Consider the following 130488-nt stretch of genomic DNA (forward strand, 5'->3'; position numbering starts at 1 on the left):
ACAATAGGTAAACGAATGGGTGGGGCTGTGTTCCAATAAAATTGTATTTACAAAAACTGGCAGCTGTTGTTTGCCGACCCCTGCTCTAGGGCATTGTTCTGCCAGGCGTTCCTGACTCCCTTCTGGATTTTTAATTTCCTTCTCTATGCCAATTTCTTCTCCACATTCTACAAATATATTCAAGTATCTGCCTTTTTTTTTTTTATGCTGTGGGTTTTATTGTTAGTTTGTTTGTTTTTATTTTTATTTATTTATTTATTTATTTTTGGCCACTCCTGGCAGCATGTGGGATCTTAGTTCCCTGACCAGGGATCAAACCCACGCCCACTGCAGTGGAAGCGGAGTCTTAACCACTGGACCGCCAGGGAAGCCCCAATTGTCTGCCTCTTAATGGGAAAATAGCTGAAAGGAGAGAGAGGATGAGTCAAAGGTGAGGGAACACAGAACAGTTTGGGGCTGAACTTAAAGGAGAGGGCAAGAGAATGAAAGTGATTTCAACAAACATACATCAAGAGTAAGTCCTTGGGGGCTTCCCTGGTGGCACAGTGGTAAAGAATCCGCCTGTCAATGCAGGGGACACCGGTTCAAGCCCTGGTCCAGGAAGATCCCACGTGCCGCGGAGCAACTAAGCCCGTGCACCACAACTACTGAGCCTGTGCTCTACAGCCTGTGAGCCACAACTACTGAGCCCATGTGCCACAACTAAGGAAGCCCTAGGGCCCGTGCTTCGCAACAAGAGAAGCTGCTGCAACTAGAGGAAGCCCGCGCACAGCAACAGAGACCCAACGCAGCCAAAAATAAAAAGATAAATAAATAAATAAATTTATTTATTTTTTTAAAAAAGAGCAAGTCCTTGTAATGATCATATCTAAAGCATTGAAATAATAAGAAACCAGCCCTTTTACTAATTGTAGTAGTTTCCGGGGCCACACCAAAGAGAACCTGGATCACTTTGGATTAGGTTTGGCTGGCAGCAATTGGAAAATCCAAAATAACAATGACTTAAACAACATAAGAGTATTTCTTTCTCTAAATAAAAACTGAGAGACACACAGCACATGGAGGGAATGGTTCTCCACAATGACAGGGACCCTGGTTTCTTTTTCTATCCTTTTGCTGTGCCATTTACACCTTCCACTTCCAAGATCACCTCACAGTACAAGGTGGCTGCTTGAGTTCCAGCCACCATCTCTGTCTTCTAGCCAGCAAGCAGAGGGAAAAGGTAAAGAGGTGAGCACATTCCCCCCGTGGTGGGCAGTCTCTATAATGACTCCCTGTTATCCCTGCCTCCCAGTATTCACATCTTTGTGTAACACTCTCTCCCTGAGCATGGACTGGATTTACTTATTCACTTCTAGGGAAGGTAATACAGGAGAAGTGGTAGAATATTACTTTCAAGATTAGTTCATGAAAAGATGGTGGTCTGTCTTGGGTGCTTTCTTTCTCTTTCTCTGGATGGCTCACCCTGGGGAAATCCAGCTGCCATGTTGTGAGGTTGTCTCATGCAGAGCCTAATTTGAGGGAATTTGGAAATGGATCTTTTTTTTTTTTTTTTTTTGGAAATGAAACTTTTGAGGCCTGCCGATAGCCACATGAGTGAGCTCAGATGCAAATCCCTCTCCCCCACCTGACCCTGGTAGAGTCTTGGGATGACTGCAGCCCCAGCTGATACCTTAATTGCAGCCTCTGAGAGAGAACCACCCAGCTAATTTGCTACTGGATTCCTAACCTACAGAAACTTCAAGATACAAATGTTTTGGGCTTCCCTGTTGGCGCAGTGGTTAAGAATCCGCCTGCCAATGCAGGGGACATGGATTCGAGCCCTGGTCCAGAAAGATCCCACATGCTGCGGAGCAACTAAGCCCATGTGCCACAACTACTGAGCCCACGCGCTGCAACTACTGAAGCTTGCGTGCCTAGAGCCTGTGCTCCGCAACAAGAGAAGCCACCGCAATGAGAAGCATACGCACCCCAACGAAGAGTAGCCCCTGCTCGCCACAATTAGAGAAAGCCCACATGCAGCAACAAAGACCCAATGCAGCCAAATCATGATCAAATCATTGGTCTTTGGTGATTAATCTCCAGCCCCTTCCTTCTCCCCTGAAGTGGGTGGGTGAAGATGGAGTTGAAAGTTCCAACTCTCTAATCCCATGGCTGGCTCCTCTGGTAAGGGGCTACCCAAGCTTGGTGGGCTTCTGGTAGCTCCTGAAGCTACCCAGGGGGCCCACCAAGAGTACCTCATTAGCATAAACTCAGGTATGATTAAAAGGAGCTTATTATGAATAACAAAAGACACTTCTCTCCCCCCATCACTCAGGGTTTTAGGAATTCTGTGCCATGAACTGGAGACAAAAACCAAATATATATTTCTTATATCACAATATCACAGTCCCTTCTCCCTGTGTCCTCACATGGCCTTTTCTCTGTGTGCTCCAGTCGCTGGTGTCTCTGCCTCTCCTTATTAGAAGGCTAGTCATATAGGATTAGAGCCCTACCCTAACGGCCTCATTTTAACTTAATCACCTCTTTAAAGAGCTTATCTCTAAATAAGCTACATTCTGAGATACTGGGCATTGGGAATTTACAAATTTGGGGGGAACACAATTGACCCCATAACATCATCTTGCTCCAGAAATCTTCACCTTCATTTATGCACGATTCATTCAACAAACATGTACTGGATATATGTAGAGATGGCACTGAAAGGCTGCCCAGGGATGGAGAGTGGTATTAGGTGGCCAAGGTCTAAGTCTTGGGGAGCTGAGCATTTTTTTTTTTTAATTTATTTTGGCCACGCCACGTGGCTTGCAGGATCTTAGTTCCCCGACCAGGGATCGAACCCAGGCCCCCTGCATTGGGAGAGCGGAGTCTTACCTATGAACCGTCAGGGAAGTCTCTCCACTCAGCATTTTAAAGGCAGAAGAGGAGGGCCCAGAAAATGAGATTGGGGAGGAGTGAAGGGCTCCCTTTCTGTCAAGTGGATCCTCCCTCACGCTCTCTTCTGGCTCTTCAGCCAGCCTCTTCCCTAAGCCCCTCCTCAATTTGAGCCCCGTTCCTGCCTCTTGGGACTCCCCATCTCTCCAGGCATGAGAGTAGCTCTTCTGGTGTCACATTCCAGTTGGATGTCAGTGGAACCTTCTTCTGCTTGGGTGTCTACTACTTTCCAAGGGGATTAAGGGTAGTGGGGGAGTGCTCTGGACACTTAACAGGGATGTAAAATCTTAGGCATTCAGCTGAATCTCTGTATCAGCCATAGCTGTAGCTGTTTTGCTCCTCAGTTACCAAACGGCAAACTCACCTTCTCACCACAGAATTCATTTCTTCCAACTCCACCCTGTCTAGTCCAGTGAAAAACACATTTTCCTCTGATTGATATGATTTTGCCCTTTTCCCTGAGAAATGATAAAAATTCCTTGGCCTTTCTGTCCCCAAAATGCATTTGCTTTCCTCCTGGGGATTTTTTTCATAAAAATGACATATGATAATGCCTCCATCTGAGCTACCAGGGAAGGATAACGTCATTCTAGACTACATCTCTGATTTCCCAAATTCCTCTTCTAATCTAGGGAGAGTCTTGTCCATTCTGCCATAGTATTTTATTTTATATAAATTTATTTATTTATTTTTATTTTTGGCTGTGTTGGGTCTTTGTTGCTGCGCGCAGGCTTTCTCTAGTTGCAGAGAGCGCGGGCTACTCTTCGTTGCGGTGCACAGGCTTCTCATTGCGGTGGCTTCTCTTGTTGTGGAGCATGAGCTCTAGGTGCGCAGGCTTCGGTAGTTGTGGCTCGCAGGCTCTAGAGCTCAGGCTCAGTAGTTGTGGCGCACAGGCTTAGCTGCTCTGCAGCATGTGGGATCTTCCCGGACCAGGGCTTCAACTCATGTCCCCTGCATTGGCAGGCGGATTCTTAATCACTGCGCCACCAGGGAAGCCCTCTGCCATAGTACTGAAACCAGAGAAGGGGCAGACACCAGGCCTAAGGATGTGGATGAGTTGTGTTCTGATGCTTTATCTTTGCTCTGTGCGGTAGGAAGCAAGGCCATCTACTGAGAGTAAAAGAGGAAGGCAAAGGAGTACATAGTTTAGCAGAAAAAAAAAAAAAAAAAAGATTAGCAATAGTCTTGTGGAGACCTGGAGAGAGAGCTGACCAGAGATGCTTGGTAATATTCTCAGCATTGTTGAAGGCCCAGGGAGATAGGTGACCCTGAATTTTAAGCCAGACCAGTTTGCCCCTGCAGCATACAGCTGCCTAGATGCACCACTGTCTCCTATTCCTGGCTAATAGCACTATTGTCCCCTAACTGGAAACCTCAAGCCTTCAAGGAGCCAGCCAGTCAACCACCAACCTTACAGATTCAACTGCCTAAATATTCCTTAAATCCATCCCCTCTACATTTTCTTTCCTCCTATAACAGCTTCCTCATTGGGCTCTCTGCTTCTGTCCTTTCTCCACTCCGCCAGGCTATTACAGTAACTTTCAGATGCTTTCCAAATTCTCAAAAATTTGATTGTGTCACTCCCCTACTTAAAGCCCTCCACTGGTTCCCTGTCATCTGTGGGCTTCGTTCTAAGCACAGCAGAAGCCACTGGAGGGCTTGGAGCAGTGACTTGATTCAATTAACGTGTTGAAAAGATCACTCTGGCTTCTGCGTGGAAGAACTACTTTGACAGGGCCAAAAGTAGCAGCAGGAAGACCAGTGACTACGTCTTCTTATGCAGGTGAAATGGTGGCTTAGACCACATGCTGGCAGTGGGGAAAGAGGTAAGGGGAGAGATTTGAGATTTATTTTTAAAATAGAATTGATCACATTTGCCAATGGATTGGGTATAGATTGTATGGGAGAGGGGGGTGTTAGGAAAGACCCCTTACTTCCGGAGACTCCCCAAGTCCTTGGTGCCTGCAGCACTTTGCCCTTCCCTTTCCCAAGTCATGCCTCTCAGTCTTGTCACTTCTCCACCATCATTGCCAGCTCCTTAAAGGATGTGATTCTTCAAGGTCTATGACTCTCTTCCACTCCAATTTTATCAGCTTTCTCTGGGAAAGCTCACTTACCCCTTAGCTCCTACTCTTAACTGTATACTGACATTTTCCGAGTCTACATCTCCATTCTTGACCCATAGTTTATCATGTTCCATACCAGCCTTTTTGTCTGCAATAGGCACCTCAAATTGAACGTGTCCAAAACAGAACCTATTCTTTGACCCTCAAGGATGCCCCACTTTCTGTACTCTTTTTTATTTTATAAATTTTATTTATTTATTTATTTTGGCTGCTTTTGTTCTTTGTTGCTGTGCACGGCTTTCTTTAGCGGCGAGCGGGGGCTACTCTTTGTTGCGCAGCGCGGGCTTCTCACTGCAATGGCTTCTCTTGTTGCGGAGCATGGACTCTAGGCACGCAGGCTTCAGTAGTTGTGGCTCGCAGGCTTCAGTAGTTGTGGCTTACAGGCTCTAGAGCGCAGGCTCAGTAGCTGTGGTGCATGGGCTTAGTTGCTCCGTGGCATGTGGGATCTTCCCGGACCAGGGCTTGAACCTGTGTTCCCTGCATTGGCAGGTGGATTCTTAAGCACTGTGCCACCAGGGAAGCCCTCTACTCTTGATCTCAATGCTTTCACCATCTCTCCAAATATTTCTCGCTCTCTACTAGTACATCATCATCTTCACCTTTCTCTCCATTAACCCCCATGTGCTGTGAGCCAACAAATTCCATGGTCTTCAAACATGTTTCTCACTCAGTCTTTCGATCCATTTCCAAAGTCACTGACTTATTTCAATTCCACATTATCTCTTGCTTGGATTATTCTTACCTCCATGAACCACTCATTCTCTAGCTTTTCCCTCTGGATTTCTGATGCTTAGAATTCATATTTCCCTGGGATTGCTCCACACATGGCTTGGTCAAAGTTCAGGTGGAATCACCAGGAACCAGTCTCTTATCTTCTTCCTGCCCTGCTTCCTCTGTGCTGACTGTATTCCTAGGCTCTATTCCATTCCTGTTGTGCTGCCATAACTCTGGCCTTTCTCATTCAAGTCAGCAAATTAAAGACCTAAAAATTGAGCCTCATTGGCTCTGATTGACCAGATTTGTGTCATGAACCCCATCTTGAACCGATTATTGTGTTCAAGAGTACAGAATGTTCTTATTGGCTTAAGACTAGGTCACATGCTCCACCCTTGGTAAGGGGCTGGAAGAAGTTTCACCCGAAGCATAACAGTTGAACGTGGGGGAGGAATGGTTCCCTTAAAGCAAAACCAGGGTACCATTATCACAAGAAGGCAGATTTTTTTTTTTTTTTTTTTTTGCGGTACGCGGGCCTCTCACTGTTGTGGCCTCTCCCGTTGCGGAGCACAGGCTCCGGACGCACAGGCTCAGCGGCCATGGCTCACGGGCCCAGCCGCTCCGCGGCATGTGGGATCTTCCCGGACCGGGGCACGAACCCGTGTCCCCTGCATCGGCAGGCGGACTCTCAACCACTGCGCCACCAGGGAAGCCCAAGAAGGCAGATTTGATGCTGAGCATCATCTACTATATGTTCCTCTTCCTGTATCCCTTTTCTTACTGAGTGGTACCACCTTTGACTTAACCACCCGAGGTAATCCTTGGCACATCCCCCACATCCAATCAAATCCAACCAAATGACAAGATTCTAATCAATTTTTCCTTTCTGTCCTCAACGTCAGGTTGCTATCAACTGTCTCATATGTTCACAATCATTCATTCCCTCCAACGTATAACAAATTTCCCTGGCCTACTGACTTTGGATTTTGCCACTTGATATGCTTTGGCCAGTGGGATGTAAGTGTATGTGACCTTTGTCACAACTGAGCAGAGCTTTAAACGCAATTGTGTGGCTTGACCAGGGGGCTTTTTCTCCAACCCTCTGCTATGAGAACAACATGTCTCAGAAGATGGCTGTTCCTTCATACTGGGTTCCAGAAAGAAAAGATTTGTGCAGCTGCATCTAGCAGAGGGATAGCCAACCTGAAACCTTCATGTTACATGAGGGAAAAATAAGTATATGTTGCCATATGCCATGAGATTTTAAAGCTGTTTGTTATGCAGCATATCTTAGAGAAAGCTGAGTAGTACATACACCTGAGTTCAAGTCCTTATCATTTCTATCTGGATCACTACCACCATTCCCCACTCCCACTGCAGCATCCTCCCAGCTATCTTTCTTGCTGGGCATCTGGCCTCCTCCTGCCCATTCCCCACATTGCAGCCACAGGGATCTTTCTAAAGGGCAAATCTGATCACATAACCTCCCTGCTCACCTCCAAAGTTTTACCACTATTTTCAGGATAAAATTCAATCTCCTTCTTTAAGCACATCCCAGCTTTTTAGGAGCTTATCCAGATCTCCAGCTTTATCTACTTCCTTTCCCCACACAGGCACCCATTGCCCCAGTCTCACTGAATCCCATGAAGTTACTGAATGAAGCATTTTAAGTTAGTGGTACCTTCACCCACCCTGCTGGCTCTGCCTGCAATGGTCTGCCTGTTACTCATCTTGGGGTCTCTTACTTGTTCATCAAGAAGTAATGAACCCCTAGCCATGTCTTCTGCTTCTTCATCTTCTTTTTTTTTTCTTTTCGCCACGACGCACAGCTTGCGAGATCACAGTTCCCCAACCAGGGATTGAACCTGGCCATGAAAGTGCTGAATCCTAACCACTAGACCACCAAGGAAGCCCCCAGCCATGTCTTCTATTATGGAACCCCCTGCCCAAGGTGGATTTATATCTCCTCTCCCTCCTCTGGGCTCCCACAGCACCCTGTGCCCACCTACTCCTCTTGTAGCACGAGGTTCACTAATCTCACTCCTTCCTGGCCCCAAAGTCTCACGAGGTCAAGGACAGGGTCTGGTTTGTCTCTGTGTTCCCTGGGCTTGGTGATCCCTGGCATAAAGTGTGTAGTGATGCTTGGAAGATGATTAAATGATAACATGAACACATGTATTGGATTTTCTACTACGTATGTCTCCAAATCAGCCAATCTTCTACATTGCTACCAGAGTCATCTTCCTATAAACAAGATTTAATGATGTGACTTCCTTGCTAAAAAAAAACTGTACTGGCTCCTCTTTGCTCTTACTTAGTTGTCTCAGTCTACTTTCATCCACTCCTTTGACCTCAGGCACTATTTGTATCCTGATGATACCCAAATTTCCAGCCCAGAACTTTCTCCAGTTTTATATGTAAAACTGCCTATTGTACTTAACCTACTCAGGTAGGGTCTTGCAGGGACCTTAAACTAGAAGAATCAGATGTCCATTTTCTTCCGCAAACCTTCTTCTCTCAATAAATGGCATCATCAACCACTCATTTGCCCAAACCTGACACCTGGGAGTCACCCTTAAGAGATGGGTCAAGAGCATGAACTTGGCAGCCAGATATATGGCTTCAAATGCTGATTCTGCTACATAGTACCTATGTGACTTCAAGCAAGTTCCTTAACCTCCTTTAAATCTGTACACTCTCATCGTGGCGGACCTACCTCTCCAGATCACTGAGATGGCTGAATGATGGAGTCACGCCAAGTGCTGGGCAGGTACTACCGCATGGTAAATCCTTACCAAATATTAGCCTTTATTGTTATACTGATCCTCTGTCTCCTTTACCCTGTCATCCAACCACCAGGTCTGTAAATTCTATATTCTCAATATCTCTGAATCTGTCCCATCCTTTCTACCCCACAGCCACCATCTTGATCCAGCCACCTGTCCTCTATCACCCGATGAGTGCAGAAGCTTCCTAACCAGTCTTCTGGACTCCACTCTTGTCCCCTTTCAATCTTTTCCCCATACTTCTACTGTGGCTTTTTCTGAAAACCAACTCTGCTCTTGTCAACTTCCTGCTGAGCCGAACTTCTTTCAGTTCCTCAAATGGACAGAGCTCTGCTCTCCCTCCATAAATGCTGTTTCCTCTGCTGGGGCCTGTGGGCTCTGTAAGCCACCTCCACAGGCTGGCTCCCTCTTCTTTCTGCTCCTCACGTAAACATCAGGCTGCCTGCTCACCTGCAAGGCTCTGTTAGGCATCCTTGCTTTGTGTCACTTTCCTCCAAAGTGCCTCAATGTCCCCTATTATAGCACTCATCACATATCACCCCAATGATGGTTTCAGTGACAGTCACCCATCACTAGACGAGGAGCTCCACAAGGCAAAGTCTTTGTTTTGTCACCACCATATCTCTAGGATTTAGCACAGAACTGGCCCATAATTGGAGCTCAATACATTTAAAAATTATTTAACTTACTTTTAGGTGATATGTGCACCTAGTAGAAAATCCAAAAGGTGCAAAGGGACATACAGTAAAAAAAAGTCTCTTTCTACCCTAATTCCCCAATCTCCCACTGTAACTATTTTCTTGAGGATCCTTTCAAGATATGCTTTGCAAATACAAGCATATGTGCATATATACTGTAGGTGCTGTAGCATATTATACACAGTATTCTACACCTGGCTATTTTCTTTCTTAACAATGTATCTTGAAAGATATTCCTCTTTAGCTTGTATAAATTTTTTAAAAATCTGCATGTTCCTTTGTAAAGATGCATCATAAATTATTGAAGCAGTGCTTAGCTGCTAGGTATTTAAGTTGTTTTCAATCTTTTGCTATTATAACAATGTTACCCTGAATAACCTTGAACGTGTCATTTCACATATAAGCGAATACAGACCTTCCTCGACCTTAAGATGGGGTTATGTCCCTATAACCCATCATAAGTTGAAAATATTATAAGTCAAAGATGCATTCAAGGGACTTCCCTGGTGGCGCAGTGGTTAAGAATCCACCTGTCAGTTCAGGGGACATGGGTTCAAGCCCTGGTCCAGGAAGATCCCACATGTCATGCAGCAACTAAGCCCATGCGCTACAACTACTGAAGCCTGTGTGCCTAGAGCCCGTGCTCCACAACAAGAGAAGCTACGGCAATGAGAAGCCCGTGCGCCGCAACAAAGAGTAGCCCCCGCTTGTCGCAACTAGAGAAAGCCCACGTGCAGCAATGAAGACCCAACACAGCCAAAAATAAATAATAATAATAATAATAAATAAATTTATTTTTATAAATGCATTCAATACACCTAAACCTACAACACATCAAGCTTAGCTGAGCCTACCTTAAACGTGCTCGGAACACTTACATTAGCCTACAGTTGGGCAAAATCAGCTAACACAAAGCCTATTTGATAATAAAGTGTTGACTATCTCATGTCATTATATGAATACTGTACTGAAAGTGAAAAACAGAGTGGCTGTCTGGGTCCAGAATGTTTGTAGGTGTATCGGGTGTTTACCCTTGTGATCACGTGGCTGCCTGGGAGCCATAGCTGCTGCCCTGCCCAGCATCCTGAGAGAGCAATTCTCCCAAATACCCCTAACTCGGGAAAAGATCCAAATTCAAAATTTGAAGTATGGTTTCTACTGAATGAGTGTCACTTTCGCACCATCCTAAGGTTGAACCATCGTAAGTTGGGGAACGTCTGTATATCACAGGATAAATTCCTAGAAATGAAATGGCTGAGTCAAACCATACATGCATTTCATAGTGTGTTAGATGTGCCACGCTGATATTGTAGAAGTTCACCAATTTACACACCCATCTGTAATGTACAACTATACATTCTTCACATGCCAGCCAACACAGTATTATCAAACTCCTTGATCTTTGATCTGATAACAAAAAGAACGCCATCATAGTTTTATCATCTCTTTTCATAATTGAAGGTGAACATCTTATATACTTAAGATCCATTTGCAAAGTTAAAGGACAACGACAAAGTGGGAAATTACAAATCATCAATCAGACAAAGACAAACAAACCAACGGAAAATTGAACAAAAGCTTGAACTGGCACTTCATAAAAGACGAACTCCTAATGGGCATTAAGGGAAATACAAATTAAAATCACACCAAGACTGCACTGCATTCCCACCAGAGTAGCTAAAATTAAGAAGTCTGGCAATACCAAATGTCCTCAATGACATGGAGCAATAGGAACTCTCATACACTGCCAGCAGGAGTATAAACTGATAAACTGCTCAGAAAAACTGAAGATATGAATGCCCTATATCCCAGAAATTCCAGTCCTGGTATCTATACTCCTTGAGAAAGCCTTGCCCATGTATACCAGGAGTTATGTAAATGAAGTTCAGAGCAGAATTGCTCCCAATGGAACAAAAATGTAAAATCTTAAATGTCCATCCATAGTAGAATGGAAAAATAAATTGTAGTTTGTTAATAACAGCGGAAAACCATACAGCAATAGAATGACCAACTCACAACTTCATTCATCCTCATGGCCGGGGAGCATAAAAATGCGAGCTAAATAAGTCACAAATGAAGAGCATGATTCTCCTTATATAAAGGTAAAAAGTGGGTGGAGCTAAACTACTGTACAGTGTCTGAGGATGCAAACGTAGGAGGAAACACTATATTAAAAAGACTAGGAGGGCGACTTCCCTGGTGGTGCAATGGCTAAGAATCCGCCTGCCAGTGCAGGGGACACAGGTTTGTTCCCCGGTCCGGGAGGATCCCACATGCCATGGAGCAACTAAGCCCATGCACCACAACTACTGAGCCTGTGCTCTAGAGCCCACGAGCCACAACTACTGAGCCTGCGTGCCACAACTGCTGAAGCCCGGGCGCCTAGAGCCTGCGCTCCACAGCAAGAGAAGCCACTGCAATGAGAAGACTGTGCACAGCAAGGAAGAGTAGTCCCCACTAGCTGCAACTAGAGAAATCCCACAAGCAGCAACGAAGACCCAACGCAGCCAAAAATAAATAAATTTAAAAAAAAAAGACTAAGGGGACTTCCCTGGTAGCACAGTGGTTGAGAATCCGCCTGCCAATGCAGGGGACACAGGTTCGAGCCCTGGCCCGGGAAGATCCCACAGGCCGCGAAGCAACTAAGCCCATGCACCACAATTACTGAGCCTGCTCTCTAGAGCCCGCAAGCCACAACTACTGAGCCCGCATGCCACAACTACTGAAGTTCGTGCGCCTAGAGCCCCTGCTCTGCAACAAGAGAAGCCACCACAATGAGAAGCCCGCGCACTGCAATGAAAAGTAACCCCCGCTCGCCGCAGCTAGAAAAAGCCCGCACGCAGCGACGAAGACCCAACGCAGACAAAAGTAAATAAATAAATAAAATAAATTTATAAAATAAAATAAAAAGACTAGGGAATGATAATGACTGAAGTCAGTGTAGTGGTTACGTCCTCAGAGAAGCAAGGGGTTTGTGATAGGAGAGGCCACCCAGCCAGGGGCAGAGCTGCTAAGATACTGGCTTTATTTTATTTCATTACCTGGATGACGGTTTTACAAGTGTTGGCTTTGCCTTTAAAATGTATGTGTATGTTTCATACACTCCTCTGTGGGTATGATGTATTTCACAATATAAAAATAAAAATAAAGGTTCAGAATAGCATATGTATAATACCATTTAACTAAAAGAAAATAGTTTTAAAAAGGCAAAGAAATATACATTTGTTTCCTCATATGTGCACTGATTAGCTCTGGGAGCATATGGAAGAAACTGGTAACAAAGATTGTCACTGGGGGACAAGAATAGGATGAAAAAGATGTCTTTTACAGTGCTAAACCATGTTAATATATTACCTACTTAAAAATACATTTGCATGGGGAATTCCCGGTGGCCCAGTGGTTAGGATCCTCGCTTTCACTGCCGAGGATTCAGGAACTAAAAGCCCACAAGCCACCCAGCGAGGCTTAAATAAATAAATAAATACAAAAATACACATACATACATACCCTTGCATTAAAAAAAAGTCCTGTTGGTATTTCCTTTCCTGTATTGTTTTAGTTTTCTACTGCTACATTACAAGTTACACAAATTTAGTGGCTTAAAGCAATACATATATTTATCATCTCACAGTTTATGTGGGTCAGGAGTCCAGGCATAGCTTAGCTGGGTCCTTACTTCAGGGTCTCCCAGGGCTGCACGAAGTGTCGACTGGGCTGCATTTTCATTGGGAGGCTCAAATGAGGAAGAATCTATTTCCAAGCTCATTCAGATGGTTGCAGAATTCATTTCCTTGTAGCTGTATGACTGATGGCCCCGGCTTTGTGTTGGCTGATGGCCTCCTGCAGTTCCTCAAGACCACCCAGAGTCCCTTGCCAGGTGGGCTTCCTCAACGTGGCTGCTCTTGATACAGTCATACGTAACACAGCATGATCTGGGAGTGTCATCCCGTTACCTTTGCCGTATTCTACTGGTTAGAAGTGAGCCACAGCTTCTGCCCACACTTCAGGGGAGGGTATCACACAGAGGCATGGACACCAGGAGGTGGGAATTATTGGGAGTCACCTTAAGGTTTGTTAGCCACAACTGTTTATTTTTGGGGAGGGTTATTTGCCCGATTTCTTTCTACTTTTTTTTCCTTTATCTTTTTGCAAGAGCCCTGTGGATAAGTTAACCCTTTGTTTGCCACATGAGGTGCCAATTCAAACAATTTTGATAAATTAATACATGACTTCACGAATCTCCTATTAGTTGCTCTACGCACTTTTAGCTACGGCAACAGTGACTTCATCAGGCCTTTACAGAGTCTGTTTCCCTTACCTAGAAAGCTGAGTTAGGTCAAAGCACAGAATTTAATTAATGTTCAAGGATGAGTGAGAATATTGATTTGGACTTGACTTGAAATTGCTCTGACTTTGATTTATGCCAAGATGAGCCAAAGAAGTAGTGCAAAGAATAAACCTGCAATGAGGCTGCAGGTAGGAGAACAAGGCAGGTATTTCACCTGAGTCTCATGGAGATGTACCTGAAGTCCTACAGAATGAGATATCTGTAGGTTGGCAGAGAGGGGGACACTGGGTTTGCTGCCTTGTCCGCCTCTAATGACCTCAACACCCCAAAACAATTTTTTTTACAACTTTATTGGAGTATAATTGCTTCACAATGGTGTATTAGTTTCTGTTTTATAACAAAGTGAATCAGTTATACATATACATCTGTTCCCATATGTCACCAGGTGATACATTCAGCTCCCCAGTAAGCCACTTTACCAGTGGCCATTGTCCAGCTTCTAAGCTTTATGTTTGCTGTGCCAGCTCTGGGCACTCTCCTCTTACCTGTGCCTAGACTACAGAGCCAAAGAGGAGTTGCTCAATTATTTCACATAGGCCTCTCCATTTTTTTTTTTTTTTTTTAACAAGGATAACCACTCTGAATCATTCAAGACTCAGCTCCTCCTAGGCTGTCTCCTAGAGGGACATCACAACTTCCAGGCCAAGGTAGTCGTACTATCAACTTTGTGAACCCCTGTGTTAGCCTTCACTACAGAGTATTGTAACTGATCTATTATATTCACATTTCTGTTTCTTTCACTCCATAGCAAGACTCTCCAGGGCAAGGACCGAGTTTGATTTCCCTAAAGACCTGTACATCCAGCTGTCCATGGGAGATCTCCATGTGGGTTCCCACAAGCACATCGCCATGTCCAAAGCTGACCTCACCTGAAGCACCCCCTCTGAGTGTCTGTACAACATCCAAGCCTCTTTCATTGCATCTTGTATGTTAGATTGTAGTTTCCTGTTCACAAAACTCTCTCTCCCATTAGATAGTGAGCAACTGAGGGCAAAACCATGGGAATTTTATTTATCTTTCTATCCCTGGAGCCCAATACAGTGCCTCCCATATAGGAGTTATTCAATAAATGGTCACTGAACTGAACTGGATATCTGTATCTTCAGGGCCAGGGACCGTGTGGGAATCTTGAAAATGCTCAGGACACATTTGTTACATTAGATTCTGGGAAAGATGCTTCTCTCAGAGCCCTCTGCCCGCCCTCCTTCTCTAGCAGGCTTGGATTAACACTGAGAGCCAATAGTTTGTCACATAGCAACAATAGTAAAAAATGAGCTACTGCCGAATAGAGCAGAACCTTGTCTGCCGCAGACAGCAGAGCAGGGCTATTCTGAGATCCTTTAGGTAGCGTCATAGTCTGATAAGCCCACACGTTTTGGTGATAGTTACACTCAACTTAGGAGTACAAGGCATTGAAAACATCTTATTTGTATATCTGTCTCCTTTGCCATCCTTTGGAGCTCCCTTTTAGAACACAAAGTAGCAAATTTTAGGTCATCGTTTTTCTTATTTTGCAGTCAATCAAATTTTTATTTGCAATACTACTAACATATTTTAATATTCCACTGAATTACTGTACACATGTGCTAATTTATAGATCAAATGACAAAACCCAAACAAAAAATCAAGACTTAGGTCTCAGCCCAAACTTCCCAGCATGGCACACAGGGTCCTTTGTGGCCTGGCCAAGCCCACTTTTTTGGTATCCTCTCCTCCCTGGCTGTTCTCATTAGCATATGCTCCAGCCTTGGTGAGCAGCGTCAAGACACCAATGTGACAAGTGCTTTCACTAATGAATTAACCATCCTTGTTTGCCCTGAGAGAGCCTCTATCACTCTGTCCAGGAACTTTACCTCTATGAGTTTCTTTCCAACCAGATAGTGTGCCCAGAGGAGAGGATTAGTGTTTTTCCCATGTTGGAATTCACAGTATCCAGCAAAGTGCTGGGCACAGAGAAGATGCTCAGTAAAGGTTGTTTCAGGGTATAAGGGACGCAAGTTCCTCAGTTACCTTAGACTATGCTAGTCCACTTCAGTCTTAATGGTGGGACACTGTGCCTAATGACATGGACAATTACAAGTTCTGTGGCTGCTTTTGTGGCTTTGGCACTCTGTGTTCTGATTTTATATAAGAGATACTATGAGTGTAGGTTTATGTATAGAACTTTCTTCTTCCTTTATTCATTCATTCATTCATTCAACAAACACTCATTGGCTATGAATTCTGTGGCAGTTCCTGTATGAGGTGCCAGAGATATGAGGAAGCTGCTTCCCACCCTAAGTGTTCAGTGCTAAGAGGCCTGTATGTGATGCTGGAAGACCTGAGCTCAAGCCTTCCCTTTGCCTCAGTTTGGGGTCTCGTGAAGGACATTTTACTTGCTTTAGAGCCTCAGTTTCCCAGATCATTAATGAATACAAACATTCTCCTTCTGTTGTAATTATAAACACTCCAGGTCAAGACATTCAAGACTTCAGGAGAGTGGAAGATTGGCTGGCACCCTGATGGACAGAGAAAAAAAGACCATCTCTTTTTCAGGGCCAGAAAATCCTTGTCGCTGCAGAAGAACAGATGAGGATGCGCAGGGAGACCCACCAACCCAGACCAGATTCACAAGGCAATGGTATCCATTAATTTGTTCAAGAAATTTGTGTTGAGTTCTAACTATGCATCAGGTCCTAAATTAGGAGCTGGGGAGAGAGAGGTAGACAACATAGTCACCCTTCCTGCTGCCACAGGGAAAGGCCAACAGGGACTGTAAGTGTGTGAAATGGGGGACAGTTTAGAAGTGTAGGATGCTTGCCATGGGAGGGCATGGGAGGAGTCGGTAACCTGGACTCGGGTGGATGGGGGAGGACTTTCCAGGAAAAGGGATGTGTGAGCTGAGACCTGAAGGGTGATTGGGAATTAAGTGGGGAAAAGGGATGAGGGTGGTGAGTGTTTCAGACAGAAAGAATGTACGTGTGACTGTCCCAGGGACAGAGAAAGCATGGCACAACAGAATAGAAATAATTCCACTTGGCTCCGAGGAAGAAAGTTGAGAGGAATGAGACAGGTAGGCAAGGGCCATTTCTTGAACGTGAAACTTTACCCTGACGGCAAAGAGGAACTATTGAAGGTTTTTGAAAAAAACACTTTTTGGTTCTGATTTCACACACCACAAAATTCATAACGTAGAATGAAATCTCCCCAGATCACTGCTCTCACCCTGACACTGGTAACAGTTGGGTGCATATTCACTCTGTTTCTAACCCATTATTATTATTAATTACATTTGTAAAAATAGAGCCATTCTTTACTTGCTGTCCTATAATTTTCTCTTTGTCCTTAGCAATATATGGATATCTTTCTATGGTACTGCGTATCTACCTACTAGTTTTTAAATGACTGCATAATATCCCATCATTGTAAGGCTGTTTGTTTTTACTGTGGTAAAATATATATATATATACACATCTATATTTTAAAACAAAATGTATATATGAAACAAAATTTATCATTTTAACCATTTAAAAATTTTTAAATAAACGTTGGTAAAATACACATAAGAGGGGCTTCCCTGGTGGCGCAGTGGTTGAGAGTCCGCCTGCCGATGCAGGGGACACGGGTTCGTGCGCCGGTCCGGGAAGATCCCATATGCCGCGGAGCGGCTGGGCCCGTGAGCCATGGCTGCTGAGCCTGCGTGTCCGGAGCCTGTGCTCCGCAACGGGAGAGGCCACAACAGTGAGAAGCCCGCGCACCGCAAAAAAAACCAAAACAAACACAAAACATAAAAACATTTACATAGTAACATTTACATTTACTATTGTAAGTTTTATGTGTACAGTTAGTGGCATTAAGTACGTTCACACCATTGTGCAACCAACACCACCATCCAACTCCAGAAGTTTTTCATTTTCCCAAACTGAAACTCTATACCTTTTAAACTGGAACTCCCCGCCCCTCCCAGCCCCTGGCAACCACCATTCTACTTTCTGTCTCTATGATTTTGACTCCTCCCAGTACTTTATATAAGCGGTATAATATCCATAGTCTTTTTGTTTTTTTGGGTTTTTTTTAACCATTCACGTAGAGGTGAGCTGTTGGTTTGTCTCCCCTTTTTTGGGTGGGCTAGGCGCTGTCACAAGGCTGTAGGGACATTCTCATCTCTGCATACTTGTAGAATACATCCTAGAGATACTGGGATTTTCAAAGTCTGTAAACATGTAGTATGAACCTAAATGTTTGTACCATGCTCTATGCCCACTAACAGTGTATGAAAGCACCAGGTCTCCACATCCTTGCCAATATCGGCTGTTAAAAAAAAAATTTTAAGAACAGATCTATGGGCTTCCCTGGTGGCGCAGTGGTTGAGAGTCCGCCTGCCGATGCAGGGGACACGGGTTAGTGACCCAGTTCGGGAAGATCCCACATGCCATGGAGCGGCTGGGCCCGTGAGCCATGGCCGCTGAGCCTGCGCGTCCGGAGCCTGTGCTCCGCAACGGGAGAGGCCACAACAGTGAGAGGCCCGTGTACCGCCAAAAAAAAAAAATGTGGAGACTTCCCTTGTGGTCCAGTGGTTAAGACTCTGTGCTCCCACCGCAGGGGTACAGGGTTCAATCCCTGGTCAGGGTAAGATCCCGCATGCCGTGCAGCGTGGCCACAAAAAAAGAAAAAAAAAAGTGTTCTTGCAAATGTCGGCAACACTTTACAAGAGTATATAATATATAAATCAATAATTCCTTGTGAAGGATGTGCAGCCACTTTCACAATCCCGTCCACGTTCACATCTGCAGGAGCAACCCAAGTTCGTGAACAACTTTTCTCTGATGACAGTGCTTTGGAAAAACTTTGCTGAGGCCACACCTATAAGAGGTTTTTTTTTGTTTTGTTGTGTTTTAAAGATTCATTTATTTATTTATTTTATTTTTTAATCTTTGGCTGCATTGGGTCTTCATTGCTGCACGCAGGCTTTCTCTAGTTGTGGCGAGCGGGGGCTACTCTTCATTGTGATGCGTGTGCTTCTCATTGTAGTGGCTTCTCTTGTCGCGGAGCAGGGGCTCTAGGAGCGCGGGCTTCAGTAGTTGCGGCACGTGGGTTCAGTAGTTGTGGCTCGCGGGCTCTAGAGTGCAGGCTCAGTAGTTGTGGCGCATGGGCTTAGTTGCTCCGCGGCATGTGGGATCTTCCTGGACCAGGGCTCGAACCTGTGTCCCCTGCATTGGCAGGCAGATTCTTAACCACTGCACCACCAGGGAAGAGCAAGAGGTTTTTTTTTTTTAATTTTTGTGAATAGGCAATACTTGCACATGGTTCAACATCCTTGATTTGGAAGATAATTCAGGAAGTAGAACCCACAGGACTTGACTGGGTGTGAGGAAGAAGGAATAGGGAGGACTATGTGGATTCATGGATGGTCCCCAGATACCCAGCTGGACAAATAGAGGGACAGTGGGGACAAATAGAGGGACATAGGAATAAGAAACACAAAACAAAAGGTATAGATCCTGGGGAAAGCGGGCAGGGATGAACTAAGGCTATCATGCCAGTGGGTCATATGGGTAGCATCTCGACCAGACGCAACTGATGGATTCACCCTGGGGTAATACCATTCTTCTCCTATTCTTGTGCCACTATCTAGGGGTCTCCTTTTGGCAATCAGGGTACCTGGGAAGCTGGATTAGTGATCAGATGTTTTGAGGTGAACAGAGAATGTCTTAAAGGAGTTGGATGACCCTGTGAGACATTTCCTTCTGACTATGGAGAGGCCAGTGTGGTAGCCCAGGAGCAATCGCCAGGATCTGGGCACTGCTAATCACTTTACATGCAGTGATCTCATTTTCATTCTCCTAGCAACTCTCTGAGTTAGGTAAGACCTTTTCCCTTTTAGAAGGAATGACCAGAAACAACTAAGGTGTATTGTGTACTTACTGTATGCCAGGCACTGTGTTAAGCATTATTCATGAATTATCCTGTTTAGTCTTCACAGCAGTAAAGTAGGTCTAATCAAGAAATCCATTTCCCAATGAGGAGCCAAGTCACACAGCTGCCAAGTGACAGAGCCGGAATTTAAACCCAGTCCTGGCTGACTTCTTACCTGCCAGGCTCTACTGTCTGGTGTGTCTCCCTTCCCCACTCTCTCCCACCACCCAGCCACCGCACGGACAGGCAATTGCTTCTTCAGGAACGCTCTCTTCACCTACATGTAGCACTCCACAATGGATTAAATTTTCATTTGATTAGGCTAGATATAATCCAAGCTGAAGATTCAATTATGTGTTTTTGAAAACATCTGCAGTTTCACCTTGATTGCCTTTTGTGTTGATAACATTCCTCCAGCTACTCCCAATAGGACTGACTTCAGTGTCAGACTCAGGGTAAAGGCCCAGAGGAGCCAATCCCAGGCAGGAGTGCCACGCTTCAGAATTCCCCATTCACAGCAGGCAGAGCCTTCCCTTCGGGCAGGTCCATGGCCCCTGACTCCTCTCTGCAGAATTTTCTCATGAGATGTTCCTCAGATCTTCCTTGATAAGTTTCCTGTACCTATCCCACAGTATTTGGGGCTAGATGGGCCAGGGCTGTTTGAATGCTGTTTAGCCTCAAGCTGCATCCTCTGCAAAACTAGGCAAATCTTTTCCCAAAGGTCAGGAACTCTTCAAAAAATCGGATGAGCCACGTCCGAGGAAATTACAGGCAAAATTTCCAGGTGTTGTCCACATTTCTTTCCTCTGTCCTCTTTACTGTGAATGTGGGTATAAACTATTAAAGATAATTGAATCATTCCTGAAGGCCAGTTCTGACCTTAGCCCAACATGGTGACTCCATCCTGTAACAACTTAAGGTAAGTCGGTACTGTCTTTTTCAATTCGCCTGGTTTTCCACTGCAGTTTGGGGTAAATTAGGCCTGAAATCGCAGGACAGAATTCACCCTTGCTGGCAACCTGAGTTGCTTCATTAAGATTTTCACTCCTAGGTTTTTATTTATTCTCCTATTCATTCATTTAAAAGGCAATAAACAGCATCAACAAAAACCAAAGTATACTGGACAATAAGCATACATCACCTAAGGACCATGAGATTTGAAATATTTTTAAAAGCTTTTAACTATCTCCATAGATACTGGTTTGGGGGTTTCCTTGGGGAGATCTTGCCACCAATTTACCCAAGGCCAAACACAGAGGAATCCTGTAACCTGTAGGAATGTGAAAGAATGCTGGCAAGGTCCTCCTCTGCAAAACTGTTATCACACACACCACATTTTATTTATATTCAAGCATTTTCCTTCATCGTTACATTTTTGCTTTTTTCCATCCTTACATTACCTTTAGCACAGTATGTTTTTGCTTTTTCCCCCTAATTACGTTATCTTTAAGGCACTGCCTAAACACGGTCTTTTTTTTAAGCTGGTTTGAGAGTGGGTTAAAAGAAACACCCTCAAATGTCATCAGGTCCTGGATGTGGTTCAGAAAAATAATTCAAGGCTCCTTTGGTGAGAGTGCTAACTGGTAGGGGTAATGTGGATACACGGTGGGTAAGAAATGAATTTAGATCTGGTGTTAAAACATCTTCCCACTGCTGTGATTTTTGTTTCCTGGCTATCAAAATAATATATGTTCATTGTCAAAAAACTGTAAAATTAAGAAAAAAAAGGAAAAAACTCGTAATTGGTGAGATTTTTGGATGTGAGCCCTTCCCTTTGGGAAAGCGATGGAGAGGAACGCACTGTCTCTGGCCTGGAATACCGGGCGGCGGGGTTCCCCCTGCCTGGTAAATTCAACGGGGTTCGGAAATCCGGCCGCCCAAGGGCCCGGGGCGCAGGGCCATCCCCATGGCGTTCCCATTCGGCCACCTGTGCGGCGACTTGGCGCCCACCCCGAGTAGCTGCCAGCCCCGTCACCCCCAGTTCCCACCGATCTCCTACGCAGAGACCCAACCCAGACACAGTCCCCCGTAAGTGTCCACCGACTGAAAATAGATCCCAAGCCCGCCCCTGACCGCCCCCCCCTTCAAATCCTCCCCTTTAAAGGGAGCCACCGGGTGACGCCGGGGGAGTTTGCGGAAGCGCCAACCGCGTAGGGGCCTTGGGCGGATCCCGTGATTGGAGCCGGTCCCGCCCCCGGGTCCTCTTCCCCCATTGTGTGAGCGGCTCGGGCCCAGGCCCCGCCCTCTGACGCCTCCCTCCGGAGGCCCAACCCCTCCCCTTTTTTTCACCCCCCCCCCCCCTTGGCTCATTTCCGGCCGCCGCTGCTACCGCTAGCCTGTAAGGAGGATTCGGCAGAGGGAAGAAACAACAGCCGCCATCTTGTTTGTGTGCTAGGCTCGGGGGGAGAGAGGGCGAGAGGGAGCGGGCGAGAGTGGGCAAGCGGGGTTCCGGGCTGAGTGCGAACTGCGGGAGCGAGAGTTCGGAGGGGAGCCGGTCCGGAGAGAGGCGGCAGGGGCCGAGACAGTGGCAGGGGGCCCGGGGCGCACGGGTTGAGGCGACCCCCAGCCCCCTCCCGCCTGCACACACCCCCACCGCGGCCCGGGAGCCGGGCCGGCGTCGACGCCTAGGGGGGACCATTACATAACCCCGCGCCCCGCGGCGCTTTCGCCCGCCGCCGAGGGCGGCCCCGAGCGGAGCCCCGGGGGGCGGGCGCTCCCGGCATCTGGCCGCCGGGGGTGGGGGCCGTAGCGGCGGCCGTATTTATTTATTTTCCGCGGGAGGGAGGACGAAGGAGGAGAGCGCGGCGCGAGAGGAAGCCGCCTGCGCCGCCCGCCAGAGCGGGGCCTCCTCGGTGGCCTCGGCGTCGGCGCGGGCTGGCGGCACTGCTCGGCCCGGCCCCCTCGGCCCTCTGCGCCGGCGAGCTCCGCGCCCGGCGTTCTCGCCGCGCCTCCGCCGCCCGCCGCGCGATGTGAGGCGGCGGCGCCAGCCTGGCTCTCGGCTCGGGCGAGCTCTCTGCGGCCATTAGGGGCCGGTGCGGCGGCGGCGCGGAGCGCGGCGGCAAGAGGAGGGTTCGGAGGGTGGGGGCTCAGGTCCGGGAGGGGGCACCGGGAGGAGGTGAGTGTCTCTCGTCGCCTCCTCCTCTCCCCCCTTTTCGCCCCCGCCTCCTTGTGGCGATGAGAAGGAGGAGGACAGCGCCGAGGAGGAAGAAGCTGATGGCGGCGGCGGAGCTCCGAGAGACCTCGGCTGGGCAGGGGCCGGCCGTGGCGGGCCGTGGACTGCGCCTCTAGAGCCGCGAGTTCTCGGGGATTCGCTGCAGCGGACGCGCTCGGCGCATTTGTGTGCCTGTGCCCTCCTCCGGGCCTGGGCTCAGGCCCGGCCCCTCGCACTTGCCCCTACCTTTTCTATCGAGCCCGCATCCCTCTTCAGCCACCGCGATCCGGCGAAGAGAAAAAGGAACTTCCCCCACCCCCTTTGGGGGCCGGCGGAGCCCCCCAAGCCCACCCCAGGGATCCGGGCGGGGACCCAGGCCTGAAGAAGAGATTTCCCGGGGATTCTCGTTTTCCTCGCCCGTATCTCCGAAAGAATTAAAAATGGCCGAGAATGTGGTGGAACCGGGGCCGCCTTCAGCCAAGCGGCCTAAACTCTCATCTCCGGCCCTCTCGGCGTCCGCCAGCGATGGCACAGGTTAGTCTTGGGAACCCTGGCCTTCCACCTCCTCCTCAATTTTTTCTCCTCGCAGCTTTATTCGTCCATATTTTCTTTCTCTCTCTTCCTAGTTCTCTGCCTCTTGATTGATTTTAAAGGTGTTTGAATGAGCTGGTCGAAGGCGTCCAGTAGCCCAACCATTTTCTTTGCTTCCTAATATATTTATTGCAATACTGTGTCATATCGCTATGTGTTCTGGAATTAGAGCTATTGAGTGGTGCTGCAGAAATGGCCTTTATTGTTGTTACCATGCAGTTTAATTTTGGAAATGCTAGTGCATTTGAGTGTAAGGGCCTTTTTTGCAATTTTACTTTTTCTGTTGTTGATAAATGAAGAATCGTGAATCCTTTCTTCTTGATCGCACTTGTCCCGCTTCCTCTGCCTTCTACTCTTCAAGAATTTCTCTTTACATAAGAATTTCTGTTGAGGATGAGGGTATAAAAAAATCTTGGTTTTATTTATTTGTGTGTGTGTGATCCAGGATTTCAGGTTTGACGTGAAGTGAAACGTCAAACCCGAAATTTGGTATGAATTATTTTATCTACCATTCCCAGCTTTTTTGCCTCCCCCCATTTGCTTTAAAAATCAATATGGAGCGCTGTTCATTTTCCATCTCATTTCTTTGGTGCCAGACCAAAACGTCTGAAACTCTGGGGCTTTTAGGTTGGGAGAGAGCAGAGGCATTTTCTTTGCAGTTTGCAGTTACTTTGTCTTTGGGGAGGGCTGGATGGGGGGCTAACTGATTTTATGGAGTTATGTACTTGGAAATCAAGAGTAAAAGTTGCAAGAGTCCGAATCATGAACTGATAATACAGGAATTTAAAATGTGCAGTAGGTTTTGTATTTGTGTGTTTTGTCTTTTTTACACTTTAAACATATGTGGAGACCCAGATTTCAGTTTTAAAAAGCTCTTCAAATTTTTTACTTCACTCGTTTGTGGACTAGCCCTTTTGTCAAGAGAAATTCAGGGAGGCTTCTTTCCATCATTCCCTTCTTACAGTTAGTTTGATGCTATCCTGATGGTCACCGACCTTCTCTTTTGCTGTCTTAGTTGTTTGAGGTGCCAGGGTAATGAAGACGAAGAATGGCTGGCCATCTGACAGTCTACAAGATGTTCCCCCTTACTACGGAGCATCTCTTTAACTCCCTGAGAAAACAGGCTCAACGTCATTCCTCTGTCTGCCAGTGAGAGTGCATAATGGAGTTAAATGTACCCTTTGAGTTTGTAGAGAACTTCTAAAGAAGCATGGTTCTAAGTAGGCTCGTTTCTGTGGGTGAAAAACGTAAGGATATGGCAAATGCTTTGGATTCTTTGCTTTTATAAGAAAGATGTATCTTGAGTTTAAGGTAACCTGCAAAGATTGAGGATTCTTGCAGAGTTCCTCTGCTTCAGGCTTGTAACGTTGGCAGTACATGAACTTTGATCTGTCCTCATTCCTTGAAGTTTCTGTAGTCTTCAGGGATTTTTTTTTTAAACCTGTGTTTTTTCCTCAGAATTCATACACATATGGAGTATTGTATTCCTTTGTACTTACTAAAATGTCACTCGGTAGGACTTTTAGATCACCTTTAGACACACTTTTCACCTGTAGATTTTTGTTTTGTTTCTTTAGTTTTTGTGTATTGTGGAGGTTTTTGCTCTTTAGTTCTTGTGTAATATGGTGATGGATTTTACATTTGAGTTAGCCAGTGACTGGGAATATTGTAGAGAAAACTTTTTCTTTGTATTGTTTTGATGACTCCTGATTTGAGCAGTTTAGTCTTAGAGTAATGCAAGGTCTGAAAGGGAGGCTGTGCTCTCTTGTTCAGATATCTCTGTTCAGGTGCACTGCTGCAGTCTCCATATTTGATCTGTATATTTGGTAACTTTAACTAATTTTGGTAGTGTCTCACCTCACTAATGCACAGAAACTGTTTTGCTACTTGAAATATCTTTGAATAATTGTAACAGTACTAAATGTATCAAGTGGGTTTTTATAATAAAAAACCCTCAGCACTGAGATTAATTCAGTCTGAGTCCTAAGAGTTTATCTTTCTCTCAATTTTGTAGTGTAGGTTGATTTTTGTGCCCCCCCCTTAAGATTCTACTCCAGGAATTCTTTGGTATCCAATTTTTAATCCTAACCAGTTTGGATTTTTTGATGGGGGAAGGGGAGAAATGAGTATTAAGAATAATACTGTCCCCCTGTGAACTTCAAGTTGGGCACCATTACATTTTGATTTTTATTTGCATCTAGCACTGTGTAGTATAAGTTTGCAGTCAACTTTTAACAGAGACTCTTCACTTTTTAAAACGTTATATTTTAAACTTATAATTTCTACATTTTTACTTCTGAGTTACCGCATATTTTATAAATGTGAATGTAAATTATTCCTTCGTACTTGATGATTAATTTCATTTAGAACTGTTCAAAATTATCCCAAAATTCTAGACTCCAGAAACTTTTTTTAAATGACTGAGGCTTGCAGTTTTAGTAGTGTTAAGTGTACCTGTCAAGAGTGTTTGCATGTGCCAGTTTTATAGGAAAGAAAATGAACCCAGTTGGGTTGACATACTAAACTAAAGTGTTACAAAACAAATTAATGCTTAAATCCCAAAATTTGATTTTCTAAGGTTATCCACTGATGCAGAATAAAAATGACTTATTTAATTTTCAGAGATTCTTCTAAAAAATTTCTAGGTTGATCAAAATAATTTGAATTACATTTAAGTTTTACATGTTAGAATGGGGAGAAAGACTTAATACTTTTGCATTTTATGTTCCTGTTTCAATCTTTGCACTTGATCCATTGAAAATATTATTTAACTTGGCATGGTTAGATCAAAACTGTTTGAGGAATCAAATGCCTTTCTGTCCTACCACCTCCACTACCACCCCATCATAAAAGCCATTTGCAAAAATTTTTTAGTAAAATTATTGACCAGAATAGTTAATACATTGTCCTTCAGATATTTCTTGAACCTGTTTCTGATAATCACCTGAGTGATGGAATGATGAGGATGATATATTGCCTTCATTGCTCACAGGACATGTTTTGTCACTGCTTTGTAAACACTTGATGCTGTATGGGCTGAAAGAACAGACTCTGGAAAGAGATGTGACAGCATTAGGATCTGGCATATTTAGTAGGATAAAAGATTCTTCTGGTCTTGGTATGGTTTTGTGGCCCTGCTGTGTACCCATGTGCCAAAATTGGCTTGGATTTTATGTTTTCATTTTGAAGGCACAGGGCAGATATATCTGCATTTTGACCACTAGATTAGTGTACACGATAGATTTTTTTGTGACGAGAATTTTTTTTAACATCTTTATTGGAGTATAATTGCTTTACAATGTTGTGTTAGTTTCTGCTGTATAACAAAGTGAATCAGCTGTATGTATACATATATCCCCCTATCTCCTCCCTCTTGTGTCTCCCTCCCTATCCGACCCCTGTAGGTGGTCACAAAGCACCAAGCTGATCTCCCTGTGCAATGCAGCTGCTTCCCACTAGCTATCTGTTTTACACTTTCAGAACCTTTTTTTTTAGATTCCATGTATATGTGTTAGCATACAGTAGTTTTTCTCTTTCTGACTTACTTCACTCTGTATGACAGACTCTAGGTCCATCCACCTCACTACAAATAACTCAGTTTTGTTTCTTTTTATGACTGAGTGATATTCCATGGGCAAGGATTTTTTAAATGTCAGTTTTACTTTCTCAGAACACCATTGTGTCTTAGTGGTTTGTCATGTAACTAGAATTTTTTTTTGGAGATCATTTATTTGTTAGCTCGTAAACCTGTGATACTGTGTTTTAATTTTATTTTTCGGCCATCAGCGTTTACATGAGAGTTCTGCTTCTGGAGTTATTGAGTTACCGCTCTTTGGTCCAGCGAGGTATTGCCGATCTCTCTGTTAAATTGCAAAACATTTTACTAAGTGTCTTGAACTCTGGCAGTTGCTTACTCTCAAGGGTTTGTAAGTTCATTTATAGGGCTTCAAGAAAGCTATCTGTGGTGGATAGTGAGCTAAGGTGACTTTTGTTACGTTGTAAATCTTGTATGTGTTACAACAAGGGTTCCCTTTTTCAGCTGGAGTTCATATTCTGTTACAGAGGTAAGAAATGTATTCGCATGTCCAGTGATTGGATGATGGGGAGGGAGGAAAAGGTTTCTGCCTTGGTTGCCTTTTGGCATTGTTTTCTCTGTTTTACTTTGCTTTCTACCTTTTCCTTAGTCTATTCTATAAAGGGGGGGGGGGATTAAAACGAGAAGTTGAAAATTAGTGCCTAGTGGTGTTTTTGTAAGGACATTAAGTGGTAAATAGGAAAGAAAAAAAGAGTAGGAAGAATGTTGCAGATGCAAGTGGGAGTGTAAAATGCATCTTCCTGGTATATTTACAAAAACAATTCAAGAGTTATTCTGCCAGTTCTTACACCCATCAATTAATGGAAAAATAAGACAACTTGTTTTGTGTGTTTTTGAAATTTTAGGGTTCCTCTTTAGAGAATTTCTGAAGTTGAATTTTTTTTAGTGTGGCAAGCATTAGAGAAATTAATGGGCAAGTTGAAACTTAAATTATGACACGTGTAAAATATTTAAAACATTGGCTTTTGCAGATGATTTTTTTTCATGAAATGGATGGTAATTTTCTTCTGAAATTTTAATGGTAAAATGTTTTATTGCTCTGGTCTCAAAAAATGTTTAAGAGAATAAACATTGAGGTTTTAAGCCTCTCCTGAACAATTTGGATATCATTTGTTTTTAGATGTAGATCTTTTTGTTTTCTTTTTTAAGATTTTTTTGATGTGGACCATTTTTATTTTTTAATTTTATTTATTTGTTTTTGGCTGCGTTGGATCTCTGTTGTTGCGCACAGGCTTTCTCTAGTTGCAGCGAGTCGGAGCTGCTCTTCATGGCGGTGCGTGGGCTTCACATTGCGGTGGCTTCTCTTGTCGCAGAGCACAGGCTCTAGGCGCGCAGGCTTCAGTAGTTGTGGCACACGGGCTCAGTAGTTGTGGTGCACAGGCTTAGGTGCTCTGCGGCATGTGGAATCTTCCCGGACCAGGAATCAAACTCGTGTCCCTTGCATTGGCAGGCAGATTCTTATCCACTGCACCACCAGGGAAGCCCGTGGACCATTTTTAAAGTCTTTATTGAATTTGTTACAGCATTGCTTCTGTTTTATGTTTTGACTCTTTGGCCGCGAGGCATGTGGGATCCTAACTCCCTGGCCAGGGATCAAACCCGCACCCCCTGCATTGGAAGGCGAAGCCTCAACCACTGGACCGCCAGGGAAGTCCCTAGATGTAGATCTTTTAAAATAAATCCTCCAAAAGGCAATTAGGAGTAATTTATTTGAGAGAGTATAAAATTTAAACTACTGGAAAAAAGTGAGTGGTGAGAGAATTTGTTTTGGAGTCAGACTAGTAGAGTTAAAATCCCAGACCTGCCTTTATTACCTGTGAGCCTTGGGCCAGTTACTTAATCTCTCTGTCTCAGCTGCCTCACCTGTAGTACCCACCTTGTAGGATTGTGGTAAGGAATAGTAAATGAGAATTCTCTTTGTCAAATACTTAGGATAGTGCTTGCTGCAGCATAGTACGTTTTCATTAAGTGTTAACTGTTTTTAACTTTACTGCTAAATATATCCCAAAAAAGCAGTGCTAGATTTTTTTAATGGGTATACAGATAGATTGGGTAAAGAGAAAACCAAATGTGTGAAGTTGAGAGTGGTCTTAAAAGTAAGGCTTACAGAGCCTTACTTTTAAGGTGCAGAGTTAGCGTATACATCATCTACTCAAAGATTAAGTTTTTTGAGAGTATGAGAATATGGCAGCAGAGGTTAAAATAAAAGTATATATATTGTCACATAGGGGAGTCTTGTATATGTAAGTAATTGAAATGAGCATAAATATTTAAGGCATAATGAGAAATAAGAAAGCAGATTGTTCTTATTGGAAATGCTCAAGATAAGAATGGCTTTTTTCTAAAGAATCATGTGGTTGAGCATTATTTTTTATTTATCTGGGTCTTTTTTTTTTTAATCATTTTATTTATTTTTGGCCGCGTTGGGTCTTCGTTGCTGTGCGCAGGCTTTCTCTAGTTGTGGCGAGTGCTGGCTGCTCTTCGTTGCGGTATGCAGGCTTTTCATTGCAGTGGCTTCTCTTGTTGCAGAGCTCGGACTCCAGGCGCAGGCTTCAGTAGTTGTGGCATGCGGGCTCAGTAATTGTGGGTTGCGGGCTCTAGAGTGCAGGCTCAGCCCAGGCTTAGTTGCTCCGCAGCATGTGGGATCTTCCCGGACCAGGGCTTGAACCCGTGTCCCCTGCATTGGCAGGTGAATTCTTAACCACTGTGCCTCCAGCGAAGTGCATTATCTGGGTCTTAAAAGAAGACTTTCTTAAAGGAGGAGGAAGAAAAGTAGAAGGCGCAATGCAGAGCTTTTCAATATCTTTTGACCACACCCAAGTAAGAACTACATTTTACATGGAGAACCAGAGACCCTGTCTCAGCAAGTGAGCAAACAATATTTATCCTACCTAGCCTTACTACTTATAATATACTCTGATATTTTCTGTTGCATTTCATGTTTTAAAAAGCGGTGGTTGGGGGCTTCCCTGGTGGCGCAGTGGTTGAGAGTCCGCCTGCCGATGCAGGGGACACGGGTTCGTGCCCCGGTCTGGGAAGATCCCACATGCCGCGGAGCGGCTGGGCCCGTGAGCCATGGCTGCTGGGCCTGCGCGTCCAGAGCCTGTGCTCCGCAACGGGAGAGGCCACAGCAGTGAGAAGCCCACGTAATGCAAAAAAAAAAAAAAAAAAAAAAAAAAAAAAAAAAAAAGCGGTGGTTGTGACTCACTATATTGATTTCATGACCCACTATGGCTTGTGACTCACAGTTTGAAAAACACTAGTTTAAAAGAGTTGACAAGCTGCCAGTTGTCCTGTATTGGACCAACGTCCTGTATTGGACCAATGTTTTCTGTATGCCCAGCATTTCATCTCAAAACAGGGAATACTCTGGTGATCCAGAAAGACATGGGCCCTTCCTTCCTGGGGTTTGTAGATAAGGGGAAAGAACAACACTCAAGTCTGATGTGACCAGTGTTGTATATGTACAGTGTTGTATTTGCACAGTGTACAGTGGGAGAAACGGGTACCTAACCTGTAGCTACTGTTGCTCTAGTGGCTTTTTTTGAGGAAATCGGTGTCTTATCTTGGAATTTGAAGGATATAGCATTTCTAAGAGTGAGCCCAGGTTGAAAACAAGAGATGGTCTGTCTGTAAATTTCATCTGTCTGGGGGATAGCAAGAAATGTAACTGTAGAGGTGAGCAAGGGGCCAATCTTGCCGGATTTATTGGAGTTACTGCTTATTGGAGTTTAGATTTTTTTTAGGTCTTTTAAATGGATGGACAGAATTGTACCTTAGATGATTGACTAAAGAGAGGAATGGTTTGGAAAGGAACAGGGGACAACAGGCAGGGAGACCAGTGAGGTGACTGTTTCAGAATTCCAGCTGTGATGAGGGTGGCCTGGATTAGTACATGGAAAGAAGTGAAAAGGTTTGAGAGAACATGGGTGGCCAGCAGAACTTGGGGATTAATTAGTGTCAGGATATTGCCGTAGAGGAATCAAGGGTAATTCCCAAGTTTCAAGCTTGGGTAGCAGAATTGGTGAGGATGTCATTTATTCAATACTTAGAGAAGTGTTTGTGTATGGATATGGATGAGGGGAGGGGTTGTTATGAGTTAAATTTGCATACTTTGAAGCTGTGTGATTCTCCTGAATTGGGTAGTCACTATTTGCATTTGGAGCACCTTTCATTCGAGCCAAGAAACATTGACTACCCACCAAGTTTTAGGTATTTGGAATGTAAAGATGAATCAAGGTGCAGTTTCTGCTCTCAAAGCCTTTAGGATCTGGTGGAGTTGGTAGTACACATATCCACACAGTTTTCCCATGAGTTATACTTTGATAAGTTTTGTTTGTTTGTTTGTTTTGTTTTTTGCCGTGCGCGGGCCTCTCACTGTTGTGGCCTCTCCCGTTGCGGAGCACAGGCTCCGGACGCGCAGGCTCAGCGGCCATGGCTCACGGCCCCAGCCGCTCCGCGGCATGTGGGATCTTCCTGGACCGGGGCACAAACCCGTGTCCCCTGCATTGGCAGGCGGACTCTCAACCACTGCGCCACCTGGGAAGCCCTACTCTGATAAGTTTTAAATGTTTTAGATAAAGACAGAGGATAGGGATTATTTCTGACAGGATGGGTTTGGAGTATTGGGGGAAAACTTCATATAGAAAATGTATATTAAAATGGGGGTAGGAGAGCATAACCTAACTTTTCTTAGAAGTTGGGAATTACCTGGTGGTACAGTGGTTAGAACTTTAACTGCCGAGGGCCCAGGTTCAGTCCCTCCTTGGGAACTAAGATCCCGCAAGCCATGCGGTGCGGCCAAAAAAAAAAAAAAGTAGGGAAAGTTGGAGTGGTATTTCAGGTGGAACAAATACAAGTGGTTTTTATGTGACTGGAACAGACCATACGGTGGAATGTTTTCATGGGAGACAGATGGAAAAGGATGTTAGGGTCCTAATAGGGAAAGACAAATATGCTAAGGAATTTGACATTCATCTCACCATCTGGATAAAAATTTTATGAGAAGAGTGACATGGTCAGGGAAAGAGTAATGCTAGTGACACTTCACAGGATCACTAGCAGGGAGGGAACCTAACGGCAGGAAGACCTAGGGTTTGTCATTTATCTCTTGAAATGCACTTATCATTTGTCTCTGAAGTTTTTGGTAAATTGTAGTTAACAAAGTGAATTGTTTATTTTCTTAAGATCCAAGTTTTGTTTACCAGTTGTCATGCATGTAGGAAATGTAGCAGATTTTTTTTAAAAGTCACGCTCCCCTTTTTCTTTACAGATATACAATTTCTAGGAGACTTTTTCTTTTTTTTTAAGAATTGGTACGATAGCTTCACCATCTAGAATCCCCTATAGGCATTCCCTTGGAACAAACCCCAATTAGGCAAACAAATCCAACCCTCACTGCAAAGCTTCTCTCAAAATGTTACTATACTCGGGCTTCTCTGGTGGCGCAGTGGTTAAGAATCTGCTTGCCAATGCAGGGGACATGGGTTCGAGCCTGGCCCGGGAAGATCCCACATGCTGTGGAGCAACTAAGTCCGTGCACCACAACTACTGAGCCTGCTCTCTAGAGCCCACGAGTCACAACTGCTGAAGCCCACACGCCTAGAACCTGTGTTCCACAACAAAAAGAAGCCACTGCAATGAGAAAGAAGTCTGCTCGCCGCAACGAAGAGTAGCACCCGCTGCCACAACTAGAGAAAGCCTGCGTGCAGCAACGAAGACCCAACACGGCCAAAAATCAACCAATTAATTAATTTTTAAAAATGCATATTTTGAAAATTAACCTGTACTTTTGCCCTTTGGCTCTATTAGCTTTCACAGTTCACCAGCTGCCAACATGCATAGCTATGTGATCCTGTGAAACTTAATATTGATTATCATCTTCAATCAAATTTGTATATAACCCACTGGTTGTTACCAGTTGTTTTTTGGTTTTGGTTTTTTTTTTTTGGCTGCGTTGGGTCTTCGTTGCTGCATGCAGGCTTTTCTCTAGTTGCGGCGAGTGGGGGCTACACTTCGTTGCAGTGCGCGGGCTTCTCATTGTGGTGGCTTCTCTTGTTGCGGAGCACGGGCTCTAGGTGCACGGGCTTCAGTAGCTGTGGCTCGTGGGCTCTAGAGTGCAGGCTCAGTAGTTGTGGCACATGGGCTTAGTTGCTCCGTGGCATGTGGGATCTTCCCGGACCAGGGCTCGAACCCGTATCCCTTGCATTGGCAGGTGGATTCTTAACCACTGTGCCACCAGGGAAGGCCTCGTTACATTTTCTTAGTGTCCTTCAAATTCAATATTGTAGTTTTAAGTGTTCATGCACCTTTCCTTCCTTGATAGGTGGGTTTTTTATGATTAGGTTAATTCTGCTTCATCTACAGAGTATTAAATACCATTTCTGAAATAAAGTACTGGATGAAAGTTAGGATGGTTATTTTAACGTGATAAATTCATGAAATTTATAAAATCGCCTCATTTTAAAGGCCACGGTGTTTTAAAACGTCATACTTTGTTAAGCACCCAAAACAGCTGAGTTAATATAAGAGTAGAAGTGCCCTAAACCAATAAGGAGAGATCTTTGTGAGATTGATAGTTTTCATGTCTAGCCAAACTGTTTTCAGAATTATTGAAGTTCTGTAGATTTGACTTTCATCTCTAATCCTTATTTTTTTAAATCTCAGATCTCTGCCCACCTCATCACTCACCTGGCTCCCCCTCCTTTGAATTACTTCAATTGCTATGGCTCAGCTTGAGTTGTTCACCTGTCCTCCTTTTCTCCACTCTTCACTTGTCTAGTTCCTACTCGTCCTCTGGTCTCACCACTGGGATGAAAGAAAGGTTTTGAGATCTGGGATGTTCATTTTTAAAAAGCATTTTTAATGCCACAGAGAAAAGTAACTGAAAGGAGGAGAGTTGATGGATGAATTCTGTCTTTTAAGCGGATACTTGAGAATTGACTAGTTTTAGAATAATTCGTATGGGTATTTTGCTTAATGTACACAGTTTTAAAACCCAACTGAGTTTTTATTTGAATTCAGCTTACCTGAAGTACAAAAATAAGCCTGTTTATTCAGCAAATAGTGTTTGAGCCTTCTAAATGGGAAAAAAATTTGTAACTGAAAGAGGTACTGTTATGCGGTAGAATTAGATTTTTTTTTTTTTGCGGTACGCGGGCCTCTCACTGTTGTGGCTTCTCCCGTTGCGGAGCACAGCCTCCGGACGCGCAGACTCAGCGGCCATGGCTCACGGGCCCAGCCGCTCTGCCGCATGTGAGATCCTCCCGGACCAGGGCACGAACCCGTGTCCCCTACATCGGCAGGCGGACTCTCAACCACTGCACCACCAGGGAAGCCCTAGAATTAGATTTTGAGCCAAAATCATTTCAGTTTTGCATCCTAGTTTGTAACTTTTTAAAATCTTTTGTTTATACTCAGATAGTGCAGTATTTGGGATTATATTGTTAGTAATCCTAATTTTGAAGGTTATACTTCACTTATATATTTCCTGGTGGGGAACATTTGTCTAATTTCTCATGTATCATGGAATTGTCTTGATCTTTTGATTTTTTTGGAAAGGCTAAGTGAGTTGAGTATTCATTTTATAAGAGATGATATAGCTAAATCTGCTGTGAAGACCACAGAACTAAGAAGACACCAAGGGTGACCTACAGAATCAGTATGTAATAATGAAAGGATGTTTTGACTCAATACTAGTTTCCCACATGCTCAATCCAAATTCGTTTTTGTTTAAATTATCACATTTCTGATACACAGTTCATTGGATAAACCTAATGTATTATGCTAAACTTTACAAATCAGATTTAATTATGTCAGTCACATTTTGTGTCACCGTGTTTGGACTGAATGTACACTCAGATGAAGAAACTTTCTTTTTTTGGCCACTCAGCACTGCACGCAGGAGCTTAGTTTCCTGACCAGGGATCAAACCTGCACCCCCCTGCAGTAGGAGCAGAGTCTTAACCACTGGACCGCCAGGGAAGTCCCGAAGAAACATTTTACTCAAAGTCATTTTGTATTTGCGCATCTGGGAACCATATATGGGAATTTGTCAATAAACTATTTGGTAGAAGTAGCCTGCCGATGATGTTAACTAGTTGATATTTTAGAAAGTAAGCAGGAAATGTCTTACTGGAGATAGTGTGAGTTTGTTCATTTCAAGTTGTTTGTGATACTGTCTTGAAATGTTTGTCATAGGATAGTTTAAAGGTAATGGGATAAATTTCAGATTTGTAAATGTCTAATCAAAGAGAAAGGGGAGGTCAGCAAATCAGATATGTAAGAACTCACCTTAATATCTAGAAGAAGTACTCGCTGTCATTTACTTTCTACTTCCCAGTCCATTGCAGTCTGGCTTTTGTTGTTACCTAGTTTACTAAATATCTCCTATTACCTATATTTAGTGAATTTTCTGTCGAGCATGGAACACCACTAACATTTCCTTCTTGGAAACTGATTTCCAGGATTCCTGGTGGATGGGCTGGGGAATGTTGAATTTTAGCATGCTTTGCGGGTTAAGATCATGTCCCTTAAATACTGGCATTTCCAGTGGCCCCCTTAATGTCTGACGGTGACTTAAGCTCCACATTTCTCTCTCACATTGCCATGTATTCCTCTGATTGCCCATACGGATAACTGTACTCTTAGGTTATCCAAGCCAGAAACTTAGGAGTCATTCTTTTTTTCTCTCCTTAACTCCCTAACTATAGTCAGAGAGTCTTTTGATTGGCCTCTTTGATGCCCCTTTAGCAGCAGCCTCCTCACCAGTCTCTCTGACTCTAGACTTGTCTGTCCAATTTATTCTTCATCTTGTTTGTTTCAGTGGACTCTAATAAATGCAGATTTGTTCATATCATATTTCTGCTTAAAATTCTTTAGTAGATCAATTTTCTCTCTACAGTAAAAATCCCAAGCTATTATGTGTAGGACCCTCTAGGTTGCTTCTTTTATTTGTTGAACACGTAAATTTTATTCAACTGTTCTGAACTAATCCCTATGAAGAGCAAGTTGAGATGGGGGCCTGAGAAGGTGATTTATTTGAACCTTTATTTTTTTCCCTTTCCTTGAACAAAAAGGAAGAACCTGAGGAGCTTAGTAAGAGGGGTGGATTGAGGCTGGTCAGTACTAAAACCCACTGTTCAGTAGGATTTGTTTAAATTATGGCATTTAAATTTCTAATTATTTTTCCCTTGCATCTTCATACATATTGCTTTTAATTTGAGACTTGCATTTCTACTAGTTTTAGACCGTTGGGTTTTATTTGCTATTTATGACAAACTGGTTAAATACATAGTCTCTTGTTTTTAGTAGCCTTTTCCCAATATGCTGCTCTTGAGCTTGCGGCCAGGTTTTTTTCTGGGAAGCCCCTTGCAGAAGGACCTAATGGGGAAAGATTGGAAATTTGATGGCTAAAATAAAATCCACATATTAGGTTTTTGAGCTTTAGTACTCTTAATTCTACCAGTATAGAATTGATTATTTACAGTTCGAGTAGTTTTTCTTAGTCTGGAAATACTTAAATTTTGTTTAAAAAATTGTTCTCTCAGTTTAAAAATGTTTAGAAAAGTTATAGTTCTCATAATGTTGAATAATCTAAAACAGCTGCTAAAAATGAAGTCTGTTTGCTTACTTACATAGAAAGAATATTCGACTGGGATCCAGGGACTTTATAATAGAGTCCATATTCAATAACAAAATAGTACAATCTTAGGGAAGCCAGCGATGCATCAGTTACTGCATCTATAATATGAGAGAATCAGTAATTTTCAAACTTGGGCCCTCCCTGGGAGGGGCAGTGTTCTAAGAGGCCTGAGGAAAATCCATCTTCATTCTCCCAATTCCTCCTCACCCAATAAGGTTCTGCTTTTTATTCTGTCTATGTTTCCAAATAAACACTACTAGATGATCCTAAAGGATCCTTTGCTCTGTCCCACCTGGTGTGTATAACTTTTAAAAAGGGGGTTAATAAATTTAAACATTTTTTATAGACGCATAATTTATATGCTTTAGAATCTATTAAAATATTTAAGACCCATCTCATTGGTTCTTAAAACAACTCCATGAAGGAGGTAGAATAAGTTTTACTGCCTTCTGATAGAAGAAGTAACATGAGCTCACAGTTGGAAAGTAACTGGTAAATGAAGTCAGCTTGTAGAATTGGGTTTAAATCCAGGTACTTGGACCCTTTGAGCTGTGCCAGGTTAGATACCAGTGATGGCTGATGGCATTTAGGAATCGCAAATGTCCAGAACTTTGAGGCACAATCAAAACAGCTTAGGAGTAATATTGACAGTCAGTGATATCAAATGAAATAAGGTCTGCTTAATTATGGGTCAAAGTATATATGACTTTTTTACATAATCTTCCAAATCTAATTAATATAGTCATTGAAAATTACAAGTTTTAAGGAAAGGTTAAGAGAACTTTTATAAATTTGTGAACCACCAATCAGATATAAATAATTACAGTATGCAATTGCAGAATTGCTGGAACTGTTTATTATCAAATTTACTCCTTGAGCATGTGCTAGGTGCTTTGGGAAATGTAAATATCTGTTAAATGAGACCCTTATCTTTCAAGTACTTACGATTTGGTAAAGAAGTAAGATGCACATAAATACTTAGCTATAACAAAAGATAGAAGATACAAAATGCATAGTTGAGGTTGTAACAAAGTGAGCCATCTTAGGAAATAGTATTTGAATCTGTCTTTGAGTTGAAACCTGAGTGGATCTTTTGTAGTGGACACTGCAATTAAGTCTGTTGAAAATACAGAATTGCCATTAAAAAACAACCCTATAACCTTTATTGTCACGGTCTACCAATGCCAGCCTTCCTGTCTGCTTCATAATGGAGCCTCACTTTGTAATGAGATGTTAAATGTTTTGCATAGTAAACATGAAACAGCAACCAAGTGCAGCAGATTTGGCTGTAGTACAGGTTATATTAAAGTTCTCAAGACTAGGGCCTGGAGTAAGACGTTGGTATTACTGAAGTTGATTTCTCCTCAATGGACTCTATATATGTGGCTATTAACTACTTCTGAGGTTGTTAGAGGATTAACGAGAATAATACAGTTATTGAGGAGCCACAGAGACGATGCCTGACACATTGAAAGTACCTGATAAAAAACTTTGTTCTCATTGTTATGAGCTAGTCTTATCTACTAATAGAGTGATGATTCCACTAAATAATAAGAGGTAACATTTTCATAGTGCTTAATATATGCCAGGCACTGTTCCAATTACTTATATTAACTCATTGAATTCTCACAAATAACCTATGAAGTGGGTACTTTCCTGTAACACAGAGGTGGAAACTAGGTTCTTCTGTGTATACTTTAGAATCATCTTGTCTGGTTCTTTGAAAAACTGTTAGAATTTATTGATTGATTGATTGCCATTTTGGGTCTTCGTTGCTGCACGCGGGCTTTCTCTAGTTGAGGCAAGCGGGGGCAACTCTTCATTGCGGTGTGCAGGCTTCTCATTGCAGTGGCTTCTCTTGTTGCAGAGCACGGGCTCTAGACATGCAGGCTCAGTAGTTGTGGCTCGCAGGCTCTAGAACGCAGGCTCAGTAGTTGTGGCGCACAGGCTTAGTTGCTCCGCAGCATGTGGGATCTTCCCGGACCAGGGATCGAACCCTTGTTGCCTGCATTGGCAGGGGGATGAATAACCACTGCACCACCAGGGAAGTCCAAACTGTTAGAATTTTGCCTGGCATTGCATTGAATCTAGATCCATATTGGGGAAGCATTGATGTCTTTATATAACATTGAGGATTTGTACCCAGACACTTGTGATTTTGTGATGTTATTTTATTTATTTAGGTGGTCTTTTTTTGGCTGCATTGGGTCTTCATTGCTGCACGCAGGTTTTCCCTAGTTGTGGTGAACAGGGGCTGCTCTTTGTTTTGGTACATGGGTTTGTCATTGCGGTGGTTTCTTTTGTTGCAGAGCATGGGCTCTAGGCACGTGGGCTTTGTTGCTCCGCAGCCTGTGGGATCTTCCTGGACCAGGGCTCGAACCCCTGTCCCCTGCATTGGCAGGTGGATTCTTAACCATTGCACCACCAGGGAAGTCCTGTTTAGGTGGTCTTTAGTTTCACAGTTTACACATATTTTCTAATAACGTTGTCAGATCTTTTTTCCCCTATTGTGTTTTTTAAAATTATTTCTAATCATTTTTTGCTCATGTATAGAAGTGCAATTTAATTTGTCTGTATTTGTGGTATGTTCAATCACCTTGCTACCCTCTCACTATTTCTACTTCTTTGCCTTGGGTTTTCCATGTTGACAGTTATATCATTTGCATACAGTAAGTTGTGTTTCTTCCTTTTCAATCTTGACTCATGAGTGTTTCTTATTTCTTTGGCTAGAGACTCCAGTTCACACTGAATAGAAGTGGTTGTTATGGGTATCTTTGTCTTGTTTTGATGCTAAAGAGGCTACTTTTAATGTTGGTCCATTATCCATATTTGCTGTCAGTTTTTAGGTTTTGGAAGAGACCTTTTTATCAGTTTAAGGAAGTTCCCATCAGTTTTTTTTTGTTTTTTTTTTTTTTTTTTGCGGTACGCGGGCCTCTCACTGTTGTGGCCTCTCCCGACGTGCAGGCTCAGTGGCCATGGCTCACGGGCCCAGCCGCTCCGTGGCATGTGGGATCTTCCCGGACCGGGGCACGAACCCGTGTCCCCTGCATCGGCAGGCGGACTCTCAACCACTGCGCCACCAGGGAAGCCCCATCAGTTTTTTTTGTTTGTTTTAATTTTTATTTTATATTGGAGTATAGTTGATTTACCCTGTTGTGTTAGTTTCAGGTGTACAGCAAAGTGATTCAGTTATACATATATCCTTCTCATCAGTTTTTTTAGTAATTAATTTATTTTTGGCTGCATTGGGTCTTCGTTGCTGTGTGCGGGCTCTCTCTAGTTGTGGCGAGTGGGGGCTACTCTTCATTGCGGTGCACAGGCTTTTCATCACGGTGGCTTCTCTTGTTGTGGAGCACGGGCTCAGTAGTTGCGGCTCTCGGGCTCGAGAGCGCAGGCTCAGTAGTTGCAGCCACGGAGCAACTAAGCCTGTGGCTGCAACTACTGAAGCCCCCCTGTTCTAGGGACTGTGTCCCACAACTACTGAAGCCCACGTGCCTAGAGCCTGTGCTCCACAGCAAGAAGAAGCCACCACAATGAGAAACCCGTGCACCACAAGGAAGAGTAGCCCCTAGTCACTCCAACCAGAGAAAGTCCATGTGCAGCAACGAAGACCCAATGCAGACAAAAAAAAAAAAAAAATTGTGATTGGGTATTGACTTTTATCCAATGCTTTTATTATAGTCATTGAGATAGATCTAATGTTTTCTTTCTCCTTTGTTACTACGGTGAATATGCAAACCCCCTTCTGGATTCCTCAGATGATCCCAACTCGATCATGATATTACATCTATAAAATACTGATCTTTTTTTTGTCTTTCTTTTTTTCTTTTTTAAAAAGGATTCTTGCTTCTGTGTTCATGACTTCCTTTTCTTTTACTGGCCATGTGTGGTTTTTAGAGTATTTCTATTTTCTAGAAGTGTTTGTATAAGGTTGAATTGTCTTTTCATTGAAAGTTCAGTAGGACATGCCTGTAAAAATATTTAGATCTGGTCTTAATGGGAAAAATTAACCAATGAGTCTTTAATAGTAATAGGATTATTCAGGTTTTCTCTGTCTCCTTTTAAATTTTTTTAAATGGGATAATTCAATTTTGTAGAACAGTAGAAAGAACTCCCATGTGCCTATTACTTCAAGTTACTGATCATTTTGTCCACCCCCCACCCTTTTTTTTTTTCTGCTGGAGTTTTTAAAAGCAAATCCCAGACTTGTCATTTCACTAGAAATACTTAAATATATGTCTCTTAGGACTTATTTTAACTATGCTATTGTTATACCCAACAAAATTAATAATTTCTTAATGTTACTCACTATTCAGTCTGTATTATCCTGATTCTCTTAAAATGTATTTCCAGTTAGTTTGAATCAGGATCCAAACGAGGTATGTTTGGTTGTTGAATGATAACAGCTTCTCTCATTCTCTCTTTTTTTTTTTTCCTTCCCCCTTTTATGCCATTGATTTGTTGGAGAAGCTAGGACACTTACCCTTATACAATTTCTTTTTGATTGAGGTTTATTGAGTATTTTATTTTATTTTTTTTTTTTGCGGTACGTGGGCCTCTCACTGTTGTGGCCTCTCCCGACGTGCAGGCTCAGCGGCCATGGCTCACGGGCCCAGCCGCTCCGCGGCATGTGGGATCTTCCCGGACCGGGGCACGAACCCGTGTCCCCTGCATCGGTAGGCAGACTCTCAACTACTGCGCCACCAGGGAAGCCCTATTGAGTATTTTATGAGGAATTTATTCGTTTTTCTCTCTTCAGTTTTTTTGTGTGAAATTGATTAGTAGGACCACTTTCTCTTTTTATTGTCTTTTTCCCTTAACTTTCCCAGAAGTTTATCTTTTATTACTCTTTTCAAGGAACCAAATTCTGATTTTGTTAATAACCTCTCAGTTCTATCTCCATTTTTCTATTTTGTTTAATTGCTTTTATATTTGATCATCTTTTTCTTACTGTTCTTTTTTTAACATAATAACTTGGATACTTGTTAATTTCAAGCTTTATTTTCTAACATAAACCTTTAAGTTTTGAAATGTAGTATTTTTATCATTTCTCAGTTTGTGATTTCTCCTTTATCACTTACGTATGTGTGTATTTTTATTTTTTATTAATTTTAAAAATATTATTTATTTGGTTGCACCGGGTCTTAGTTGTGGCAGGCGGGCTTCTATAGTTGCAGCTCACCGGCTCCTTGGTTGTGGCATGTGGGCTCCTTAGTTGTGGCTTGTGAACTCTTAGTTGTGGCATGTATGTGGGATCTACTTCCCTGACCAGGGATCGGACCTGGGCTGCCTGCGTTGGGAGCACAGAGTCTTAACCACTGTGCCACCAGGGAAGTCCCTGTGTATTTTTTATTTTTTTATTTTTATTTTTTTTGGCTGTGCTGTATGGCTTGTGGGATTTTAGTTCTCTGACCAGGGATTGAACCCGGGCTCTCAGCAGTGAAAGCACAGAGGCCTACCCCTAACCACTGGACTGCCAGGGAATACCCCATGTGTATTTTTTAAGTTCCTAAATAGGTAGAGATTATTTTTATTTTTTTCTAAATGTTTAACACTAAAAATATGCTGATGATGGAATGTTTCCTTGTATACTCCAGGGGGAAAGTAGAATGCAAAAATCGCTTAAAAGTATATATGGGGACTTCTCTGGTGGCACAGTGGTTAAGAATCCACCTGCCCATGCAGGGGACACAGGTTCGAGCCCTGGCCTGGAAAGATCCCACATGCTGCGGAGCAACTAAGCCTGTGTGCCACAACTATTGAGCCTGCGCTCTAGAGCCTGCGAACCACAACTACTGAGCCACGTGCCACAACTACTGAAGCCCGCGTGCCTAGAGCCCGTGCTCAGTGATGAGAAGCCACCGCAATGAGAAGCCCATGCACCGCAACTAAGTAGCCCCCACTCGCCGCAACTAGAGAAAGCCCATGCACAGCAATGAAGACCCAACACAGCCAAAAATAAATAAATGTATTTAGTTTTTTTAAAAAAAGTATATATGATTCCAATATTGTGTATTATGTAAATAGAAGGAAATAATGAAGGAAATATATTATTATATTGATATTAAGCAGTTGCCTTTTGGGTAGTGATGTCAGGTAAATTTTATTTGAAACCTCATTCATATTCCACAACTATTCATAAGACATTTTATTTTTATGATGGAAGGGCACATGGTTTTTCCAGAGGAAAGAGAATAGGTCTGTAAAAATCTGGACTCTAAATTATGTCCTGAGATCCTGGGATATAATTCAGTTCAACTAAAATATGACCAGTTGCTTATCTCTGTTGGGCATTAGGCAAGGAGTTGGTATGTAAGTGGTAAGACATGTTATTCCCGGAGTTACAATCTGGGTGCATAGGTGGGGTGAGGGGTGGTGATGGGGAAGAGATGGCAGGAGAGGAGGAGAGAAAGATAGACACACATGTTAATTTCAGTGCCATGATAGAATGCAAAAGAACAGGAAGGACACATAGAGGAAGAATTGCATTTATGAACCAAGGGTAACTGGACCAACACGATCATTATTCAAGTGGTATCTTGTCTTTGATGGATGGGTTATTTTTAATAGGATTATCAGTTGTAGATTCAAGTATATTTAATTTTTAAATACCCAGAAGTGCCCTTTTAATGTTAAAACTACTTGGAGAATTAAAACTCAAAACACCTCAATCTATATAATGAGTTAGTACTGTCAACAGGTCAACCAGGGACAATTTTGCACTTCCAGGGAACATTTGGTGATATATGGAGACTTTTTTGATGTCACAAATGGGTTAGAGCTACTACTGGTATTACAAGGAGAGACCAGGGATTTGCTGAGCATCTTACAGTGCATAGGACAATCTCCCCCTCCCCCCAAAGAATTATCCAGCCTAGAATGTTTAATAGTGCCAAGGATGAGAAACCTAGGTTAATCCATACTTCTTGCATCCTCTTTCTCAGGGATGGGGCAGAGGTGGAATGGTAGTGGTTTGTTGGTTGTTGAAGAAACTAGAGGCGTGGTTTTGTATCCTGTTCAGCTAGATTTTGGTTAAGGAAAACTAATCTGTAGTCTGAAGTCAGGTCAGAGCAAATTCGTTCAGCTTTGTGGCAGGCACTGTGTGATGGGAATTTGGTAAAGAGTGGTAAGCGGCTCCTGTCTTCCTGGAACTTACACTGAATGTTTTACAAAGGGGAGATCTTTTTTATCAGTTGTCTTTTTATTATTATATTTTAAATCTTTTGTTCTGAATTTATTTTGTGTATAGATAAGTTACTTTAAGCTCTTCTAAGGAACTCTGGAGTAGTATACACCTTTTTTTAAATTATTTATTTTTTATTGCTTTGGGTCTTCATTGCTGTGCACGGGCTTTCTCTAGTTGCGTTGAGCAGGGGCTTCTCTCTGTTGCGGTGTGCAGGCTTCTCATTATGGTGGCTTCTCTTGTTGCGGAGCATGGGCTCTAGGCACACGGGCTCAGTAGCTGTGGCTCGCAGGCTCAGTAGTTGTGGCTCGTGGGCTTAGTTGCTCTGCGCACATGTGGGATCTTCCTGGACCAGGGATTGAACCCGTTGGCAGGGGGATTCTTTTTTTTTTTTTTTTTTTTTTTTTTTTTTTTTTTTTTTGCGGTACGTGGGCCTCTCACTGTTGTGGCCTCTCCCGTTGCGGAACACAGGCTCCGGATGCACAGGCTTAGCGGCCATGGCTCACGGGCCCAGCCGCTCCGTGGCATGTGGGATCTTCCCGGACGGGGGCACGAACTCATGTCACCTGCATCGGCAGGCGGACTCTCAACCACTGCGCCACCAGGGAAGCCCGGCAGGGGGATTCTTAACCACTGTGCCACCAGGGAAGTCTGGTATACAACTTAATTGTGTATCTTTTTCATGACTGTCAATACAAACTTTTGGCAACTCATGTAATGGGGTTGTACTAAGATGTATTCCTCTTTTCTCTGGTCTTGTTTTAGGTACAGTCTATAATTGTTCAGACTTGTTGGTATGACGATAATTTTTATATATTTTATATATATAACACTTTCTTTTAGTATAATATGAAAAACTAATACAAATAGATAGTATTCCATGGAGTGAGGTTTAGAAATGATATTTAATGCTTATCAAGAACAAAGTATAGAGAACTTCGTAATTTTGACTCTGTCATACTTTAACCTTTATCTTTCCTCTTTGTTTTTAGATTTTGGCTCTCTATTTGACTTGGAGCACGACTTACCAGATGAATTAATCAACTCTACAGAATTGGGACTAACCAATGGTGGTGATATTAGTCAGCTTCAGACGAGCCTTGGCATGGTACAGGATGCAGCCTCTAAACATAAACAACTGTCAGAATTGCTACGTTCTGGTAGTTCCCCTAACCTCAACATGGGGGTTAGTGGCCCAGGCCAAGGCATGGCCAGCCAGGCCCAACAGAACAGTCCTGGATTAGGTTTGATAAATAGCATGGTCAAAAGCCCAATGGCACAGGCAGGCTTGACTTCTCCCAACATGGGGATGGGCACTAGTGGACCAAATCAGGGTCCCACACCATCTGCAACAGGTATGATGAACAGTCCAGTAAATCAACCTGCCATGGGAATGAACACAGGGATGAATGCTGGCATGAATCCTGGAATGTTGACTGCAGGCAATGGACAAGGGATGATGCCTAATCAAGTCATGAACGGTTCAATTGGAGCAGGCCGGGGGCGACCTAATATGCAGTACCCAAACCCAGGCATGGGAAATGCTGGCAACTTAATGACTGAGCCACTGCAGCAAGGCTCTCCCCAGATGGGAGGACAAACAGGATTGAGAGGGCCCCAGCCTCTTAAGGTAAGTGCAGTTCTGGTTTCTGTGTACCATCAGTATGTTTTTCAGTGCTCCAGTGATGGAGGAGGAGGGCTTGAGGTCAGGTATTCATTTATTCTTTACTGTTCATGTTTAATCTTCTTACATCATGTATCACTTACCACATATTATATGTCAGGGATCTACTGTGTTGTCACAAGCTTTATGAAGCTCTTATATTAAATGTAAGTAATACTTCTTTTTTTTTTTTTTTTTAACAAATGATTGCCAGCTAATTCCTGTTCCCTGTGGCACAAGTATTAGAATATTTTCATTTCATTTCTAATTCATCTCATCTTAGCCTTCCTTAAAAAAAAAAAAACAGTTTTAAGATAGCCAGCATTATATTATCTTCAGGTAGACTTTATTTGTTCCCATTGCTTGGAATGTCCCTGTTTTTTAAGAGATGTGGTATTTTTTTTCTTAATGGTTGATGGAAATTAAGGTGCATTAGTTTGCTATAAAGCCTCAACCAACATTCCAGGTCTTCCAGTTATCCTGATTTTGGCTGTTATTTGAAAGGTTTAGAGGAAAACAGGTTTTGTGTTTCATAGAGGGGCCGTGCGGTGTGAATTGTTCTCTTGGCCTTCCCCATCCCTGGGCCTGTCCTGAGTGCTGTGTTGGCTCTCTTGCTCCATCTTCTGTTCCCTGACCAGGGATCGAACCCATGTCCCCTGCAGTGGAAGCGCGGAGTCCTAACCACTGGACTGCCAGGGAAGTCCGAAATGCTTTTCTTTTTTAAAAAGCCTGCTTTCTTAGCCTTATTAAGTAGAGAATGCTAAATATATTTTTAAAAACCTTTTAAATGTGTACTCTGTATGTATAATTAAGATGTTATAAGCGTATGTTGGATGTTTACTCCTCCATATTTTTCCTACACATTTTATTCCTTTTTCTTAAAATGGTATCACACTATGGTTGCCAGTGCCTGGCATGTAGTTAGTAAATAGTTGTTGAATGAAAGAGATGGCTTCGCTTGGAAGGTGACTAGAGGTGGGAGAGATTTTCACAAGGAGTCAGGAGCAGGCTTGCTCTGTAAGAGGATAATTTGAGCAGGCATTGGGACTTCTATATTCCTGAGAATAATGACGGTGAGAGTTCAAGGATGAAATGAAGACATACGGATGAATTGGGAGTGGGGGCACTGAGGTCACATGTAGATAAATGAAAGCCCTTAAATATTTTTTTTTTGCTACAGGATAAAGAATATTGACATCTTGACTTAGGAAAAAATTCTGTTTGGCATCACTATCTACTCTATAGGTTCTCCCTTTCTGGCACTTTTATGTTGCTGTTTTGATGTGGTTTACTTAGAACACTTGGAGTGAGAACCAGAAACAATAAGGTAGAATATTTATTAGGTACCTCTTCTAGATTTCTAGGAACCTGCCTGTGAAGAGTCCCTGCCCTCCTGATGTTTATATGGGGGGTGGGCGGGCAGGGATGACAGACATTAAACTTTCACTGATTGAACAAATATTTACTGAGTCCTAGCTTTGATGATGAAGATAAAGCAGTGAATAAACTCACTTCATGGAACTTACTTTCTTTTTTTTATATATATATATAAATTTATTTATTTTTGGCTGCGTTGGGTCTTTGTTGCTGTGTGTGGGCTTTCTCTAGTTGCGGCAAGCGGGGGCTACTCTTCGTTGCGGTGCGCGGGCTTCTCATTGCAGTGGCTTCTTTTGTTGCGGAGCACGGACTCTAGGCACATGGGCTTCAGTAGTTGCGGCATGCAAGCTTCAGTAGTTGAGGCTCGTGGGCTCTAGAGCGCAGGCTCAGTAGTTGTGGCGCACGGGCTTAGTTGCTCCGCGGCATGTGGGATTTTCCCGGATCAGGGCTCGAACCCGTGTCCCCTGCATTGGCAGGCGGATTCTTAACCACTGCTCCACCGGGGAAGCCCGGAACTTACTTTCTAGTGTACACATAAGATATAAATTCATAGTATTCCAGGTAAGTGCTGTGAAGAAAAATAAAGGAAGGAAAGGCGCATCGGGAGAAGGCCTAGGTTGAGAGTGGGGCACTGTCGTATTTCTAATCTAAATCACAAATTTCTGCATCAACATTGTTTTAGGGACTGGATATATAGCAGTAAATTAATCAGACAAAAATCCCTGTTCCTGTGGAGCTTATATTTTCATGGAAAGGGGCAATTCAAATATAAAAACTTAATTATTAAAGTATTTCCTTGTTTTAAATGAGTCCCACCTGTATTTTATATTTGAAAGTTGATGTAAATTGTTACTTTTGGAGCTCTTCTCTTAACATTGCTTTGGCATGTGGTATTAAAGAGTGTTTAACCTATAAAGTTTTAAAGTAAGAGCAATGATTGATCTGTTGTATCTTTGTCTTTCCTGTGTGTTCTTGGATAGGCAAGGAGTGAAGCAGGTAGGAAGAACCAGTTAAGAGGGTATTAAGTATAAGGCAGGGAGGAAGAATCCATGTTGAGAGAGAAAAAGACAGATCTTAATGCCATATCCTGATGGTTCTAAAGAGGAGGATCTTATTCCCAAATTTACAAGCTAGATGGGTGTGGTTTTAGGTGTACAATATCAATTTGAAAAATAGTACCTGTGGGGTGATGACGCCCCCCTAAACTAAGGCAGTGGTGTAAGAGTAATAGGACTGAGTCTAGAAAACATTTAGGATTGGTTGTCGGTTCTGTTCTGAGAGATCCCTAGTCTTCCTTGTTTATCATTGTACATGCTGCCCTGCCCCCGCCATGGTTAACATAGTGCCTGGCGAGTGACTTGGATATAGATGTACTTATCAAATCTGATAGGCTGGAGGACATGTCAGGATGTAGTTTAATTTGTTATTATTTGGTGAATCACGGAGTCACATTTTCACATTTAGTATCAGTGTGCACTACTGTTGATGCCTGCAAGTCTTATTAAGGGGTTTTTGTCCCTATGTTAAATGTTCCTAAACTTTTAAATTTGTTGTATATTGGGCACTACTTTTTTATTTGTCAGCGTCTGGTACCATGGTGTGTCTTATGTGTTCCTGTGTTCCCTTTTAATGTATTGAACACTAAGAAACAACCTGTAGTGTCAGATTTATTTATTTATTTATTTATTTGCGGTACGCGGGCCTCGCATTGCTGTGGCCTCTCCCGTTGCGGAGCACAGGCTCCGGACGTGCAGGCTCAGCGGCCATGGCTCACGGGCCCAGCCGCTCCGCGGCATGTGGGATCTTCCCGGATCGGGGCACGAACGCGTGTCCCCTTCATCGGCAGGTGGACTCTCAACCACTGCGCCACTAGGGAAGCCCCAGATTTATTTTTAAAGAAAGATAAAATAGTTCCCTGCAGGTCCTTTGGTTTTAGTTGCTTAGAACTGTTTGTGGCTTCCTGGTCCTCTGCCTTTTCAGTTTAGGTGGAGATCTGTATCGCTGCTGTTCAGGTAGGTGGTAGTTAGTTGGACATCTGGATCACATTAGCTATAGAGAAGGGAACAAGATCAAATAACTAACTACAGTGTAGCAGAAATTAAGTACAGTATATTCCCTTCCTATTCTATTTCGTGGGGGAGTAGTGGGGGGTAAATAGAAAGGGTAGCAGTGGGGGAGGTTGGTTGTATTTCATTTTCTAACACTGGCAGCAGAACTCTGAGGGAGATAGGTAAACAAAAAGCCCGAGAGTCTTTGTTGGTCAGAGTGACCAGAAGTGTCAGGAATGAATTACTGCCAGCTGACCAGCAGTTAGTGCAATCTGTATATTTGAGATGGTAGTCTGCTACAGAGTGAACTTGGAGTTTCTAGGTAATGCATTGTGATTGAGGGAACAAGCAATGTTAGGAATTGGTTGAAACTCGGTTAGTGTGGGCAGTCAAGGCGATATCTATGTGAACAAACGTGTGAAGGACCAGATTCTACTAGGATGTGTTTGATGAAGGCATTACGCTTATTAACAGGAGACATCAAGGCATCTTACAAATCCCAGCATTTTATCTATATAAATTATGGACTCTTAAATGGCTTTCGTTTTATGTCTACCATGAATTTCCATGCTAATAAGAAATACAAGTAAAATATGACTCCTCCAGGTGTAGGCGAGCATACCATTGGAACTATATTAGTATAAATATTAGTACTTTAAAAGCCATATGTAGCCGCAGCACTCCCAGCCACATTGGAAACTACCAAAAGAAACCTGAACTTTGCATTTAAGCCTGTTTTTGTATTTGATTGTCTGGCCAGATTCATGTAGGAAATTCCGGTTATTGGAGACTGAATAAATTTTTTACTCTGGATGCTTCCCATTCATGCTGCCTCATTTTTTTATGCTTTCACCCACACTGTGCCACTTCCCTCAGTCTCATTCCCTATCGTCATCCCTGCCTCTTTGCGAATTTAATATTTTATTTCCTTTACAGGTTAGCATTCAGGAGTAAAAAATAGGAAAGGAGGGTGTGCCACTCACTGCCTAGTTATAGGGAAAGGGAAAAGCTTAAGCAAATGCTGGCGATTCAAGAAGCATGATGCTCTCAGGTTTGCAAGTTAATGGGTATAGGAGATAGGATACCATGGAGAAGTAGTCAGTTCTCATGAAGATCATGAAAGGTCTGGTATACCATGGTTTTCCCCCCTTATGAGTAGAAAAAAGTGAGGACAGAAGGCAAGAAAACCTGTTAGTCACAGTCTACAAAAGCTGTGATGAAGAGCTTTGTATTAAGACAGTGACAGTGGGCATGGATACATGGGAATGATGGGGATTGGATGGCTAGAGGCAGAATTTGAAGGACCCTTTGGTAGAATTGGATCTGTCTGAGAAGGATACAGAAATCTAGTATGACTCCTTTTAATTGGACAGTAGCTGTAGTGTCATTAGTTTTCATTCTGAGTGCTTGCTAGTAGGTGATGATTGACTTACAGTGGGGTCTTATGTGGAAGGATAGAATTGTAAGTTGCATCATTGTTATCAGTAAAACATTTGGTTTTTGAATAATTAACGTTCTGTTCTTTAAGTTAATCATTATACAGATGATGGTTCCACATGGACTTACATAAACACAGGAAAAAAGTTACTTTTTTTTTTTTTTTTTTCTTTTGGCCATACCGCACAGCATGTGGGATCTTAGTTCCACGACCAAGGATCGAACCTGTGCCCTCCTTGCATTGGGAAGGTGGAGTCCTAATCACTGGACTGCCAGGGAATTCCCGAAACTTACTTTTTAAAGTATATAAGGATTGCAGATACACTCAGATTACTTTAAGAGCCAAGGAGGCAATTTAATGAAGCAGCTAGTTGTAAGACAGCAAGAAATGGTGCAGACTTTGAAGTTTGCATGCTATATCTAAAGGATTCAGATTGAAAAAGTTTTAAAATCACTGTTCTACCGTGTCCCTAAGTAAAAAAGTACATATCCCCCTAAACTACCAATCTTCTACCTTTTATATAAAGAAAATGCTGGAATAAGCATTTTGATATATCAAGTTCTCTAATATATTTAAGGATTAGATGGTTTATTGAGTTGAATTGAATTTATTAAGTTATAGTTTGCACATTAAATGAAAGTTATTTAGTGCATTAAAAGTGGAGATGAAGCAATAAAAAAATAAAATAAAAAAAATAAAAGTGGAGATGAATGGCAGAGCCTGCTTATTAGATACAGCTAAATGAAGACGCTTATACATTTTTCTAAAACGTTTATCTCATATTTACAGCAAACAGCTCTAAATTTACTGTACCTCAGGCCCCTAGATTATAGTCTGTTTATGTATACAGAGAGTTTCTTTTAAAATTGTCTTTGTAAATTAGGAAGTGGAAAAGGAAAGGAAATAGTAATGTCCTATTAGTGTGGGGAATAAGATTTAATTTCTCTTCTGTTTCTTGTTCTTAGATGGGAATGATGAACAACCCTAATCCTTACGGTTCACCATACACTCAGAATTCTGGACAACAGATTGGAGCCAGTGGCCTTGGTCTACAGATTCCGACAAAGTCTGTACTACCAAATAGCTTATCTCCATTTGCAATGGACAAAAAGGCAGTTCCTGGTGGAGGAATGCCCAACATGGTGGGTAGTAATCTGTTTACAAATTTGTCTTCCATCTGACACTTTAACAGAAGAATTGTGTTAAACCTTTTATGTCTTCTATTATACTATACACACTAGGATGTAATGGATGGCCCCTGTGATCGAGGAAGCTTGTGCCTTCCTTCCATTTCACCTGGTGTTTTTTTACTTGCAGTATTGACCAGTAAGGATGCTGTCCAAATAGGAGCAAGTGGGGCTGCTACAATGAAAGTTTTGGGGTCCTGCCATATGCAGCTTCTCCTTGTGAGCAATTCTTTCTGTAGGATACAAAAGTGGAACCTTTTTCCTCTTGGGAAGGACTCTCTGAAAAGGATTCCAACTCTCAATCACCACATCTACTGATTTGTATCTGATACTATAACACAGAAGTAACTTCCCTTTCAAAGTTACAAATTGTTTTTTGTTTTGTTTTGTTTTTTGTTTTTTGGGGTTTTTTTTTGCGGTACGCGGGCCTCTCACTGTTGTGGCCTCTCCCGTTGCGGAGCACAGGCTCCGGATGCGCAGGCTCAGCGGCCATGGCTCACGGGCCCAGCCTCTCCGCGGCATGTGGGATCTTCCCGGACCGGGGTACGAACCCGTGTCCCCTGCATCGGCAGGCGGACTCTCAACCACTGCGCCACCAGGGAAGCCCACAATTTGTTTTTAACAGTGATTTTTGTTACGGTAAAATCTCTAAAGCTTCTAACATTGCTATTTTTCTAAAGTAAAACTATCTCTGTTTGTAAATGTGTCAAGTAGTCCGAGTCCATCTTTGGAAAAAAATTGTCCTATAAGAATTTTATTTCCTTTTCAGATGTTTTAGGTTTTTTGCTTTGTGTCCCATAGTCATTGAATGTCTATATTTCAGATACTCCGCTAAGTACTGGAGACAAAGATGAATAAAACATGGCATTTCTGCCTCCAGAAATGTTTACTTTTTTCTTAGGAAAAACCAAATTTCTTCCAGGGTTTACAGAAACTAATTTTTCACCCACCTGAAAGGCCCCTGCCAGCTCTCCCAAGAAGCTCTTCACTATTCTTCAAAACCTAACTTGAACACACTCTTCACAACAGATCCCTTCCTTTCCCCCCCTCGCACTGGAGTTTACCATGTTCTTCTCTTTCTGTTTTCAGAAGAGGTACTTCAGAGCAACCAAATTCAAATAATACATTTAAAAAATTTTTTATTGGAGTATAGTTGTTTTACAATTGTCCTCTTTCTTTTGCTCTCTGTATGTTATACATATTTTGATTATATTGCTTGCTAATGTAGCAATTTGTTTTCTTGTTAAATTGAGCTTCTTGTTGGTAGAAATCATCATTTATCGTAGAATCCCCTGTGTCAAAAAATTGGGTCTGGTACATGGTAGACTGTCCTTAAAGGTTTTCACCGAAAATCTCCAAGTCCGTATTTATTAAGGAGGTAGCAAACTGTGACACCTAACATCAAATGCATTTTTATTGTTTTATCCCTTAGGGCCAGCAGCAGACCCCGCAGGTCCAGCAGCCAGGCCTGGTGACTCCGGTGGCCCAAGGGATGGGTTCTGGAGCACACACAGCTGATCCAGAGAAGCGCAAGCTCATCCAGCAGCAGCTTGTTCTCCTTTTGCACGCTCACAAGTGCCAGCGGCGAGAGCAGGCCAATGGGGAAGTGAGGCAGTGCAACCTTCCCCACTGTCGTACAATGAAGAACGTCCTTAACCACATGACACACTGCCAGTCAGGCAAGTCCTGCCAAGGTGAGTGGGCTCAAAGGGTTTTTGTGCTCAGCAATTAATTTTTTTTTTTTTACAGTTAGAGCTGATCACATTTTCTCTCTTCTATTTTGAGACTCCTTACTGATAATGCCTTACTCTGTATTTAGTTATGATAAAATTCAGTATCATTTTGTGAATGAGTATCTAGAGATGTGGTAGGAGAGGAAGTTTTAGATTCTTCCCTTTTGGGGTGATACTTACTGACATTTATTTGCCCCAGCATAGCTTTAAATATTATTGAGGATTTGCTAACTATCATGTAGGCCAATACTAAAAGAATGTTACCCAACTTAATACAATTTGTATATTTATAGAGTCATTAGAAATCTGTGTGTTGTTTTTTTTTTAATTTTTATTGGAGTATAGTTGATTTACAATGTTGTGTTAGTTTCTGCTGTACAGCAAAGTGAATCAGTTAAACATACACATATATCCACTCGTTTTTAGATTCTTTTCCCATATAGGCCATTACAGAGTATTGAGTAGAGTTCCCTGTGCTATACACTAGGTCCTTATTAGTGATCTATTTTATATGTAGTCGTGTGTATATGTCGATCCCAATCTCCCAGTTTATCCCCCCCCCTCCCCCGTGGGAACCATAAGTTTGTTTTTTACACCTGTGGCTCTATTTCTGTTTTGTAAATAAGTTACTTTTGTACCATTTTTTTAAAAGAGAAATCTGTTTTTATAGTTTTTTTTTTTTAATTTATTTATTTTTGGCTGCATCGGGTCTTTGTTGCTGCACAGGGGCTTTCTCTAGTTGTGGTAGGTGGGGGCTACTCTTTGTTGTGGTGCGCGGGTTTCTCATTGCGGTGGCTTCTCTTGTTGTGGGGCATGGGCTCTAGGCGCGTGGGCTTCAGTAGTTGTGGCACACGGGCTTAGTTGCTCTGCAGCATGTGGGATCTTTCTGGACCAGGGATCGAACCCATGACCCCTGTATGGCAGGCAGATTGTTAACCACTGCACCACCAGGGAAGTCCCCAGGTTTTTATAATGTAAAGTAGATTGCACAGCTTTGTGGTGAAAAATAGGGGCTCTGGAAGCCAGACCACTTGAGTTTGAATCCCACTTTGGGTGCTCTGTGACTTTGTACACACCAGTTTTTGCCTGTTTTCTCAACCATAAAATGGGAGGATTAATAACTACCCTATAGAGGTGTTATGAAGATGCAATGAATTCATAGCATTTGTAGCACTCATTATGTGATTGGTAAGTTAGCTAACAGTAATGTAAAAATATAACCTGCATTTGAAAAAAGAATCATTTTTCTTCTTTTTAGTGGCACACTGTGCATCTTCTCGACAAATCATTTCACACTGGAAGAATTGTACAAGGCATGATTGTCCTGTGTGTCTACCGCTTAAAAATGCTGGAGATAAGAGAAATCAACAGTGTAAGTGACTAAATCTTTTGAAGCTTTTATATCAAAAGTATTCTTAGACTCACCAGCGCAGCTTGATGAGATGTCGAGTACCTCTTGATTGTGTGAAGTTCTGGGAATGCCTAGTGCTGTCATACTAGATTATTTCCACTTACCACTAACTTCATATTAATAAGCTTAGAATGGAAGTACTTATTACCTAAAATAAGATCCAGAAAGATCATTGCTTTGACATTGGGCAAGTTACTCTTTTATACCTGTGATCTAAATATTTAGATAATTTGAAATTAATGTAAAAAGAAGAAAGTTTGAGATTATTTTTAGAAGCCTGGGGTGATGAGCTTTTCTTAGAGGAAAGACAAGTCAAAAGTAGAAAGTGCAGCCACCACACCTCCTTTAGAAACAAAACATTTAGCATTTAGGATTGAAAGATAAATTTGGAACTGTATATATAGCATGTTTTTAAAAAGTAATTTAATTCCATAAATTAATGAAGAAATCATAAATAGCCCAGTAGAGAATTGGGATTAGGAAATAGTTCACTAGAGGGAGGAAATACCAAAAAGTTCCCTATTAAATTAAGGAATGAAATAAAGTACCATTTCTCTCCTGTCACATTGATGGAAATGATGCTACCTGGTGTTGGCTTTTGTGTGGCTCTGAGGCATTTCATACACTCCGATGGGAATATTGATACAGCCTGTGGGGAGGCTTTTGGGTATTTTGGCTTTTCATGCCAGTGATCCCCTTTGACCCATCAGTTCTGCGTCTAGAAATTTTTTCAAGGAAATAATGGGAGACAAGATGTGTGTATTTCATAATCACATAACAATAATTTTGTGTTTAAAATTCACTCAGACATCGTAGTGTTTTCTTTCTCACCATCTTTAATGTTGTAATACTGTTTCTTTTGTTTTCTCTAGCAATTCTGACCGGAGCACCAGTTGGACTTGGAAATACTAGTTCTCTAGGGGTGGGTCAACAGTCTACTCCCAGCCTAAGCACTGTTAGTCAGATTGATCCCAGCTCTATAGAAAGGGCTTATGCAGCCCTTGGACTACCCTATCAAGTAAATCAGATGCCAACGCAGCCCCAGGTGCAAGCAAAGAACCAGCAGAACCAGCAATCTGGACAGTCTCCCCAGGGGATGCGGCCCATGAGCAACATGAGTAAGTCTGTGTCCTCGTGACAGATGTGATACCGGTTGTGTGTGTAAATACCATGTAATATGCAAGGTTAACTTCTTAGTTTATTTTAGTCTCTGTGTGTGTGTCTGTCTCTTTAATTGTCTTTCTCTCCCTGTCTCCCTCTCTTACTTTTTTTGTTACATGATTAATTTTTTGAAGTAACTTTTAAAAGATTATAGTGTAGAAATCCCCTTGTAATCCACATACCAGAGGCAACTGCTATTGGTTTATATCCTTCTTAATCCTGTTATGCATATATTAGTTTATATTTCTAGAAGTGGGATCCCATGTGTTATAACAGACTATTTCTTTACACAATGTGGACGTCTTTCCGTTTCCATGTCTAATGTATCCTTTTTAATACTTATATAGTATTTCGTTGCATAGAACAATGTGTTACAGGTGGACATTTAAGTTTCCAAATTTTTTGATACTTTAAATGGCACAAAGAAACTGTTTTGGCTCGAAGTATTCTTTTGGTAGTATTCTTTTCATTTGAAATGTTTGGTTATTGTTAATATAGATTTCTACATATCTGGCAGCAGTAGTCGTTTGCCTTTGAAATAGTTTATCAAATACACTTGTTCTCCTAACCTCTTCCTATGATAAAACTGAGAGGGAAGGGGAAGTGTGAGCAGTGTTCTAATATCCTAATTTGGGGGTAGTTTTTATTCTGTAATTGTATGCTAAAATAAAGGAGATTTGCCTTATGACTATCCCTTTACTGTCAGGCAGTTGATCATCTAAGCAATTTTGTATAAATAGTTAAATACCCAGCACAGGTAAGCCCATAACTTTTAATTATTTGCCTCTTATTCTAAAATTGTTCTTGATGATGAAGTTCTTCTGTAATTAGACAGCTGTCTAGTTTGGAATAATCTACCATGCTTTTTCCTTTGAAACCCATTTTCATCCCTCTGTTAATAAGTGCAGTAGGCTTTAGTTTCTGCACACTGTTTGATTCTAAATGAGAAAATTGGGCACACTACTTTTGTAAGAATGTAAATCTTACTGATTTTTATTTTTAACTTAAGGAAATGTACACTATTTCATAACAAGCAGTGCTAACTTGTTAAACAGTTATTGAGAAAGGAGTTTTGAAAACTGGACTAGAAACTGGAATGAAGAGCATTCCTGCCTTTTCAGGCTTGTTTTCAAGCTCTTGTTTATTAAAAGAGAGATCTGAGGACTTCATTCCCCCCCTTTTCCATTGCTCACCCGCTCTCCCTCTCTCTCCCTCCCTCCCTCTCCCTCCCTCCCTCCCTCTCTCTCTCCCTTTCTCCCTCTCCCCCTCCCCCCCCTTTCTCTCTCCCCTCTGACTATGATTGCTTTTTTCCTCTCTCTTTCCAAGTTACGTAGAGTGCGTCTTCGTTGAGCTTTAGGATCTTGACCCAATGCAGTTGTCTACCCCTGACCTAGATTTTCATTTTTGTAATTGGTTGTTTCCCATTACTTTTTCAAGTTTCTGTGTATAATTACCAGTTTAATTCTTGTCATCTTCTCTTGTATCATCTGTGTATTTGTATGTACATTTATATGTACCCACAAAATTATTTGAAAGTTAACTATCTTCTTGGATTTCTTTTTCCCCCTTTCTCAGTGTCTTTATAAAAAAATTTTTAGGATTAAGATTAATCAGGTTTTTCCATTTATTTCTTGTTATTGAGTTAATGGTGCCTTTTTGGTAATAACCATCATTGTGAGCCAGTACTTTTAGAATACCTCAGATATTTCTTTGTTGTGTTAGAGCCCATCTTGAAAACTGGTGTAAAACAAACGTAAAATGTCATCATGGTTTCTTTTCTTCAGGCACAAGCCAGATAGTCAAAGGCCTTCTTTGAAGTAATTTTTCCTTTAATACCATAGTCCTGTAATGCAGGGACATTCTCAGAGTTATAAATTTTAGGTACCTGTGATTTACAAGGGCATTTGAATAAAAACAGCATTCACTTAGATGTGCTGTGTGCTGAAAAAAACATACTAAAGGGGGCATGATCCCTACTTTTGAAACATCTCTAGTTTGGATGGGCAGATAAGTGACTAAATAGACAAAATAGCAAGATCTCTACTATGTGTATCAGGTTATAGAGATTCTGTAACAGGGAGGGGAAGAGGGAATCCACTCGAGAACTCCAAATTAGAGCTTTTTACTGTAAGCCTTCCATGACCATATTTGACCACATTCTTAATCTTCTGGTTTCTATTGAATTCACTTATTCTGTAAAGATTTTGTTAGGGCTTAGAAAAAATACGTATTCTCCTAGGGCTTAGGATTCCCCCTAGGGCTTTAAATATATCACACACACACACACACACTCACTGAATATTAGGTGCCTTGAATTCTTTTTTTGTTCACTTTCTTTCTGACTTATTCTCTGTCAGGGCCAGTAGTGTCTTTCTTTCTACATTTTTGTATTCTCAAGTGAATGCTTACTCTTAGGGTTTTGAATGCGAACCTGTGTAAGGGTATCCTTCTCAAGTTATGATGGAGCCATTACTTGGAGTAATGGACCCGGATACTTCAGAGGGAATGTTTGGCTGTGTTTTCATGCGCCATCAGAAGGCAGTAAGATAAGCAAATTGATACATAGTATAATCACTTTTTCTTTTACCTTCATATTGTTGTGACCAGTAAAACAAATCTGTGTTAAGGGTACGTAATTTTTCTAAAAATGAGTATTCACACGTGGAGTGTTCATAGTGACAAGTAGACCACTACCAGCAACTACGTTTTAGAGCCTGCCTTGCTGATGTCAGAAGCAGAGTTCTGCCTAAGCATTTGGGAAGCATGATGGAAGAAGGCAACAGGATTTTTATTAGACATTGTCTGGAAATCTAGTCAATTATTTTTTTAGGGAAGTTTTTGTTTTCCTTTTTTTTTTAAATACTTGGAGGGTAAATTAATAAAATTGTATATCAAAAAAATTTTTAACCACACGAAAATCTGGTTTAGTGTAAATATTGTTTGTTTTTTTGTTTTTAAAGAAATAATATTCATTAAAATCATTAATCGAAAAAGTTAATATATGTACATAGAGCTATTCAAGCCAATTTGAAAGAGTAGTCAATTAAAAATGTTTAACCCAAATACTGTTCTTCATTTCCCTCCCTAGGGGTCATCATACATGTCCTTACATAGATTGTGCTTATGAAAGCACCTGCATATATTAATTCAGTTCCCTAAACATTTTTGGTTCTAGTTTTTTAGCTCCTTTTAACATCATTACTCTTATGTCTGTCCATACATATATGAGTATAACTGTAAGACAGAATATCAAGTGGAAATCCTAAGTCAATGAATATATGCATGAATTTTTTCATTTGTTTAGCAGTTACCAAATAGCTCTCCCAAGAGCGTGGGTCAGTTTACACATCTATGAATTTTTATTGAAAATGCTTCTTTTCCCAAACCTTTCTCAACACTTGGTATTCTCAGACTTTATAAAAAAGTTTTCACAGGAATTCCCTGGCTGTCCAGTGGTTAGGACTCCACGCTTCCACTGCAGGGGGCACAGTTTCGATCCCTGGTTGGGGAACTAAGATCCCATAAGCCACTAAGATCCCTCAAGCCGCACGGCCAAAAGAAAAAAAAAAGTTTTCACATTTTCGTACATGAAAAACATATTACTTTAAGTTTTACTTTAAATGCAGTTGAGCATATTTGCATACTTTTAAAGCTGTTGTATTTCTTTTTTATGTAAATTGCCTATTCCTTTCCTCTTGGATTCTTCATCTTTTTCTCACTGGGTTGTAAAGGTACTTTGTGTATTAGCCTTTATATATGTGTTGCTAATTATATCGTAAATGATTATTTATTATATACAGTGCTAGCATTTTTTCCCCCTGATTTGTCTTCTGTCTCTTGACTTTGTCTATGGTGATTATTTTACTTATTACTCAAATTTTTAAGTGTCCTTAAGACTTCTGTTTTGGGTCTTACTTTGAAAGGATAAAAATTTCTGTGATATTTTCTTCTAGTACTTTCATAGCTTTTCCTTTCTCTTCATCCATTTTTATTGTTTTTATTGTTGTTGTTGGTATTTAAAATACTCTGTCTTGCTTTTTGTTTTGACCTAGGTGCTAGTCCTATGGGAGTAAATGGAGGTGTAGGGGTTCAAACGTCGAATCTTCTTTCTGACTCGATGTTGCATTCAGCCATAAATTCTCAAAAGTAAGTTTTATCTTGGGTTGTGCCCTTTGTCGGATTTCAGATACTTGTTAGAATTCCTTGAGTTTTTTTAGTTTGCTTGATTTGAAGATATCCTTGATGAATGAAGACAAATAATATGTTTGAGTTTATTCTTTAGGCTCTCTATAACCTCTTTAGAAATTGTATCAATTATTTGGGGTAACTGACACCTTCCCAAATACAGTAGAAATTTCCAAATGCAGCTGCTTAAAAAACGAGTTTGCTCTATCCCAGTGTTAACAGTTAATCCATTGCCCAGTGGATTCCCTGGGATAAGCTGTGTCAAAGTGACAGCTTAGTCTTATAACACAAGACTTAGTCTTTTAAACACACGACATCATCTACCCCTCCACACAAAGAAATGTTGTGGGTTTAACTCTTTTCCCTCACACAAGTACAAATACATACACACCATTTCCCCCAGACTTCTTTATGTGTAAATAGACTTGTCATAGTGTATTGGTCCTATTGCAGTCATCACTGTCAGCTCTACTTAAATGAGATCCTTTCTCCTCCCCTTCTTCACTAAAACTATTTCACTCCTTTTAAAAGCCCAATGATGAGTGAAAATGCCAGTGTGGCCTCCCTGGGTCCTATGCCAACAGCAGCTCAACCATCCAGTACTGGAATTCGGAAACAATGGCATGAAGATATTACTCAGGATCTTCGAAATCATCTTGTTCACAAACTGTAAGATTGTCGGCTTGTCTTATTCATAAGGAGTTACCAGGTCAACATGCTACCAATCTGTCAGGCACTTAAACACAAGAGAAATATTACTGATTTTTCTATAGCCTGGCTGCTGCTGCTGCTGCTCCTTCTATGGCTTTCCTGCTTCCTATTCTCTGCTTCTCAACTTTTTCACCATCATTTGTTAGGAGTCTTTCAGCCTTTAATGGTGTGTGAATGATTCTGCCTAGTGACAATAATCAATATATATTAGTTAAAAATTATTCATTTAGGGCTTCCCTGGTGGCGCAGTGGTTGAGAGTCCGCCTGCCGATGCAGGGGACACGGGTTCGTGCCCTGGTCCAGGAGCATCCCACATGCCACGGAGTGGCTGGGCCCGTGAGCCATGGCCGCTGAGCCTGCGCATCCGGAGCCTGTGCTCTGCAACAGGAGAGGCCACAACAGTGAGAGGCCCGCGTACCGCAAAAAAAAAAAAAAAAAAAATTCATTTGATACTGTCTTTACAAAACTCATATTTTAAAAGAAAAACTAGATCTTAGATCATTAGAATGGTAGAGGCAACACTGTCTTCTGTTGTTATCCTTGGTAAATCTTTTATTATCTTGACAAATTGAATCTGTTTGGGTGGTCTTCTGGTCCTCCAAATGTGCACATTGCAGTAGTTTGTGAAATACCCCTGCACTGTTTGGTGTGAAGTTTATGTATGCCAGGCACACTGCCTCACAAGCACTGTCTTGTTGGATAGGAGAAAACGCTGAGATTTTAATACTGAATTAATAAGGAATAACCAAAACAAACTTATCTTGTGATCACAATAGATTATTTGGGAATGATCATCTGACTTGATGTTAAATGTTTATTATGTGCTTGCAAATTTTTTTACTAATTCGGGTTTTCCATTTATTTCTTCTCCACTTGGTTATTTCAGGTACAGTGCACAACTGAACATGAGATGTCCAGATGATAAAATTAGTAACTGACATCACATTTTGTCAACCTTCAGGAAAGTTAGTGCCAAGCGTTTTGCAGGGAATTGCTAGAGAGCAAAAGACATTGAATTTAGCAGAATTATTATGCATTTTTGTTCCCTTCACTTTAAGTTTTTGATCATTTAAGATTTTGTAGAGATTATTAGGTTTCATTTTACCAAGCTGAATAAAGAGAGTAGAAGGATATTAAGGCTGTTGTTACTTGGTACTTTGGCAAAGATCAGGTTTTCTCACTTCCTTTATGCAAATAGCCCAGTATAATTTTTTTGCTCTCCGTTAGAGTGACTGGGACCAGAGAGTATTTTTATGGAGTCATTTCTTAATTCTGATCAGGAAAACCCTTTCATTACCACAGAGAGACACTTCCATTTTGGTCAGTAATTTATATTTGAAGACATCTCATACCTCATTTTAAAATTTTACCTAAAGTGTTCGTTGTATAAAAATGAGAAAATACTAATCAGGAAGACATTTAAAATACTGTGTACTTATATGGTGAGGAAAAAAATGCTGACATGATATAATAGTGGAAGGATTTTCTATTCCTAGTGTTCAAGCCATATTTCCTACTCCGGATCCTGCTGCTTTAAAAGACAGACGGATGGAAAACCTGGTCGCATATGCCCGGAAAGTGGAAGGGGACATGTATGAATCTGCGAACAATCGAGTGAGCATCTGTTTTTTCTACTCAAGGCAAAAGTGGACCTCTTCTGGCTGTTTAGTTTATTCCTCTTAGTTGCACGTACACAGAATACTATACTTTAGAGGACACCCTTTAGCCATCCTGTCTTATTCTCACTGTGGAGTCACGATAACAAAGCAGTTTTCTTAAAGTGTACGTCAAGAATCTTACATTTTTCCTCTTAATAATACAGTGCACTCATGTGGCACTTTATCTGGGTTGTCCTTCTGTCAGCTAAAAAGTGGTTGAGCTGTTACCAGCTCTGTGCTATTTTCACTAGAATATGGTGAATCAGCTGCTTAGTATTTTCATCTCAAGTAGTATTTCTGTATCAGTTGAACTTTCCTCCCTAAATTGGCACTTTTTCAAAATGTAGCATATTCTTCCCACATGCTGTAAATTGTAAACCTACTTTGAGAAGTCATGCTTTACTATGTAGGTTCATTATGTAGCAGCTATTCATATGATCATTCCAAACATGAGCTCATATTTGGAATGTTGTAGGAAAGTAGATTAGATTTATTCTTCTCCGTTTTCATTTCTGCCTACCTTTTTAAATGAAGCTAATGTCTGTTCTTAGTTCATTTTTTGTTACCTGATGGTAGTCCCTCTTTTTTCCTCATCTCTGTTTTCAAAATTCAAAAAGGCGGAATACTACCACCTGCTAGCTGAGAAGATCTATAAGATCCAGAAAGAACTGGAAGAAAAACGAAGGACTAGACTACAAAAACAGAACATGCTGCCAAGTGCTGCAAGCATGGTGCCAGTTTCCATGAACCCAGGGCCTAACATGGGGCAGCCACAACCAGGAATGACTTCTAGTAAGTGCTTTTTATTATATTTATTTTGGGGAGAAACTGAAATAAAACGGTTCCTAACCAAATTCACTAATTTGCATTAGCTTGTGTAACTATTCTAGAGCTTTCAAATGACTTTTTTGCCTTTTCAAAGAAAATAATTCATTCTCTAGTAAAAACAGTAAGCTGAACAGTATATTGAAGATTTCTGGACATGACTTGACAATATGGCATCATTTTTAGTGCCAAAGATATTCTTCTGTCATAGTGACACCTAGGAAGTGATAATCCACAGGTTTTCACTGATTTGCGTATGGCAGGCAGCCAGCCAATAGATGTAGACTGAGCAGGTTCAAATGCCTTACTGGCTTTGATACATCCTAAACAATATCATGTTACTTATGTTGTCACACTTTCTTCTTGACCCAATATGTTCCAAATCTAAGAACTGTTTATTTTTTAGAAGCATCATTTGAAATTCATCTTGACAGTTTCAGCCTTCTTGACCTAATGAATTAACTGGATAGCCAAGATGTTCATGCATTCCATTATTCATTTATTGACTCATTACTAGGTTCCAAGCAGTGAAATATGATGTGGGTACACAACGTGAGGAAAAATACAGGCTATTTAAATGATGTGTGAAAGGCTATGATAGGGAAAACCTGTGTTTCTTGAGTCAGGGAAAGCTGGCTACTTATAGATAGTGCCAAATGAGCCAGCAGGTACCAACTCTTAGGCCATTAGTGGATTATAAGTGGACTGAGAAATTTCACCCCCCACAGACCTTGAAGTAGTCAAATGGAGAACTTTTAGCAGCTTCATTTGTTAACTGCAGTGTTGTGCTAGATATATTTTCTCACTGAGCCATGATATGAAAAGAATTGAGAACAGCATTTCTGGCAGAGGGAACAGCATATGCACAGGCCCCACTAGCAAGGGAAAATGCAGGTATTTTTTGAGTAGGTAGGAGAACAGTTGTTCAGAAACAAAGTCAAGACTAGAGTTGTGGACACTGCCTCAGTGCTAATGGTTTGAACTAGGGCAGTAACTAAGATACAGAGACAAGTAGACAAATTTGAGATAATTGGGTGTGGTAGAATTTACTTGAATTCTTCAGAAATTTGAGCCAAGTTAAAAGTTTATCAGATGTTAAACTGTAGTCTTAATGTTAAAATAAAAACAGGATGGTACTGGTGCAGTAGGGTAGGGACAAATATTAGTGGAACTGAGTAGCCCTAAGTATATGTTTATAGACTGAGATTCCTATCTTACCCCATACACAGGAATTAATTGTAGAAGAATCCAAATTTTTTAAACTTTAAACCAAAAAATCAAAAGTACTACAGAGAATATTGAAGAAAATATAAAATGAAATGAGAAAGGTCTCTAAAGTAAATACTACCTGGAACCTTTTTTAAAAAATAAATTTATTTAATTATTTTATTTTATTTATTGTTTCTGGCTGCATTGGGTCTTTGTTGCTGCTGCTTTGCTTTTCTCTAGTTGCAGCGAGTGGGGGCCACTCCTCATTACAGTGTGCAGGCTTCTCATTGTGGTGACTTCTCTTGTTGTGGAGCACAGGCTCTAGGCACATGGGCTTCAGTAGTTGCGGCACGCGGGCTCAGTAGTTGTGGCTCCAGGGCGCTAGAGCGCAGGCTCAGTAGTTGTGGCGCACGGGCTCAGTTGCTCCGCGGCATGTGGGATCTTCCTGGGCCAGGGCTCGAACCCGTGTCCCCTGCATTGGCAGGCAGATTCCCAACCACCGTGCCACCAGGGAAGCCCTACCTGGAAGCTTTAAAGAAAGAAGAAAAAAACGGAAGATACCATAAACATAATAAGTGAGGAAACCAAGGAAACTATTTTCATATTAAAGGTGCTAGTGTCCTTAATATACATTTAGAGTATATACATATGTATGTTTTCATCATTCTTAGTTATTTCTATTTTTGTATTTGTTTTAAGAGGTGCGTGATGAGATATAGTGCAATGTAATATGTGTATTATTTAAAGTCAGTGTTCACAGTGGGCTTGTATGCATAAAAACACATCATTGGGGTACACAGTCAAACTTGGTCACTGGACAGAATCTGTGGCTATTGTCTATAGAGGTATTCTTCATACCAATGAAATAACCAGGCTTGATCAAATAACAGCATATTAAGTGTTGTATTAGTCTTTTTAAATATGAGCATTAATATTACTGTCCTGTCAGTGCTGAAAGCACCCTGGTTCATAAAGAAATGTACTAAAACCATTTGGAGGCATTTTCTTGTATTCCGGAAATAACATTTTCTTCAGGTTCCTGTCTAGTTCATAGCTTTATTTTTTTGATATTCAGACTGAATTCTGTAAGTTACACTTTATTTTTTAAAGGGGAATGGCTGCCTGAAAGATGCATTTCTAACCATTTCTGTATTCCATTCTAGATGGCCCTCTACCTGATCCATCTATGATCCGTGGCAGTGTGCCAAACCAGATGATGCCTCGGATAACTCCACAACCTGGTAAGTTATGAAAGAAATCGGTGTACTTAACCATGGCTTTTTTTTTAACAGAGTTCCTAGTGTATCACAAGATTACACCTGCCACAGGCCAGCAGCAGGTACCATAATTACCTGCCTGAGAAATCAGAAAGCCTTTTATTAGAGTAGGAGCCCAGGGAGGAAGGAAGGGTGAAGAGCAGATTGGCTGACAGGTCAAGGGTCAAAAGACATTAAATGATCAAGCATCCATTAAAAAACAACTAGCCAAGATGAAATTTATTCCAGATTGTAAAATTTGGTTCAGAGACCATACATTAATTAACAGTGCCCTTCTGTGGCTGCTGTGAATGAAACAGAGATTCACAGTTGGAAGCAGGTGCCTTTATTTGTCCTGATACAGTGACATAGAATCATAAATAAGAACTCTTTTATTCTCCAATTACATGAAGGTGTTCAGATCTAATATTTTACACTAATTCACAGGTTTGAATCAATTTGGCCAGATGAGTATGCCCCAACCCCCTATTGGACCCCGGCAGACCTCTCCTCTTCAGCACCATGGACAGTTAGCTCAACCTGGAACTCTCAACCCGGTAAGTTTGACCTCTGGGTAATCTTTGGCCTTTACTTGACATTTTTAAAATCCTTTTTCTTTGAGAGAACAAATTCTCACACTTGCTTAAACAGCTAACTATACATAATTAATTCTTAACGTTGATTTTTTTCTACAATTCTGTTGTATTTTCCCTTAATATAGACATTAAATAATTAAAACTAAACCATATACCACAATTAGGCAGAGAATACTAAAGTTCTTAATTGTCACCTACCCCTTTTACCTGTGTGCATTGTTTTTAGAAATTTATCCTACAGAAATAATTCCTGAGATACTAAAAGGATATAATTTGAAGGGCTTCCCTGGTGGCGCAGTGAGTGGTTGAGGGTCCGCCTGCTGATGCAGGGGACACGGGTTCGTGCCCCAGTCTGGGAAGATCCCACATGCTGTGGAGCGACTGGGCCTGTGAGCCATGGCTGCTGAGCCTGCATGTCCGGAGCCTGTGCTCCGCAACGGGAGAGGCCACAACAGTGAGAGGCCCGCGTACTGCAAAAAAAAGAAAAAGGAAAAAAAAAAGGATATAATTTGAAGAAAATTCATATTAAGGATGCTACGTTATGTACTGTGTTATAGGAAAAGGCCATAGCCTGAATGTGCTATAAGGGATCCATTATGTTTAAATTATGGTACATCTGTAAATGGCAATGCTTCATAAGCAATAATTTCAGAACTTATATGATGGCGTGAAAGGTGTTTACAGCTTTAAGTGGGAAAAACAGGTGTCTAAAGTATATTTATTATAGGATCCTATATCGTTAAGGACTTTCTTGATTATAATTTATATAAAATAAACACTAAAAGAAAGATTTCCTTCCAAATACTGTTCATACATAGTCACAGAACTAGAAAGCTTATAAGAGCATCCAGTCGCTGCTGCCTGGAGTCTCAGTGTTGAGTAGTCGGCATACTTTGACACAGTCATCTCTCTTCCGTAATGCCTCTCTTCCCCAAACACAGAACCTACCCAGGCAGGAAACTATCAAGAGTGATGGAGGGGCAGTTGCCTGATTTTAGAGAGTGGAGAAGATGGCCTCTGAGCACCTCACTGCTCCTTATGCAAATTCTAGACCTGTCATCCAGCTTTCCATATTGGCCCCAACCCTTACCCTGCTTCTCAGTTAGTTAGTGCTATCAGTTGTTAAGCCTTTTTGGAGTTGTCTAGCACCAGTCTGCTGTGTTTAATGAGGGGTCTTATTCATCATTTTAACCTATGAAACAAATACCTTTCTTAGACTATGAAGTTCTTGGCCTTTCGTACCCATAATTACTCATTATGGAGTCTTATAGTTTGTGCTTTAACAATACCACCTACGTAAGCAAAGACCTCATGAAATTGTGATTCGCTCTCCTCACTTATAAAACAAATGGAGTGTATAGGCAGTTACCTCTGTGCCTCGTTCTAGATGCATTTGTGTAATTTCTTTATGGTGGGCTTAGGTAAACTGTGAGGCTGTTCTCCATTATCTTGGCATGAGCGTCAGTCAGCTGTTGTAGCACCACTTTCTTCCTTTCCTACCCCACCCTCCCCATAGCAGGGCCAGAGCAATTGGTAATTCCAACTATAGTAGAATAACTGAAAAAAAGCAATTTGGTGCTCTGTGTGTTTTTGTTTTTGTTTTTGTATGTGTGTACAGCCTATGGGCTATGGGCCTCGCATGCAGCAGCCTTCCAGCCAGAGCCAGTTCCTTCCTCAGACTCAGTTCTCAACACAGGGAATGAATGTAACAAATATGCCTTTGGCTCCGTCTGGCAGTCAAGCACCAGTGTCTCAAGTATGTCTCACAAATGGTTTTTTTGTTTTGTTTTGTTTTGTTTAAACTTGTTTCCGTGATTCCTGAAACTTCTCTTAATTTGGGTTTTTACAGAGAAGGGTGACAGCAAATAATGGGTGGAAATAGATGATTAAGCTTTTAATAAGAACAGTTATGGACATGGTATTCTGAACATGAAAGGATTACTCTGTGACACAGAAGTGGTATTGATTGCTAATAAGTAAGAAAGATTAGATTTTAAGTAAAATAGTTTTAACCATTTTTTAAAATAGTGAACTCTTTTCCTCTGGCTGAAGAGAGCATAGGACGGCCAGGAAACACTGCATGCTCACCTGCCCCATGCCTCTGCAGTGGCTGAGGCCATTCTGCTGATTTTAAGTCTACTTAATTAAATACTGTATTGGTTGGATTTTCAGTTCTGTTCTGAACTGCGTCTTATGTTTTTCATTTTAACAGGCACAAATGTCCAGTTCTTCCTGCCCTGTGAACTCTCCTGTAATGCCTCCTGGGTCTCAAGGGAGCCACATTCACTGTCCCCCTCTCCCTCAACCAGCTCTGCATCAGAACTCACCCTCACCTGTACCTAGTCGTACCCCAACCCCTCACCACACTCCCCCAAGCATAGGGGCTCAGCAGCCACCAGCAACAGCAATTCCAGCCCCTGTTCCTACACCTCCAGCCATGCCACCTGGGCCACAGTCCCAGGCTCTACATCCTCCTCCAAGACAGACGCCTACACCGCCACCAACGCAACTTCCTCCCCAAGTGCAGCCTTCACTTCCTGCTGCTCCTTCAGTTGACCAGGCGCAGCAGCAGCCTCTGTCCCAGCAGAGTACAGCAGCCTCTGTGCCCACCCCGACGGTGCCACTGCTGCCTCCGCAGCCGGCAACTCCAGTAAGCAGAGATGGGGCTTTAAGCAGGATCATGTCAGCTGTGCTGTAGTTTTACACTGCTTCTGTGCTGTTTCTTTATTCTTTTCTTCCTTTTTATTTTTTGGCCACATTACACGGTTTGTGGGATCTTAGTTCCCCGACCAGGGATCCAGGCCCAGGCCCACGGCAGTGAAAGTGCCGAGTCCTAATCACTGGACTGCCAGGGAATTCCCTGTGCTGTTTCTCTTCTGTGTTGTTTCTTCTCTTATTGTTGTCTCCCCAATTAGACTAGAATCTGTTTATAGTTACAGACGTTCTTTCTCTTTTTTCTTGCTGTCGTACCTAACATAGGAGGAGCTCAAAAGATTTTGTTTAGATCGTATGTTGACCATGGTCATGTTGTATTCCGAGGCTCGAAGGCATGTAAGGAGAGGTGACAAAGGGAGAGCATCGACAGTACATTTAATACCCCACGTGAATTTTACAAATATTTAAAAACCTTTTCATACAGTCTGAACTGATGTACTCAAGAGCAAATGAACAAAATCATCGATTTATGAGTGTCTGTGGTACTAGCCAAAGTTAGAAAATTCATCATATAAGAGATTGGAAAACTATGGGCCTGAAACAAACCGGTAGCTTCCTTGTGAAAGGCTTGTTATCTATATAGTAGAGATCCAAATGCACATCTAATACTTGCATCCTTACTGATAGAACTCTATGTGTCACAATCTAAAACTTTCTCCTTGATCACTGATACTGATATTTCAGTTCTCTGTCATACTGGCAAACTGAGGATCCCCATGAGTTATAGCTACTTCATAAAATGTTGCTTATCCATGACTGGTTCATCTTAGCTTCTGATATGTAAGGAAAGGCAGGATGCAGAAAGGAAACTTAATTCTATGTAGGATAGTTTCTGAAAATACTAATTTCTCATTATGAGATATCTTATTGGAAGACTTAGGGAAAAAACAGAGATTGCTAGTTATCCCATTAGAGTGTGATGATTCAAAACAGCTGCTTATTGTGGGAGTTCATTATATTTTCTCTACTTTTCTGTACATTTGAAACCTTTTCTAATGAGGAGTTTAAAAGAAAAGATGGCTAGTCATCCTTGTTTTCCTTCCATTTTTCTATAAACATGAACTCCTCTGAGGTAGTCATTTCTGAAACCCCCCTCCCAGGCACACTGCCACAGAATGAGTTACTGAAGAAACAGTTGCCTACTCTTTTATCTACAACCAACCAACCTATATTTGCAAGTCCTCAGTCTCCTATTCTTGAGTGTAATTTACTTCAAGGGGGCGAAATAGGTCGAGTAAATGAAAGCACCATCAGTGGGTGTAATGACACTAGCCTAAAGATAGGTAGTTAATCATGCCATCTTGTTGTGTATAATAGGCAAACTTTTTGTTTTTCCCCCTCTTTCTACCCAGCTTTCCCAGCCAGCTGTAAGCATCGAAGGTCAGGTATCAAACCCTCCATCTACTAGTAGCACAGAAGTGAATTCACAGGCCATTCCTGAGAAGCAGCCTTCACAGGAAGTGAAAGTGGAGGCTAAAATGGAAGTGGATGCACCAGAACCAGCAGATACTCAACCAGAGGATATTCCAGAGGTGAGAGTAGGGCAGTTACTGCTGTTTTTTGGTTAGGACCTCTGTCTAGGAACTCAAACATGTTACAGGAAAGTATTCTATAATTAGGTCTCATTTTATTGATTTCCATATGAAAAAGGGTCTTCAGCTACATCCACAGGGGAGAGTAAATAAGATAATGATGTTATTCCTTCTCAGTTACATGTCTTTAGAAAACCAAAAGTTCCTACCTTGCCTTTTAGACTAAAGCAGAAGACTGTAAAGCAGAACCTACAGAAACAGAAGAGAGAGGCGCTGAATTAAAAACTGAAACAAAAGAGGAGGAAGACCAGCCAAGTACTTCAGCAGCCCAGTCATCTCCAGCCCCAGGACAGTCAAAAAAGAAGAGTGAGTCTCTTAGGCTCTGTGTTTGTGGAGGCAGAGAAAAAACCAAAGACCTTAGTAGAGTGAGATTGGGTTTCTTGGGCCTTGGAATTGAATTTTAATGTGATTTCATTAAGCTTGGAGCCCTTGGCCTGGTCTCTTCATTACTGCTAATGTTGGAGAAGAAATTTTCTTTCCTTTAGGTATATGTGCTTCCTACAGTCACTGGGTGGGTAACAGTTTCTCAAAATTATCTTTGTTTGAGGACAGAAATTATTAAATAATATTCTTGACTAAAATACAGGAAATAATAGCAATAATAATATTTTTTGTTAACCTGCTGTGCACCAGGCACTGTGCCACAACCTACCGTGTCTCATCTAAGAACTTCACAGCCCCTCTGTGAGGTTACTGATCCCTGTTTTACAGGCAGGAAAACTGAGGCTCAGCAAGGTCAAGTAACACTTCCCAGCTCACTCAGCCCAGGCAGGCTGATTCAGAGTCTCTGCTCTGAACCATGCTACTGAATATGAATGAGTCAAGCCAAGCAAGCAGCAATGCTTAGCAGAGAGTGTTAAACAATTCCCACAGAAATTAGTTTACTAACTAGTTTAGGACTAGAACTTCTCGTGGCTCTAGTGACCCCTTCAGTGGCACAGGTGGTAGGACTTATGTCAAAGAGGAATCTGCTGGCCCCTGAAGATGATGTGTACAAAAGTGCTCCATGAATACAATATATTTTAAAATGATGGGGTTAAAAAATTATTTTCATTTAAAAATAAGGTTGTTGGGACTTCCCTGGCGGTCCTGTGGTTAAGACTCCACGCTTCCACTGCAGGGGCATGGGTTTGATCCCCCACGGGTCGGGGAAGTAAGATCCTGCATGTGCATGGCATGGCCAGTGAATGAATAAATAAATGTTTGTTATATATGGAGATGTTATTTTGATCTAGGCTGCAACAAACCCAATCTTAATATTAGGAATCTGCTTTTAAAACAGCTAATCTCACAAATTTGCTCAAAGCACAACAAAGTATGAGACAAAGAAGATTCTCCCGTCTATTTGTCTGATTTTTTTCATGTCAGCCCCCACCATGTGGTGAAAAAATACTCAAGGTACTGACAGATATACCCCCTTGAAGATAAAATTAATTTGTAAATAGAAGAAATAATAAGGCCTCTCTGCTCAGAGTGATTCAAAGCTCAAACTGGACCCTTAATGGCCAGCTTCTTAAATGGTAGTTGAAATTAATTCCATTTGAGACATGCCAGCAAATCTTTCCTGACTTTTGGGAGACATACTGAGAACACATTTGAGCATAATTTGATCAACTGAGTCCATCATTCTGGCAATAACAATTTAGTTCTTTCTTTAAACTGAAACCTAACATTTGCCATTAAAATAGTAAATACATCTTCTGCTGAAGCTCTAAAACATCAAGCATTTCAATGAAGGACTCTTGGCCTTCAGTGGCTCTGATTCCTTGGCAATAAGACAATACCAGGTCTAATTTCTGACTTGTTACATGCTGATACCAGGAAGGAGGGCTTCTTCTGTTCTTGCTTCACAGCATCCCCCGCCTGTCGTATCTTTTGGAACATTCTGACAAGTCTTTTCATAAATTTTTGGAAGGCTTAGCATTCTGTTTCTACTTGGTCAAATACTTTTTTTTTTTTTTTTTTTTTTTTGCGGTGAGCAGGCCTCTCACTGTTGTGGCCTCTCCTGTTGCGGAGCACAGGCTCTGGACGCGCAGGCTCAGCGGCCATGGCTCACAGGCCCAGCCGCTCCGCGGCATGTGGGATCCTCCCGGACCGGGGCACGAACTCTTGTCCCCTGCATCGGCAGGCAGACTCTCAACCACTGCGCCACCAGGGAAGCCCAAGACTATCTTAACTGGGTTTCTGACTGAGAAATTATCTGAGCCATGAAGGGTATTTAAAGGTTACTAGACAAGGTATATTTTTTTGTTGGTTTTTTGTTTTTGCGGTACGCGGGCCTCTCACTGTTGTGGCCTCTCCCGTTGCGGAGCACAGGCTCCGGACGCGCAGGCTCAGCGGCCATGGCTCACGGGCCTAGCCGCTCCGCGGCATGTGGGATCTTCCCGGCCTGGGGCACGAACCTGTGTCCCCTGCATCGGCAGACAGACTCTCAACCACTGCGCCACCAGGGAAGCCCGACAAGGTGTTTTAAAGGATCTATCTGAACCAGGAAATAGAAACACCCTTAGTGATATTTCATGGGGACAATGTAGGGAATTTTGTGTTTTCTGAGTCTTGAGATATATTTTATAGTTTCGACTTGAACTTTTTTCCCTCTTTTGCTTAATTGGTAACTAATTTCAAATATACTCTTCTTAAGTTTTCAAACCTGAAGAGTTACGACAGGCACTGATGCCAACATTGGAGGCACTTTACCGACAGGATCCAGAATCCCTTCCCTTTCGTCAACCTGTGGACCCCCAGCTTCTAGGAATCCCTGTAAGTATGTGGTGGTACTTCTGTTTTCTTTTAAAATTCGTTAACACCTTTATTCGGATACAGTTCACATATTATACAAATCACCCATTTAAAGTGCACAGTTTAATGGTTTTTGTGTATTAACAGAATTGTGCAGTTATCACCACAGTCAGTTTTGGATGATTTTCATCACCCCAAAAAAGAAACCCATTTCCATAAGCAGTCACTCCCCATTTCCACCTACAGCCCCTACTACCAACCAACTGCTGGTCTGCCTTCTGCCTCTGTGGATTTGTCTCTTCTGGACATTTCATCAAAGAGAGTCTTACAGTATGTGGTTCTTTGTGACTGGGTTCTTTCACTTAGCATAATGTTTTCAAAGTTTGTCCATATTGTAGCAGAAATCAATACTTCATTCCTTCTTACGGCCCAGCAGTATTTCATCATATGGATGTGCATACATTCTCTTTACCCATTTATTAGTTGATAGACATGTGGGTTGTTTATACTTTTTGGCTGTTGAGGACAGCACACCTGTGAATGTTTACATACAAATTTGTGTATCTTTTTATTTCTCTTAGGTATATATCTAAGAGTGAGATTGCTGGATCATATGGTTTATTTATTTTTATCACTTGAGTAGCAGTAGTTCATGATAGAAAAGATAGATCCAAATTAGCTTCATCTGCTTTTAAAGTTGCCTTTATACACCAGGCTGCTGGGAGGTTTCATTTGAGTATTTTAAGTTGTATTGGATAAGTCATTGGAGTGCTTTGAGGGGCAAAAATCTTTTAGAATCTTTTTTTTTTTTCCCTATATTTTTCTGTGGCCTTAGATGGATCACCAATATTTTCTGGGCTTAGTTTCATCTGTAGGCCGCATCTAGTACTAAAATGTGAAGGGTCTTTGATTTCTTGGTCTTTTAAGTTGATCACACAAGTACTATGGTAAAGTATCTGGAGTCGCTCCTGTAGACGATCAGCTTGCTCCTGCAAAGTCTAGAGTAGTTGTTATTCTCTGTGCCCCTGGCTGCTTCATATCTCTGTAGACTAATGATTTAAAGAAGTGATGAGCATCGATCATTTCTTTGGAAATACAGACACATCAAAGACGCAACACTGGGCTTCCCTGGTGGCGCAGTGGTTGAGAGTCCGCCTGCCGATGCAGGGGACACGGGTTCGTGCCCCGGTCTGGGAAGATCCCACATGCCACGGAGCGGCTGGGCCCGTGAGCCATGGCCGCTGAGCCTGCGCTCCGCAACGGGAGAGGCCACAACAGTGAGAGGCCCGCGTACCACCCAAAAAAAAAAAAAAAAAAAAGACAACATTATCCAGAAAATTTATAATGATTATAGCAAGATATGCTGTGGACCTTGAATATAGTGAGACTTTTGGATAATGTTGTTTGGTGTCATTTATCCTTCTAGGATTACTTTGATATTGTGAAGAGCCCCATGGATCTTTCTACTATCAAAAGGAAGTTAGACACTGGACAGTATCAGGAGCCTTGGCAGTATGTGGATGACATTTGGCTTATGTTCAACAATGCTTGGTTATATAATCGGAAAACATCACGGGTGTACAAATACTGCTCCAAGCTGTCTGAGGTCTTTGAACAAGAAATTGACCCAGTCATGCAAAGCCTTGGATACTGCTGTGGCAGAAAGGTAAGAAATGTTGGCACAGATAAGAACTGCATGGAAAACTTGCCAGTTAGAATCCTGAGTCATCAGATTGGAAGTTCATCTTGGGTAGGGACTTGGTCCTATTTACCTGTGGTGCACGGGGTGTGGCATGTACGAGTTTTCCTGTGCATGGCAATTCACATTGAGCTCCTCTTGTCCTCTTCAGTTCTTTGGTAATTGGTGGAAGGATATGACTGTTTAGCTTACCTCAGAGTGGTGTAATAAAACAGTAGCAAACTAGATTAGCTTTAGTTCAGTGAACTGTCTTGGAAACTGAAATAACCCATTATAAGAGACATAATGAGAAGTAAGGCTTCACTAACTTCTGTTTCTGATTTACTTGCCAGTGTAAATATTTTAGCTTGCCCTTCAAACCGCATTTAACAAATGGCTTCTTTTGCAGTTGGAGTTCTCTCCACAGACCCTCTGTTGCTACGGCAAACAGTTATGCACCATCCCTCGTGATGCCACGTACTACAGTTACCAGAACAGGTAAGCTCGACCTGTGTGGACCATGGTCAGAGTGTCCGCGTGTCCAGGGCGTGCATGCGGATGGACCAGCACACATACAGTCATGGTTCATGTGTAACTTGCTTGAAAACAACTGTACAGCACAAGTTCTGGTCTTTGCATTCTGCCTTTGTTTGCAGAATTAAACGATTTTCTAGTAGAAAGTAGCTTTGTATCAGTTGTCTGGGCCCTTATTTTTATAAGGCAGGAACCCAAGGCATTAAGAAGTTAAGCAACTTTATGAGTTGGTGGCATACCTGAGATAATGTCCCAGGCCCCATATTTTTTTCCCCACTGTCCTTTCATAGCTCACCACAGCCTCAGGCAAAAACAAAAAAATTTCAAACCAGTTGGTCTACTTCCCTGTGAAATTGCTGCCATCTATTGCCATTCCCAAAATCACCCAGAAAACTTTAACCAAAAGTTTGTTAGCCAGCTGTATCTTTTAGGAAATGTTTCCTTTTTGTGTGTAGCCGATACCTAAGTTTTTCTTGGAGTATGTATAAACAAAGGATCCCAGTGTATTTGCTTTGCCTCTGCTGGGCACATTAAAAAGAGCTCTGTACCAGACTGTTCCTTACAAAGATTTGCATATGACCATGGACGGCAGGCTTCTAATAAATTAGACACTTCTGCCTTATTTTCTCCTGCTCAAATAAGGGCTGTAATCATACAAATTGGATTCGCTAATCTATCTTAATCATGATTTGTCTCTTATTTTGTGTAGTCAGCCAACAGTATAGCTGGCATGGGGTGTAAATAAAAAAGCAAGGCTGGACAGTCAGTACTTTGATGACCCAAACCCATGGTGGTCGTTTTTTGCTGAACTTGTGTGCTACAGATGTATTTCTAGCTTTGGAAAAGTCACTTAAACTTTTTGTTTTATTTACAAAAAGTTAGGTGCACTCCCCTAATGCTTTGTAGTCATAAGAATCTATAGTGTTTTACTCCTTAAAACCTAGGAAAAGGGCTTCCCTGGTGGCGCAGTGGTTGAGAGTCCGCCTGCCGATGCAGGGGATGCGGGTTCGTGCCCCGGTCTGGGAAGATCCCACATGCCGCGGAGCGGCTGGGTCCGTGCGCCATGGCCGCTGAGCCTGCGCATCCAGGAGCCTGTGCTCCGCAATGGGAGAGGCCACAGCAGTGAGAAGCCCGTGTAACGCAAAAAAAAAAAAAAAAAAAAAAAAAAAACCTAGGAAAAGTGGGGCTCAAGTTGTTCAAAAAAGCAAGTGACAGCTGGCATGTTATAATCTCATACTATAATCTTGGCATTTACGTACCTTTTTCAGATTTTAAGCACCAGTCTACAGCGCCCAGGAATATATAATCATGTATCTGCATACACCGCTGCCTTTTCCCTCTTAAACTATGTCAGTTGGTGGCTACAATCAGTATTTAACTGCTTGTGCAGACTTTTTATTGTACTTATGTGGCTTCCTTGGGAACAAAAGGAAATTTGGGGTGTTTTTTCAGACCACAGTTGTTTCTAGATGATTATTTCCTGGTACTGTATCCTTAGTGGATTTTTTTCTTTGGAAGTGGGGAGGTTTTTTTCTTTGCTCTGTTTAGGTAATAGAGTAGTAGTTCTTCTCTCCACAGTATATTTATCCTACTTTCGATTATTTGCATCAAGTAGCATAAATTACTAAAATGAAAGGGTGTAGGTCCGTGTGAGACTTGTTTTATTTGCTGTAATCATTTGCTACTTGTGATCCCATTGAGATATTTAATGCTAATCTGTGCTTTGCCTTGGCTTTCTGCTTTGTGTTGTCTTGTCTTGCTTTTATGTTTTTTGTTGTCCTGCAATCCCTCATTTCTTCGTTTGTTTTGTGTTTTTTTTTTTCCTCCCTCATGCTTGTCGTTGTCTGCACTTGGCTTTGATTGCAAAAAACAAAAACCAAAAACAAAACCCAAACTGTGGTGCCCATAAATCTGCATCATTGAATGTCCTTGTCGCCGTTGATGACCTGCTCTCTGCTCCCGTCCCCCTCTTGGCCTGCTGTGATTGGTGGCTTCGTTGCTTGGCTTGGGCTGTGTTGTGTGAACGGAACAGTTCACCCCAGTATGGCCTTCTTGCCGACAGGTATCATTTCTGTGAGAAGTGTTTCAATGAAATCCAAGGGGAGAGCGTTTCTTTGGGGGATGACCCTTCCCAGCCTCAAACGTAAGTAACTATATTATTTTGGAAAGTACTCTCTTATTAGTTTGTTGTCAGGTGATTATACTTAGGCTTCTAAGTGGTCCTGGGTTATGCTGTCCAGTATCGTATAGCCACAGGTAGCTATTTAAATTCAAATTAATTCAAAGTAAATAAAATTTAAAATTCCCAATTTCAGTTACTCAGTAGACAATCTGTGGCTGGTGGCTGCCATATTGGTCAGCACAGATAGAGAACATTTCCATCATAGCAGTAAGTTGTGTCGGTACTGATCTAGGGAATACATCAATATTGGATGGTCATTTTAGATATACTTCTTCTATAGGGAAATAATCAGCTTCTCCTAAAAAGTGAAAGGCTCTAGTGCAAGGGAACTTCATTGTTAACTGTTTTGAGTTTGAGAGGAATTGAACAAATATAACCACCTTACAGCCTTCTCATAAAGGTTAACGATACCAAAGTCATTATAATCGTCAGTGTCATTTAACATCATTAGGGGTTTAGGAGTTTGTGAGAGTGATTTATTAGAAAGAGACTTGGTTGGACTTTCACAGTCTCGCATGCTCTTGTGCTTTGGGAAATGCCAAGAAGAATGTTCAAACGTAGCCTAAACTGCCTCATAGTACTTCTCATCTCTAAGATTTAGGTTTTTTTTTTTTTACACTCAAATTTGGACTGCTTTAGGAAGAAAGAACTATTTGGTGTCCTTTTAATATTCTTCAGCTTCTTCCAGTTTAACCTATAATAAACAGTCAATTCAGAACATTTCCCAAAAAAGTATGGAATTGTTATGTTACTAGTAAAAACAGGCCTTCTGAGAAAAACTGGTTAGTGTTTTCAAATTGGGTTTTCAAATTGTACTTTTTCTTCAGTCACCATTGACATATAATATGGTGGGGTCTGGTACTGGTCTGGGGGTAGATACTGGGTCCCCTTGAACCTTAAGAGATTTTTCTGACCTTGGCTAAACCAGGGAAGTCAGGTCTGATGCAGCAAAGGGAGGCAGCCATGGGTACTACTGAGTGGCACATATTCTGTACCTTAGTACAGCACCACTCTGACTGTGAAGAGTGTAGAAACCCCTCTTGCAGTTCCTCAGGTCAGCAGTGAGCCTGGGAGTGTGCAATACTAACAAGTTCCCAGGTCCTTCTAGACTGCTTGTCTTTAGAACACACTTTGGGTAGCAAGACCTTAGGCCAGGTAGCGATGAATCTCTAGCCTGTAACTAGTAGAAAACAGTTTAAATGGGGAAATGTCCTCATTCCTCATTTTTGTGAGGTGGAGTCACAGTAGTCAAAGTTGGGCCCCCTGGAGTTTGTTCTAGGTAGAGAATAAGACTGTTAGCTCCTGTATTTGTGAGGCTATGAGCAGTGTGGTAGGCTAGATTTCAGGGTAGGAGGCCATGGGGAGAGTTTTAAATGAATACCCTTTTTTGGCTAACTCTAACCTGAAATATGTATTCTTTTTTTTTTTTTTTTTTTTTTTTTTTTTTTTTCGTTATGTGGGCCTCTCACTGTTGTGGCCTCTCCCGTTGCGGAGCACAGGCTCCGGACGCACAGGCCCAGCGGCCATGGCTCACGGGCCCAGCCGCTCCGCGGCATGTGGGATCCTCCCAGACCGGGGCACGAACCCGTGTCCCCTGCATCGGCAGGCGGACTCTCAACCACTGCGCCACCAGGGAAGCCCTGAAATATGTATTCTTAATATTGAAATTTTTTATTAATATAAAAAGTTTGACTAGACTGTCCTGAAAATTTAGTATTTTTTATAAATAGTGGTTTAGCTCCCTCTATACACAGTATCTTTCATACGTAGCTCAGTCTAGGAACATTAAACTATTAGAAGGTGTAAATACCTAACACTAAGAGTAGTAGGCAAGATTTTAAAAGGAAAAGAAGAACAAATTCATGTTTTTAGTTCCTATTGGGTTCTCCTCTTCCTGTAAATGGGAACAGATTTACTATAAAGTCCTTTCCAAAAACATAGGCATGTAAATGTGCATTTTGTGGGAGCCAAGAATGTTCTGTTGTATCCTTGGTATATTCTTAGATTTAAATAATCCACTTACAGGGTGGGGTTTTTGTCCTTTGGTTATTAGAACAGTAGTCAGACTGCTAATCTTTCTGTGTTGCTTGTTCTCATTGTGTCCCTCTTCTTTCCTTAGTACAATAAATAAAGAACAATTTTCGAAGAGAAAAAATGACACTCTGGATCCTGAACTGTAAGTAGTTTGCCTTGAGTAGTCAGTACACTTTGATTTTCCTTCTTCCTTTCATTCTCTTGTTTCACAGCCAGTGAGATAGATGATTCTATATTCTTGGACTAAATCTATAACATACATCTAACAGAGATGGTAGAAGTGCTAAAATTTACATATGGTTAGTATTCATTTACATTTCACTAAATCTACCTAATATTTTGGTGTTTTATAGGCTTGAGTGACGCACACAGCTACCTCTGCTCAGTGCCATTATTCCAGCCCTGTTGTCCTCTGTATTTTCAGACCAGTTCATAATCCCCTCCTTTATAGTGAGGCCTTTCAGAGGTATTCAGAGGTACAGAGATGTACTGGTATTCTAGGCATTCCTGGAATGGATATGATGGTGTCAGACTCACTAGGAAGTTTAAGCAGCAGTCATCTTGATCTTTCACTTTTTATTCCATAGTCACAGTTCATATTTAATGACTAAACTGCTTTTGAGATTTGCTCTACCTGTTACACTAAAGAGCTTTTAAAAACTATTCTTCAATTCTTTGGACGTGATTTTGGCTATCTTTTGAATTGTCAGAAATTGGGAAATATTGGAAGTTTTGATTTGGTTAAATTTTTGGATTTAATCTTGACATTTTGACTTTTCCTTTCCAGGTTTGTTGAATGTACGGAGTGTGGAAGAAAGATGCATCAGATCTGTGTCCTTCATCATGAGATCATCTGGCCATCTGGGTGAGACATCAGTATTTTCCCTAGACTTTTTCTTTGTTGTGAATTTTAGGAAGTTTGTCTTCTCTGCAATGATTATATTTTATCTTCAAAGTTAGTGTCTCTTGGAATTATTCTTTTTTTTGTTAGTTTATTTATTTTTGGCTGCGTCGGGTATTAGTAGCGGTGCACAGGCTCTTTGCTGTGGCCTGCAGGCTTCTCTGTAGTTGTGGCACGGGCTTAGTAGTTGCAGTGCACAAGCTCTCTAGTTGTGGCGCACGGGCTTAGTTGCCCCGCAGCACGTGGGATCTTAGTTCCCCAACCAGGGATCAAGCCCATGTCCCCTGCGTTGGAAGGCAGATTCTTTTTTATTTATTTATTTATTTATTTATGGCTGTGTTGGGTCTTCGTTGCTGCAAGCGGGCTTTCTCTAGTTGCGGTGAGCAGGGGCTACTCTTGGTTGCAGTGCGTAGGGTTCTTGTTGCGGTGGCTTCTCTTGTTGCAGAGCACGGGCTCTAGGTGCACGGGCTCAGTAGCTGTGGCACGTGGGCTTAGTTGCTCCACGGCATGTGGGATCTTCCCGGACCAGGGCTCAAACTCGTGTCCCCTGCGTTGGCAGGCGGATTCTTAACCACTGCGCCACCAGGGAAGTCCCTAGAATTCTGGTTTGGGAAAAGATCATTAAAATCCAGTTTTAAAATATTAAATAACCTAGAATCCAAAAATATAGATATTTCTCTTATTTGCATTGTTTTAATCCATATACAAATACTTTATTCTGTTTCAAATTCTTTGGTGGTCATTGTGCATCAAAAGTAATACAAGGCTTCCCTGGTGGCGCAGTGGTTGAGAGTCCGCCTGACAATGCAGGGGACACGGGTTTGTGCCCCGGTCCGGGAAGATCCCACGTGCCACGGAGCAGCTAGGCCCGTGAGCCACGGACGCTGAGCCTGCGCATCCAGGGCCTGTGCTCTGCAACGGGAGAGGCCACAACAGTGAGAGGCCTGTGTACTGCAAAAGAAGAATAATAATAATAATTTAAAAAGTAAATACAGCGCTTCCCTGGTGGCGCAGTGGTTGAGAGTCCGCCTGCCGATGCAGGGGGGACGGGTTCATGCCCCGGTCCGGGAAGATCCCACATGCCGCGGAGCAGCTGGGCCCGTGAGCCATGGCCGCTGAGCCTGCACGTCCGGAGCCTGTGCTCCTCAGTGGGAGAGGCCACAACAGTGAGAGGCCCGTGTACCACAAAAAAAAGTAAATACAAAAGATTTATCAATAGAGGGTAACAGGGAGTCTGTAGTACCTGGAAAACAGCAAGGAGATGTTAGACAATTAAACCTGCTAGATTTTGAACATTACTTACATTGCAGTAGAAAAACTAGACGGTATGGATAATGCAGGTTGCCAAGGAGCCACTTCTGTTTCTGCCTCTGAGAGAACATCGCACTGAACGGCATACTGAATGGTGACCGTGGTTAGGGTTTTTTTGTTTGTTTGTTTTTTGGGGGGTTTTTTTTGGCTGCATTGGGTCTTCGTTTCTGTGCGCAGGCTTTCTCTAGTTGCGGCGAGCGGGAGCTTCTCTTTTTGCGGAGCACAGACTCTAGGTACGCGGGCTTCAGTACTTGTGGCACGTGGGCTCAGTTGTGGCTTGCGGACTCTAGAGCGCAGGCTCAGTAGTCATGTCGCACGGGCTTAGTTGCTCTGAGACACATGGGATCTTCCCAGACCAGGGATCGAAGCTGTGTCCCCTGCATTGGCAGACAGATTCTTAACCACTGTGCCACCAGGGGAGTCCCCCAAAAGATTTTAAATCAAGTCCTAACCAGGGGACTTCCCTGGTGGCACAGTGGTTAAGAATTTGCCCACCAGTGCAGGGGACACGGGTTCAAGCCCTGGTCCTGAAAGATCCCACATGCCGTGGAGCAACTAAGCCCGTGCACCACAACTACTGAGCCCACACGCCACAACTACTGAAGACCACGTGCCTAGAGCCTGTGCTCCGCAACAAGAGAAGCCACTGCAATGAGAAGCCCGTGCACCACAACAAAGAGCAGCCCCCGCTCGCCACAACTAGAGAAAGCCCACACACAGCAACGAAGACCCAACGCAGCCATAAATAAATAAATAAAAGAAACAGGCAGACAAGCAAGCAAACATAAAATATTTTGGGGAGTTGGATAATAGTTAACTAGGTGTTGTCCAGTGAAAGGCAAAGTTGCATGAAAATGACTAGATACAGACTTCAATGAACTAGGTATTCTTGGGCCTCATGTTCTGTTTCTGAATATTCTCCACATATTTACCCAGGGTGCACATCGTCAATGCCTTTCATGGGCAGTGAGTGGATTTTTGTCCATTGTGACACTTACGTGTTTACTGCTATGGGCTACCTCTCTTTCTCCAGGAATGGGGCTGATCCCAGCTCTGTTCCAAGGGAAGGCTTGGGGGAGTATCTGTGTATTAAGTGACTCATTAGAATGGATATCTACTCCCTGCTCTTTTCCTGGACTGTTGTTGTTGTGGTTTTAAGAGCTTTATTTTCTAGGTTGCTTTCCCTCCAGTGACATTTTTTTTTAATATTCATTCGTTCATTCATTCCTTTATTTGGCTATGCCGGGTCTTAGTTGTGGCACGTGGGATCTTTGTAGCGGCATGCAAGAACTTTGGCTGCGAGATCTTTAGTTTCAGCATGTGGGATCTAATTCCCTGACTAGGGATCGAACATGGGCCCCCTGCATTGGGATCGTGGAGTCCCAGCCACTGGACCACCAGGAAAGTCCCCTGGACTGACTGTTGATGCTAGTTTGGAGGTCACAGGAAAGAAGAGGCTAATTAACAAATTTCCAGAAAAAAACACTAAGGAAAAGCGCAGTAGCTGATGTTTATATGGCTTGTCTTTAGATAGGCCTTTTTAGTGCTTTCCTTAATTACAGAGTGGGTAAGGATAATTAAGGGAGTTTCAATGATCCTTGCAACTGAAGATCAGCCAGCCAGTTGATGCGTACTTATGTGGTTTCCAGTTTTTCTAAGAAATTCTACTTATGCACACATCCTTATGTAATTGCAAGAACAAAGAGAATGTACATTTAAAATCTATTAGTGCTGGACTTCCCTGGCAGTCCAGTGGTTAAGACTCTGGGCTTCCAATGCAGGGGGCACAGGTTCAATCCCTGGTCAGGGAACTAAGATCCCACAGCACAGTCAAAAAATACTTTTTAAAAAAAATATTAGTGCTGCTTTCAAAACGTACTTATTTACATTCCCACCGGTAGCATATAGACTTTTGCCAATGTGATTGGCCATAACACAAATTTTCTGCTTTAATCTGTGATTCTCCAACATCTTTGCACATGTATGCCAATTTATATGCCCTTCACATTTCTTCGTGTCTTTTGTCTATTTCTCAGTTAGGTTTTGTTTTTTTTTTTTTTTTGGCTGTGTTGGGTCTTCGTTGCTGCGCGCGGGCTTTCTCTAGTTGTGGCAAGTTGGGGGACTACTCTGCGGTGCGCAGGCTTCTCATTGCGGTGGCTTCTCTTGTTGCAGAGCACAGGCTCTAGGCGCACGGGCTTCAGTAGTTGTGGCGCACGGGCTTAGTTGCTCCGTGGCACGTGGAATCTTCCGGACCAGGGCTCGAACCTGTGTCCCCTGCATTGGCAGGCAGATTCTTAACCACTGCACCACCAGGGAGGCCGTCAATTAGGTTTTTTATCCTTTTTCTCTTAATGTTTCTAAAAGCTCTGTGTATATTGGTTATATTAACTCTTTGTTGTGTATTTAGAAATATTGCTCCCAGGTTGTCTTTTAAATTTGAACCTTACACATACATAAGATAGATTCTATAGCATACGTTACTTCAAGTGTTTCTCTAAGTTGTTTAAGCAAAGTCTTGGTTTACATTTTAGATTTGTCTGTGATGGCTGTTTAAAGAAGACTGCACGAACTAGAAAAGAAAATAAGTTTTCTGCTAAAAGTAAGTTTCATGCTTACAGGTAAAATTTGGCAAAGCTTCACTGAAGCATAGTTAAAAATAAACATCCAGAATGAATTATTTTGTTTCAACATTATTTGAAATTTAAAAAATTTTTTTTAGTTAATTTATTTTTTGGCTGCGTTGGGTCTTCGCTTCTGAGTGGAGGCCATTCTTCATTGTGGTGTGCCGGCTTCTCATTGCAGAGGCTTCTCCCGTTTGCGGAGCACGGGCTCCAAGCGCGGGCTTCAGTAGTTGCGGTTCGCGGGCTCTAGAGCGCAGGCTCAGCAGGTGTGGTGCACGAGCTTAGTTGCTCCGCATCATGGGGGATCTTCCCAACCAGGGATTGAACCCGTGTCCCCTGCATTGGCAGGCAGATTCCTATCCACTGCGCCACCAGGGAAGCCCCTATTTGAAATATTTAACCAAAGTGAAAACCAAATAATTTTTCCATGATGTACTTAACGTCGAACTGTAATGTACTTTTTGGTGTGAAAATCATTAGACCTAGTTATTTATAAGAAGGAGGATATGTGTTTTTCTTGTTCCTACACGTATCCTGATGGAGGCCAGATTTCCCAGAATTGCCATCTGATGAATGATTCCCTCAGTTTTGTGTATACCCTTAGTCAGGACTGCATTTAGACCTGTCTGACCTTTTCAGTTGGGTGGGGATGGCAGTCAGTTTTAGTTTTGTAGAATGATGCCTTTGCAGTTTTTTGCTGATCTACAGGTTGCTTTTAATCCTCTGTAAAGCTTATTAAAGCACCCAACAGCTGTTAAATATTACTGCAATTGAGGCAAAGTGCATATGAGTGTTTGTTCTGTTTTTTGACTCTTCTGAAAAGGAAAATTTTTCAAAATAGAAAGTTGGGGAAAATAACATTTAAAAAGTATTAACTACCCTGCTTGCTTTAACTGCACATATACTGAAATCAGAATGATATAGAGATGATTAGCATGGCGCTCTGTAAGGATGATAGACTCATGAAGTGTTCCACATTAAATTTTCTTTTTAAGTATTGACTGGATTGCTAACTTAACAAAATCTAGCAAGTAATCTTGTTAGTATTGAAAAAGCAGAAAAAAGCAGAAATGAGATTTGGTATTGAAACTTAAGACTGATAGTAATAAATTTGCACCTTAGATACTACTGAACTTTTAACTTTTAAATTCTTAGGGTTGCCATCTACCAGGCTTGGCACCTTTCTGGAGAATCGTGTGAATGACTTTCTGAGGCGACAAAATCACCCTGAGTCAGGAGAGGTCACTGTTAGAGTAGTTCATGCTTCTGACAAAACTGTGGAAGTCAAACCAGGCATGAAAGCAAGGTACCTAATAATTTCCCCTTTTCTTCTCTGTGGATCCACAGTTGCTCATACACAGTTACTGTTGATGAATCTAATCTGAATGAAATGTTGTGGTCTTTCCCTCCAACATGAATTGTTTAGGTTTGTAGACAGTGGAGAGATGGCAGAATCCTTTCCATATCGAACCAAAGCCCTCTTTGCCTTTGAGGAGATTGATGGTGTTGACTTGTGTTTCTTTGGCATGCACGTTCAAGAGTATGGTTCTGACTGCCCCCCGCCCAACCAGAGGTAAGACTTTACTGTGGCTACTTTCTGATTTGCGTAGGAGTTTGAAGTTATAGTAAGGTAAACAAGCATAATGGACAAGAAAATATTTGATGTGCTTGTTTTGGAAATGCAGGTTTTCAAGTGTGTAGTATTGAAGTGAAACAAAACGAAAACAAAACTAGAAAATACTGCTCTTGTGTGGTCATAGTAATAGGGAAAGGGATGTGAACAGCAGCCTAAAACACAAAATAGGAAACAAACTGACGACTTTTCAGAAAATGTAATTAAGTCTAGGTTGTTTCAAGTACCTTGCTGAGATGTACGTGAAAGAATGTCATACAAATGAGGTAGAATATGGTTTAGAATTCTCCATTTCCAAAATAGTATAAAGGCCAGAATAAGAGTGTTGCCAGAATATGTTTGGATTGCTCAATACTGACTGATTATACTGTGTCTCAGGCCTGCTAGGTGCTGAGACTGTAATAGAGCCACAGGCCCACAAAACCCCCCGATGGGTTCACAATCTAGTCATTTACCTAAATAACTGTAATATTGTGTGATAAGCATTAAAAATGACAAGGTCAGCAAAGGGTGCAGAAAAGAGAGAAGGTGTTTTTTTAGCCACATCAGTAGGAACTCGTTCCGTGACTTGACCTGGCTTCTTTCTCCTCGTTTGGTATAGGAGAGTATACATCTCATACCTGGATAGTGTTCATTTCTTCCGTCCTAAATGCTTGAGGACTGCAGTCTATCATGAAATTCTAATTGGGTATTTGGAATACGTCAAGAAATTAGGGTAAGCATAAAAACAAATGCTAGTTTTAAAAACAACTTGTTTAATTAGTTTTAAACTAATCACCACTGTGATATTATGGTGAGATATATAATACATGCAAATATGTAACTTTTGGTCTTTTTTCCTCAACTTTGGCTTTCATCTAATGGAACTATAATTTGGAGACCCTTGGTTAATTTTGCCAGTGGGAAAGAAATGGATATTTTGACCGTAGTTGCACCCATCCCAGATTGTTTTATTTTGTTCAGTTAAGCTATTAGGTACAGTTTGATTTGAAGGGCCAGAACCTTAACCTGCACTTGGTCCTTTTGCACCTTTTGAAACCAGAGTATCAAAACCAAAATCACACTAAGGTCTGGAGATAAAAAAAATTCATCAGACTGGTTCCTTACCTTCAAGGTATATATGTATTTGAGAATATTTAGCACCTCACCACCACCTCACCTTGCAGGTTATTCCTTTTAACAGTTTGCATTTCATTTAGCCCTCCTGCTGACATGGATTCATTTTCCTTTGCATTGTAGCTTTTGTTTGGTCTTTAAATGCAAATTTGGGATTTTTTTGATCCAGGGTTATGCCTAGTTCTGGCCTGAAAGACTTTTTTTCTTTTTTTTTTTTTTGGCTGCGTTGGGTCTTCATTGCTGCAGCCGGGGGCTACTCTTGCGTTGCGGTGTGCAGGCTTCTCATTACGGTGGCTTCTCTTTGCTACGTGCAGGCTCAGTAGTTCTGGCTCATGGGCTTAGTGGCTCCACGGCATGTGAGATCTTTTAGGACCAGGGATCGAACCCGCATCCCCTGCATTTGCAGGTGGATTCTTAACCACTGTGCCACCAGGGAAGTCCCTGGCCTAAGACTTTTGGTCTGATGTGGATTGCACACTTTGTATTATCTTGGGGAAGTCATTGGTTTCTGTACTGACTCCACTTTGTAGTTTAAAGTATAACATTCTTTCTAGAATGGGTGATCTTTCTCTTGAATGTTCCTTCTCTTTGTGTTGTTAGATATACAACAGGGCATATTTGGGCATGCCCTCCAAGTGAGGGAGACGACTACATCTTCCATTGCCACCCCCCCGACCAGAAGATACCCAAGCCCAAGCGACTGCAGGAGTGGTACAAAAAGATGCTCGACAAGGCTGTATCCGAGCGAATTGTCCATGACTACAAGGTCAGGAGTGGGGGGATGATAGAACTGTGGCTTGACTAATCCTGCTGCTCTGTATTCTGCTCTTTTTACTATCTTAACAAAAATCTTCTGTTTGTTCTCCCTCTTCCATGTAATTTGTAAAATTAAGTTAATTTGATAGCGGGTGTTTTCTTTCCTGAATTACTAAGATGAGTGGATCTGGCAAAATATTTAATAGCCATTTGTGATTGTAGGGTATCTCATGCTAAGAAACTTGAACTACTAAATATCTTATCTGTTTTTACTCATGGGGAGGAAAACATGAAATGGGTGTTTTCCTAAGCAGCCCAGCAAATCATTCTTTAACCATGTGGTTTCCAGTAATTGTAATCGGGGTTGTTTGGAACATATTTCTCAGTAGGAACTGCTGATACTTCAAGGGTGTGTGCAAGGCGGGCGTGCCTCCCGTCGCACTGCGTTCTGTCTCAAGAGTGGTAGAAGCCACGGTGTGAATGATGCTGCCTTTGCTATTGTTCCTGACAGGATAGTTTGCCACTTGGTTATATAAAGGCGGATAAGTTCCCTGTCCTCGTGGGTAGAGGAAAGAGGAACCAGAAATACTGATTTCAGACCAGACCTTGCACTGTTTGTGACACTAAATGTCTCCCCGGACATCAGACTTGGGTATAAAATCTCTTGCCATCTTCCAGAAGACACATCTGATTCTTCATGTTTCTTGCATCCGTCAGCTATGACTGCTTCTGTATAATAAACGTGTTTTTTTTTTAATATATAAATTCTTATTTGTACACGGATATTTTCACAGGATATTTTTAAACAAGCTACTGAAGATCGATTAACAAGTGCGAAGGAATTGCCTTACTTTGAAGGTGATTTCTGGCCCAATGTACTGGAAGAGAGCATTAAGGAACTGGAACAGGAGGAGGAAGAGAGAAAGCGAGAGGAGAACACCAGCAACGAAAGCACAGATGTGAGGGCTTTGCATTTCCCTTTCCAGCCTCTGCCTATTCTCATGTATAACCCAGAAGTGAGCTTAAGTTTTCAACATGGTCTTAAAGCTCTCAGCTCTTCAAGTTGGGCAAGAAATATTGGCGTAGATAAGTTACTGTGGTTCTACTTGAGTGGTTTTAAGCCTTTTTTAGCATCAGACCTCTTTTAATATATAAATTGATTGATTGATTGGCTGATTTTGGGTCTTCGTTGCTGTGTGCGGGCTTTCTCTAGTTGCGGCGAGCGGGGGCTACTCTTTGTTACGGTGCATGGGCTTCTCATTGTGGTGGCTTCTCTTTGTTGCAGAGCACAGGCTCTAGGCACGCGGGCTGCAGTAGTTGTGGCTCACAGGCTCTAGAGCACAGGCTCAGTAGTTGTGGCGCACAGGCTTAGTTGCTCCGTGGCATGTGCAATCCTCCTGGGCCAGGGCTCGAACCCGTGTCCCCTGCACTGGCAGGTGGATTCTCAACCACTGAGCCACCAGGGAAGTCCCAGACCTAATTTTTAAAAAATATTTATTTATTTATTTGGCTCCGCAGAGTCTTAGTTACAGCATGCGGGACCTACTTCCCTGACCAGGGATCGAACCCGGGCCCCCTGCATTGGGAGCACGGAGTCTTAGCCATTGGACCACAGGGAAGTACCAGACCTCATTTTTAAATGGAATCTTGGATTTCTAGTAATGGAAGACTGAGAAAATTACCCATCTAGAGCATGGGGTTGGTAAACTTTCTCTGCAAAGGTCTAGATTATGAATATTTTGGGCCTTACAGGTCATATATTGTCTCCAGCACATTCTTTTTTTCTTTAAACAACACTTCATAGATATAAAAACCATCATTCTTAGCCATACAAAAACAGGCCTGGGCCAGAGTTTGCCAGTCCCCAAACAGAACCTCTGTTGTAGATGGATCATCTGAGGAGCTTTTCCTTGTCGTTTATTTCTCCATAGTTTATCTAGATTGCCCTTGCTTAGTCTGAACTATTAAAGTCACCCTTAAATAGTCTAATAAGAACCCTTTACAGCCTGCAGTTTAAACTCCTTGATTGAATGTTTTTCAAGGTTTTTTTTTTGAATAGTAGGCCCATAAAATTATAGAAAGTGAGTGGAAGGAAGTGTAGCCAAGGCCTTTGGCTCCCTACTCGTGGGCACACTTCTCTAGAGCACACTGCCACTCACTCCTTGTTCTTGTCCTCAAATCTGGGATAGCCTGGGTCCACCTGAGGTGTCTCCTTGGTCTGCAGGGTTCTTCTGGCCAAAAAGCTAAGGCTGCCATTGTCTTAATGAAGAGACATTAGTGGAGACATTCTTCACTGGGAGAAAATAAGTGCAAAAACGTTAGTAAACTTTAGTTTACTGTAAATAACAGCCTTAAAAAAAAGAGGATGTATGAAGAGAGCAGACGGTGGAAGGTGGAAGGTTATGATCTCTAGTTTCAAAAATGGAGTCTTTTTACCATTATTTTTTCTTAAATCTCTTAACAAATAGTTAACATTTTCTTGTCCTCTTGTGCTAAACTGCAGGTGACAAAGGGAGACAGCAAAAATGCTAAAAAGAAGAATAATAAGAAAACTAGCAAAAACAAGAGCAGCCTGAGTAGGGGCAGTAAGAAAAAGCCAGGCCTGCCCAGTGTGTCCAACGACCTCTCGCAGAAGCTGTACGCCACCATGGAGAAGCACAAAGAGGTAAGATGCAGACCCAGGGCAGGGCTTCTCAGAAACTGCCCACCGTGTGTGGTGTCTGTGATGTGAGCACCAGACCATTTGAAATTCAGAAGGAAGAAAATCATTGGAGGGGAAAGAAGGCAAAAAGAGGATGGCTCGAGTGGGTGGTGAGAATAGGAACTGGTAAGCCGTCTTTGATTTGTAGCTGTTACAAAGTTAGATGGTGTTGGGAAAGTATGAGCAGAGTTTGTCTGACCCTGTTTTTTGTAATCCTTTTATGTTTGTATTTCTCTCCGTTGTTCAGGAGATTGGCTTGTTGGGTACCTTTATTGTTTTGTTTTAGACCAAGTTCCTTAGAACTCCATTTGGCCATTCCAGTTTGTCTGTAATGGAACTTTGGCAAAATGAATGAATATTTGCCTTCCTGAAAGGGAACTGGGAAGTGTAGAGAATTGAAGAAAAGTTAAACTTTCATATATGCACCTGTAACACCTTCTCAGCAAAGTTAAAACTTTGAATTATTTCATTATTTGAATTGCTTATTTATTGTTGTAGGTAGCTTGGGAGTAAAACTGGGTGTGTTGGACTTTTTCCCCCCAACGTCATCATTGCTAAGATGAGGAGTCTTGAAGGGTAATTCATGTCAGTTTGTTTTTTGATTTTTTTTTTTTTAACATCTGTTTGGCTCTGTGTTCAGACATCATAGTCAAGTTCTTATAGGAAGAGGCCATTATGTGGAGAGGGAACTTGAAGGCTTGGTTCAAGGTGTGGATGCCTCACTTAGATAATGATTGTCAGCTGTTTAGAGCAATATATAGTGACACAGAATTCTGTCGTAACAGCAGTTGGGGAAAGCCCTTAGAGTATGTTGCAATAGGTGTGACTTAAGTTGTGGATACATCATCTGAAGATGTGGGTAGTAGTCACCTGTTAGGAGTTAGAATCTAAGGTCGTCAATTTAGGTTAAATTCAAGTATTGTCTTAGCTCTAGGGTGACATACAGTGGAATCAGTCATAATGGTTTGTTATTGGATGGTTAGCCATAGTGAAGATTTCCTGGGGAGTCACCAGATGGTTTTATCTGCCCTTCTTTTGAATGGGTTGCTGCAGACATTCGCTACTTGTTACATCAAGTACTTTCCTGTGTGTGATCACATTTTCAAAATGCTCTTCCTTGCTTTATGAGTGCTTTCTTTGAGCCACAATATCAAACCCAGTATTACAAGGTCAGACACACAACATAGTCCTCCCTTGATGTTTTTAACTTTTGGCATCTGTTTGGTTTTTTTTGTTTGTTTTTTGTTTTTCCGGTACGCGGGCCTCTCACCACTGTGGCCTCTCCCGCTGCGGAGCACAGGCTCCGGATGCACAGGCTCAGCGGCCATGGCTCACGGGCCCAGCCGCTCCGCGGCATGTGGGATCCTCCCAGACCGGGACACAAACCCGTGTCCCCTGCATCGGCAGGCGGACTCCCAACCACCGCGCCACCAGGGAAGCCCTGGCATCTGTTTTTATATGTCTTTAGTCAGTGTGTGCACTCTTGTCCTATGTTTTCTTTTTTTGTTTTTTTCAAGTTTTTGTTTTTGGCCACACTGTGTGGCATGCAGGGTCTTAATAGCTCGCCAACCAGGGACCGAACCCATGCCCCCTGCAGTGGAAGCATGGAGTCTTAAGCAGTGGACCGCCAGGGAAATCCCTGTGTTCTTTTTCTAGACTCTTGTTTTATGCCAGCATTGCTGCCCAAGTATATAACAGATGTTACTGCCAGTTTGCACAGATTTTCAGCCTCTGAAAAACTGGTAGAATATAGTGGGCAATACAGCAGTTACTCACAAGGTCTTGATCTCTTAAAGGTTCCATTTTACATTTTTTTATTACATATATAATCCCAGCTTCCTCTTGCAGCTTTTACACCAGTGGTTATGGGAATTAATGGTGGTTGTGTGTCTTTAAACTTCAATGAACAAACTTCAACATTTGCTGTTTCTGTAGCAAGGACGAGGGAGGTTTTGCTTTTTATTTTCCCACCCCTACCAACTTTTTTTTTCCTCCAAACTTACAGGAAAGTTATATAGAAGATGCCCTCCCATAGCCTTCACTTAGATTCACCAACTGTTAACATTCTGCTACATTTTCTTTTTAACTTTATTGCAGCAAGTCCCTTCTAGGAAGGAGGGCGTTTTCTGCGTGAGCGCGCTGTGGCTTCACGCTCAGGAACCTCGCCTGCTGCCGCCATCTCGGAACTGCTTCTCTTGCTCCTTGCCGAGTCGCCATGTTTCGGTTCCTAGCCTTACTTTCTTAACATGACATGGAAGACTCCAGGCCAATTGTTTTATAGAAAGTCCCTCAATTTGATTTTTCTGTTTCCTTATGATTAGAGTCAGGTTAAACCATGGATTGCATCTTAAAGTAGACCACTTTGAGGCAAAATGTCCACTGTACGGTGCTGTACCCAACCAGTCTTCTTTTGAAGAAATTATTGAATGAGGTAGAAAACATAAGATGTAGATTCTTTAGGCCCATCGTAGACAGTCCCAGAGAAGAGCACAGAGGTAGTGAAGCAGGAGAAAGAGGGCCATGTCGTGTAACCTTGCGAGGTGGTCATAAAACTAAGCCAGGCGTCCCGGCCCCCCAGGTGCACAGCCTGGCCCACCCGTCCGCGGCATCTGGTCCAGTGCCCCGTGGTGCTCTAGTGCCAGAGTCAGGATGAGACTGTCTGTTTTGCAGGTCTTCTTCGTGATCCGTCTCATCGCCGGCCCCGCCGCCAACTCCCTGCCTCCCATCGTTGATCCCGACCCCCTCATCCCCTGCGACCTGATGGACGGGCGGGATGCCTTTCTCACCCTCGCAAGGGACAAGCACCTGGAGTTCTCCTCACTCCGAAGAGCCCAGTGGTCCACCATGTGCATGCTGGTGGAGCTGCACACCCAGAGCCAGGACCGCTTCGTCTACACCTGCAACGAGTGCAAACACCACGTGGAGACGCGCTGGCACTGCACCGTGTGCGAGGTAGGCCCCTAGCGGGGGGTGGGGGGGCGGGGGGGTGCTTCCTAGGCTCCGGGGGCCACTGGTGAGTAACAGGACGGGGTGGGCGGGGTCTGGTCTCAAATCTGAGTGGTTGGTTAGAGACTTTCTCTAAAACGGGGCTTTTTATTTAGCCCAAGCAGAGTATGTAAATACTTTTGAATGACTTTAATCCTGGAGAGTTGACCTGCACCTGTGTCTTCCCCCAGGATTATGATTTGTGTATCACCTGCTATAACACTAAAAACCATGACCACAAAATGGAGAAACTCGGTCTCGGGTTAGATGACGAGAGCAACAACCAGCAGGCCGCGGCCACCCAGAGCCCGGGAGACTCCCGCCGCCTGAGCATCCAGCGGTGCATCCAGTCTCTGGTCCACGCCTGCCAGTGCCGAAATGCCAACTGCTCCCTGCCCTCCTGCCAGAAGATGAAGCGGGTTGTGCAGCACACCAAGGGCTGCAAGCGGAAGACCAACGGAGGGTGCCCCATCTGCAAGCAGCTCATCGCCCTCTGCTGCTACCACGCCAAGCACTGCCAGGAGAACAAGTGCCCCGTGCCCTTCTGCCTCAACATCAAGCAGAAGCTCCGGCAGCAGCAGCTACAGCACCGGCTCCAGCAAGCCCAGATGCTCCGCAGGAGGATGGCCAGCATGCAGCGGGCTGGCGTGGTGGGGCAGCAGCAGGGCCTGCCCTCCCCGACACCTGCGACCCCGACCACGCCCACCGGCCAGCAGCCGACCACCCCACAGACGCCCCAGCCCCCCTCCCAGCCCCAGCCCACCCCTCCCACCAGTATGCCGCCCTACTTGCCCAGGACTCAGGCTCCCGGCCCAGTGTCCCAGGGCAAGGCGGCTGGCCAGGTCACCCCCCCGACCCCTCCGCAGACTGCTCAGCCACCCCTTCCAGGACCCCCGCCTGCAGCGGTGGAAATGGCGATGCAGATTCAGAGGGCAGCCGAGACGCAGCGCCAGATGGCCCATGTGCAAATTTTTCAAAGGCCGATCCAGCACCAGATGCCCCAAATGACTCCGATGGCCCCCATGGGTATGAACGCACCCCCCATGGCCAGAGGTCCCGGCGGGCATTTGGAGCCAGGGGTGGGGCCCACAGGGATGCAGCAGCCACCACCGTGGGCCCAAGGAGGATTGCCTCAGCCCCAGCACCTGCAGCCCGGGATGCCCAGGCCAGCCATGATGTCAGTGTCACAGCACGGTCAGCCCCTGAACATGGCTCCCCAACCGGGATTGGGCCAGGTAGGTGTGAGCCCTCTCAAACCGGGCACTGTGTCTCAACAAGCCTTACAAAGCCTCCTGCGGACTCTCAGGTCTCCCAGCTCCCCGCTGCAGCAGCAACAGGTGCTTAGTATCCTTCACGCCAACCCCCAGCTGTTGGCTGCGTTCATCAAGCAGCGGGCTGCCAAGTACGCCAACTCCAATCCGCAGCCCCTCCCCGGGCAGCCCGGCGTGCCCCAGGGCCAGCCAGGGCTGCAGCCCCCTGCCATGCCGGGCCAACAGGGGGTCCACTCCAGCCCCGCCATGCCGAACTTGAATCCCATGCAGGCGGGCGTCCAGAGGGCTGGCCTGCCCCAGCAGCAAGCGCCGCAGCAGCAGCTCCCGCCGCCCATGGGGGGGATGAGCCCCCAGGCTCAGCAGATGAGCATGAATCACAGCACCATGCCGGCGCAGTTCCGAGACATTCTGAGGCGGCAGCAGATGATGCAGCAGCAGCAGCAGCAGCAGCAGCAGGGAGCGGGGCCAGGAGTCGGACCTGGGCTGGCCAGCCACAGCCAGTTCCAACCGCCCCAGGGCCTGGGCTACCCTGCCCCCCAGCCGCCGCCACCACCGCCGCCCCGGATGCAGCAGCACATGCAGCACCTGCAGCAAGGGAGCGGGGGCCAGCTGGCCCAGCTCCCCCAGGCCCTGGGGGCAGAGGCAGGAGCCGGTCTGCAGGCCTATCAGCAGCGACTCCTTCAGCAACAGATGGGGTCACCCGCTCAGCCCAACCCCATGAGCCCCCAGCAGCATATGCTCCCGAGTCAGGCTCAGTCCCCGCACCTTCCAGGCCAGCAGATCCCATCTCTCTCCAATCAAGTGCGGTCTCCCCAGCCTGTTCCTTCTCCGCGGCCACAGTCCCAGCCCCCCCACTCCAGCCCTTCCCCACGGATGCAGCCTCAGCCTTCTCCACACCACGTTTCCCCACAGACCAGTTCTCCACATCCCGGACTGGTCGCTGCCCAGGGCAACCCCATGGAACAAGGGCATTTTGCCAGCCCGGACCAGAATTCGATGCTCTCTCAGCTGACTAGCAATCCAGGCATGGCAAACCTCCATGGTGCCAGCGCCACGGACCTGGGACTCAGCACCGACAACTCAGACTTGAATTCAAACCTCTCACAGAGTACACTAGACATACACTAGAGACACCTTGTATTTTGGGAGCAAAAAAATTATTTTCTCTTGAGACTTTTTGTACTGAAAACAATTTTTTTGAATCTTTCTTAGCCTAAAAGACAATTTTCCTTGGAACACACAAGAACTGCGCGGTAGCTGTTTGTGGTTTAAAGCAAACATGCGAAATGAACCTGAGGGGTGATGATTGATAGAACACAAAGAATCTATTTTTGTTATGGCTGGTCCCCACCAGCCTGGTTTTTTTTTCCCTTGTGTGTTTGGTTCAAGTGTGCACTGGGAGGAGGCTGAGGTCTGTGAAGCCAACCACATGCTCCCGCCTTGCACCTCCAATAGGTTTTATTATTTTTTTTAAATTAATGAAAATATGTAATATTAATAGTTATTATTTACTGGTGCAGATGGTTGACATTCTTCCCTATTTTCCTCACTTTATGGAAGAGTTAAAAAAGAACATTTCTAAAACCAGAGGACAAAAGGGGTTAATGTTACTTTAAAATTACAGTCTATATATATATAAATATATATAAATATATATTAAAATACCAACTTTTTTCTCTGGGTGCAAAGATGTTCATTCTTTTAAAAATGTTTAAAAAAAAAAAAAAAAGGAAAAAAAAGTCCCCTCAAGTCAACTTTTGTGCTCCAGAAAATTTTCTATTCCGTAAGTCTGATCGTAAAAACTTCAAGTATTAAAGTAATTTGTACATGTAGAGAGAAAAATGACTTTTTCAAAATATACAGGGGCAGCTGCCAAATTGATGTATTATATATTGTGGTTCTGTTTCTTGAAAGAATTTTTTTCGTTATTTTTACATCTAACAAAGGAAAAAATTTAAAAGAGGGTAAGAAACGATTCCAGTGGGATGATTTTAACATGCAAAATGTCCCTGGGGTTTCTTCTTTGCTTGCTTTCTTCCTCCTTACCCTGTCCACCCCCAAAACACACACACACACACACACACACACACACACACACACACACACACACTTTCTGTAAAACTTGAAAATAGAAAGCAAAAACCCTCAACTTGTAAATCATGAGATTAAAGTTGATTACTTATAAATATGAACTTTGGATCACTGTATAGACTGTTAAATTTGATTTCTTATTACCTATTGTTAAATAAACTGTGTGAGACAGACACCTGACTTTGTTTCACTTCTTGCATCTTTATCTTAGAATGCCTCAGTTTAAATGCCTGATGTGTAGGATTCAGGTTGGTGAGGGGGAGTGCAAGCACTAGCTTACAGCCCTCCCTAACTATTACGTGAAGTGATTTTTGTGATAAAATAGATGTAAAAAAACAGATTTTGGTAAATTTGTCCAAAGTTCAGGGGAAAACAAATACCAGCTAAATGTTCATTTTATCCGTTTGAATTGATACTAATTAGCCTTTATCAGCTTGATACAGGTCCTTCTTCTGTGGTCCCCTGGGGATAACCTCATGGTCTTCCAATCACCCTCATCTTACAGGGATAAGAATGAGCACCGAAGAGGGGTCATATCTGCCTAAGTCACAATAACTCCTTGAAAAAGCACTTGAAGCTGGGCTGATGATACATCCCTATTCTCTGTTACACTTTGTTTTTGCTACCTGCCAGTCAGGAAATCAGGGAAATGAGGCTGTAGGAAAGGAAACTGTGTGGAAATAAACCCAGGAGGCTGAGAGAGATGACAACAGGGAGTCTGATACTGTGCTAGACACTGAAGAATGGAGAGGTTACCAGTCCTCCCTCTAACTGAACATTACATCGCCTTTGAACAAGTTTGAAAACTCAGAAGAATACTGTGAGCGAGCTCCTTCGGCATCATTTGGCAGGTCTTCCTTGTTACTGTCACAGAGCTTTTACACTGACTATGTTCGATCATCTGCTGAGGGCTAAAGAAAGAAGATTCTCTTCAAGTACCGTAATTCAAACTCCCGTTTGTCCTTTCCACTATTTTACATTGTCTCAGGAAAAATAACCAGTATCTCCATGTGAGGTGAACCCGCACACTCAGCATTAATCGTCGCCCACCCCAGAAAATGTTAACAGGTGTCCACTTGCCTCAGGTCTGTGGTCCAGCAGATATACATGCAGCACGTATGTCCTGTGCCAGGCCAGACAACACGCGTGGACAGGGTGCAGCCCTTCCGTCAGGCTAGCCAGCTCGAGATCTAGAAGAAAAGACAGAATGATGCCTAAGATAAAACAGAAAAGTGTTCAGTGGTATACACAGGGGACACAGGCAGCAGGGGTAAAAGCTTCTGGCTGGTGGGAATTGGGAAGGTTTCCGGGAAGGGTAGCATGAAACTGGACCTTGTGGGGGAGATGAATGGGAAGAGGTGGAGAGGGGTGAGGAGGGACCCTGCCCAGAGGAGTGAAGAATCAGATCCTAGTGGGAAAACCAGCTTCAGGTCCATTTGACTGAGACCAGAGAGAAGATGCTGAGTGCCTGTTACAGAAAGGGCCCCATAATGGTCCCCACAACTAGGGGCCCAGGGTTGATCTGAGCCCTCAAAAGGGAAATATTTAGAATTCTAACTCATTTCCAAGCAGTAAATTCCCAGCGTTCATAGTCCTAGGCTCTTTGGCTAAAGACAGCTGGACTGAAGTGTGAACGTTTTCACCCCAGTGTGGCAAGGAGGAAGTGGGGGCAGAAATAATTAAATGGGGAGGGGACACAGGGTGTCCTCGCCAGGCCAAAGGCAGTACTGAGGAGGGGGAAGATGTGAATTAATCCACAGTCAGGAATACAGGAAGGTGATTTCAATGTTTACGTATACTTGAAAATTATCACAATGAAAAGTTCAGAAGTGCTAAAAGGAGCCCCAAGTTTCCAGTTGGGCTGTTTCTGAGACATCAGTCTAGGAAATGAGCCCAGTGGGGGCCAAGAAGCAGCCAGGTGCTTTTTCATTTACTTAGCTCACTGAATCCTCAAAAACAGCTCCAAAGACTGACAAATGAGAAAACGGCAGCTCAGATGTGTACTCAAGGTCACACAGCCAGAGAAAGCCAAAGGTCTGCTGGATTCCAAAGCCTGCCTTCCCCGCATCCTTGCTCTCTCTCACTGTAGAGAAGCCCTTGTGACACAGGGCCCTATTCCAAGCAAATTCAAAATACAGACTAAAAACTGAAAGGGGGAAAAACAGGAATCATAAAGGTAAGTTCCAGGCTCCTTTTCCAACCAAAGAACCTAATCTCTAGGCAGATGGTTTCCCGAAATGTTATGTTCATGATGAAGTCACCCTGTTTAAAGAGCACACAGGCCAGCATCAAAAAGAATAAAATGTTTAGGAATAAATTTAACAAAAGAAGTGCAAGACTTGTGCACTGAAAACTATAGAACAGAATTGAAAGAAATTAAAGACCTAAATAAATAAAAAGACATCCTTGTTCACCGATCAGAAGACTGGGAAGGGACTACCCTGGTGGCGCAGTGGTTAAGAATCCACCTGCCAATGCAGGGGACACCGGTTCGATCCCTGGTTGCTCTGTGGCAAGATCCCACATGCCACAGAGCAACCAAGCCCGTGCGCCACAACTACTGAACCTGCGTGCCAGAACTACTGAAGCCCGTGCGCCTACAGCCCATGCTCCACAACAAAAGAAGCCACCGCAATGAGAAGCCTGCGCACCGCAACGAAGAGTAGCCCCCACTCGCCACAACTAGAGAAAGCCCGTGTGCAGCAACGAAGACCCAACGCAGCCAAAAATAAATAAGTTTATTTTAAAAAAAAAGAAGATTGGGAAGACCTAACACTGTTAAGAAAGTACAGGCAAGCTTTGTTTTTTTGTTGTTTTTGGCTGCACCATGTGACACGTGGGATCTTAGTTCCCTGACCAGCGATCGGACCTGAGTCCCTGGCATTGGAAGCATGGAGTCTTAACCACTGGACTGCCAGGGAAGTCCCCTGCCTTGTTTTATTTTGCTTCACTTTACTGCACTTTGCAGATATTGGCGGTTTTGGGGGGGTTTTTTGCCACACTGACACGGGGTCTTAGTGTGGCATGTGGGATCAAACCCGGATCCGCTGCATTGGAAGCACTGAGTCTGAACCACTGGACAACCAGGGAAGTCCCTGACGTTTTTTTACAAACTGAAGGTTTGTGGCAACCATGCATCAAGCAAGTCTACCAGCACCATTTTTCCAACAGCATTTGCTTACTTAATTTCTGTGTGTCACATATTGGTAATTCTCCCAATATTTCAAACTTTTTCAGTATTATTATTTTTTTCTATGATGATCTGTGATCAGTGATCTTTGATGTTACTATTGTAACTGTCTTGGGAAACCATGAACTGCGCCCATCTAAGATGGCAAACTTAATCAATAAATGTATGTGATCTGACTGCTCCACGGACTGGCCGTTCCCCCGTCTCTCTCCCTCTCCTCAGGCCTCCCTATTCCTTGAGACACAACAATATTGAAATCAGGCCAATTAATAACCCTACGATGGCCTCTAAGTGTTCAAGTGAAAGGAAGAGTCGCACATCTCTCACTTTAAATCAAAAGCTAGAAATGATTAAGCTTAGTGAGGAAGACATGCCGAAAACTAAGATTAGGCTGAAAGCTGGCCTCTTGCACCAAACAGACAAGTTGTGAATGCAAAGGAAAAATACTTGAAGGAAATTAAAAAGTGCTACTCCAAGGACTTCCCTGGTGGTCCAGTGGATAAGACTCTGCACTCCCAATGCAGGGGGCCCGGATTCAGTCCCCAGTCAGGTAGCTAGATCCCACATGCATGCCGCAACTAAGACCTGATGCAGCCAAATAAATAAATTAAAAAAAATTTTTTTTAAGTCCTACTCCAATGAACACACAAATGATAAGAAAGCGAAACAGCCTTATTACTGGTGTGAAAAAAAAAGTTTTAGTGATCTGGAAAGAAGATCAAACCAGCCACAACATTCCCTCAAGCCAAAGTTTAATCCAGAGCAAGATCCTAACGCTCTTTAATTCTAGGAAGGATGAGAGAGGTGTGAAAGTGGCAGAAGAAAAGTCCGAAGCTGGCAGAGGTTGGTTCATGAGGTTTAATGAAAAGAAGCCACCTCCATGGCATAAAAGTACAAGGTGAAACACCAAGTGCTGATGTAGAAGCTGCAGCAAGTTGTCCAGAAGACCTAGCTAAGACGATTAATGAAAATGGCTACACCAAACACTTTCAATGCAGATAAAACAGTCTTATATTGGATGAAGACACCACTAGGATTTTCATAACTAAAGAGGAGAAGTCAGTGCAATGCCTGGCTTCACATCTTCAAAGGTCAAGCTGACTCCCTTGTCAGGGAATAACACAGCTGACGACTTGAAGCCAATGCTCATTTACCATTCTGGATATTCTAGGGCCCTTAAGAATTAGGCTAAATCTACTCTGCCTGTGCTCTATAAACGGAAGAACAAAGCCTAGATGATAGCACGTCTGTATACAACATAGTTTACTGAATATTTTAAGCCCACAGTTGAGACATACTGCTCAGAAAAACGATCCCTTTCAAAATAGTACTGCTCATTGACAATGCACCTGGTCACCCAGGAGCTCTGATGGAGATGTAATGACATTAATGTCCTCATGCCTGCTAACACCCATTATGCAGCCTGTGGATCATGAAGTAATTTCTACTTTCAAGTCTGATTTTTAGGAACTACACTTCATAAGGTTGTAGCTTCCATAGACAGTGATTCCTCTGATGGATCCAGGCAAGGTAAACTGAAAACCTTCTGGAAAGGATTCACCACTCTAGCTGCCAATAAGATTCATGGCAAAAGGTCAAAATATCAACATTAACAGGAGTTTGGAAGAAACTGATTCCAACCCTCGTGGATGACTTTGAGGGTTCAAGACTTAAGTGGAGGGCTTCCCTGGTGGCGCAGTGGTTGAGAGTCCGCCTGCCGATGATGCAGGGGACATGGGTTCGTGCCCCGGTCCAGGAAGATCCCACATGCCGCAGAGCGGCTGGGCCCGTGAGCCATGGCAGCTGAGCCTGCGCGTCTGGAGCCTGTGCTCCGCAACGGGAGAGGCCACAACAGTGAGAGGCCCACGTACAGGAAAAAAAAAAACAAAAACAAAACTCAATGAAACAAGGCAAACAACTCAGTTTTTCAAAATGAGTAAAAGATCTGGACCTTTCACCAAAAAAGACATACAAATGGCAAATAAGCATAGGAAAAGAGATTCAACATCACTAGACATTAAGAAATGCAAATTAAAACCACAATGAGATCATCACTACACACCCATTAGAACGGAGCGGAAAAAACGGCAATACTAAGTGCTGGTGACAATGTGGAACAACTGGAACTTTCACACATTAGTGTGACAAAATGTACAACCACTACAAAAAACAGTTCGTCAAGTTTCTTATAAGGTTAAACATACACTTACCTTATGACTCAGCAATCCTACTTCTAGATACTTACCCTAGAGAGAGGAAAACTTATGTTCACACAAAAACCTGTATGAGAATGTCTGCAGTAGCAGCATTATTCATAATCACCAAAAACTGGAAATTGGAATTAGTGTACTTTTTTCTCTCTCAAATATTTTTTAAATGTGGTAAAATGCATAACATAAATTAAACATCTTAACCATTTTTATGTGTTATCATTCAGTAGTGTTAGATACATTCACACGGTTGTGCACCCAACGTCCAGAACACACTTCATCTCGCAAATCTGAAACTTTTAGGGTATTCATTTTTGGGTTTTTTTGCCACAGCACGCAGCATGTGGAATCTTAGTTCCCCGACCAGGGATTGAACCCGAACCCCCTGCATTGGAAGCGCAGAGTCCTAACCACTGGACCACCAGGGAAGTCCCCTGAAACTTTTAGTTTTTCCAAAGACTGCCATACTGTTTTCCACAGTGGCTGTTCCCCCATTTCACATTCCTAGTAGCAGCGCAAGAGTTCGAATTTCTCCATACTCTCGCCAACACTTGTTATTTTCCTTTTTACTATTTTTATTTTGCACTATAAAAGACACCACCAACCAGTACCATACTGCTTTTCTTCACATTCAAAACACTTGTTATTTCCTCTTGTTTCCCCTAAGGACGGTGTTGAGCACTCTTTCATGTGCTTGTGGCCATTTGTGTATCTTCTTTGGAGAAATATCTATTCAAGTCTTTCGCCCATTTTTTTTTTAACTTTTAAAATTTTTTTTATTTTTTGGCCGCACCACGCGGCTTGCTAGGGATCTTAGTACCCCGACCAGGGATCGTAACCGTGCCCCCTGCAGTGGAAGTGTGGAGTCTTAACTACTGGACCGCCAGGGAAATAAGTCCCTCCTTTGCCCATTTTTTAATCAGGCTAATTGGAGGTTTTTTGTTGAGTTGTAGGAGTTCTTTACATATTCTGAAATATTAATCGCTTATCAGATACATGATTTGAAAATATTTTCTCCTATTCCATAGGTTGCCTTTTCACCCCGTTGATTGTGTCCTTTGATGAAAAGAAGTTCTTAATTTTGATGTAGTCTAATTAATGGATTTTTACTTTTGTTGCCTGTGCTTTGGTGTTATATCCAAGAAATCATTGCTGAATCAATGTCATGAAGTTTTCTCCTGTTTTCTTCTAAGAGTTTTATAGTTTTAGTTGTTAGGTCTTTATAATTATATAATTTAGATCACTTAGGTATTTATAGTTACATCTCTGAGGTCTCTTAGTTCTTTAGTCCATTTTGAGTTAAATTTTGTATATGATGTAAAGGTAAGCGTCCAACTTCATTTTTTTTTTTGTATGTAGAGATCCAGTTTTCCCAGCACTATTTGTTTTTTCTTTTCATTTTATTTATTTAAATTAATTTTTATTGGAGTATAGTTAATTTACAATGCTGTGTTCTAGCACTCTTTGTTGAAAAACCTTCTTTCCCCATAAAACGGTCTTAGCTGAAACTCAGTTCAACTTAGTTGAAACTCATGTGATCATATTCAATACATGCATGGGTTTATTTCTGGGCTCTAGTCTGCCCTCTATTCTATTGGGGAGTGTCTAATGAGGATGGAGTTTCAGTTTGGGAAGATGAAAAAGTTCTGGAGATAGATGGTGGTGATGGTTGCACAACAATATGAAGGTACTTAATGGCACAGAACTATACACTTTAAAATGGTAAATCTGGGGCTTCCCTGGTGGTGCAGTGGTTAAGAATCCACCTGCCAATGCAGGGGACATGCGTTCAAGTCCTGGACCGGGAAGATCCTACATGCCGCAGAGCAACCAAGCCCGTGAGCCACAGCTACTGAGCCTGCGCTCTTGAGCCCACAAGCCACAACTACTGAACCCACGTGCCACAACTACTGAAGCCTGTGCGCCTAGAGCCCGTGCTCCGCAACAAAGAGAAGTCACTGCAATGAGAAGCCCGTACACCGCAAGGAAGAGTAGCCCCCGCTCGCTGCAACTAGAGAAAGCCCACGCACAGCAATGAAGACCCAATGCAGCCAAAAAATTAATTAATTAATTTAAAAAATAAAATAAAATAAAATAAAATGGTAATTTTTTTAAATGGTAAATTTTATGTATATTTTTACCACAATTTTAAAAAAGTTTTAATGAAGCACATTTTCAGAAAAGCAAAAGCCGGGATAATTTGTAGCCAACAGACCCTTACTCCAAGAAATGCTACAGAAAATTCTTCAGGCTGGAGGGAGAGATAACAATTCAGATCCACAAAAAGGAAAGAAGCACATTGAAAATGGCAAATATGTGGGTAAATAAAAATACTACTGTTCTTTCTTTTCTTAAATTAAAAAAAAAAAAATCAATTGCTGGGCTTCCCTGGTGGCGCAGTGGTTCAGAATGCCAATACAGGGGACAGGGGTTCCAGCCCTGGTCCGGGAAGATCCCACATGCCTCGGAGCAACAAAGCCCGTGTGCCACAACTACTGAGACTGCGCTCTAAAGCCCGTGAGCCACAACTACTGAGCCCGCATGCCACAACTACTGAAGCCCGCGCCTAGAGCCTGTGCTCTGCGCTCAACAAGAGAAGCCACTGCAGTGAGAAGCCCACGCAACACAACGAAGAGCAGCCCCCACTCACCGCAACCAGAGAAAGCCCCATGCACAGCAATGAAGACCCAATGCAGCCAAAATAAATAAATTAATTTTAAAAAAAAGTTTTAAAAAAATCAATTGCCTTTTTTTTTTTTTTTTTTTTGTGGTACGCGGGCCTCTCACTGTTGTGGCCTCTCCCGTTGTGGAGCACAGGCTCCGGACGCGCAGGCCCAGCGGCCATGGCTCACAGGCCCAGCCGCTCCACAGCATGTGGGATCCTCCCGGACCGGGGCACGAACCCGTGTCCCCTGTATCGGCAGGTGGACTCAACCACAGCGCCACCAGGGAAGCCCCTCAATTGCCTTTTTAAAGTAAAAATAGCAGTGGATCACAAAGTTTATATCATTTATAGAAGTAAAATAAATGACAACAGTACAAAGGACAATAAAGGTGTAAATACAACGATACTGTTGTAAAGGTTTCATTAAACGTGAATCAGCCGTGATAAATTAAGGATGGATACTGTAATCCCTAAAGTAACCACTTAAAAAATGATCAAAGAACTGGCTAAAAAGTCAATAGAAGAAAAAGAATGAATTACTTAAAAATAACTAACCCAAACAATCCAGGAACGGAGAAATAAAAGAACAAAAAACAGAGGGGGCAAAAAGAAAACAAATATCAAGATGGCAGACTGGAATCCAATCATATGAGTAATTACATTAAAGGTAAATGGAATAAGCATCCAATAAAACTGATGAATCTCTTGATTCATTAAAGAGAGAAAACATAAATCACCAACAACAGTAATGAAAGACAGGACATCTCTACAAAACCTACAGAACAATAAGATAAAATTAGGAATAACCTTATGCCAATATGTTTAACAACTTAAATGTAATAGATAAATTTCTTGAAAAATATAATTTACCAAAACATACAAAAACATAAAATATATGAATAGTTCAAGATGTATAATAAAGAAATTGAATTCATAATTAACAACCTTCCCACTAGAAAACTCCAGGCCCAGATGCTTCACTGGTGATTACACCAAATTTTTTTTTAAGAAGTTGAATATTTTATTATTAAACTGTTTCTTATTTTCCTGCAAGGCTGTTGTTTCACTGTATAAAAATAGCACCAGCAAACACAGTATATTGCAAAATTAAGATACTAATGTTCCTCACCAGACACTATACAACTAACAAACTTTTCTCCACTGTCGTTTATTTCCAGTGGCAAGTTCATTGAGTATTTTGACCCAAACCCAGGGATGGCTGTAAGCAAGTTACAATATTATGTAAGGCTAAGATAACAATGTTATCCTTGAATTACATAATTTTTGTAACTAGTTTTACCACAGATAACTTCAGGAATTCTGAATATTATAACTGGAGACTAGCCTAAAAATCACAGGGTGTTGTGAAAAAGATGCATAGTGTTTATGTGAAATCACTAGGAAGTTAAGGGGTATTTTTTTCAGGCAACATTGTTGCAAGCAGTTTCTTTTGCTAAAAGTTGCTTTTTAAAAATCTATCCACCACTAATTTAAGACAACTATGCTAGATTAAGTTGTTTCAAACTAGTTTACTTAGGGGTTCCATTTTCACTCAATAGATTTTATGTATTTCTCATATGCTTCTTCACTCATTAGTTCATCTAGTTCTGAAGGGTTACTGAGGGTCATCTTTTTTTTTTTTTTTTTTTGCGGTACGCGGGCCTCTCACTGTTGTGGCGTCTCCTGTTGCGGAGCACAGGCTCTGGGCGCGCAGGCTCAGCGGCTGTGGCTCAGGGGCCCAGCCGCTCTGCGGCATGTGGGATCCTCCCGCACCGGGGCACGAACCCGTGTCCCTTGCATCGGCAGGCGGACTCTCAACCACTGCGCCACCAGGGAAGCCCCTGAGTGTCATATTGATCAGCCGACCATCTTCATAACAAGATTTGTTGACAATTCCTGGATTTTCTGCTAGAGCTTCATTAATTTCATTTACTTCTCCTGATAGAGGAGAATAGAGTTCACTAGCAGCTTTCCCACTTTCCAAAGCACCAAATTCCTCGTTTGTTCAATTTTGTCCCAACTTCAGGCAGACTATGGTAAACAACATCTCCCAAAGCTTCCTGTGCAAAATTGCTGATTCCCACTGTTCCCACACCATTTTCTGTTGTTACCCATTCACGTCTGTCTGTGAATTTACGACCCGACAGCAGAGCGGGGCCGGTGCGCAGCGTCCGGACGGCGCCCACCCGCAGTCCCCAGGGGCGCGGCGGCAGGGGGTGTTGGGCGCAGAGATGGCGCGCAGGCTGCAGACCGCGGCCCGCACGCTCCGCGCCACTCACAGCGCCATGTTCACAGGGGTGCAGAGGGTCTCCGCGCAGCACATAGAGCCACACCAAATATTTAAAGAAGATAAAACACCAATCTTACATAAACTCCTTCAAAAGTAGAAAAGAACGGGGCTTCCCTGGTGGCGCAGTGGTTGAGAGTCCGCCTGCCGATGCTAAGGGACACGGGTTCGTGCCCCGGTCTGGGAAGATCCCACACGCCGCGGAGCGGCTGGGCCCGTGAGCCATGGCCGCCGAGCCTGCGCGTCCGGAGCCTGTGGTCCGCAACGGGAGAGGCCACAACAGTGAGAGGCCTGCGTACCGCAAAAAAAAAAAAAGTATAAGAGAAGGGAACATTTCCCAACTTCTTTTATGAGGCCAGCATAACTGATACCAAAAACTGACATTATATAAAAAGAAAATTGCAGATAATGTCATTCATGAACATAGACAAAAAATTAGCAAATTAAAATATATTACTACTGAGTTGTAAAACAAAGTATTAGCAAATTGAATCCAGCAATATATAAAAATGATAATCATATCCATATGGAGTTTATACCAGTTATACAAAGTTGGTTCAACTTTGCAAACTTAGGATAGGCAAAAATGTCTTAAAACACAGAAAGCACTAATCATAAAAGAAAAACTTGATAAGCTGGACTTCATCAAAATTAAAATTTTATACCCTTCAAAAAAAAAGAAAAGGTAAATCTTAGATTGGGAAAAAATATTCACAACACATATATATGACAAAGGACTTATACTCAGATTACACTTTTAAAAATTCCTACAACTCAGTAATAAAAAAAAAAAGACAACAACCCAACTTATAAAAATGGGCAAAGGACTTGGACACTTCACAAATGAAGGTATACAAATGCCCAATAAGCACATTAAAAGATACTCAACATTGTTAGTAATTCTGGAAATGCAAATTAAAACCACTATGAGATTCCACTACACACCCAGCAGAATAGCCAACATTAAAATGACTGACAAGGGAATTCCCTAGCAGTCCAGTGGTTAGGACTCTGTACTTTCACTACTGAGTGTAGGGGTTCAGGCCCTGGACAGGGAACTAAGATCCCACAAACTGCACGGGTGCAGCCAAAAATTTTTTTTTTTTTTATAAATTTATTTATTTATTTATGCCTGTGTTGGGTCTTTGTTGCTGCGCATAGGCTTTCTCTAGTTGCGGCGAGCAGCAGCTACTCTTCATTGCGGTGCACGGGCTTCTCATTGTGGTGGCTTCTCTTGTTGCAGAGCACAGGCTCTAGGCGCACGGGCTTCAGTGGATGCAGCACGCGAGCTCAGTAGTTGTAGTTCACGGGCTCTAGAGCTCAGGCTCATTAGTTGTGGCGCACAGGCTTAGTTGCTCCACAGCATGTGGGATCTTCCCGGACCAGGGCTTGAACCCGTGTCTTCTGCATTGGCAGGTGGATTCTTAACCACAGCGCCACCAGGGAAGTCCCCCCCAATTTTTTTTTTTTTAATTTTTTAATAAAAATAAAAGGACTGAGAAGATCAAGTACTGTCAAGGACATGGAGCAACAGGAACGCTCACGCACGGCTGGTGGTAATGTAAAATGCTATAAACACTTTGGCAGTTTCTTTCTTTCTAAAAGACACTTACCACACCACTCAGGATTCCCACTCCTAGATATTTACCCAAGAGACAGAAAAACCTATGTCCACACAAAGACCTTCGTGTGAATGTTGGGGTTTTTTGGTTTGTTTTTTCATTTCTTGGCTGTGCTGCATGTTTGTGGGATCTTAGTTCTCTGACCAGGGATTGAACCCAGGCTCTTGGCAGTGAAAGCGCCAAGTCCTAACTACTGGACTGCCAGGGGATTCCCTTTTATTATTTTTTTAAATTTATTTTTTAGTTTTAGACCTTCATGTGAATGTTGATAGCTTTATTCATAATAGCCAAACCATGGAAACAGCCCAACAAATGGTGAGTATATAACCAATCTGAGATCCATCCATTCAGTGCATCACTACTCAGCAATCAAAAGGAACAAACTATGATAAATATGACATGGTTGAATCTCAAAAGCGTTATGTTGAGTGAAAGAAGCCCGGGTTCAATCCCTTGTTGGGGAACTGAGATCTCGCAAGCCATGCGGTGTGGCCAAAATTTAAAACAAACAAACAAACAAAAAACCATTACAGTAACATACAGAGTATTTTCACTGCCCTAAAAATCCTCTGTGCTCTGTCTACTCATCCCTCGCTCCCCCCAACCCCTGGCAACCACTGACCTTTTTATTGTCTCCATAGTTTTGCCTTTTCCAGAATGTCACATAGGTGGAATCACACAGTATGCAGACTTTTCAGATTGGTTTCTTTCACTAGGTAAAATGCATTTAAGATTCCTCCATGTTGGGCTTCCCTGGTGGTGCAGTGGTTGAGAGTCCGCCTGCCGATGCAGGGGACGTGGGTTCGTGCCCCGGTCCGGGAGGATCCCATGTGCTGCGGAGCGGCTGGGCCCGTGGGCCATGGCTGCTGGGCCTGCGCGTCTGGAGCCTGTGCTCCACAATGGGAGAGGCCACAACAGTGAGAGGCCCGCGTACCGCAAAAAAAAAAAAGATTCCTCCATGGCTTGATAACTCATTTATTTTTAGCACTGAATACTACTCCATTGTCTGGATGGACCACAGTTTGTTTATTCATTCACCTACTGAAGGAATCTTGGTTGCTTCTAAGTTTAGGCAATTATGAATAAAGCTGCTATAAACATCGTATGCAGGTTTTTGTGTGAACATAAGTTTTCAACTCCTTTGTATAAATACCAAGGAGTGAAATTGCTGGATCATATGGTGAGATTATGCTTAGTTTTATGAGAAACCGCCAATCTGTCTTCCAAAGTGGCTGTACCATTTTGCATTCCCATCAGCAAAGTTCCTGTTGCTCTACAGCCTTGTCAGCATTTGGTGTTGTCAGCGTTCCAGATTTTGGCCATTCCAATAGGTGTGCAGTGGTAACTCATTGTTTTAATTTGCATTTTCCTGGTGACACAAGCTGTGGAACATCTTTTCATATGCTTATTTGCTATCTGTATATGTTCTTTGGAGAGATGTCTGTTAAGATCTTTGGCTCATTTTATAATCAGGTTATTTCCTTATTATTACATTTTAAGAGTCCTTTGTATAATTTGGATAACAGTCCTTTATCAAATATGTCTTCTGCAAATATTTTCTCCCAGCCTGTGGCTTATCTTTTCATTCTCCTAACAGCACAGAAGTTTTTAATTTTAAGGAAGTCCAGCTTACCAGTTATGTCTTTCAAGGATCATGCTTTTGGTGTTATATCTTGGAAGTCATTGCCAAACCCAAGATCATCTAGATTTTCTCCTATGTTATCTTCTAGGAGTTTTTTTGTTTGTTTGTTTTTATTTACTTTTGGCTGCGTGGGGTCTTAGTTGTGGCACGCAGGATCTTTTGTTGCAGCGCACGGGCTCTTCGTTGCGGCGCATGGGCTCCTCTCTAGTTGTGGCACATGGGCTTCTCTCTAGCTGTGGTGTGCGGACTTAGTTGCCCCGTGGCACGCAGGATCTTAGTTCCCTGACCAGGGATAGAACCCGCGTCCCCTGCATTGGAAGGAGGATTCTTAACCACTGGACCACCAGGGAAGTCCCTTACAAGAGCTTTATAGTTTTCTGTTTTACATTTAGGTCTATGATCCACTTTGAGCTAATCTTTCCAAACTGTGCTTGGTCTGTCTAGATTTTTTTTTTTTTTTGTATGTGATGTCCAGATGTTCCAGTATCATTTGTTGAAAAGACTATCTTTGCTCCATTGTATTGCCTTTGCTCCTTGGGCCAAGTATCATTCGACTATTTTTTATATGGGTCACTTTCTGGGCTCTCCATTCTGTTTCATTGATCTATTCTTTAACCAATACTACGCTGTCTCAATTTACTGTAGCTTTATAGGAAGTCTTGAAGTTGGGTAGTGTCAGTCCTCCAACTTTGTTCTTTAATTTTTTTGTTTGTTTGTTTTTGTTTTTGTGGTACACGGGTCTCTCACTGTTGTGGCCTCTCCCATTGCGGAGCACAGGCTCCGGACGTGCAGGCTCAGCGGCCATGGCTCACGGGCCCAGCCGCTCTGCGGCATGTGGGATCCTCCCGGACCGGGGCATGAACCCTTGTCCCCTGCATCAGCAGGCAGACTCTCAACCACTGTGCCACCAGGGAAGCCCTGTTCTTTAATTTTGAGTTGGCGAATTCTGGATCTTTTGCCTCTCCCTACAAACTTTAGACTGAGTTTGTCAATAGCCACAAAATAACTTAGTGGGATTTTGATTGGGATTGAATTGAATCTATAGATCACGTTGGGAAGAACTGATATTATGACGTGATATCGTGAGTCTTCCTATCCATAAACAGGGAATAACTATTTAATCCTTCTTTGGTATCTTTCATCAGAGTTTTGTAGTTTTCCTCATGTAGGTCTTGTATGATATAAAATTTTAATATGCACACTGATGTATTCAGTATGGAGTTTGTCCATGTAATTGCCATCTGCCTTTGAGGTCAGGGCCACGTCTGCTTAAGTAGCAAATGGTGTGACAACATTTGTAGGTATGGACATCAGAAATGCTGATGAAGGGGAGGGGAACCTGATAGATTCCATTAGAATTTGGATTCTAATCCCAGCTCAACCACTAACTTGCTGTATGACCTCTGGCAAGAGATTTCCCCTTCTGGGCCTTAATGAAGGGGTTAGGCTAAACCAGTGGATCCTGGGCTCAACTCCCAAATGTTTTTTCAGTAGGTTTGGGGAGCACCTGGAGAAGTCTGTATAATTAAAAACTTAACGCTGGTGTTTTTGATCTCCGAGATCCACTGACTTATTTGGAGTAAAGGTTCCCAAATTTCTGCCACTCATGTGCCTTTAGTGATTCAATAATTGTTTCATGATGCCCCTAGGTCTAAAGAAATACCTAATAGTTCTGTCATTAAGTAGTTAAGCCCAAACAAACTCAGTATTTTTTTTTTATAAATTTATTTATTTATTTATTTTTGGCTGTGTTGGGTCTTTGTTGCTGCACACAAGCTTTCTTTAGTTGCACTGACTGGGAGCTACTCTTCATTGCGGTGCACAGGCTTCTCATTGTCGTGGCTTCTCGTTGCGGAGCATGGGCTCTAGGCGCGCAGGCTTCAGTAGTTGTGGCGCGTGGGCTCAGTAGTTGTGGCGCATGGGCTTAGTTGCTCTGCGGCATATGGGATCTTTCTGGACCAGGGCTCGAACCCGTGTCCCTTGCATTGGCAGGCGGATTCTTAACCACTGTGCCACCAGGGAAGCCCCAAACTCAGTAAGTATTTATGTCCTAACAATTTAGTGCCTTTTGGGTGCCGCACACTGTCTCAAACCTCGGAATCAGACTGGATACCCCACTCTCTTTTCCTCTTCCACATTGATTTACACACAGTACTTGCTTTTCACAACCTCCAAAACCTCGGCTTGGCAAAGATATGACATTATCAGAAGGAATGCAGTGTGAGCCAACGCTGAAACTGCCTCAAGCTAGCAGTCTGTGCAGCATCAGGTGGCACTGTGTTATAGGCTGAATGGTGTCCCCTCTTCAAATTCATTCATGTTGAAGTCCTAACCCCCAGGACCTCCGACTATGACTGTATTTGGAGATAGGGCTATTAAGGAGGTAATTAAGGTAAAATGAGGTCATATGGGTGGGCCCTAATTCAATATGACTGGTGCCCTTATAAAAGGAGATTAGAACACGGATATGCCCACACAAAAGAAAGACCACGTGAGGTACAGCAAGAAGACAGCCATCTGCAAGCCAAAGAGAGAGGCTTTGGAAGAAATGAAACTTGTTGACACCTTGATCTTGGACTTCTAGCCTCCAGGACTGTGTTGTTGAAGCCACCCAGTCTGTGGTAATTTGTTAGGGGAGCCCGGCAAACCAACACACTAGGTTTCCTCTAAGATTTTAAAATATCCCTCAGCACCCCTGAGAGGTCCCTGCCATGCCTCAGAGCACCTCAACACACAGTTGCAGAACCACACACAGAGGGTCTTAAATATTCCCCACTCAAATCAGTAATTGCTAGGGTATAAGTCAGCTAGCAAAATTTCACTCAGCATATATAAACATTCCTGCCCTAATCACACACCTGGCTCTTTGCTTCAGCAGACATCCATCACTTGGTAGAAGAGTCACCCTAGGCCAGTGATTTAGGAGGTCTTTGGAGTAGTTTGGGAGAAAGCCAGTCGTGAACCGGACTGGGATGGTAGCAGTGGGAATGCAGAAAAGTGGACATATCGGGATATGTTTTGTGGTGAGAAGTAGTTCAGTCAGACCTTGTAGATGGATCTGTGAGTGGGAGAGAGCAGAATCAAGGATAATTCCTAGGTTTTTGTTTATAATTAATTATATTTCTATTGTGACTACAATCTTTCATTCCACAATTTTTAGTGAGAGCCTGCTAAATGCCATACCATGTCCAAGGTGTTGGGATACAGAAGTGGGAAAGACAATGTCCATGCTTTCACTTGATTAGGAGTGTGGATGCTAAAGCTAGACTGCCTGGGTTCAAATTCCAGCTCTGTCACTTAGTAGCTGTGTGACTTTGGGCAAGTTAGTTACCCTACGTAAGACTCAGTTTCCTTATCTGCACAATGGGGATAATAAAGGTATCCACCTCCTAGAACTGCTATAAGGATTTAAAAAGTTAATATATTACAGCACTTATAACAGTGCCTAACAAGAGTAAACAGTCTATAAGTTTTAGCTATTACAACTCAGGGAACTTTTATCCTAGTGGAAGGAGACAGAAAATAAACAAACACTAAATATTATATTGTGATAAGTTCAATGAAGAAAATAAAAAAGAGGGATGTGATAGAGAGCTTCATGAACTACTTTACCCTGGGGGCTTAGGAAAGGCCTTTCTGAGGAGATGACATTTAAACTGAGACCTAGGGGAATTCCCTGGTGATCCAGTGGTTAGGACTGTGCACTCTCACTGCCAGGGGCCCAGGTTCAATCCCTAGTCAGAGAACTAAGATCCCACAAGCCATGCAGTGTGGCCAAAATTAATTAATTAATTAATTAATTAAAATAAAAAATAAACAAGCCAGTAGTGAAAATAAATTTGCTTTAAGAAATAGGGCTTCCCTGGTGGCGCAGTGGTTGAGAGTCCGCCTGCCGATGCAGGGAACACGGATTCGTGCCCCGCTCTGGGAAGATCCCACATGCCGCAGAGCGGCTGGGCCCGTGAGCCATGGCCGCTGAGCCTGCGCGTCCGGAGCCTGTGCTCCGCAACGGGAGAGGCCACAACAGTGAGAGGCCCGCGTACCGAAAAAAAAAAAAAATAAAGAAATAAAATAAACTAAGACCTAAATGGTAAGAAGGAGCCAGGCATGAGAATATCCAGGAAAAGAACATTCTAGAAAGAAACAACAAAAGCAAATTCCCTAAGGAACAAATCTGGCATGTTTCAGCAACAGAAAGAAGGTCAGTAGGGCTGGAATTCAGTGAGAGAGGGAGAGAATGATGCAGAATGAAGCTGGCAAGGCAGGCAGTTGACAGATCATGTAGGCCCTTATAGGTCAGCAGGGTAAGGAATCAGATTTTATTTCAGAGTAATGAGAGGGACTTCTCTTGTCATCCAGTGGTTAAGACACCACGCTCCCAATGCAGGGGGCCTTGGTTCCATCCCAGGTCAGGGAACTAGGTCCCACGGGCATACCGCAACTAAGAGTTTGCATGCTGCAACCAAGACGTCTGCATGCCACAACAAAGATCCCGCATGCCGCAACTAAGACCCAGCACAGCCAAAATACATAAATAAATAAATATTAAGAAAAAAAAAAGACTGATTAGGAGCAAGGGAGTGATTAAAGGAGGAAGGCGGCATGGTTTGACTTACTTTTTTTTTTTTTTTTTTTTGCGGTACGCGGGCCTCTCACTGCTGTGGCCTCTCCCATTGCGGAGCACAGGCTCCGGACGCGCAGGCTCAGCGGCCATGGCTCACGGGCCCAGCCACTCTGCGGCATGTGGGATCTTCCCAGACCGGGGCATGAACCCATGTCCCCTGCATCGGCAGGCGGACTCTCAACCACTGTGCCACCAAGGAAGCCCCTGACTTACTTTTTAAAGAGATCTGTCTGGCGGTTGTATGAATAGGTTTTAGGGACAAGAGTCTACTATAGAACTTCAGGCAAGGGGAGGGACAGAGGTAAGAGGACAGATCTGGGATGTGTCTTAGATATAGAATCAACTAGACTTGTACTTCATACAAAGGTCCTGCTGTACAAAGCTCAGGACAGTCTGCCTCATACTAGTCACAGGTGTTGACATTTGCAGCTTAGATTCAGATTTGCAGCCTTAGGGCTTTAGATTCTGACAGTCGTGGATTTGAATTCTGGCTCCACCACTCAGCCACTGTGTGACCTTATACAAGCCACCTTCACAGCTTTCTCCCCTGTAAAAGGTAGATGGACAACACTTGGCTTAGGCGTAGCTGTGGAAGTTAAATGAGAGAACCCAGTCAGAGCACTTCGCACAGAATCTGACCACACAGGAAGAGCTCAGTGAATGTCAGCGGTTATCACTGCGCTCAGTTACTGGACATCTCCACACTCATTCCAATGAACCAACTGCACCTGTTCTTTTCCTGGCCTCCCTGCCTCCAGCTGCACCTGCTCCAATCCATCCTCACTCTGCTGTAGGAATTTACCTCGGACATAAACCAGTCATGTCACTCCCCTTTCAGAATCACTGCAACGGCTCCCCTGCCTACAGACAAAACCCCAAAGTCTTAGAACAACACCCAAAGGCCCTGCGCACTCGGCACCCTGCCTGCCTCCCCACCAGCCCCTTCCCACGTCCTAGCCTACAGCCATGCTATATTATTTCAGTTCCCCAAATAAACCACTGTTCCAACTTATCATGCTTTTGTCTATGCCAAAGTATTCTTACCCCCACGTACCTGTTAAACAATAACTCATCTGTCGAGGCACAGCTTAAGTATCACTCATCCTGATCCCTCCCTTCCCATCCACAGAGAACTGCTCTCTCCTCTCTATTATCAACTGTAAATTGCACATAATTCCAATACTTCACTGATCGATCTATAATCTTCACCTGTGAAGTCGCAGAAGGCAGCCACCGAGAGCACCTCTGAAACCCCTGCACAGCACCATTCAGGAAACATCTAATGAATGGAGAACAATGCAGAAGGAGGAGACTTTTATGAATACACTTCTCCAGGGGAGTATGTTTAGTTCCTAGTTAGTGGTCTTCTTAGGGAGGCTTCACCCTGAGATGGTTAGGAAAAAGGGCTCCGGAATCGGAAAGAAATGTGTTGGAACACACACAGTGAGGGTGCTCCACTGCATCCTCACTGTGCGACCCTGAATACATTACTTAACCTAAGACTCAACTTAGGTCTTCATCTGTGTCTTCATCTGTAAAATGGAATAACCTCATAGGGTTGCTGCAAAGAGCAAAAGAGACGTACGTAATGAGCTCAGTCAAATGCCTGGCATCCATCGAGCACTCAGTGCAGAGTGGCTTTTAAAAAGTGCAAAAAATATAGCAGACCGCTAATAGTGATTATGGGGTGTGGGGGGACAGATTGTGAGGGGGGCTAAATTTCCACTTTATGTATTTTTATGTATTGTTTGAAAATCAGAAAAATAAAGATACAGCAAAATTAATAATAAAAATTTAAAACAGGGGGATTTCCCTGGTGATCCAGTGGTTAAGACTCCAACGCTTCCACTGCAGGGGGCTCAGGTTCAATCCCTGGTCGGGGAACTAAGATCCTGCATGCCACGCTGGCACGGGAGAAGAATTTTTAAAATTTTAAAAATTAGGGACTGCCCTGGTGGCACAGTGGTTGAGAATCCACCTGCCAATGCAGGGGACACAGGTTCGATCCCTGGGCCGGGAAGATCTCACATGCCTCGGAGCAACTAAGCTCGTGCGCCACAACTACTAAGCCTGTGCTCTAGAGCCCGCGAGCCACAACTACTGAGCCCCCATGCCAGAGCTACTGAAGCCTACGCGCCTAGAGCTTCTTGTGCTCTGCAACGAGAAGCCACCGCAATGAGAAGCCCACTCACCACAACGAAGAGTAGCCCCCGCTCACCGCAGCTAGAGAAAGCCTGTGCACAGCAGCAAAGACCCAACTCAGCCATAAATTTAAAAAAAAAAAAAAAAAAAAAAACAGATCCAAGCCTTCTACTCCATATCCATTGTTTTTTCCATGCTCCCAAACCCTGGAGAGACGGGTCATGTTTAAGAATAGGTATGGCCTAACACAACGCTGAAAATCAACTATACTCCAATAAAAAAATAAATTAATTAAATAAAACGTGAGCAAAAAAAAAAAACGGCACCGCCAAAATCAGTAAGTCTGTCTGGAGTGCTTAGCAATAAAGCAAAGGTGGTAAAAAAAAAAAAAAAGAAGAAGAAGAAGTATGGCCTTGGTCAGCAGGGGGCTGGCACTGGGAGAAGAAAATGGTTTCTTAGGAATCCTTTGCCCTAGACTGTCCATTCTAAACTACAAAGTAAGGAGACAGGTATCCGGGGCAGTAGCTCTGTTCAGTGATGAACACTATATAGATAACAAGAGTTTCTTCCAAGCCAGCAGGCACAGACTTACATACTTTCAGTGGCCAGATGCCAGCACAGATGCATGCATGTTGTAAACAGTGGGGACTGGCAAGCTGGAGAGGACAAATGCCATCTAAAGGAAACTAAACTAGCAGCCCCAGCCAAGTGCTGCCCACCATGTAGGCACCAGTGTCCCCACATATTCTAAGTTTTTAAAAAAGAAAAGCTGGAAATCCAGATTATTTTTTGTAAAATTTATTTATTTATTTATTTATTTATTTATTTATTTATTTTTATTTATTTGGGTGCACCAGGTCTTAGCTGCAGCATGTGGGATCTAGTTCCCTGACCAGGGATTGAACCCGGGCCCCCTGCATTGGGAGCACAGAGTCTTAGCCACTGGACCACCAGGAAAGTCCCTGTAAAATTTAAATATTACTTCAAAAAATTTTATAACCACAGTACCAGCCAAACAAAACACTTTTGCAGGCTGAATTCAGCACATAAGTTCCAGTTTGCACCACACTTTTCTATAGGATTTCTTAGGAAATTGAGGCTGGGGCAAACCATGGAAATGGGTACCTCCACCAAGGTCAGAGTCCTTCACCTTTGCCTGTGTGTGTACAAATGACTTAAGCCTGTCTGTCCCCATGTCTTTCCCAGTCAACAATAAAGCTGAGAGTCTTTTTTTTTTTTTAACAAAGTATCTAAAACTTCACTCAACATGCTTCAGGGTAAAGAGAAAAAAGTAATTTCTACTTATTCTTCACAACCCAGCTCAGGTGATGCCTTCCCCAGGAATTTGTCCCCTGATCCCTTAGCCCACCACGCCCTGTAGGACTAGCTAACATTCCCTGAGCACTTACTGTACCAGGTCCTGCCTGAAGATCTTTACCAGTAAAAACCCATCTAATCCTCTCAACATACCTGTGAAGCAGGCACTACTCCACACCTATTTTACATAAGATTAAGTGAACTGCCAGAGACCACTCCATTTAGACAGAGCAGGGTCAGGACTTGGATGGGGAACTCCCTGAGGACTAGTGTCTCATCTTAATCATTTTTGAATCCAGAGGGATAAGTACTTTGGCACTAAATGTTCACGAATGAACAGACAGATGGATCACTCCCCATCTGTATATGTGGATACGGTAGACTCTAAAGGGTGATCTTGACAACACAGGTATTTCTTCAGTAATCTTTCTATGCGTCACACCTGCTGGGCTCTAGACATGAACAGATCATGGTTAAAGGGCTCAGTTTGGTGAGGGTACCAGGTGTGTAAATTTTTAATTTAAAATAATAGCAGTGTCACTTGGTTTGGCTTGCAAAAATCAGGGAAAGCTTCCTGGCAGAGGAAATGCTCAAGCTGAGTCTTGAAGGAAGAGAGTAAAGTGTTCCCCAGGCAGATAAGGACAGAAAGGAGAGGCCAGCTGAGGGGCAGCATGTGCAAAGGCCTCGAGATGACCAAATCTTTATCCAAAGACCTGCAATCAGCCCTGAATGGCTCACATGCAAGGAACATGGTGGGCACATTGGGAGAGGCTGGAGGGTGGACATCTTCCAAGCATTCAGGGCCTTGACTGGGTAAGAGATGGGGAACAAAAAAGGGGTTTTGTTTTTTTAACAGTTTTATTGAAGTATGATTTGCATGCTATAAAAATTCATCTCTTTTATGTGTACAATTCAAAGATTTTTAGTAAATTTAAAGAGCTGTATAACATCCCCACAATCCAGTTTTAGATCTCAATTACCCCAAAAGACCCCTCCTGTCTGTTTGCAGTCAATGCCTGTTCCCACTTCCACCCCAGGCAACCACTGATCTACTTCTTGGCTGTACAAATGTCCAATAAATAACAAGGTCCTACTGTATAGCACAGGGAACTATACTTAATATCTTGTAATAATCTATAATGGAAAAGAATCTAAAAAAGAATAGATATACATGTGTATAACTGAATCACTGCTGTACACCTGAAACTAACACAACATTGTAAATCAATTATATTTCAATAAAATTTTTTTTTAAAGTCTGGGGTGAATAAAAACAAAACAACAACAACAACAAAATGTGCCTTTCCACTAAAGTCAGAAAAAAAAATGACCTGATCAGATTTTTATTTTTAAAACAACCTCTGAGTTGTGGAGGTTGGTTCGAGGGGGGTTAAGACTGAAGGCTGGGACTTCCCTGGTGGCGCAGGGGTTAAGAATCCGCCTGCCAATGCAGGGGACACGGGTTCAAGCCCTGGGCCAGGAAGATCCCACATGCCGCGGAGCAACTAAGCCCATGGCATGTACCACAACTACTGAGCCTGCGCTCTAGAGCCTGCAAGCCACAACTACTGAAGCCCACGCACCTAGAGCCCGTGCTCCGCAACAAAAGAAGCCACCGCAATGAGAAGCCGGCGCACCACAACGAAGAGTAGCCCCTGCTCGCCGCAACTAGAGAAAGCCTGCGCACAGCAACGAAGACCCAACGCAGCCAAAAATTAAAAAAAAAAAAGACTGAAGGCTGCCTCTGTCACTATTTCCTTCAGTGCTCAGATTTAAGCACCTGAAGGCAAAGGCCTTTTAACAAACTACCAATCACCTTTCTTACTGGACATGCTGGAATCTCCACCAGATGTCTTTTCATAAGTAACACCTAATTGGTCCAAGTGTCAGATCAGTGGTTAGTCCCACTAATCAATATTGAGTGCACTTATCACAGGAAACCTGTGACATTTTCAGATTTAATTGTTGTCGGTGGAAGAATGTGCTCTTGCAATTCACTTTGTTTTGCACCACCCCTTTCGAGATGTCAGGATTGTATTAAAGGAATTACTGCTGTTGGTGTCTCCAGAGCACCACATTATATTTAGAAAGAGGGGCTACAACATCACCATGGATTTATAAATGCTTATCTCCTGCCCTGTAGGAGTGGTTGGGCTTTTTTTTTTTTTTTTCAGGCTTCCTAGTTGATTTTAAGGTGATCAGCTGAAATGAGCAAAAAAGCATGGTGGGCTGTCATGAGGATTAAATAAAATACTCAAAGGAACCTGGCAAAAGTAGCTTTTCATTAAATATTCACAGGCTCTGAACCTGGATCGATCAACAATGGGAAAAGTGTGGTTTAGTGAAAAGTTTTTTCAGCACCAAGAGGGCTAGTTTACTTAACTTTCCTAAGCTTCACTCTCATTTCTCAAAGGATAAAAAAACCCTCCTGCCTTTTAAGTTTGCTGTGAGGAAAAACAAGGTTACATGATAGGTGATAAGACCTAGCCCAGAAAACACCTGACACACATCACAGACAGTAGAAAACACCTGGCCCCTCTTCCCTTTCACAGGCCAATGGGAACTGAACAAAAATTGCATCTCTCAGGGTACCTGTCAGTGTCTGTGGTGACGGACTGCCATCTGCCTAGACCTCACTGCATGTATTAGTAAATACACCCCTCAAAAATGGGCATTTGATAAGCACCTGCCAATTAACTGTACACCTAGAAATGGTATCACCAAATTAACTGCCATTATTCTACAAATAAACAATTTCGGTTCCTTTAACTGAGATTTCAAAATCCCTACTTACATTTCTCATGTTCCTTCCCGTAATTTGCTAGAAGGTGAACCTGTCAATAGGAAGGACAAAAATTATTATTTATCACCAATGCCCTCAAAATAATTGGTGCTCAGAAAACCCAAAACATTCAGTTGGAATTTTCAGAATTCAGGCAACCCCCTATCCGACTACTTCCCAGTTTTGACTTCGCCTAAAGGACTCCTCATAGTTGGTCCAGCCCAAACCAGGAACCATTTAAAAAATAATGAGTTAAAACTGCTGTGGCCTGGTGATCTGGGTTGCTGGGACACAGTTGTTGGGAGTTGGGAAGGGGCAAGCAGATCCAGCAACAGTATTGTTTTAAACTAACAGCTAGGAGCTCAGATGAGGTCACAGGATGTTTCCGTTTCAGAGCTTTATGCTCATCCAAGGCAGTTATCCTACAAGTCTTTGATTTATTCAACATTAATGCTCTGCCCCTGCTCCTTGATCTTATAAACTTTTACAAAGGGAGGCTAATAAAAACACTTCATTGGTGGGTTAATTGTGAGGCGTTACCTATGACAACGTATTTGAAAGTGCTTTACACTTTGCAAAGCACTACTCACATATTAGTTCTTAGTCTTCCTAAGTCCAGCCATTTTCACGTCGGAGGAAAGTATGGCCCTCAAAGATCAAACGTCTTCCCAAGGTCTTACAGCGAACTGGGGCAGAGCTCGCTCAGTTATCTCCACCCATCAAACCTTCTCAATCTTCAAAGCCTGGTTCAAGAACGCGTTTTCCGGGCTTCCCTGGTGGTGCAGTGGTTGAGAGTCTGCCTGCCGATGCAGGGGACACAGGTTCGTGCCCCGGACCGGGAAGATCCCACATGCCGCGGAGCGGCTGGGCCCGTGAGCCATGGCCGCTGAGCCTGCGCATCCAGAGCCTGTGCTCCGCAACGGGAGAAACCACAACAGTGAGAGGCCCGCGTACCGCAAAAAAAAAAAAAAAAAAAAAAAAAAAAATAGCGCAGCCGGCAAGAGCCAAACGACCCAGGTTCGCATCCCAGCTCTGCCTCTTTCACAATCCTAGGACACACGTGCGCCCTGTGTGCCAAGACTGCCACCGCGGGAAGGAAAGGGTGGTGACGGCGCCTGGTCAGCCTGGGTGCTTAATAATGGCAGTTAGCCTCTGTCAGCCCAGTTATCACTCCCTTTCCTGTTTTCTCCCCGCGCTGGGGTTGCAATCAAGGCCAGGATACTTTGAGGGCTCGCTGCGCGCCAGGCACTGTGCTCATTGCTCTGGCCGAGCGCAGCACCTCTCCTCAGCCCAAGACAAAGGGGGGAGGGGGGGGAGTCGCGCCGCCCCCTCCCCCCACGCTGGGCGCAGCCCCAGGGCGGACATCCCAGCTCTGCGGCCCCCAACTCAGTAGTTCTCCCGTCGACCCTAGCTCCCCCACCCTACACGGCGGTCACTGACGCCCCCAGACTGGACCCCGCTGTCCAGCAGTCCCAGCGAGCCCGCGCCGCTGCTCCCCGCTCCGGCCAGGCTTGCACGGGTACGGGATGCAGGCTTCCAGCCGACGGACGGCGGGGCGGGGGTGATGGAGGCGGGGGCCGCGCGCTGGGCGAGTGGGCGTGCCCCGGGGCGGGGCGGGGTGGCCAGCGGTTGGCGCTGGGAACCGGCGAGCGCCGTCCGGCCACGTGACCCACTGGCCCGCCCTGCCCCTCCGGGGATGGAGGCGGGGCAGTTATTGCGATCCCCTTTCACCTAGGCGGCATCCCCACCCCCTACCACCGGGGGAGCACCCGGGTCAGGAGCTAGCCGTTATCATACCATTTCGCAGATGAAGCGGAAAAACTAAGGCCTTCCCAGAGTCACAGGTGGCCGACCGGGTGTCAAAGCGGTTAGCACCATGGCCCCCCTTGTCGGAGCCGGAAAGCGTTGGTCTCCTTTCCTTTGGATTATGTTGGAATGGAAGCTCCAAGAGGGCGGGAATTGTGCCGTCCTCCCGTTCGCTGTTGTGTCCAGAGCACAGTAGGCACGCAGTAAATCATTTGAACAAATAACTCTTACTCTGGGGGCTTCCCTGGTGCCACTGCAGGGGACTCGGGTTTGAGCCCTGGTCAGGGAAGAGCCCACATGCCCGGAGCAACTAAGCCTGTGTGTCACTACTGAGCCTGTGCTCTAGAGCCCACATGCCACAACTACTGAAGCCCACGCGCCTAGAGCCCGTGCTCGGCAACAAGACAAGCCACTGCAACGAGAAGCCCGCGCACCTCAACGAAGAGTAGCTCCCGCTCGCTGCAACTAGAGAAAGCCCACGAGCAGCAACGAAGACCCAACGCAACCAAAAATAAATAAATAAATAAATTATTTTTTAAAAAGGAAGAAAAGATAAAAAAATTTTCTCTATTAAAAAAAGATAAATAGGGCTTCCCTGGTAGCGCAGTGGTTGAGAGTCCGCCTGCCGATGCAGGGGACACGGGTTCGTGCCCCGGTTCGGGAGGATCCCGCATGCTACGGAGCGGCTGGGCCCGTGAGCCGTGGCCGCTGAGCCTGTGCGTCCAGAGCCTGTGCTCCGCAACAGGAGAGGCCACAACAGTGAGAGGCCCGCGTACCGCAAGGAAAAGGAAAAAAAAAGATAAATAATTCTTACTCTGGCCCTTCCCTATCTCTCTAACCTCAACATGAGCCATCCTGCCCTCTCCCCAAAGATCTTATGAACTATCTGGGGGAAGGCCAAACAGGTGTGGTATGATATGGAAACGAGCACCCAGCCTGCACAGCACTGGTGCAGAGGAGTTCATCCAATTTACAGAATAGGTTAAGAGAGACCAGCTAGGAGGCTGCAGTGAAATCCAGAGCAGGGATGATAGAGGTCTGGGTTTAAGGGGTGGCAGTAGGGATAGAAAGAAGAGGAAATATCTGAGATAGGTTTTGGAGAATTAAAGGGATTTGCTGACGGATTGGAAGTAAGCGATAAAGAGGGGGAATCAAGAGGAAGTTCCTGAGTGGCTGATGGTGCTGAGTACTGAAATGGGGAAAACTAGAAGAGAAGTAGGTTTGGGGTAAGGGAATAAAGTGTTCTGTTTTGTAGTTTATGATGTAAGTTATTTCTACAGATGGATATATGATTCTGCAACTCAGAGGACAAACACTCAGGCTGAAGATTGGAATCCGGGGCATATAAATGGCATTTACAGCATTAAGAATGAAAGACGTCAGGCTTCCCTGGTGGCACAGTGGTTAAGAATCCGCCTGCCAATGCAGGGGAGACGGGTTCGAGCCCTGGTCCTGGAAGATCCCACATGCCGCATAGCAACTAAGCCCGTGCGCCACAACTACTGAGCGTGCACTCTAGAACCCACGAGCCACAGCTACTGAGCTCGTGTGCCACAACTACTGAAGCCCACGCGCCTAGAGCCCGTGCTCCACAACAAGAGAAGCCACAGCAATGAGAGGCCCAGGCACCACAACAAAGAGTGGCTCCCGCTCTCCGCAGCTAGAGAAAACCCGCGCGCGGCAAGAAAGACCCAATGCAGCCAAAAATAAATTAAATAAAATTTAAAAAGAATGAAAGACATCACCTTCAGTGAGAAGTAAAGAGAAAAGAAGCAGGTCCAGGACAGAGCCCTGGAGATCACCATTACTTAGGGTTGACGTAGAAGAGGAAGGCCCTGCAAAGGAGAGAGGATTGGCCAGAGGGGCAGGAGGAAAACCAAGAGGGACCCAGAAAGGACAGTGTTTCAGAAAGCATGGAGTCATCGGTTATGTCAAATGCCACTGAGAGAAGAAAGATGTGGCTATACATCAGAGAAGCTGTACTTGAACTTGACAGAGTGCTTTTGGTGGAGTGTGGGGACAGGTGTCAAAGTGAGGAGAAGCCGAAGTGGAGGTAGTGTGTGCAGACAATTCTTTCCAGACATTGGGGGGTGGAATAGCACCATGGCCAGGGACAGAGGAGGTGATTTCAAGGGATTTATTTGTATAGAATGGGTGACATATGAGCACATTTGTGCTGTTACTGGGATCTGACAGAGTGAGAGATTAATGATCCCAGAGAGACAGGGACACTGACTCACAGAGGGAAGCCCCCCAAAAGAAGGGAGAATATGAGGTTGTGTGTAAAGGCATGGCTCAGACCAGCCAAAAAGTGTAACTTTGCGACATCTCAGACCCAAGGCCCAGGAGCTCCACTGCAGAAGGAACAGCCACACTGTTCCAGGGTGGCCACTGTTGCTTAGCAACCTGTGTTTAATAAGATGTTTCAACTGAATTCCTAATTAGCGCCATTTCAACTTATGCTAACAGTTTCTGTCACTGTGGGGTCCTGCCTCAGCTTTCTTCCCTCCCCCAAAGCCTGGTATTTTGTTTCTTTTGTTGAAATGCGTGAAACTGGAAAGCTCGGGTTTCCACTCTCCTCTACTGTTAATGATATATGCATTGAGATGTGAAAAATAATACATCACAGAGAAGATGGATTTAGGGACTCTCATTCTATCTTAAAGGGAAGTTGTCAAAAATTGCAGGATTTGGGCTTCCCTGGTGGCGCAGTGGTTGAGAGTCCGCCTGCCAATGCAGGGGATGCGGGTTCGTGCCCTGGTCCAGGAAGATCCCACATGCCGCGGAGCGGCTGGGCCCGTGAGCCATGGCCCCTGAGCCTGCACGTCCGGAGCCTGTGCTCCACAACGGGAGACGCCACAACAGTGAGAGGCCCGCGTACCGCAAAAAAAAAAAAAAAGAAAAAGAAAAAATTGCACGATTTACATCTCCAGGTCAGTGTTCTCTGGCGAGCTCCAGTTGCCTTCTTGCCCTCTTGGAGGCATGCCAGACCAAGCAGAATTCTTAATTCCCTCTATTCAGCCACCCAAACTCCCTTATTCCTTGTATAGTTTTTAACCACTGCAGAACATGGTCCCACCATCTACCCATCTGACAGGTTTGCCCAGGGTCATTCTGGATTCCTCCTCTTCCAAACCTACTCCATACAATTAATTACTGCCTCCAACATATTTCTCAAATTCTTCTACTTTTCTGCATGCCTTCTTAGTCTGCCTTGGCCCAAGCCACCATCGTTCTTCCCCTGGATCAGTCCAGGAGCCTTCTAACTGGTCTCCCCTGCTGCTTCTCTTTTTTTTTTTTCGGTATGCGGGCCTCTCACTGTTGTGGCCTCTCCCGTTGTGGAGCACAGGCTCCGGACGCGCAGGCTCAGCGGCCATGGCTCACGGGCCCAGTCGCTCCGCGGCATGTGGGATCTTCCCGGACCGGGACACGAACCCGCATCCCCTGCATCGGCAGGCGGACTCTCAACCACTGCGCCACCAGGGAAGCCCCTTGCTGCTTCTCTTGACCCACCTCCAATCCATTCTCCACACAGCACCCAGAGAGTGAGCTCTTAAAACATAATCTGAACCATTTACTCCCCTCCTTAAAACCTTTAAAGTTTTCCCATTATATTCTCGTGCCAACTGGAGCTGTTCACCTCCGTCTCTAAATTCTGTGTCTGTGCCTGGAATGACCTTTCCCCAGCAACTCCCTTCTCCTAACTGGCTCCTTCTCATCCTGCAAGTAAGGCCTTCTCCCCACACCCCCTCTGCAGGTGCTCCCTTTCCGATTCTCCATCACAGTGCCCTGCTAATTTCCTTCTCAGTTGTAACTAGATGTTTGTTCAGTTTCCACTATGTCCCTGCAGGAGGCAGTAAACTCCATGAGGACAGAGCTGTTCACCTGTGTCTCCTCAGGGTCCAGTGTGGTCCCAGGCACAGAGTAGGCACTAAATAAGTATATGATGAATAAGTTGATTTGTTTGCCAGGAGCAGATTCTCTGTCTGTGAGATTCATGGCTGTGCATTTATAAAATTAATAAAAGTTTAAGCAACTCACAAAAGTTATTCTTCTTGGTAGGTTTACTCTTCTAGTTGCTGCCACCTAGTATCTAATAGGATGATAATAACTACCATTTACTCTTCCCAGTATGTGGCAGGCACTGCACATTTATTATTTCTAATTCTTACAAGAACCCAATGAGGTGGTCTTACTCCTATTTTATAAATTAAAACTCCGGGGTGTATATCCAAAAAAAATGAAAACACTAATTCAAGAAGGTACATGCACCCCAACGTTCATCACAGCATTATTTACAATAGCCAAGAAATGGAAGCAACCTAAGTATCCAGCAACAGATAAATGGATAAAGAAGATGGGGTATATGTATACAATGGAATATGACTCAGGCATAAAAAAGAATGAAATTTTGCCATTTGCAATAATATGGATGGACTTGGAGGGTATTATGCTAAATGAAATAAGTCAGACAGAGAAAAACAAATACTGTATGATATCACTTATATATGGAATCTAAAAAATAAACTAGTGAATACAGCAAAAAAGAAAGAGACTCGGAGGACTTCACTGGTGGTGCAGTGGTTAAGAATCCGCCTGCCAATGCAGGGGACACGGGTTCGAGCCCTGGTCCAGGAAGATCCCACATGCCGCGGAGCAACTAAGCCCATGTGCCACAACTACTGAGCCTGTGCTCTAGAACCCGCGAGCCACAACTACTGAGCCCGTGTGCCACAACTACTGAAGCCCACGCTCTAGGGCCTGTCCTTTGCAACAAGAGAAGACACCGCAATGAGAAGCACACACACCGCAAAGAAGAGAAGCCCCCACTTGCCACAACTAGAGGAAGCCCTCATGCAGCAACGAAGACCCAACACAGCCAAAAGTAAATAAATAAATTTATTAAAAAAAAAAAAGAAAGAAAGAGACTCAGATATAGAGAACAAACTAGTGGTTACAAGTGGGGAGAGGAAAGGGGGGAGGGGCAAACTACTATGTACAGATAAATAAGCTACAAGGATATATTGTATAATATAGGAAATATAGCCAATATTTTGTAATAACTATAAATGGAATATAACCTTTGAAAATTGTGAATTACTATGTCATACATCTGAAAATTATATAGTACATCAACTATACCTCAATTTAAAAAAATCTTTGATGAAGAAACAGGGAGAAAAAAGCAGCAGCCTGTTGTAAACCTTGAAGACTCATTAACTAGCTCTTTAGTCTTTGAGCACTTAGTGTATGCTAGGCTCTGTTCTTGGCTCTGGAAATACAGCAGAGAACAAGACAGACTTAAGTCCCAGCCCTCATGAGGCTTACATTCCAGTGGCAGGAGATAGGCAATAAACAAGTAAACTAATGAATGAGAACATTTCAGACAGAAACAAGTGCTACAAAGGACTGTAAAATGGGGGAAGAGATACAGAGTGAGGGGAGGGAACAACTACTTTAAATAAGGTCCCAGACGAGGTGACTTTGAGCTGAAATCTAAAAAGATGAAGATCCATTCATGAGAAGAGCCATGGAAAGAATATTGCATACAAGTGGAACAGCAAGTGTAAAGGCCCTGAGGCCAACTCAAGCTTGGCAGTCAAAAACAGAAAGAAGAGGTGAGTGGATGGATACAGCGAAAGGTAGAAAGGATGGTACAAGAGGAGGTTGAAAAGAAAGCTGGGGCCAGGTTATTGTTGATTGTTTGGATTTCATTCAAAGTGCAAGGGGAAGCTATTAGAGGTTTTAAGCAAGAGATTGAACATGATCTGGTTTGTGATTTTAAAAGATCACCTGCCTGGATTAAAGAAGATGAAGATTCAAACTAAGAAACTAGTTGGAGGGCTGCTGCAGTGGACCAGTGGCTTGTATTAGGGTGGTAGAGGTGGAGAAATACAGGATACATTTTGGAGGTAGAAGAACCAACAGGGACTTCCCTGGTGATCCAGTGGTTAAGATTCCACGCTCCCAATTCAGGGGGCCCGGGTTCTATCCCTGGTCAGGGAATTAGATCCCACGTGCCACAACTAAAGATCCACATGCCATAATGAAGATCCAGCGTGCTGCAACTAAGACCCGGTGCACCCAAATAAATAAATATTTTTTAAAAAGAACCAACAGGGGCTTCCCTGGTGGCGCAGTGGTTGAGAGTCCACCTGCCGATGCCGGGGACACGGGTTCGTGCCCCGATCTGGGAAGATCCCACATGCCGCGGAGCGGCTAAGCCCGTGAGCCATGGCCGCTGAGTCTGTGCGTCCGGAGCCTGTGCTCCGCAATGGGAAGAGGCCTCAACAGTGAGAGGCCCGCGTACCGCAAAAAAAAAAAAAAAGAACCAACAGTTTTTGTGGATAGCACAGATATGGGGTTGGAGGTAGAAAGGGTTGAAGAAAAGAAAGAAATCAGGAAAGACTTTCACATATATCTGGTGGACCTCAAATTTAGAAACACATTTAACATATGTTGAGCCCCACTTATTACAGTTAGATTCTCAGTTAATTAGAGTGCAGCATAGCATAGGGAAAGAATTTGGACTAAATCTTAAAGTCCAATCCTGTGTGATGTTAGAAAGTGTCTAAACCCAAAGAGCCACCGTTTCCCATCGTCCTCTTTTTTTTTCCCCCTTTTTGGCCGCACTGTAGAATGTGGAACTTCCCGTACCAGGGATCGAACCCGTACCCCTGCAGTGGAAGCACAGAGTCTTAGCCACTGGCCACCAGGGATGTCCAAACTTATCTTTAAAAGGGGATTGATTGTCCCTGATTTGAGATGTTTGTAAAGCTCTACGACAGCACCTAGAACTCCGAGCGTGTAAGGAGGTTGTGGGAAATCCAAGAGGAAAGAGGCAGAGAGCCACGTATCTTTTTTTTCAGGAGATGGTGATGTAAGAGGGAGTTTTGCAGGATTTTGAGCATGCGGGACATTTACAACATTGGGCATAAGAGTATTCCAGTTTCTGCCTGAACCGGAAAAGAGTCTCTCTGCTAGCATCCCCGCCTTAGGGCACCTTAAATTTCTGATCAGGGAGAGTGCGAGGTTATTCCTGGCGCCTGGACAGTACCTATCATAGGTATTCAATAACTTTAATGAAGAATGGAGGGCTTCCCTGGTGGCGCAGTGGTTGCGAGTCCGCCTGCCGATGCAGGGGACGTGGGTTCGTGCCCCGGTCTGGGAAGATCCCACATGCCGCGGAGCGGCTGGGCCCGTGAGCCATGGCCGCTGA

The 130488-nt window shown here is 43.2% G+C and overlaps 1 protein-coding gene and 1 pseudogene across 3 annotated transcripts; one reads left to right on the forward strand and one right to left on the reverse strand.

Moving 5' to 3' along the window:
• Positions 1 to 23062: 23062 nt before the first annotated feature.
• On the forward strand, positions 23063 to 97145 carry EP300 (EP300 lysine acetyltransferase; the record flags this gene model as incomplete). Of its 2 annotated transcripts, XM_079714317.1 has the most annotated exons (31): positions 23063 to 23186; positions 44657 to 45294; positions 51156 to 51332; positions 52810 to 53071; positions 54369 to 54482; positions 55394 to 55639; positions 59735 to 59828; positions 60399 to 60536; positions 62075 to 62192; positions 62854 to 63028; positions 65434 to 65511; positions 65974 to 66083; positions 67741 to 67878; positions 68335 to 68772; positions 70190 to 70369; positions 70591 to 70735; positions 73071 to 73189; positions 74595 to 74834; positions 75256 to 75344; positions 77443 to 77523; positions 79682 to 79738; positions 80384 to 80461; positions 84340 to 84407; positions 85585 to 85735; positions 85856 to 86002; positions 86664 to 86777; positions 87779 to 87944; positions 88729 to 88893; positions 90438 to 90599; positions 93306 to 93587; positions 93812 to 97145. In XM_079714317.1, 31 exons carry the CDS (start codon positions 23093 to 23095, stop codon positions 96017 to 96019), a joined length of 7272 nt encoding a protein of 2423 aa, XP_079570443.1. In that variant the 3' UTR covers positions 96020 to 97145. The 2 variants fall into 2 exon arrangements, with proteins under 2 accessions (XP_079570443.1, XP_079570442.1); XM_079714316.1 differs by lacking the exon at positions 65434 to 65511 and having other exon boundaries at positions 23093 to 23186.
• Positions 97146 to 106595: 9450 nt separating this feature from the next.
• LOC307060387 (glycine cleavage system H protein, mitochondrial-like) lies at positions 106596 to 124123 on the reverse strand (annotated as a pseudogene). The gene is made up of 4 exons: positions 124109 to 124123; positions 122900 to 123194; positions 106900 to 107321; positions 106596 to 106676 (listed from the first exon to the last, which is right to left on the reverse strand). The product of its transcript is annotated as a glycine cleavage system H protein, mitochondrial-like (transcript).
• Between the last annotated feature and the right edge of the window lie 6365 nt (positions 124124 to 130488).

Source organism: Hyperoodon ampullatus (genome assembly GCF_949752795.1).
Source record: "Hyperoodon ampullatus genome assembly, chromosome: 11".
Lineage (NCBI taxonomy): Eukaryota > Metazoa > Chordata > Mammalia > Artiodactyla > Ziphiidae > Hyperoodon > Hyperoodon ampullatus.